The sequence below is a fragment of the Erpetoichthys calabaricus genome, chromosome 14 (assembly GCF_900747795.2).
Source record: "Erpetoichthys calabaricus chromosome 14, fErpCal1.3, whole genome shotgun sequence".
In the NCBI taxonomy this organism is placed as follows: domain Eukaryota; kingdom Metazoa; phylum Chordata; class Cladistia; order Polypteriformes; family Polypteridae; genus Erpetoichthys; species Erpetoichthys calabaricus.
The window spans coordinates 77857294-77979189 of NC_041407.2; the positions used below are offsets into that span (position 1 = coordinate 77857294).

Below are 121896 nucleotides of genomic sequence, written 5' to 3' on the forward strand. Positions count from 1 at the left end.
AATGGTTTGGCTATTCTGCGGAGACCATATGTAGGTGGTCTGCCTTGTATAAGATTACAACAGGACAATAGATGATCACACATAGCTGCCATTTCCCAGGAATGCCTGTTGGTCATTAACACTCTTCCTTCCTTGTTATGACTCAACAAATTACAAATGAGATGTTCCAAAGTGCTAAATGCTGTCTTGCCCCACTGTCTTCTCGGACTACTTGCACAATGTTTAGTTGGAAGTGCCAAAGGAGACCATTCAGCAACTGTTTGATGCATGCCCATTTGTATTGTGGAGGTTTCATATACAACTAATGACCTTCCTGTGTACCGCCGTTCTCGACCAATAGGTCACTGTGTTCCTCTGGCCTTGGAATTATTTATTACTGTTCAGATTTCATGCAAATTGACCGCTGCTTATGGGAGCAACTTTTTTGTCTCAGTGTACACAGCATATAGGAACAGTTAATTTTCCTCCTGAATCCAATATAAATTGATGGATTTAAAACATTACTGAAAATGTCAGGTTATTTGGAAAATGAATGAAACCTGATATAGTGTAACCAGGCACTGGTTATTTGAGCAGGCTGTGAAATGTGCTGTCGTCCTGACATCTCTGCCGTGATCAGAACCTAATTTTGTTTTCCATTACAAGCAGATCATTTTAGAAGCTGGTATCTCATTATTTTATTATGCCTAGTCATAACTTGACTGTATGTTTGCTGTCTGTTGGACGGATGTTGAGTCTGTCAATAAACAGGCTTTATATTGTCCCTTTCACTGTGAGAGCAATAAGAGAGCAGAGGTCTTTGGGGGAGAATACCATAGAAGTGCAGCAAGTAACTGTTTTTGAATAAAGCGTATTACCATCTGATTCGATATTATCACATCGTCAAAGGTATTTTAACATGCCGGTTACCCTGGTGGCATATTAAGTGACTTCTCATTGGAGAGGATATCAAACTTGATGACTGCAATTGCTGATCTTGTCCCCTGAGTATTTTTTTTTTTGTTCTTTATTTCGCCTTACACAATTTCTTGTATTAGGAATTTGTTAGTTTTTGCATACCCCTTGGGGTCAGAGCGCAAGGTAGACCATTGTACAGCGCCCCTGGAGCAATTGAAGGTTAAGGGCCTTGCTTAAGGGCCCAGCAGAGTAGGATCTCTTTTGGCAATGACAGGGATTCGAACCGGCAACCTTCTGGACACCAGCACAGATCCTTAGCCTCAGAGCCACCACTCCGCCATACACTCCGAGTATGTCAGATTATAAAACTAGAAACTCAGGGATTTCAAAATTATGCAACTCTGTAATGACTTTCCATTACAGTTTCATATTTTCAAAATATTGTGAACTGATCCTCTATTCTGAAAGCCTATGAAATTCTGCATCTGTATGAATGCTTTACAGGTATGGCAAGTTAACACACAATCTTTGCCTTTTTTCCCATTATGTTATGGTATGTAAACATGAGACATCAGACAGACAAGCCTCTCTTCCGGTTATGAGGTCAAACACAGGTGTTCCTTACACCTCGTAGTTGGATTATATTGTATGCATTGCATTTCTGGGTGAGCACTCATTGGTGCTCACCTCTTACACACACAGAGCCCACTTCTATGGCTTCGGTCAGGGTAAGTCACAGATTTGTCAGACTGAGATGCTGGACATGTTGGGCTACAAGGCTGACGGTCCCAAGAGCGCACCACGACTGCCCCGACCTGCTAAGATTATGTAAAAGAAGTCTGCCATTGAAAATCACTTGAAACATCATGTAATATGACAGGGCATTTAGAGAAGCACAGAGGAGCTGTGGCACAGTGCCCACAGATGATGCCCAAAAGTGAAGAAAATGTGTACAAAAGGGGCAGCTGGGTGCACAGTGGGTGATCTTTAGTAGGAGATATTTGTAGTACTAGGGTGTTGTACCGTGTTAGCCATTATGAATGTAGAGAAAAGCCAAGCAAAATGACACCTTTTATTGGCTAACTAGAAAGATTACAATATGCAAGCTTTCGAGGCAACTCAGGCCCCTTCTTCAGGCAAGATGTAATCAAGATTACATCTTGCCTGAAGAAGGGGCCTGAGTTGCCTCGAAAGCCTGCATATTGTAATCTTTCTAGTAGGAGATATTGAAAGACAGCAGAAAGATGCAGACATACAAAAGACAGGGCAAGAACAGATTTCAGAGAACCGGCAGGTTTATTATTAGGTGGTGTCTACTACAAACTTAACAACAATGGTGGGGCTTCAGGAGAAACCAGAGTGCCCTCAGGCTGCTTACCGTGGAAAGAATCCAGGGTGCAATGTCTTTAAAACTGTGCTTGTGACAATAATATTAATTTTGTGGGAAGCTGCTTGTCTCTGTTTCTATGAATCAGACTATATAACCCATACATTATTTAGAAAAATATATTTATTTGGATATCCACTAAAAAATAAGAAGTAAAATTAACAAAGGCTCAATCAAGATAAACACTGAGTTATGGCAGAAGTATGCAAGTGGCGATCACAAAGGTCAGTGCCATTTATTTAGAGAGGGCGTTGGCTCTGTCACAAACCTGAAGTATGTCGAAACTCTTGGGCATGTCATTCACCAGCAGAAAAAAAACACATGTGTCACAAAGTTATACTAAGATAGTCATGGCAGAGGCAACACTGATACTGATGCAGTAGCTGCACAGCAATAAACACAACAGGTTTGGCGGGGTACAATGCACAAGGGGCACAACATAAATAGAGCACTAGCTTGGTATGTCTGCTTTGTTTTTATGTGCAGTGGCCTTGAGTTTTAAGAGACATGAATTTCAATAGGATTTATTATTATTTTAATTATTATTATCCATCCATCCATTATCCAACCTGCTATATCCTAACTACAGGGTCACGGGGGTCTGCTGGAGCCAATCCCAGCCAACATAGGGCACAAGGCAGGAAACAAATTCCGGGCAGGGCGTCAGCCCACTGCAGGGCACAAACACACACATCCACACACCAAGCACACACTAGGGACAATTTAGAAACACCAGTGCACCTAACCTGCACCTAACCTGCATGTCATTGGACTGTGGGAGGAAACCAGAGGAAACCCACGCAGACACGGGGAGTTCAATTTCACTCTGCTTTTCCTGGTGAGGATCATGGTGGGCTAAGCAGACTACACTTACCTCAGCAATGTCTTCCAAATGCTTCTAATGAGTTCCCTGATGGCCAGCTGACACAGGATCAGTCTAATGTTTTCCTAGCCAGTTTCTTGGTCTTCCCCACTGAGAAGTGCATATCCAGTGTGAGGCTCTCTCAAGCATCCTAACTACAAACTTAATCCACCTGGAAAGGATTCTCTTTGACCTGGAAAAGCAGCAGTTCTCCTCCAAGGTCCTCCCATATTGCTGAGCTCCTCACCTCATTATGGGGAGTGAACTGAGCAACCCTATGCAAAAACGTCATTTTGGCTGCCTATACTGACAGCACCTGTCTTTCAGTCACCATCCTGATCTCTTAAACATATGTGAGGATGGGTATGTAGACTGACTGGTAAATTGGCAACTTTTTACTCCTTCTTAATCCCTATGCTCTGGTGTACTGTTTTCAGAACTTCCATCACTGCACAGGTTCCTTGGTCAATCTCACAATCCCCTCTTATTTTCCCAATTAATTAGACCCTGAGGTACTGGAATTCTTCTACTGGGGCAGCAGCTTATAATGATGATAATGATGATTGCTGTCGGTGATGTTATTCCACTAAGCAAGTTTTAAAACAGTCCAGAATTAAGTAGAGGTTTTGCAACTATTAAACTGATAAGTTAAAACAGACATGTTTTTGACACAAGTACAGCTTAATGTAATTAATGCTTTGTGAGATTTGAGGTTTGGCGCTTAAAAAAAAATTGATACTGTGTGGTAGAATACTATAAAATAAAAATAAATAAATAACCTTTTTTTGACTGTTGGGCAGCATGGTGTTGCAGAATTTAGTGTCACTGCCTCACATCTCAGGCTTGGTCACTGTCCATATGGAGTTTACGCCTCTCTCCGTGCATGCACTGTTTTCCTTCCATCCATTCTAGCTTTTCTTAAACATTATAAACATATGGAGGTTTTGTGAATTGAAGACAAAGTAATTAGCCCCATATGAGTGTGGATGTGCCCTGGTCCAGAGTTCAGTTCTGCCTTATCCATCTTACTAACCGAAGGTTGTAAACCGGATATGGACACAGGGCGCTGGGTGCTGGGCACATCGAGGTGCACACGCACTGCTGCACTGCACAGAAAACACAGAAACGAGAAGGTTGTAATCTGGATGTCACGCGCACTGCAACGAGCCCGCCATCTGTACAACGCGCTTGCGAAAGGAGTCACGGCTCAAACCAAAGAAAACACAGAAACGAGACTACGACCTGTGAACTACACCTGAAGTAAAGCGTGCACGCCAGGTTGTACAGCCGCCCGGACGCGACTGCCCACACCACCGCATATACCCTCCATAATATGTCTTCACGCAGCGGCTTCCCACAGAGGCGCATATTGAGCTGTGGCGCTCGCCCCACTGTCAGATGCAGCGGCTTCCCAGAGTCAGTAGGTGGCCCCCAAACAACAACCTGTTCAAGCAGTCGGTGTCAGCGAAGGCAACAGACTCACGTCTCCACAAAACGAAACCACTTTAGTACAGATATGCTTATTGGATTAAATGACATTTCCCCAGACGCACCCGCCCTCCATGATATGTCATCCATCCACATATCGGACGGAACAGAAACTGATTGCCATTCTAGGATTTCCGAATTGCTAGCGAAATGTGGGCTTACTTGTTACCACCATAATGTACACTCACTTTTACAGGTCATGTTAAGAGTTTTTCAGGAAACTCATAAAGACCCACGAGGACTGTTTTGTCGTGGAAGGGTTCTACGGTGACCCCAGCCTCATTTTCAGACTCTTTACTGCGTGGATCTGAACAGAGTCTCCCAAATCCCCATTATAACCCTCATATGTTTACATTGACCAGCCTGTCACAAAGATGAGCTGCAATGTTCAGCTCTGCTTACTGTACGCTCACCGTCAGGGTTGACTGATACTGTGGCTAAATACTTCCCTCTTTCTCTTATACTGTATCTATCACTTGTACTGGTCCATTTTAGAGTTTTGGTGTACCCTCAGGAAACTCATAAAGGATTGAGGATTGTTTTATCTAAGTGACAAGGCAGAGAGAAGGTTTAGGCTTTTATTTACACATTACAGATTAGCATTCTCAGACTAGCATTCTCAGGTTCCTAATGTTCCTGAAAGAGAAGCAAACAAAACGAGTGTGACAAATTGCCACTACAATTTGGGTCGACAGAAGCACTTCCTGCAAGGAGTCTAGGCACCCAATATTCCTAGATGGCCAGGGGGTTATTCATAGTAAGCCAATCAAGCGTGAACTCTAGAAGAAACAACTGAATAAGAGAGCTTGAGCTTCTATACAGCTCTGAATTTATGCCAGTTTTATGCTTCAATGACGTATCCCTTTGAACAATGGGACCACTCCCCTCTCATGTTTCATGTTCAGAACTTGCTCTCTTTGACCAATCCTGGCTATTCACGACTTACAGTATGTTCTTAAAACTTCTTACATTTGACTTGAGCAGCCCTGTGCTAGGTCAGACTAGTTTTTTGTCCTTGCAGACTAACAACTCGTGGTTATCTCTTTTAGGACTAATTATTTTTTTCCCTTTTGTCTCAGGGCTGAATATTTTACAAAAAACTCAGTTTTCTGAAAAGCACATGAAGCAATGGTTGCACACATAAATCAACATAAAATACTTATTTCATGACAAATGTCAGTCGTTTTGATGTTCCATGTGCCCCTACAGCATGTAAATTCACATACTTATTACATATCTGTTTAACTCATCACTCATAATCTCATAAGGCACTTTCAGGAAAAAAAACAGCTTGAAGTTGTCAAGAGGTTGGTAATCCATATTGTCTACCAGCACGCCATGTTGTTTGATGAAGTTCAGTTACCAACATGCCTCCCACGGATCTTTGTCTGCGTAGTCCTCCCAGGGCGAACTTTGTGACACGTTAGCAACACGAGCATATTCTGCACTACAATCACCTGGGGACCGATCAGCTGATCCAGGAACCTGTCTTTCATTTTTGATCTCCAGATCACTGGCATCAAAATCGGAGTTTGATTAGTCAGAGTCTGATTCAGTAGTAATACGCAAAAAACAAGCAAACAAATAAATAAATAAATAATACACACAGAGTATTTTGCTTTGTGTAATTGCTTCGCCTTCGTCCGATGTCGATGCCATTCTGGACATTGTTTACTCTACACTACTCACGTACACACAGGAATTCAATGTCAAGTCAACAAGTCTAACAGTCCTCCTAGTAAGAGGGTCTACATATAACATAACAGTGAGTTTTATTAACGTTTATTGCTTTATTTTGCACTCGACATCCGCCCTTAACCCCCTGTGTCAACAAAAGTTGACATCCGCCCTAAATGAGTTAAAATGCACGTAGAGGACCTTAGTGCTTAGTTTTATGCGGATTCTGTCCTAGTTCTCTCTGAGTAGAATGGACTTACAAGCAATGTCTTTCTTCTGACTAGTGAAAGTTTTCCTAAATACAGGCTTTATCACTACAAAAATGTCTTAATACGGTATCTATATATATAAAATTCTTTTCACGTTTGAAACGGAAATTACGTATGACCACGCGATATGGAAATTATGTATGAAACGGAAATTACGTATGACCACGCAATATGGAAATTATGTATGACCTCAGAACATATTATAATACAGGAACTAATCACTTCGTTTGTGGATGCCATTTTTATATCGTCTTTCCGAATTGTTATTATTTGTGTGAGAGCTATTTTAATCGAAAAGAAGTAAACACAAACACGCCGATCTATCCCACCCCCTCCCAGCCCTCATCTCTGGACTACAGCGCTGAGCCGTCCATTGCCAGGCACGTTCTGACAGAGAAGTTTTATTTATTCCTCCACGTGACTGTCGCGGAAACTGCCACATTGTAACTTTTTTTTTAGTTGGCAGTACTTGATAGTAGAAGAGATGAGGAAAACAGCTTTGTGTCATTCTACTTTTTAACTGCGCCAAGCTGTAAACAATGTGAAGATAAGACTGCCTTCAGCGGCGAGGGGTTGTGAGAACAAAGTGGACACTGGGAGGCGCGGAATGTCTGGCTGCTCCGCCTGGTCGAGAGCTTTGCGGTTTTGGGCAGCGTCCTCTCTTCTCGCACTGTTTGTTACACTTCAAGTGCCCTGTCGGTTCCTGGGAGAGTGGAAATCTTTGCTAATGAGTGTAATCGGTGCCATTGAACTAGGACTCTGTTTGTAAATTGCCCTTGACAACTACTTACTGTCCCTTAAGGTGAGTTTGGGTCACTAAAACCCCGCAACATTCAAGGTTGCTTTTGTGATGAATTATTTTAATAAGTAAATCACAGGCACGCAGTGCAAAGTTGTCAGGCAGAAATTTGGACAATCACATAGAAAATGTAATTTCTATACCACAGCAGTCGTGTAGCGCCTTTCACAAGGGATCTACTACTGACAGATGATCCAAATACATTTTAGTTGCTGTTAGTACTACTTATCTGTTGTGTTATAGCGCCTTTAAAATGTAGTTTACCCGAAACCACTCCAGTGGTGCTCAATGTATCTTTACTTCTTAAATGTTAATGTTTTACTGTTTAATAACTTATAGGCTACATTTTATTTTTTTCCCTTGCACTCAGTGAGCGAAGCCACTGGGTAATCTGCTAGTAAAGGTATAAAATAAGGCAGTGAATCACAAAGTTCCATCCTCATGAGGAGGACGTAAAAACTTCACATAGACAGAGAACAGGCTAGGATGTAATCCAGTCTCCTAGAGTTATGAGGCAGCAGCATTAACCATACCACTCTTCTGCCCCTTCTTTAATGCTTCCGTCTACACATCTTTTAAGAGTTACTTTCTTATATGGTAAACCAGTGGTGCCCATTGACCTTGAGACCAGACACAGAAGACAACCCGCACATTATTACACCCTGCCACCCTTTAGGTGCCATTTGATTATGCTTGACTGGTCACTCGGACACATCTCTCCACACTACTAAACAGCGCTGCTGGCTTTGGTTATTTCGAGATTGAGGAGTTTCTCAATGCCTTAGGAAGAAAATCATTATGGATAATTAAATTTAGCTGCATTTAGACTGTGCTAATACCCTGAAACTCTGCGACCGATTAGCTGTCCTTCATCTCTCTACAGCAAAACAATGGCTTCCTGTCGTCAAACCACTAATCGGACAACATTGAACATGCTCTTATTCAGAGAACTTTTCTTACTATTGAATGGGACTGACTTGAAGTTCATACTAAACAGCTTCCAGGAAACTGGAATGCCCCTCCAACCCACCACATTTTCCTATCAGGCCGCTTAACTTCAATGTCAAGAATGTTAAACTGGAAAGATGACTAAAGGCAAGCCTTCCACCATAACAATGCAGTTGGCATTAGCCTTTCTCTATAGGAGTCAAATGCAAAGCGTGTGGCCTGAGGCAAACCTGCAAAACATCTTACTTCATTTTGTGGTTCACAAGTACGTTGTAAAGTAATGAGTGTGTGCTCTAGGTGACAGAAAATAAACAGAACAATTCCTGCATTAGACAAGGACCTGCACGCTCAGGGCATTCTCGTCTCACCTATTTTTAATTGTCATTTACTATTAATCCACCGTTGACCTACATATCATTCTGAAAATCTGAGCCTAAGCCTTTTGTAATGTATGACAGCCATTACCAGATATAGCTGCCATTTGGCATTCTAGGCAGGAGACCAAGTTAGCACCTGTGTTGAGTCTCCGCTTCTTCAGACATGCAGTTGTTCCACTTGGCCCGCTAATCCTCGTGTCCCCTCATTTCACATTATCCCCTTAACCAGCTTTTCCTCAAGTTGACAAATAATCCATTAATTCTTCTCACGGGGTGGCTTGATTGCTGTCGTCTATTTTTTTTTCCCCTCATATTTTGTCAGTCTAGGAGAAATCAAACATTATTAATCATGGCTGTGCTTCTGCCAGACTCCCCAATCCTCTTTGTTCTACATTACTGTGAAAAACAAGATTTGTTTCTTGAGACACAAACTTGATGGGCTTTTATAAGTTTCTGATGCTATTTTTATATGACTATAAATAATAAGTGTTAACTTATTACATGCAGTATCTTAATAGAAAGTAATATTTATTTTAACACTTCAGAGTAGAAACTTTTAGAGTTTGCTATAGTGTAGCTGATAGTCACTTATTGCTAAATAAAAGAAACAAAGCCTTTTGTTGTTACATAGCAGTAAGTGATGAACACTGGCACTGTAGGTAGCTCGTATTCGAATGTGAGCTAAGATTGAACAGGATGTCAATCCCACACTGGGCACCATCATGAACAATCCCACAGTCATTCAAACGGTACTTACAGTGTACCCACAAAGACGTGGCAGAACATGCAGACGTCACAGAGACATTGAACAGTGTCATGCACATGCACCGTGGAGACAGCTTAAGGGCTCTAGTAAACGTAATTATCCGCCACGCCAGAGGTTGGCACTGTTTTCTGATCCATTCTCTCTTTCTCCCTCTGCAGACCGGTGATTGATGGACCTTCCATTACTGACGCTATCTCCAGTGTCCGTCCTCCTGGACCTGCCCCTTCTTACCATCCTCCTTCATAAATTGGCAAACCAGTTACCTACTTCGCTTCTGTTCGGAATTGTGTTTGTAAAGACATCTCTGCAACTAACTGTGTGTTTACTTACACGCAAAACTGTCAAATTACACGGGTGGTACCCAAACTCCTTATCTGTGTTCTTTGTGTGATTTTACACCAGGTTGGGATTTAAACGGGCTGTGAGGCATCTGCGTAATTCAATTTGTTATTCAGTCAGTAACTGGTCACATTCATGGCTGCCAGATTTGAATTTCTTCCCACATATACATTTGCAAAATTGTCCCTAAAATTCATTTTACACACAATTTCGCAATTGCAAAACATGAAACTCAATTAAATTAGGTGGTTAGGGGAATTTAAAGTTGTTTGTTGCGGAAAGCAAGGAATGTTCCTGTCATGGTTCAGCCAGCTGGGGTTCACAGTTGTGTTTTTTGTTTGTCATCTATGTCGTCTATTTATATTTTTGTTTCTTCTGGTTATTATGTACATTTTTCTTTGTGTTTGTTTTTAAATGAATGTTAAATGAACCCTTGGTTATGCCCTTTGTGCGTTATGGGTGGCTCTCCAAGGGGCTTAACCACCTGGCAGGCACTGCCAGGGATGGCCTTCCGTCCTATTTAATAGAGGGCCTCCCATAGTTCCTGGCGGTTCATTTCAATTGCGCTAGGGAGTGGAGTTTTACTTGAGATTACTGTGCTTTGAGTTTTTGCGTCTTCATTTTCTGGTACTTCGACCCTGTGCTCAGTGTTTTGACTTTAGCTTTAGATTTTGTTTTTGAACTGTGCTTACTGATATTTTGAACTCCTCCGCTGTTTTGACCGACGCCTTTGGATTCTGTTTTGGGACTTTGTTCACTGTGGATTGCCTTGCTTTTTTCAGGTAATTCTTTAGGTTCTTCTGAGCTTTGTGTATTTTAAGATTTTGCAGGGCCCTTTTTTGGTTTCTAGTCTTTGATGGTGTTTTTCCCATTCTAATGGGCAGCTTCAGAAAGTGCTTTGGTACCTGTGCTTTGGAACTCCCCAGGTTCACGACAGTTCCTTCCTACTATTTATTCTGCGATTGAAACTGGATTTCTCCCTCAGCCACCCTCCAATGCTGATGCCCAAATTTGCCAACGCACTGCCTGCCTTCCCCTTTGAACCACTCATTTTGCGTGAGAGGTAGCACCGTATGTGCTCACAAATCCTAACTTCGTCAGCCGGTCCAAATCAATCTCCTTCTGGGGTCTTTCTGGCAGTGACATCCCAAAGCTAATGGATTTCAGTAGCACTGAAATACTTCCAGGTAAATCCTCTGTTCCTGCACCCTCTTCTCCATGCTCTGCACCTGAATAAAATTTCCCATACTTCTGTGACTAGAGATTGCAGGTGAGATGAAAAATACAGGGGTGAAGGCACAAATTTCGCAGGTTGTGAAACACAATTTGTTTTGCGAATTGTTTATAATGCTAAACTTGAAGTTTTACTGCAAATTCAATTTCATGTGAATTGTTTTGCCGATCACTAGCTATGGCGGATTTTGGAGTGCTACTTCAAAATGCGCTTTCAAGCGTGACAAGACTACCTTATTTATGATACTCCTCTGATGAGCAAAAAAGGACTGCTTCTGAAAGAAATGCAGTGTGTTCAATCTCATGCCTTCTTCGCAAATAGAGTAATGGCACACCAGAATGAAACAGTTTTTATAAATGTGCAATTCTGGAAATAGATCACAATTACATTTTAAACTAACATACAGCAGGACAGATCGGTGACATTCTTCTGACAACTGATCAAGAGGTAAGGAATCCGCTCAAATGTGCCTTCTACTAGGATACCCTCCACAACCTCGTCTGTCTCAATAAAATTGGTGTTTACTGTGATGTGCACTCCTTATACAAGTGGGCATCATGGAAGAAATGACCGATTCACTGATGCTCCTTTAGTACATATTGTACAGCACATTTCTGTATGTATATTACCCACTGCTAAGTCTTCAAAACAACTCTACCAGCACATGTAGATACCCACATGTAGGCGCAGGCCCCATTTTTGCATTTCTTTTTGCTTTCATTGAGAGCGTTTATAGCTTTATATAAATGAACTGTTTGTTCATTTGTTGAAAGTTTATCTAGGCAAATTTTCTCAGATGAAGAGCATGTTTTTCATGTAAATATAACAAAGTGAACAAATCAAAAATAAGAAATATTTTCATAATAAAAAGACATATTTTACTTGTATATATATTTTTTGATTTGATAAACTTTGTTAAACCCAGAGGGGAAATTATCTTTTCACATGACTTTTGGGGGGTCAGGGCACAGAGTTAGCCATTGACTGCTGAAGGTCTGTGCGCTGGAGCTGGGGAGTCCTCTACAGCGCATCTTCAACCTGAGCCTGGAACAGGGGAGAGTCCCGAGGCTTTAGAAAACATCTTGTATCACCCCAGTCCCAAAAGTATCACATCCTAGTGAGCTGAACGACTTCCGGCCTGTCGCTCTGACGTCACATGTGATGAAGACCATGGAGCGGCTGCTGCTTCACCACCTGAGGTCACAGGTATGCCATGCCCTCGACCCTCTGCAGTTCGCATACCAGGAGAAGGTGGGAGCGGAGGATGCCATCATCTACATACTACACCGATCCCTCTCCCACTTGGACAGAGGCAATGGTACTGTAAGAATTATGTTTCTAGACTTCTCTAGCGCCTTCAACACCATCCAACCTCTGCTCCTTAGGGACAAGCTGACAGAGATGGGAGTAGATACTATCTTACAAACAGACCTCAGTATGTGCATCTCGGGAACTGCAGGTCTGACATTGTGGTCAGCAACACAGGAGCGCCGCAGCGGACTTTACTTTCTCCGGTCCTGTTCAGCATATATACATCGGACTTCCAATACAACTCGGAGTCCTGCCACGTGCAAAAGTTCACTGATGACACTGCTATCGTGGGCTGCATCAGGAGTGGGCAGGAGGAGGATTATAGTAACCTCATCAAGGACTTTGTTAAATGGTGCGACTAGTTCACCTACACCTGAACACCAGCAAAACCAAGGAGCTGGTGGTGGATTTTAGGAGGCCCAGGCCCCTCCTGGAACCCGTGATCATCATGGGTGTCTGTGTGCAGAGGGTACAGACCTATAAATACCTGGGATTGCAGCTGGATGATAAATTGGACTGGACTGCCAACACTGATTCTCTGTGCAGGAGAGGACAGAGCCGGCTATACTTCCTTAGAAGGCTGGCTTCCTTCAACATCTGCAATAAGATGCTGCAGATGTTCTATCAGATGGTTTTGGCGAGTGCCCTCTTCTACGCAGTGGTATGCTGGGGAGGCAGCATAAGGAAGAAGGACGCCTCACGCCTGGACAAACTGGTGAGGAAGGCAGGCTCTATTGTAGGCATGGAGCTGGACAGTTTGACATCTGTGGCGGAGCGACGGGCGCTCAGTAGGCTCCTGTCAATCATGGAGAATCCACTGCATCCACTGAACAGTATCATCTCCAGACAGAGGAACAGCTTCAGTGACAGACTGCTGTCAATGCCCTGCTCCACTGACAGACTGAGGAGATCGTTCCACCCCCAAACTATGCAACTCTTCAATTCCACCTGGGGGGGTAAACGTTAACATTATTTAACAGTTATTGTCTGTTTTTACCTACATTTTTATTACTCTTTAATTTAATATTGTTTTTTTTGTATCAGTATGCTGCTGCTGGAGTATGTGAATTTGCCCTTGGGATTAATAAAGTATCTATCTATCTATCTATCTATCTATCTATCTATCTATCTATCTATCTATCTATCTATCTATCTATCTATCTATCTATCTATCTATCTATCTATCTATCTATCTATCTATCTATCTATCTATCTATCTATCTATCTATCTATCTATCTATCTATCTATCTATCTATCTCTGTTATATAGTGCCTCTATCTATCTATCTAATCCACAGGAAAGAAAAGACTAAAACACACAGCCATATTTGTTCTCAGATGTTCAAAGTCGAAGCACCCATACATAAATATCTCAGAAAAAAAAATGGTGAGAGTGTCCCCTCGACTTTCTCGTATACTGAGACAGAGGAAAAGGTCATCAGAACCACTTCCAGTTGTGCAATATTTCTCAAATATCATATTTCTTTGTTTCTCATCATAACTAATTGATAATATCGATATACAATAATTTATCTCTATTTATAATCAAACTTTATTATATAATATTTTGCTATAAGTAAAACTGCATTCAGCTACATTTAATTATGACAATGAAGGTGGAAACAAAAAAAAAACAAATATATAAAATTAAATGCTTTACCAGGAACACAACGGGGACATGCAGCTTATTGTTCCCGTTACATCTTTATATTTACATGGCATGCTCAATGTTCATACATTATTGTTAAACTGGTGATGTATAAATTAAAATAAAATTAATAATAGTTATTGAAAGAATATGCATTATATTGAATACAGTTTTTAATGTTGTGTATGCATTTATATTTCCATGATACAAAAAATTCAGATGGTTACTTAAATAAAATACTACTTCCGGTTGAGCAATGTTCTGAAATTTCATATCTGTTTGCTTTTTATCATTATAAATATCTATACAAAATCTGAGTCATCTATCTGTAATTATAATCATAGTTTAGTTGAAAATTTGTGAAAGTATTCAGTTAAAGTACCACTTCTGGTTGCCGGAAGAGACCCAAAAGTTGATAGGATTCCTTATTTTTTAAATCTTATTTATTTATTTTTTAAATGATTTTTTGATATAAAGCAGGGGTGCAAGATCTCACTGTCAGAGGTCAAAGAGTTTTTGAGTTATCGTGTTTACACACAGACAGACACACAGACATAATTTCAAAAATGTTTTTTCCGGACTCAGGAAGGTCTAAAACGTCAAGATTCATCAAAATCTCAAGGTCAAATTTTTTCACGATTCCTTTACTTTCTCTAAACAATCTCTGGACAGGAAACCAGTTTTTTTTTGAGTTTGATTTGATATACTTTGTTAATCCTTGATACAAAATTGATTTTTCAGATGACTTTTTTTGTGGGTCAGAGCACAGAGTCAGCCGTTGTACAGCGGCCGCTGGAGCTATTTTCAGGTTATGAGCCTTGCTAAAAGGGCCCAACACAGTAGGATCCCATCTGGCAGTAACCATATATGAACCGGCAACCTTCCAGAGAGTGAAACATCTGAGTTTCTGTTGCGCACAGTTTTGTGAAATTGACCCTAAACTTTTTTTTGCAAATGATTTCACAACCGTAAAACTCACTTTAAGTGCTGTTTTGAAGTTTCAAAAGTTTTGGAGCAGCTGAAAGATTTGAACATTTCTCCTTAACAGTTTGGCGACACCATACACACCTTTTGAATCTTTATATTTCTCAAAAAAAGGTTATCAATGAAAATAAATGGGGAAAAACTATCTTTTGGAAAGTCAACATGGCTAAACTCAGCCGATGATGGGACAAAATGACGTATTCTTAAGACAAAAACTGCAATCCAACAAGGTGATGAAATTATTAGCCATATTAGTTGAGAAGAAAAAGCTGTACCTGCAGTCTTAGATGAGATCCCAATTTGACCGGTGCTAAACTTTGTGAGTGCTGATAATAGTAATTCCCATGTCAACACTGGGTTTTGGGTTGAGACCCTCTTCCCAATATGCCATATAGTCTTTATTTTAAGTTGGGGCAACATACATGCAAAATTTCAAGAAAATCACTTCAGCCATTTTTAAGTGATTGGATAACAAACAGACAAACAGATTACGATTTCATTTACATTTACATTCTCAAGTATGCAGACCCCAGATGGTGGACCAGGATCCTCTCAACAACACACCTTATGAACAGAGAGGTGTCTTACTGGGTGACTGAGAGCGAGTCACACCACCTACCAGAGATATTATATAGAAAAAAAATGTCGCTTTCAGATAAAACCATCAGCCAGGCAAATAAATAGAAATGTAGAAAGGCAGCATTAACACTGAAAAATACAAACAAAAAGATGAGGGAAAGCCTTCCCTCTTAATGCTCCGTTAGCATGGCAATTCATCAACTGCCCTCTTTGCAAAACAGGCTATTAGAAATGCTGATAAATTGTCACCCACCTGTCCCTCGGTCGACTTTCATGATCCATTTTTGATAAATGCTGCACTAAATTGTTTTCCCCATTACTTGCAAAACACGGAAAACTAATAGCACAAGAAGTCAAGAAATGAGTCATTTGTCATTAAAGTGCTACAGAAAAAAAAGGCAATAGAGGACCTGTAGCTGTGACGGGCTTTAGTTGGGGCCAGAAAGTTGCATAACTACATTTTTCAAAATAAAATGTTAGTGAAGGTAGAAACCGGCAAGGGAAAAAACATGAAGGATATACTTGAGCACCACGGGGTCATTAGTGAGGCTTCTGCCTAGGACTTTGGAACTGTGCCCTACTTAATTACTCACTTTTGGTATAAGATAAGATGGCCTGAATTACTCCTGAAGTGTTGTATGAGGGTTATGTTTGTTGTATGACTTTCCTGTTGCTAAGCATTAAATGAAGGAGGAGAGAGTGTGTATTACACGATGTATCACAGCTGATGGGGAAACACTTGAGAATCAGCAGAGTGTGCAATATGTGCACCTCACACTGTAGCTTGGACACAAGTACTGTGGCCTGCCACCAAATACTTTTACTTACAGCACCATCTGGAGTGAACATATTCACAAAGACATCCATTCATCCAACTTCTAACCTGATTGTCCAGTTCAGGGTAGCTGGGAGCTGACGACAACACTGGCTATGTCGGGTGTAAAGTGGGAAAGTGTCATCCATCCATCCATCCATCCATCCATCCATCCTTTCATCCATCCATCCATCCATCCATCCATCCATCCATCCATCCATCCATCCATCCATCCATCCATCCATCCATCCAGCCAACAAGTTCCAGTTCAGGGTATCTAGTAGTGGATTTCCATCATGGCTACTTTAGGCACAAAGTGAGCATCAAACCAAACTTGGGAAGTGCCTTCTGGATTAAAGCAATGTAGCTAAGGTGGTCTTAGGTGGCTTTTTTGACCGGATCCCATTGGTGGTTTTGTTGTCTGGAATGGTGTAACTGTGCTCTACTGATGTTGCAAAGATTAGATTTGTCATTGAGCTGCTGGCCACAGATAACAACTGCCCACTTTGCCAGAGCATCCTGGCAGTCTCATGACAAAGTCTGACTGCTGGACTTTTTCTGCTCATGTTGAACTGTCTCTTCTATTATAGGCCCAAGCCTCGTCTCAGTCAGGATGGTTATGTCCTAATTTTTTCCTCTAACATTTTTTCTTCATCTCCTCTTAGTCCATCTTCTTTTTCTTGTCCATTCCTTTTGGCTTAGCTAAGCGTGCTTTGCATTTTCATTCTGTATGTAAGCGTCTACCTGAAGGACACTCCACTTTTCACTTCGTTGCTTCCAGAATATAAATTCCATGGCAATACGGTAGGTCTTCACAGAAATGGAGGTTTGCTTTGAGTTGTCCCAGAGCTGCTCAGCCACATTTAGCAGTGTTATGTCTGTCCTGTGGCCAGTGATTATTGCAGATATTGGCACAAACTGGCTGTAAGGGACGACCTGCAACCTTACCAGGATGCCCATAGGGTGGAAAGATGGGGGAAGACAGCTTCTTTAGGACTCTTCCTCCCCTGGAACGCCAGATAGCAGCTCCCCCTGAGTTGCAGCGGTGCCATGGTTTCCCACAGGGCATCATGGGAATTGGGATTCTTTGACTCAGCCCTGTTGGGTGCCGCCAACCAGCCTTACCCAGAAGTGCTCCCGGGCCAAGCCTTCAAGACACTGGAAGTACTTCAAGGGATTACTTAAAAGGAGCTTCCTACCACAACTCCCAGAGCCAGAGTTGGGAGGAAGCATGATGAAGCTTGCTGGAGGAGGAGGAATTGAGGTGGACGAGAAGAGACAGAGAGAGATAAAGAAGATTAAGTGTTGGAGGTGTGATGCTTTGTACTCTATAACTGTTTTTATTGTATCTGTGTACTGAGCTTTGCTGGTGGAAAACAATTGGAAAGAGTTTCCCACAGCTGAAAAAAAACTGTGTGTGTTGCTGAACTTGTGTCTGCATTTGTCTGTGTTGGGTTTGGGGAGATGGAGTGCCCTCTGGTGTCCACAGGCCCTTTGGTGATTTCATTGTCACATGTTTAACTTTTGGTGTTCTGTGCACTACAGCGTACAGTCATGGAACCCCACTTCAGATGTTGTGCAGTTTGTTTCATGCAGCTCCTCTATCCAACATCTGAATTTAATTGGAACAACCTCAGTTCAGGTAGTGAGGCTCTCCACATGCACTTTGACTGTTGGTGTTGGAAAGGCATAGATTGCACAGTGAGAGGGAGGATTTGGTGTCACACTTCAGATTCGGGGATGAGCCTTCTTGTTTCCATACAGGCCAGGCCAGGATATCACTCATGCTCTAGGAGCAACCTCTGTCAGATAGCTGAGGCTAGCATTGAGTGGGGCTCAAGGCTGGACTTGATAGCTTAGTCCTCTGTCTTTAGTACCCGTGCCAGATTGGCAGATTTACAGTGAAAAGAATTCGAGAAATTAGATTAGTTAAGGTTATGTTTATGGATGTGTTGAGTTTTGGGACCAAACCACCGGTGCAAGCTTTTTGCTGATGACATTGTGTTGAGTGGCACCAGAAAAGAGGAAGGAGAGAGGAAGTTTGAAGAATGGAGAAGGGCTTTTGAAGATAGAGGACTGAAGATAAATAGTAAGAAGACAAAATACACAAAGTTTATTGATGATCAAGCCTGCAATTGATGCAATTTGAGTTACTGAAAAGAAGTTTAAATATCTAGGAACAGTGATAGCACAAGATGGAAAATTGCATGCAGAGATAACCCATAGAGTGCAGTGTGGATAGAACAATTGGAAGAAGGTATCAGGATTATTGTGTGATCGAAGAATTAAGGCCAAGGTTACAAGCAAGGTTTTTAAGACAGTGGTAAGACAAGCAATGATTTATGGCAGGCATGTCAAACATGCGGAACCCCGGGCCGCATGCGGCCCGCAACAGAAATCTATGCGGCCCGCATGACAGATCCTAGTTAGCACTAAACTTGTACAAAATGATCACTATCATTTGTGATTGAATCATTCTGCATCTTCAGTGTTGCTTATTGACTTTTCTTACTTCTGCCTTCTGACAAAAGCGCGTTTTCCCATGGCATTACGGTGCCGGAAACGTCATCTGCTGGTATAGCAACGAGCCTTGTCCAAAGTTAATGAGCCGCGACATTGCAACTGAAGTACTAGGCTGCAGCAGCCTGGCAGCAGGGGCGGCCTTAGGCATGTGCAAACTGTGCACCTGCACAGGGCCGCCACACCAATATATATTGAATATAAAACAGAAAGAGAAAATAACGACACAGCTGACGGCAATGTGGCCGAAAAACATTGTGTTTCTTGTTAATTAGTACACTGTATTTACTAATATCGCTTGAGTCAGAGCAGTAAGCTATATGTAGTATTATAACGTTCTGCCGTAATGAGAATATCATGGGCCGCCACTTGGTTTTCAAGTTACAGACACGCGCATATAGAAGTGTGTCATGAGCACGAGGCGGCTATGCAGTGTCCGCAACGGACAGGCGAAGGTACACTGATTCTTTCTATGCCCAGGGCCGCCATGAGCCTAGAGCCGCTACTGGCTGGGCTGCTGAGACTGGCCACTGGGCAGAACTGACCATCATGAGTAGTAATAGCTCACATATTTTCACGTTTTTTTGCTCTAGTTTTATGTAATTTTGTGCTAGTATGGTAACGAACAGTTAGTGCAGACTACAGCTGAAGATCTGAAGTGGATGCGAGAAGTTGGTGAGTTGTTTATTAACAAATTTTTGTGATTTTGAGTTTGTAAAATTAGTGTAGGTCAGGGGGCTTTTTGCATATCGGCTTATTTTACAATATAAACTTTGAAGTAAACTTAGTAAAGTAAAATTAGATTTTTGGAGGATTTGTTTTCCAACTTGAATTACTGAGCAATGAATTCAGTGAGCGTTTTCGTGATTTCATTTCACACGAACAGGTCTTTCTGCTGTTTATGTCCCCATACTCTTACAACGTTGAGAATGCGCCTGAGAATATCCAAATGAAATTGACTGAACTGCAGTCAGATTCTATTCTGAAGGCAAAATATAACGAAGTTGGTGTGCCAGGCTTGTATGCTTACCTGCCATCCTCGTATGTGTAGATCCTTAAGTTGGCATCGAGAGTATTGCCTATGTGCGGAAGCACTTACCTTTATGAGTAATTGTTTTTGTTAATGAAAGCTACCAAAAGCCCACATCGCTCAAGACTTACTGTCGAGCACCTTTCATCCTTCATAAAAGTTGCAGCTGCACAAGATTTCAAACCTGATGTTGACGAACTGGTTACTAACAAGAAATTCCAAGTGTCGGGAAAAAAGAAATAGATCTCACACTGTAAGACATCTATATAAGCAATGAATATAATATACCGGTAGTAATATAAGGACCTAGCTAAGAGACTAAGACGATTAATTGTACGCTGTTGTATGGAGATTGTATGGAAATAAATTGCTTTTCTTTAAACTTTTCAGTATTGGAAAGAAAGCTACAGTAACTTTGTATAATAGTATTTGTTGCAGTGTGGCCCGCTGACAGTCGAAGCAGCCCACCAATGGTAGTGCGTTTGACATGTCTGATCTATGGAGCTAAGACAAGGCAGCACTGGAGAAGAAGTTTGAAATAAGAATGTGGAGATGGATGTGTGGAGTTAAAAAGAAGGACAGAATAAGAAATGAGACAATCAGAGGTATAACAAAAATGGGAGAGGTACCTAAGAAAGTACAGGAAAGTAAGCAGAAGTGGTATGGACATGTGATGAGGAGAGACAATGAATATGTGGGCAAAAGAGTGATGGAAATGGAAGTACAGGGGAACAGAAGGTGAGGAAGGGCAAAGCAGAGGTGGATGGATAAAGTAAAACAAGATCTAAAGGAAAAGAGCTTGACTGGCGTGGAGATACAGGACTGAGAGCGTTGATCAAGCACATCAACTAAATATAGAAGTGGGAAAAGAAGAAGAACAGAGAAATTAAATCTGGCTTTTAGCCACTGTGCTCCACTGGCACTTTCATGTCGGCATCCCCACTTCCACCACACACTGTCTGTCACAGGGCACAGTGTAACTTGATTGTCGATGTAAATCTTACCCATCTAACCAGACGCTTCCATTGATGCTCAAGGCCAAACGGCCTCTATGTTCTTTATGCAGTATCATGTCTCGCCTCTGTCTCTCTTTTTTTACAGATATCCCTAACCTAGTAGATGACCTTCAGGTCCAGAAACCCACCTTCTCCACACCCACAGATAAGCAGAGGTGAGCTGATCACAGGAACGTTTAGGCACTCTGTATATTTTATTTGCAGAATAGTCTGGACTAGAGCAGAGCAGACAGGCCAGTCTGTATTTTTATGGGTACTAATTCTGCATTTAGTAATCTATACTTGTATTTAACTGAGAATTGTTCACGGTACTCTGTGCCTGCAATCAGTGAAGAGCGCTATACAAAAATAACTTGTATTTGCAGTATTGTGTTTTATTGTATTCTACCAGACCAAAAAGGAACACACTGGGGGCTCAAGATGAAAGACGAGAGTATAAGAGAGGAAAGCGGAGGACAGCCACGTTGCTTTCGACTGGAGTCCTTCGGCTATTAGTTGCCCCACTGGCTTTTTTGCGCTAAGGCTTATTTATGACACAACCTTTTTTTTAAGAAGTAATACTGTCATACATATGTACTCCAATCGCAATTGAAATAGTTTCTCGGAACGACATTTCAATATTTCCTGCTATTATAGGAATGCACCCGGACAGGTTAATATAAAGTGCCATCACCACCCTGAAAGAAAAGTGATTCGTTTTCGGCACCTGCTATTAGAAAACTGGCACCGTGACTCAGGTGGGCTGTCAGCAGGTGCAGCCACACTTGTAAACGACGCGCTTTCGCTTTTACAAGTCGCTGTAATGTCTACTGTGTTGTGGTGTCTTGAACTTCGTGCCTAAGACTTGAAACGCCCGACCAAACCTGTACAGCGGGAACGCGGAGGGAACGGCGCCCTTCAAGGGCAGGCTCAGGTGTCGAAAATCCACCTCGTGTGAATAAAACAGGAACTTGGCGAGGAGGAGATACTGTAGTAGGTGTTACAAAGTTCACTCCGCAAAGCTGCTCACCTTTCATACGTAGTGAAACTGGCAGGACTTTAACTCGAAAGAAAACTGGAAAAAACTAAAGAAGACCAGCGGAGCAAGCGAGGGGCTTTGGAAGATCGACCACCTCTTTTTGTGGAACTGGGAATTTTATTCTTCATTGCTAGCAAACTCATTTCTGAATAATGTTTTCCCATCTCATAATTGTGGCAGGTAAGACACGGCCGTTCTGTGCATAACATAAATGTAAGGCAGATGGCTGACTGATTACGGAGAAGCACAAATCTGAAATGTGTTTGCCGAAACTGGATCCTTAATCATTAGCTGTGTGAGAAGTTCTGCTTCATTTTTTGTATTGTCTTCAACATAATATTTACTGTCAAGTATGGGATTAACGGCACTGCCTCACGCATTCCATCTCCTTCAGGGTTCGATTCACTCCTCCCGTCTGTGTGGAGTTTGCAAGTTCTACCTACATGTACGTGTGTTTTCCTTCCACGGTTATAAAGGCTTTTGATTTTAAATTGACACCGGCGTCTGTGCTTTGGTCCTACCATGAGCTGGTGCAGGGTCCTGCCTGGTGCCCGTGCTATTGGGACAGGCTGCAAAGAGTATGACCTGGGCGAAGTGGCCTTAAGAATGCTATGTCATACTTTTCAAATATGAGTCCATCACTTCAATCATTGATTTGGGATCTCCAAACATGTTAACGCAGTATAGGCACGATTAAGACTTTTCAAGTTACTTTGTTAGAAGCTTGAATTTTAATTAAATAGTCACACAGGAAATAAAATGCAACCTGAGTCTCGCATCTTTGAGGCTGTTAGATAAAATGGATCTGCATCGGATGAATAATAGAAATGCACTGTATTAGCCTTTGAGCGCCTATATTCAATTTCTTTTTTTGTGAAAGGAAATACATCAAATGTGACGCTTCGGATATTGAGTATAAAATTACTCTGTTGAATTAGCGGAGCATGAAATGTGCCTTTCAGTGTGAAAAAGTTGAGTGAAAAAAAAATGTTTAATGAATTTGAAGCACAAGATCAATGGTAAGATCAAGGTGTTTTTCCCTGTACCCGTACAATCAATTCTTTGATCAAAATGTGTATTTTCATAAGTGTAAAGTAACATTCACCAACCGGCATAAGCCAAGTTAGGGTAGCAGCGGCACCGAGCGCAAGGCAGCGATCTGTTCGTCATAGGGGCCACTCGGCCACACTTACGTCAGTTCAGATTCACCTATTTAACTAAAATATTATAGATAGATAGATAGATAGATAGATAGATAGATAGATAGATAGATAGATAGATAGATAGATAGATAGATAGATAGATAGATAGATGTGAAAGGAGCGATAGATAGATAGATAGATAGATAGATAGATAGATAGATAGATAGATAGATAGATAGATAGATAGATGTGAAAGGAGCTATAGATAGATAGATAGATAGATAGATAGATAGATAGATAGATAGATAGATAGATAGATAGATAGATAGATAGATAGATAGATAGATAGATAGCGCAAATTCCTCAAAGGCAACGTATAAAAATATAGAGTCGGGCTTGAATCCCAACACACACATTTACATTGTAAAGTAGGATTAAAGAACCAGGCAGTCTTGGTGCCAGTGAGTCGGGTTCGGTAAAGCCCTTAATGTCCTTACAGAAATCGAAACTCCTCAGCGAGGGAGACTCCGTCGGGACGCGCCGATGGCTTTCACATTCGATTGTCACGGGACAACCTGAACACAAGCCATGACCTCAACACAAAAAGCTTGCTGTCTGTTGCATGGGAGTGCAATTAGGGTAACGGTAAAAAACACTGAGTCGTTATCGACACCAAGACAGAAGCCCGTTTTCTAACAACTGAACATGGCGGCAGATAATGGCAATTTTGTGTTTTACTGTTAAATGTTAAACTGGTTATTTTAAGAGGCCCTGCTTGTACAGTAAGACTGCAGTGTCATGGAGAAGGGCGATTGTGATATTCATATCTGAACAGATATCAGTATACTTGGATGGTGACTTTCACATAATTGACAGATTTAATTTTATGCAAAGATGCATTTAAATGTTTTTGTAAGTGATGTGTTTATTTTAGTTTAAAGATCAATGCCTTTGTATTCCCCAATATTTTACTCCAGAAATATTCCTTGTTCTCTCTGCACTGTTACAACTGTAAACATGCTGGGTATTCTGTTGTTCTCCTCGCATTTTTTTCAGTTAAGCACTGTACAGTACGACTGTGCACTTCATACGCTGTATATAGGACTCATGGTGGCACAGTGGTGCACTACCTATAACTGGTCACTGTTTGTATGGAGTTTGCATGTTTCCTGTTGTCCATGAACACTCCATAAAAAATAAAGGTGCCAGAGCGGTTCTTCAGAACAATGCCAAAGTGAACAGTTTTTGGCTTCCAAAAGTCCCATCCAAATGAAAGTTCCAGCCATGAGTACGTAGTAACAGATTTGTGAAATGCCAGTGGCTCTCACTTCATACATCCAGTAAAATGGGCTAAGTCCAGGTTTTCTTAATCTGTTAGTGTCCTGCAGCCCATGAAACATTAAAGATTTTGTTTTTCTTCTACATATTGAGAAGTTTTTCAAAGCACAAAGAACCAACTACATATGCAAAGAACCCGTCCCAGAATGAAATGGTGCTTGGGCAAGCAATAAAGCTACGAGGAACAACACAACATAGTAAAGACCCATATAATGAGTGTAGGTGAACTCTTTTGCACTCCACTTTCCTATAGCAGTCCCATGGACATGAAGGTAAAATCCTGCCTTATGGGCAAAGCTTCCACAGGGCTGTATTGCAATAGGCAAATTCACCTAATGGGTGGATGGACAAATGGCTAGTATGATACATACCAATATATTGCATAGAATGCCAAAGCAACAAATTGCCATCCATCCATCTTCCTAAATGCACTTACCCTGAGCAGAGTCGTAGGGCAACTAATGCCTATCTTAGCAGTCATTCGAACAAACAACTGGACAGGGCACTATAGTTCATCACAAAGCAAACGCACACACACAATTCACTACGGCCAGTTTAGACCTAACTTGCATGTCTTTGGACTAATGGAGGAAAGCCAACATGAACACAGGAAGAACATGCAAACTCTACACAGCGAGGACCCAGGATGTGGTCCCCAGTCTCCTTACTGCATCACTGTGCTGCCACATACATTCATATACAGTATAATGTATATAGTAACAGGCCAGGGTGCAAGAGACAAAGGAATGGATTTTGCACTCTAACAGGTTTAGTGGTAGTTGATCCTTAAAAGAACCACTGGTCCCTTCGCAGCTGAACCAACAGAGTCCTTTCATGGCCTCTCTGCTGCACCACTGCAATGTTGTACAGCTTCAGACAGTGAACACTTATAAGTAGTATGTTGTAAAGCTCTGTGTGCTCTCAGCATCCTCACCCAGGCCTGCTTTTACATAATTACAGCTTTGTCTCCTATGGCTTGCCACCATGTGCCCAGTCCAATGGACGTGAGTAGACAAGCCATGGTCTTATATAAGTGCTTCTCTTAAGTGGTCCGTCTTCACCCCCACTTCCACGCTCTCAGGTGTTGCTTTTATGGCCAGCTTCTCGAGGGTAGCCAAACCTCTTTTGTAGTCCTAGGTTACCTAAAAAATGTGTCTTCTTATGATACACTATATATATATATATATATGTGATGCTTGCTGGGATAGGCTTCAAGCTAAAGCCACTGGATAAGCGGCTTTCAAAGATGGATAAATGGTTATATAAAACCAAACCATACTAAGAGGGCTATCCCACTATACAGTTTTATCCATCCATCCATCCATTTTCCAACCCACTGAATCCGAACACAGTGTCACGGGGGTCTGCTGGAGCCAATCCCAGCCAACACAGGGCACAAGGCAGGGAACCAATCCCGGGCAGGGTGCCAACCCACCACAGGACACACACAAACACACCCACACACCAAGTACACACTAGGGCCAATTTAGAATCACCAATCCACCTAACCTGCATGTCTTTGGACTGTGGGAGGAAACCGGAGCCCCCGGAGGAAACCCACGCAGACATGGGGAGAACATGCAAACTCCACGCAGGGTGGAATATATATATATATATATATATATACAGTGGTGTGAAAAACTATTTGCCCCCTTCCTGATTTCTTATTCTTTTGCATGTTTGTCACACAAAATGTTTCTGATCATCAAACACATTTAACCATTAGTCAAATATAACACAAGTAAACACAAAATGCAGTTTGTAAATGGTGGTTTTTATTATTTAGGGAGAAAAAAAAATCCAAACCTACATGGCCCTGTGTGAAAAAGTAATTGCCCCCCTGAACCCAATAACTGGTTGGGCCACCCTTAGCAGCAATAACTGCAATCAAGCGTTTGCGATAACTTGCAATGAGTCTTTTACAGCGCTCTGGAGGAATTTTGGCCCACTCATCTTTGCAAAATTGTTGTAATTCAGCTTTATTTGAGGGTTTTCTAGCATGAACCGCCTTTTTAAGGTCATGCCATAGCATCTCAATTGGATTCAGGTCAGGACTTTGACTAGGCCACTCCAAAGTCTTCATTTTGTTTTTCTTCAGCCATTCAGAGGTGGATTTGCTGGTGTGTTTTGGGTCATTGTCCTGTTGCAGCACCCAAGATCACTTCAGCTTGAGTTGACGAACAGATGGCCGGACATTCTCCTTCAGGATTTTTTGGTAGACAGTAGAATTCATGGTTCCATCTATCACAGCAAGCCTTCCAGGTCCTGAAGCAGCAAAACAACCCCAGACCATCACACTACCACCACCATATTTTACTGTTGGTATGATGTTCTTTTTCTGAAATGCTGTGTTCCTTTTACGCCAGATGTAACGGGACATTTGTCTTCCAAAAAGTTCAGCTTTTGTCTCATCAGTCCACAAGGTATTTTCCCAAAAGTCTTGGCAATCATTGAGATGTTTCTTAGCAAAATTGAGACGAGCCCTAATGTTCTTTTTGCTTAACAGTGGTTTGCGTCTTGGAAATCTGCCATGCAGGCCGTTTTTGCCCAGTCTCTTTCTTATGGTGGAGTCGTGAACACTGACCTTAATTGAGGCAAGTGAGGCCTGCAGTTCTTTAGACGTTGTCCTGGGGTCTTTTGTGACTCTCGGATGAGTCGTCTCTGCGCTCTTGGGGTAATTTTGGTCGGCCGGCCACTCCTGGGAAGGTTCACCACTGTTCCATGTTTTTGCCATTTGTGGATAATGGCTCTCACTGTGGTTCGCTGGAGTCCCAAAGCTTTAGAAATGGCTTTATAACCTTTACCAGACTGATAGATCTCAATTACTTCTGTTCTCTTTTGTTCCTGAATTTCTTTGGATCTTGGCATGATGTCTAGCTTTTGAGGTGCTTTTTGTCTACTTCTCTGTGTCAGGCAGCTCCTATTTAAGTGATTTCTTGATTGAAACAGGTGTGGCAGTAATCAGGCCTGGGGGTGGCTACGGAAATTGAACTCAGGTGTGATACACCACAGGTAGGTTATTTTTTAACAAGGGGGCAATTACTTTTCACACAAGGCCATGTAGGTTTGGATTTTTTTTTCTCCCTAAATAATAAAAACCATCATTTAAAAACTGCATTTTGTGTTTACTTGTATTATATTTGACTAATGGTTAAATGTGTTTGATGATCAGAAACATTTTGTGTGACAAACATGCAAAAGAATAAGAAATCAGGAAGGGGGCAAATAGTTTTTCACACCACTGTATATATATATATATATATATATATACACATATATAAAATCTAATGTCTGTCTGTCTGTCTGTCCGCTTTTCATGCAAGAACTACTTAACAGATTTAGATCAGGCTTTTTTCTAGAATTTGCTTGAACATTCCAGTTCATTTTGTGACTTCTCTTATTACGCTAAGCCTCATAGTTCCCCTGCAGGAGCGATATATTCACGATAATCTGAGACAGAGGCTACGGGCCGAGGGGAGGGGGAAGCGTGTTGTCAGGAGTAGGGAGCTGGACAGGGCCCTCCCCACTGTTGTGGGTGGGCCATAAGTTTCCATACATATGGTTTTTAACATTTTATTTTTTATATTTCAGATACCCTAAAAAATGCGTTTGAATAAAGTGCAACGAATTAAAATCATACTGATGGCCACTTAATTTTTATTTTTGGGGGCATTTGAAGGCCACGGTGTATCAGGAAAAGATACAAAACATAAATCATCTTAGGGAACGCATAACCAACATCATTACAAGCATAGCTGTGCTAATACGTGCTCATCAGCAGTGACGGACACATATTGAAATGTGTTTTCAAAACAATGGCAGTCATGTAGAGCATATTATATAAATAAAAATGTTTTTTCATAAAAAAATGTTTATTTTCCTATGTATGGAAACTTATGATCCACCCTATATATATATATACAGTATATATATACATATATATGTATAAAGTGTGTGTATATATATATCTATATATATATATCCATCCATCCATCCATTTTCCAACCCGCTGAATCCGAACACAGGGTCACGGGGGTCTGCTGGAGCCAATCCTAGCCAACACAGGGCACAAGGCAGGAAACAATCCTGGGCAGGGTGCCAACCCACCGCAGGACACACACACACACACACCCTCACCCACACACCAAGCACACACTAGGGCCAATTTAGAATCGCCAATCCACCTAACCTGCATGTCTTTGGACTGTGGGAGGAAACCGGAGCGCCCGGAGGAAACCCACGCAGACACGGGGAGAACATGCAAACTCCACGCAGGGAGGACCCGGGAATCGAACCCAGGTCCCCAGGTCTCCCAACTGCGAGGCAGCAGCGCTACCCACTGCGCCACCGTGCCGCCCTATATATATATATATATTGTATATTTATATATATATATACTGTATATATATATAGAGCTACATGTCCCTGATTGACTCATTAACTGACTGAAAAAGACTTTCTTGGTTATCTGTAGACAACCAAAAGAAAAATGCTTTTCACTACTGGATCTATCTAGTTTCCCCTGATGTCCACAAAAATCCAGCCTTGACAAAATGCCAATTTAATGATAAAATAATCAGTGAAAATCACAATAATGTATCACATATAATAAATAGTTAGTGCCAGTCTGGAGTGGGTGCAGAAGGGCACAGGTGGTAGCGCATCCAGCTGCAAGTAGGCAACATTGTGGTTCAAGAGCTGCCTGTAACTTTTTTAAAATTTAGATTTTATTTGTGATTCAAATACAAAACAATTTACAAAAGACTAAATATCAACACTACATAAGTGATATCAAAAATAAAAATGTAACTTACATTGATGTCAGTCAGTCAGTCATTATCCAACCCGCTATATCCTAACACAGGGTCTGCTGGAGCCAATCCCAGCCAGCACAGTGCGCAAGGCAGGAACAAATCCTGGGCAGGGCACCAGCCCACCACAGGACACACACACCAAGCACACATTAGGGCCAGTTTAGAATCGCCAATCCACCTAACCTGCATGTCTTTGGACTGTGGGAGGAAACCGGAGCACCCGGAGGAAACCCACACAGACACGGGGAGAACATGCAAACTCCACGCAGGGAGGACCCAGGAAGAGAACTCAGGTCTCCTAACTGCAAGGCAGCAGCGCTACCACTGCGCCACCGTGCTACCTATCATTGATGTGTGTTTACTTTATTTTATTTTATCATCTGGAAATATTACAGAGTCTTTTGATTTCCTTTCAATTTTCCATTGCCGACTTCATTTTTTCTGTAATATAAACCAATGCCCCCTAAGAAATCAGAATGATCTTCAGCTCTGTCTACATTGCATTGCTTTTTCTTAGTTCAAATGTCTTGACTTGCTTCTGCATATTTATTTAGGAGACAGTTTAAAATTATAATTCCAGTTCATATGCACGTCATTAGTACTTTATTCATTTCTTTGTGCTATCTATCTATCTATCTATCTATCTATCTATCTATCTATCTATCTATCTATCTATCTATCTATCTATCTATCTATCTATCTATCTATCTATCTATCTATCTATCTATCTATCTATCTATCTATCTATCTATCTGTCTGTCTATAACCAATGCTTCTGTTATACAGAAGGAAACAAAAAAACGGGGACTTTGCATACATAATACACTGTAAAGATGACAACAGGCGTGATGACAGGATGCTGGTGGAAATGTCTACAATTACTGACAAGACAACATTTATTGTACCTGTCATGGACACAATGTACAGCACCATTTAGAAGAAGAAATCAATGAGTCCCGTCAGATGACAGGGAGGATATGGAAATTACACATCAAAGCAGCAGATTAGGGTTAAGGTTTGAGTTAACCTCTGGAAAACCTTTACCGCCACTTTTAGCATGTTATAAGAAGCACACAGCAATGAAAATATTTTGTGGAAACAAGTGTATGTGTGGTCCAAGAACCTTTTAGGGAGGTAAAGAAGAGGGCGCTTCTTTCTAACTCTGATACCAACTGCCAGATCCTCCCTTTATATTTCAGAGGAACTACAACAGTCTCATACTCCTTAACATCTCCATGAACACAATGAATGTCCACTATGCAGAGATCACAACCAGAATCCAACAGAGCCCAGATCTTGCGCCCAGCCAAGCCAACAGAGACCCTGAAGTTATCTTTAGATGGGACATGAGAGCAACACACTTTGGCCAAGCCGATCTCCATAGATTGAATTGGTGAGAGGCAAAACTCCCTAGCCAGATGTCTAGGCTGGCTACAATGAAAGCACTTGGATATAGTCCCAACTACAGTGTCTTCTGCCCTGGGTGCCGGCCGGAGTGCCCCCTCCAGCGCCAAGGAACCTTTGCTTAAATTTGAGAGACTGGAGAAGGGGTTGTAACCTCAAGTTGCTCTCATGCAAGGAAAGGATGAGCCGAAGGCTTGGCCTCAGGAAATTAGCTTCCTGCAATTGGCCATCAGACAGGATCAGGAGCCAGGCTAAGTTTAGCCAATCTGCCTCCAAGTGGCTTGGGCTCCTTCCAATCTGCAGGTTAAATCCAACAGTAGGTCAACATCACTCTGGAGCATTTCATCACAGAGAACATCGCTTATCCCAGACAACACTGTCAATAGCATACTTTTCTATAATGTGCTCGAAAGAGTCTCCACAGAACCAGCTTTGTATAAGGTTCAGCAAGTCCTGCCCTTGGATAGGGCGACTAGGATCGATCTGCCGCAGCCGAAACTTACAAGTTCACTTAATAAAAAGATATACATGGTATATTGTGATGAACTGAAACAAAACAAATAGAAAAGGCAACAGTGCTATTTCAAATGAAATCAAAGAAAACAAGAAAGAAGTCAGGATTGTCCATTACTTTTTCTTAAGGCTTTGATATTCCTTTGGGTTGATGAATGCCGAATTCTGGGTGTTTCAATTGTAAATATCGTGTCACAACCGGAGGGGGCGGGACTTCTGAGCAGGGCCGGAGGTGATGTCACCCCACCTCTGAAGTTTCCTCCTCCATTCTAAGGCTTTTATTCGCTCTTGCACAGAACCTCTAACAGATTCCCACAGCACATGTGCGAGGCAAAATATATAAATATATAGGTGTGTTTGTGTGTGTGTGTGTGTTTGTAAGTGAGTTAATGAACAAATGGACTTGAAACCACAGAAAAATATTGTTTGTTAAGCTTTATCTAGGAGCATCTATTGGTCAAATACTACTTTGTGATAAGAGCTTCACTTAATAACACAAAGCACCAAAGACATTTTAGCTGTTGCTGCTGTGTAAGAAGTTTTTAATGAATTTTAAATCTTATTAAGACTTACAACCACCAGTGACATTTAGAATAGGGGGTCACTACAGTTGCTCATGGCTACGTAACAAGATCTTAACAAAGAGTTCTTTGTGTTTTATGGCAGTAAGTGACTAAGAGCTCCACTAGCAAGCCCTAAAAGCCCAACTTAAATCTAGTGTGTTTTGACAGTATTGCTCTTTGAATGTGTCATGGCTTTATTTTTATTTTAGATGTCACTATACAATACTGCTCTTTTTATGAGTCAAGCAGCCAGGCAGGAGGAAGCTTATCAATGCATCTTTATTTTCTCTTCGAAGAGGGAGTGCCTCCTTTCAGAAAGCTGATCAGAGTGTCTTCCCGAACAAAGTGATTCACACATTTTTATATCTTTTAGAGTGGCTACATGAGATAAGCCGATTTATGATTGTACATATTTAATATATACAATGATTCGTTAATATATTACTTACACCTTTTATGACCTTACTTTTCCAGTAGACATGAGTTAAAGTTATCATATTCTAGGTTTCGTCCCATACCTTTTCCAGCATATGTGACTAAAAGTTATCAGAATCTAAACACTGCCCCATACCAAGTAAAGCACGTCCTTGCCACATTTTATCTTAGCAGATTACCTACACCCATCTTGTTCAAACTTACTGCTGCTCATTCCCTTTACACAATAGCTTGTGTGTACTTATCTTACACACCTAGGCTGTTTAGTTATCCTAATTGACCTTTTAATACCATTGATTAATACTGTGGAACTTAAAGCATATAAAAATAACCCCACAGAGTATGCTCATAATATTTACCAAAGGAGAAACCGTATATTCTAAATCAAAAGCGATTTTGTTTACTGGAGTTGATATGTAAACCCATGCTGAATTGCATTTCTTCCTTCATATCTGATTTGTAATTTTTTTTTTTAATTTTAGGGATCATTGTTGTACATGGAGATAATCTTCCTAAAAAGAGTGTGGCATTTACATCTGTAAATTTGGAGAATATTCTGAACTGGAAGCTAAGTGAGGACCCAGGATACAATTACACAGTACAGTACAAAAAGTAAGTGTCAGTGTCCATTTGATGTTTCGATTTTTAAGAATATCCATTGTTGCGCCTCACAATTAATTGATATCTAAGAATGCCCTCATTGTGTTCAGCAGTAACAATATGAGTTATAACGTTCTACAAGTGAAAGTAGACATACCTGAGGTTCCTTCATCCTTTAAATATACTTGATAGGGATGAGATTTTATGTGAGAAATTACTGTCCATCAAGGAAGACAATTGACAAAGCACCTGAAGAATTAAATTACAAAGGCATCAAGTGACATTATGCAACAGGACACTATTTTTTATTACATAAACCTAAATTACTGCGGTGGGCTGGCGCCCTGCCCAGGGTTTGTTTCCTGTCTTGCGCCCTGTGTTGGCTAGGATTGGCTCCAGCAGACCCCCGTGACCCTGCAGTTAGGATATAGCGGGTTGGATAATGGATAAACCTAAATTAGAGGGCGGCACGGTGGCGCAGTGGTAGCGCTGCTGCCTTGCAGATAGGAGACCCGGGTTCGCTTCCTGGGTCCTCCCATGCGTGGTGTTTGCATGTCCATCCCGTGTCTGCGTGGGTTTCCTCCCACAGTCCAAAGACATGCAGGTTAGGTGCATTGGAGATCCTAAATTGTTCCTGGTGTGTGCTTGGTGTGTGTGTGTGTGCGTGCCCTGCAGTAGGCTGGCCCCCTGCCCAGGGTTTGTTTCCTGCCTTGCGCCCTGAGTTGGCTGGGATTGGCTCCCTGTAGTTAGGATATAGCAGGTTGGATAATGGATGGATGGATAATCCTAAATTACTGTGAGTTTATCAAAACAGCAGATAGATAGTTATAGAAGTTAATATACATATACAAGCATATTTCCAAAGTAGGGGGCCCACTGTGCAAAATATAAATAAAAACAGAATGTGATGACTTGCAAATTATGTAAATTCAATACTTAATTGAAAATTTTACAAAGACAACATATCATTTTTTGATTTATGAAAAATATATGCTGATTTGGAATTTGATGTTAGCAACACAGACTGGGGCCTGTTTCTCACTATGTTGCCTCGTCTCTCCTTTTAACAAACCTCTAAAAGTGTTTGTGAACTGATCAGGTGATCAGTTGCTGTAGTTTTGAAAGCGAAACGCTGCCCCATTCTTGCCTGATATAGGATTTCAGCTGCTCAATATTTTATTGCCTCCTGTGTCTTTATTTTAAATCACAAGGTGCCAAATGTTTTCAACTGTCGACAGACAGGCTAGTTTAACACCCAGACTCTTTCACTATGGGGCCATGCTGTTATAAAATGCGCAGAATGAGATCTGGCATTGCCTTCCCTGAAAAAGATGTTGTCTGGATGTCAGAATATGTCACTCCAAAAACTGTATATACTGTTCAGCATTAAATGTCCAATATATGGAAGCTATCCATGCTACGTGCAATAATTGTTTGTTGATAAAAAGGCGGATGGTCTTTCTCCTTTTTAGCACTGAGGACACAAAGTCCATGATTTCCAAAAGAATTTGAAATTTTGATTTGTCAGACTACAGGACAGTTTTCCACCTCACTTCAGTCCATCTTACACGAACTCAGGCCCGAGAAGGCGGCAGTGTATCTGGGTTATGTTTATATGTACAGTACTTACTTCTTTGCATGGTTGAGATTTACTTTGCATTTGTGGATGCAGAGATGAACTGTCTTCACAGATGATGATTTTCGGAGGTGTACCTGAGACCATGCGGTGGTTATCAATACAGAATCGTGTCTGGTTTTAATGCAGTACCAGCTGAGGGCCCAAAGATCTTGGCCATGCAATGTTGATTTTCAGCCTTGTCCCTTGCATACAGAGATTTCATAGGATTCTGTGAATCATTAAATAATATGCACTGCAGATGGTGAAATCCTGAAATTCTTTGCAATTTTATAGTGAGGAAGATAATTCTTAAATTGTTGCACCATTTGCCGGTGCAGTCTTTCACAGAGTGCTAACTCGTCTCCATCTTTACCGCTGAGAGACTCCGCCTCTCTGGGTGGTCCTTTTTATACCCAATCATGTGACTGACTTGTTGCCAATTAACCTCATTAGCTGTGAGGTGATCCACCAGGTGTGTTTTATATTTTTACATTACACAACTTTTCCATTCTTTTGTTGCCCCGTGGCAGCTTTTTTGAAACGTGTTGCTGGCATCAAATTCAAAATGAGCATGTATTTGTCATACAACAATAACATTTTTCGGCTTCAACACTTAATGTCTTGTTTTTGTTTTATTTTTAATAAAATATTGATTCAAATGATTTGCAATTCATCACATTCTAATTTTATTTACATTTTACATAGTGTTACCGCTTTTTTGGAAATAGGGTAGTAGTATATATCGTAAGATAAATATGCTTTAATGATCTACAATGGGAAAATTGTACTTTAACATATCCAGCTTAAGTTAAGAGGAGGACAGCAGTAGGACTGCTACTCCTTTGCAGCTCCAGGCATGTCAGCTTAATTCACAGCCAGGCCAATGGCTGCGCAAAACTTTCTCTCCTCAGTGCTTCCCTTTAGGGTCTCTGGTTTCCTTCCACAATCCCAAGCATGTGTCTCACCCGTAGGTCAATTGGTGACACTAACTGGCCCAGAAATTCTTAGTGTGACATCCTAACAACTGACTAGTGTCCAATCCAGACTGTAAAAAAACTCACACTGTTCCAGTATGACGCTGAGGTGTTGCACGGCTGCACGCGGGTCCCAGTCCGGGTGGTCTGTCGTGCGGTGGGTGCGGCAATGTGTGGTAATCAGCGCATGCTCCCAACCCCTCTCCTTCTCTCTCAATCCACACTTTGTTTCTACTTTGTGATGCATTCTGTAAGGGACTGCAAGTGTGCTGAAAAGATGCATGGATTGTTATACAACATCAATCAGAAGCAAAGTTAATTAAAAGAATCTGAAGGCAAACATATTAAACCTGGTCGACCTTGATATTCAGTCTCACATTTGTGATTTCCTTTGTGTGTTGTAAATAAACTAATGGTTAATGTGTCTGACGTTTACACTTTTTACAGTAAATCACAATAGAGTAAAAAATGAAAGAGAAGCAGTTACTTCTTTATCTGTTTTCTTTTTTGAAGTTGCATATTGTTTTTGTTTTCACTTTTATTCAGGTTCAGGGATTAGACGCTCTAGCTGCCAGTTTCGCTGATTTGGTTTATCTTCTGAAGTCACAATTTTCTGCATTAGCTTGCATTTATCTAATTTTGCTTTCATGAATTCCAGTTGTTTCATATGTCTGTAGTAGAGGTGGCTGATCATGGCCACACTGCATATGTTAGCAGGGACTATGTATTTGGCAATCTGGAGTCTAAAGTGGGTACATTTGCTGGCACACAGGTGGGCACTGTTTATGAATTTGGAGAGACCAGGTGGATATGAGGGGGGCATGGACAGCTTTGGGGAGCTCTCAGGTGAATTCATTCTGCCTTGGGCAGAGTTGGTTAAGCAGTTTATTACAAATATGTGTTTGTATACTCATTTTTAAGACTTTATTTGAAGTTTCTTTATCTTTTATATTGGTTGGGTGCTGGCCATGTATTACAGGACCTTGGTTAAACCTTAGTAAGAGATCCTATTGTGTCTGTCATGGAGTTTTTATTTCATTTTATTTACTTTTCTGCAATGACCTTAAAATTCACCAGTTAATTACAGTCTCTTGATCAAAAATACACGATTTGAAGAGATTAGTCCTGCTGCCTCATAGATCCTGTGTGTGAACCCCGTGTCTGTTCATTGCATGTGTGGAGTCTGCATCCCCTCACTGTGTCCTTGTTGATGTACCCTCGCTGTTTTCCAGTTTTCCTCCCCATAGACACCTGTTCTAAATTGGGTGGGTCACAGGTGCATGGGGTCTCCAGTGGACAGACATCCCATCCAGAGCTGGAGCTGGTGTTGTGGCCGGTCCTGCCAGGATAGGTTTGGGGCCACTGTGGACCTCAATCGAACGGAGTGGATTTAAGAATGTTATGTTTTGCTAATTTTATGTATGAATTTTTCTGAACAAGTTGGATCAGTTATGCTTTCGTAAACTGCAAGGCTTTCAGTTAATGTTTCTACCTTCTCTGCCTTACTGGACAAATGCAAAATCGGCTGTACTGTTACCAAATGGCTAGGAAAAGTTAAACCTGAAATGTGATATTTTAAACCCAATAATTCCATTGTATTTAATCCTTTTTTGTCTTGAGTATCCATTGGGGACTTTGATGATGGCATACTTTGATTAAATATATTCAGCTGTAAAAGTATGTAGCACGCCTCATGAACTCTGCCTGTTTACCAAGCTCAGTAGCCAAGGTGCCGCTGAAGCTCTGGATCATCCCATTTATGTGCAAAAGCAAAACTGCATGACAGTGCTGACAATAATAAAGTTTTAAATAGCAGATCCCTCTCTAGGTTCAGCATTTATTAAAGAGAAAACAATTCCTGAGAGCAGCTCACAACTGGTGTCTACTTTCTATAAAGTGAAGCTGAAACAACGTCTTGGGGAGCATCCCTGTGTTTTGCAAGGACAGCAGATTTGCGTCATTTGCTGTAATCAGCCTGGACATCAAGTTTTTGATAATTAAATTTGGTTGCACTTTGAAGCGTAACAAAAGTATGTGAATCACAGAAACTCAACAGTGCTGTCATGCTACAGACAGTAGAACTACATGACACTTTTCTCGATTCTGTTATGAACAGTGTGCTCAAAATAGTGAGAAGTGTTATGCTCAGCAGGCACGAGATTTCAGTGGGTGACTGGAAGAAAAGGACATAGACCCAAAACTGAAGTGAGGGTCAGAACCGAGAAAACAACTATCAGGAAACAAAGCTAACAATCGCGGAATAAAATCAAAGTCAGAAGGGTTGCAGAGTTCAAAAACCAGAGAAACAAAAAACATATTTCTAAATGTTTGATTTTGGAATCCATGTAGTGGGATGAGGAAGTATAACTTTTAAGTGAGATGCAAAAAATATTCAAAACACGAGGCCTTGAAAAAAGGGAGTGAGGCCTCCACAAAACCCACAAACCAGGCCTTACCCCAGGCAGCCTGACTCGAAACTCAATAGCCAGATTTAGGCCTGCAGATGCCCAAAATGGAGAACTGGTCTTATGAGTTCAAAAATATTTAAATGTTCCCAAAATACAGCAAAATGCCTCACTAGGGAAAGGAAACCATCAAACCTCTGGCTAGAGAGACAAGTCCAACAAGAAAGCTTTATAAATAAAGGAGTTTATTTGAATAAAAAAAAACTGATGCACAAAAATGACAGAAAGATAAAAATGAGGCCCAAGGTTTGCCTAAAAAGCAATCCGCAGCAAACAAATCCCAGAAAATCAGAAAAAGCAATACTCTCAGTAATGTACTGTTTGAGTGTCAATGAACCACTGAAGGACCTTCTACCCAGCCTGAAATATAAAGGTAGGGATGGGGGGTTTGGGTTTGGGGGTCCTTCAGTAGTGATGTCAGGGTGACTTTGCCTATTGAGGTTCCACCCACAAAATACAAAGAATAATCATTAAACACAATGAAAGCAAAACAATGACATTTTATACATTGGCAAAACCATGAACATAATCAACAGCATAAAAAGACAAATAATATTTATAAAACAACAAAACTATGAAATAAAGAATAAATGTGAACCCGGGCTTCAACCCTGGCTAAGCCATAACAGATCCACAATGAGCACAATGTCATTTTATTATTTTCTCAGCATAAGCATCAGCTTCATCCAAAAGTGAAGCTTCAGACCACAGTTTGAACTAACAATAATGGAGAGCAGCATCCGTCAGTAAAGCCTGACAGTCATCTTGGTGAGCATCTTCTCTTTGACTTTTAATTCTGACCAACCACGGCAAATGAATAATGTGGTATTTCTTAAGTGATGAGAAATGGATCCAGTAAAGCATGTCAGGCAACACAAACAAGCAGCAAACTAAAAGCAGCACACCCATTCAGAGAATGAAGCAATTATGCCAAGCATGCTGTCGGAGAAGTCACTGGCATTTTTGCAGACATGCTCTCCTGGTAAACATGTTGACAAGCTAAATGCATAAAAGACCTGCAAGGGATGAGTTGTGTGCTGATCACTGGTCAGGTGATAAAGTGATACGACTGAGTAAGTGACAGGCTTGTAAGCATTTATGCTGAATAAACTGTGTGGTGCTGCGGCAGAATGGTAGCACACTGGTTAAGACCACTGCCTCATGAATGCTATGCCCTGTGTTTAAATCACACATCCAATTGCTTTCCGTGTGGAGTTTGCATGTTCTCCCTATGTGTGCAAATATCACAGGATAAATGAGTATTTATACTGAATAAACTGTTATATTTGCATATTTATAGTTGGAAATCCAGAAAGGGAGCAAATGAATCACGTATCTTGATTGATGTGGTGGGGTTTGGAGGGTGTTGGGCATAAAGTCTTACTTATTTTTTACACGTTCTTCTTTTCAAGCCTGCATATGCTGGGTTCAAATCCAAATGTCTGTTAATGGCGTTTTCATTGAGTAAACTGTGTAATATCAGGGAGGAATGGCGTGTGTTGGCTAATACAACTGCCTTTAAATCTGTTGTCCTGTTGTTGTCTCTTTGGAGTTTGCATGTTCTCGCCTTTTTTGCATGGGTTTTCCTTCCACAGTTCTGGGTGAATATGTTCATGAGTGGTCCATACCATAAAGTGATCTGACTGTTTAAATTCAGATGGGAATTGTAACAGAATTCAGTATCACATGCGATAGCAAGTTTCATTTAATCAATTTAAAATGGGATGTGTTTCTTGGTGTTTACACCAAATCTGATCTTGGTCAAACATGTAAATAACAGAATCTGGTCACATCAGCATAACAGTGTAAATGTGGCTTATGTCAGCATCAGATTACTTCTGTAAATAGAAACTGACGAGGACTGAACAAAATCAAGGAAAATTAACACAATGGGCACTTTTAAAACAACCTCATGTCGAGAGAACAAAAGTCGAACACAAAAGAGTGAAGAACAACTTCAATAGTGTTGTGGATAATGATTAAAAGTAGCTGTGCTACCCATCTAAGACAGGTTGAAATCTAAGTAATCAATGTAGACCTCAGAGTTAATATTTGCAGTACACATATTTTGCAATGCACGTAATAATAAAATGCTTTACATTTGAAAAATGAAAAATATATTTTAGTAATGCATTTTATTGCTACAAATATTTTTGATGCACCATCTGTTGGAATGATAATTGCAATACATATGTCCCTGTTATATGTCATTTGGTATGGGATTTGTAAACGTGTTAATGCTTGTGATGCACCATATGTTGGAATAAAGTTACCAAGAGTTACAGATATTTAAGCAACACATTTAAAGTTGCAGTGGTTGGATTTAGCCAATAGCTATTTTTGGAGTGTTTTCTCTGGATTCAGACTTTGTTGTTAAACTTGACTTGCTTGTATGGAATGTTATTTGATTTTAATAAAAAAAAAGGATTCTCAGTTCTGATACTGGATTTTATTTAGTCCTTTAGTTTTGGTAATACAAAAAATCTGGCCATGACTATTTAAGAAAGGCAGCTTATTGTCTACCTCCACTCGATATGAAGTCTCCCTCTTCTCTGTGTGACACTCCCTGTCTCCGCTGATAGCTATTCATTCTTTGCTACCACCGCTTATACGTAACAGTGATCATTTAACAGACAGCTATTTTTCTAAAAATTGAATCTTTGCTGCAGTCCTATTTTGAAACTGTTAGAAAGTTACATTCTGTCTGCTTTGAGTGGTTTTTGTGGTACATCAAAAGATTCCTTCACAAAAGCACTAAATACAGCACTCATTCAGTGAATGTTATCATCAGTTTTGGGTTGGCATAATGGAACAACGGAGCAGTAGTATATCAAGAAGGCAGAACAGAGGATGAAAGCCTGAGTGGCACAGTGATGGGCAGAATAGCACTAATCAGAAAATGACCCCTCGGAAAATTATTTGGGGCAGCCTTTCATCGTGCAACCCTTTAAAAGACATTTTTAAAAAGGCTGCAAAATAAATCACTTAGGTGACTGTTAGGGGATGAGCCAGGACAATGGACTACTGATATTAGAAAGGTTAGCAAGAGACTAAGAGAGTGCAAAATGAATGCCGATGATGAACGGGAAACAATTTCGTGTGCTTTAAGAGGCAAGTAGCAACACTCCAAATTGCAGATAGAATGAACACCACTGCCTATTAAGAAACAACCCTGTGATGTCTTGTCCACTGGTCCAATGACCTGAGCATAATATAACCTGTCAAAATTTCAATGTAATCAATTGGCTAATGGGAACAGAGTCTGTTACATTTTGCCTACAGCTAAAGTTGTAGGTAATGAAGTCTGTGATGCTTTGCTCACAAGTTCAACTACCTGATGAGAACTGAGCATGTGCTATTTTGCCCACAAGTCCACATGTCTACCTGCATGTTTATCCACCATTTTCATGGCTTCATTCATACCTAAGAATATATATATTTTCTCACTAACTGACCACGTAATACTCATCTCTGCTTTTATTTTCCAGTACAATTGTTTACAATTAGGTAATATAAAGGTGAGATTTGAACCTTCTCATCTGACCAGGGTCTTAACCTCTACACTGCCCTGCTCACCTGTACATTACAGAAACACCTACGCTGGAATACAGTCAAACACTGTTAGACAGACAGACAGACAGACAGACAGACAGACAGACAGACAGACAGACAGACAGACAGACAGACAGACAGACAGACAGATAGATAGATAGATAGATAGATAGATAGATAGATAGATAGATAGATAGATAGATAGATAGATAGATAGATAGATAACACATTACAGAAGTTAAAGAAACATAGATATTATAACAAACCAACAAACACATAGAAGAACGTCTGGCCTGGATAATGGTGAAGTTGTTGCTGTCTAGTAACAGGCTTATGGATGGGAGTAAGATGGATCAGACAGTGGTTACATCTTCTCAGTTGTACCACAGGTTTTCATTTAAAGGCATTTAACATTTAAATAATCCAGATCCAACTTGTTTTGTCCACAATTGGAACATGACCCATACATGGAAGTTTTTTTTTGTTCTTTCCAAAGTTCCCAGGGTCAGAATGGTTCATCATTAAAGTGTTGGTAACACAGTGAATGATCTCTGTGGCTGAGTCCCTGTTTGTTGAAGGAGGAATATAACCATTAATAAGGATGGTGTAACTTGTCTGATGTATGATGCAACTAGGCAGTAATGTGGATGAATTTTGACAACCTATATTTCAATGTCTGGATTACTGTGAAGGAACCTGGCGTCAATTAAAAGATAGTGTGGATTTAATCATGTGAAAAGTTGTTTACTGATGATTTACTACTTTTTAGATGTCTTCCTTGTCTATATCTACAGTATGTAAGCTTGGGAATTTCAATTCCTAGTCAGAGTGTCTCTAGTAGAATGAACAGTTCACTTGCTGCTCTCTAATAGATCTACTGAATACATAAATATTGTAAGAAAAGTGAGAGACAAGGTAAAGAAGTCCAAACCTGAATAATCTGGACACTACACGTCCTAAGAAGGCTTTCTTAATCTTAAATTGCACCCGCTGAAGGGGCTCTGTCCTCTTCACGGGTGGGTTCAGTACTGACCTCCAACTTTTAGGATGAAATTCTCTTAAATATCTACCAGAGTAGAAGAGGTGGGACTTCTGGGTTGCACAAAAGGAACAGGTCCTATCATGTTTTTGCAGATGATAGGGGAGAAGGAGAATGTTGACCGTGTTACCTGACACTGGGATTGTGCTGTTCTGACTTTACCGAGACCTTAAAATGGCTCCCTATGTGTGCGTGTGCAACAATATATATACACCTTTGCAGAGTGGACATTTATTTTAAAGAAATACTAGGGGGCTCTGCCCCCTGCTCGCTTTGCTCGCCCACCCCCCGGGTTTGGCTTACCGGATATACAATTAAAAGAGATTGTTATTTTCATGGGAATTGACATATGCATTATTTTCACTTTTACTTTAAAATTTTTGTAAAAACAATACTTGTCCTGTATTTCCCGCCCCTTGGCATGGTTACATCTCTTTCTTGCAGGACATACCCTGTATAACGCTGCTCACGTTGTGAAGGGGGTGCAGCTGAACGCACACTAAGGAGATGCCGTCAGATCTTTCTGCTGCTGGCGAGCTGCCTGTTCTGCTTGTCTCACTGCCCGATCATTTTAAAGCCTGTACAGCAGCTGTCCTTTTGCCACTTCGTGTCTCTGCTGCTCGCCTTGTGAAGGGGGGGTGCTGCTGGCTGAATGCACGCTAAGGAGAAGAGGTCGGATCATCTACTGGCTTGCTACTGCTAGCGAACTGTGTGTTTTGCTTGTCGCTTGTCGTTGTTTTAAGAGCTGGGAGCACATGAAGCGTGTCTGCCAAAAGCAATCCAACAACTGCTAGGTTAGATGTCCATGGACTTGTTTTAAATGATGTCTCAATGCCTTGTCTCGCGTGACGTTGTAAAAACAATACTTGTCCTTAATTTCCGGCCCCAGGCATGGTTAAATCTCTTTCTCGCAGGACACACGTGGCTGAACGCATGCAAGGAGAAACGGTCGGATCATCTGCTGGCTTTCTACTGCTGGTGAGCTGTGTGTTTTGGTTGTCGCTTGTTGTTGTTTAAAGAGCTGGGAGCAAATTAAAGTGACTGTTGCAGGACTTCAAATTGTCTTCCGAGTAGTTCACGTCTCTTCTCCTTCGCCAAAAATCCTTAGTTAGATTTTTTTTATAATAGAGAGACATGATGAGAAAACCTTTTAGTTTTAATTGTAATGTGGTTACTTTTACACCATTGCCCATTCACATAGATGTCCAATCCCCCTTCTGTCTTTTTTCTACTCCTTCTGATCAAATAAGATTAAATCCAACCAGCATTAAAAAGGCATCTGGAATAAGAAGTTAAACCAGTTTTCTGCAATACACAAAATGCCACAGTACCTGAACGCATGGTGACTTGCCATGAGGTGTGACAGGTACTTCATGCATCTTATTCGAAAGTATTTGAACATTCCTCGTTATGTGGAGGCAAGCCAGCCCTTTCTGTCTTTGGATAAGCTGCATCTCTGATCAGGTGTAAAAGAGCTTGTGGCCTGCAGGGGGTGCTCCAGCTCTCCAAACCTGACACAATGAGATGCAAACACAAGTCCAGCACAATACGTGCTTTTATTCAGCTATGGGAAACTCTTCTCAATACATTCCCACCTGCACAGCAGAGTTACAAAAGCACAAATACTACACAAATGACACAGCTCTTTGTCCTTCTCTCTGTGTCCTCCTTCTCTCTGTATCTGTCCCTCCTTCCTCCTGTACTCTTCCTCCAGCAAGCTATGCTCTCCACCTGCCAACTCTAGCTCCTCAATGTCAGGCAGGCAGCTCCTTTTATCTGTAACCCGGGAATACTTCTGGTTTTCCATACATGTAGACTGAAAGCACTTCCAGGTGAGGTGGAAGCCCCATGAAGTAGAGCTCCCCAATCCCTGGAGCACCCTGTGACAGCACCCATGGAACCCAAAAGGGACTCCATGTCCCTTGATTCCATGTGGAAAACCGGAGCATCGCTGCAACCCAGGAAGGGGCTGCCATTTAGCAGTCCAGGGAGATAATGCACGGTGCACACTCTCTCCCCCAGTCTTTCCAATATAAAGGAGTCCCAGCTGGACAAGGGCCACGGCTGTCCACCACAAGCTTCTTAGGAGCTAGTGAGTTGAATTGCTACTAGAACACTACAGGAACATCTGATATACTCCACTTTGTATTCCTAAGAGTCTCTTAAATTTTCAGGCATTGAAGACCTAACGTAGCCTTCAGATCCTCTTCACTCTCCCTGTTACTTCTCTCAAGTTCACAGCTTGTCACATTTGAGACAAGCTGATGCTCAGGTTTGTGATAATGGCTACATATCATCAATTTAAAATCCACTTATTTAATTTATAGCAACAAGCCAGTTGCCAAATCACATTGAATCTTAACATTGTTGTTTTTAAAAAAAGTTAAAACTGCTAACCACAAAGAAAAACAGATAGAGAACCCAAAGCTTCAGTAAAAGCCTGCCACCATCTTGGCACCTGGAAGAATAAGTTAGTAACAACTCTGAAGTATCTCATATTTGTTAGACCCCTATTCCTGTATGTTTTATTTCAATCTCGTTAAACTGTGTCGTACTGTACATTTGATAAGAGTGCCACAGAAAACGGTTTAGTTTTCAGACTTAGCAAATAAATCAGACTGAATGGTTAATTTGTGTCATGAATGACATCATGACCTTTAAAGCTGCATATCAGCTTGAGCAATGTTTTGCTCAATATTCAATCTCATAATTAGAAGAAAGGTAAGTAAAACCATCGTGTGGAATGCTCCACGTAGGTCCTTTGCAGTAAACACATTTTTTGGCTTTCTTGATTCAAGCCCAAATATAAAGACATATGGGTCATTCTAATAGATTTAAAGATTCTTCTAAAGCACTTCCATAAATAGAGTCTTGTCCTCAATATGCCATCTGTATTTATGTCTTAAATATTGCAGTAATATACATGCTTTACACAATTACAGAGTGGGATGACAGATTTACATGTCCCATTACTGTTTGATACGGCTCGTAGCTATACATTTTGCTTCTTTTCACAAATATCATGCTCATGGTTTTTATATGACCCATATCTCCATAAAGAATGATTAAAGTCTTCAGCTTAGCGACCTTTTACTTTTTACAGCAGAATGAACACATGAGATCTTCTCTAACAATCTTTACTGGTGAAGTGGTTAGCGCTGCTCCCTCACAAGTCCAGTGTCCAGAACTTGAATTTCTTGTCCAATCGCTGTCACTATGTCAGTTTTCTTTGGCTACTCCATTCTTCTCCTCCAGCCCAACATGTTTACGTATGTACTATCTGACCTTGAAAGTGGAAGGCTATAAGCAGTGGTGCCATAAGGGGGGAGTTAGGGTGACAAAGGGCCTTTGACTGACAGGGGCTCTCAGAAATATTGGAGAATCATGTTTGATTGTTGTTGAAAATACATTTAAAAGAATAAATTAATTTAGAAACTTTTTTTTATAACAAAAGCAGCAATTCACACTCACATTGCATTTCATTTCTCCCCTCTGTTTTAGCTAGAATGGCTTAGGGCTGCTCCTCATGAACTTGAATCAGAGTAGCAGTCTTCCAGTTGCCAGCCAACGTTAGATGTGTCTTTGTTTGTCCCATTTCATTCCCCTCATGGGCTTCTCTTGGCATTTCAGTTCTTGTCAAATTTTTTAATGAGGCTGGGCTCCAGCCATTTCAGTCCCTGAGGTCTTAGTTTGGAATCACACCATCTACTTTTTATTTTATTTTATGTACAACTAAGGTCTGTTCTCAAAACTTGCAATGTATACCTAATCATCTTCCTACCCCTCCCCTTCACAATTTCTGTAACTCTTGATCCTCTACCTCGAGACCTGTGGGAATCTCTATATGCTCGTCTGTGTAGAGCCTCATATCGACCTTTACTAATTGTCTCTTTATGGCAGCTTGACCTCCCCTCTACATGCCCACATTCTTGAAAATCTATTTTTAGTAGTATTTTATTTTTGTCTAAGAATCCCAGCCTTCAAGAAATTCAATTTAGGATTGCTCATCACACTTAGTTTACTTCCGGAAAGCATTTTGTCATGGGTCTGGCCACTGATCCCTATTGTCCCTATGGTTTATGTTTTGAGAGTACCTCTCCAGTATCCACTTTGTGGTTGTCTATCATCAGATTTCTCTCATTAGTTTTTCACGCTAATATTGCTTCCCTTCCTCAGGTTTTTCTCTTAGTGGACCTCTCATCTCTCTTTCTCTCACACCTCTCTCCAGTAGAGGCTGTTTTTGTCTTTGCACAGCAGCTGTGAAGACATTTTCAGCTTCTTGCTGGAAATCTGATGCGTCTATCTTCTTCACTTCTTGGCAATCCTCATTTTTCAATTTTACTCTCCAAGAACTCTCAGAGGCAGTAATCAAAGGGTTGTCCACTTCATATATTACAAAATGGTGTGCTCTTATGGAAATTCTACTGTTGCTCTTCTCTTTCTGCTTCTTAAACCCTGATTTGGTGAGGCCTGGCATTTGAGTGGCAGTTCCCTCTGAGGTTTTGCTCAATCTGTTTTTCTTGTAGTCTTTTCAACAGGTAAAATTATGTGGGTGTGGGCTATATGTTTAGTCTTATTACTGCTTTTGCAATTGTGTTCTCTTGACTGTTCATTTTATGTGAAACCTGTTAATGTAATTATTTATATTGTGCATTAATGTTATTGAAACTCCAAAAACATTTGATAACAATAAAGAAAAAAATGCATCTTCCTTTTACTTAATTGAAATGTCAAAGCCAAATTCTACGTTCCAGAAAATGAAGCAAACTTGAATCAGAGTAGCAGGAAGGAATGGCAACAGTGGTGTATCAAGAGTTCGTGCCGCTCGGGGCGGGGCGGTACTTCAATTTACCGCCCACCAACATATCTGAATATATTAACCTATTTAAATAGAAAATTAAAATGATGTATAGAAAAAAATGAAGATAAATTTTGCATAGATTTATTCATATATAGAAGAACAGCAATAATTTTTCACACATAATTATTTATAAGCATCAGCTAGACAAGAATATAGTATAGACGCATTGATAAGCCGTGTTCTAATTGTTAGTTTAACTAAGGGGTTTGCCCCCTGCTTGCTTCGCTCGCCAACCCCCCGGCCTGCACTATGAACCAGGCACTTTGTGTCTCTGCTGCTCGCATTGTGAAGAGGGGGCTGAACACACCCCAAGGAGACGCGGTCGCTCCTCCGAAACCCCTCTTAAATTGTGATACAATGGGAAACAAATACAGTTTGTTTTAACCTCCTCTTTACTCGATCAGCTGCTGACCTGCTGCTGTACCATGTGATCTGCATTTAACATTTAAAAGCCTGTACAGCAGCTGTCCTACTCTTTGTCTTTTATTTCCGGCCCCAGGCATGGTTAAATCTCTTGGCACAAAGTCTTGTCTCGCGGGGACGCGAGTTCTTGATATTTTTTAGTTTATAATTTAAAAACTGAATAAGAATCTGAAAATCTAACAACACTGCGGTGGGTTGGCACCCTGCCCGGGATTGGTTCCTGCCTTGTGCCCTGTGTTGGCTGGGATTGGCTCCAGCAGACCCCTGTGACCCTGTGTTCGGATTCAGCGGTTTGGAAAATGGATGGATGGAAATCTAACAACATCACATTAAAGTTTGATAAATTCTGAAAAGAATTATACTAAACATATATATGTAGGTTTTAAAATAAGCCTGATTTAAAAGCGGTACAAACAACATCACATAAAATCGTTGCACTTTTAGGCTTAGGATTTTATATATAGAGAGTACACTGTGAAAACCAGAACCAGTGTAGTGTACAAGTGATAGGTGGGGTTTATTGTGCAGAGCAAGAATACATTCGGATTGATAATGAAACGAAATTATAAATTGTAAATTAGTTGTTTATCTTTCTAGAAATTATTATCGGTGTAATGTTTTTGTTTATTTTTGTTATTGCCTCATAAATTTCAACTGCTGTGTCTGATGCCGTCACAGAAGGATAATCTGAAAATTATTTTTGAAGCATTTGTGGATAAAAATCTGAGAATTCTACTTTTTTCATTCATGAGTGATATTTTTCTGAACCCTGTTACTTACACGAATTGTACTGAGCCTTTTGGCCAATAATGCCGCCCCCAAAAATGTGTCTCCTGGGGTGGACCGCCTCCTCCACCCACCCCTAGCCACACCACTGAATGGCAAGGAAAGCTTGAAAGAGAGAAGAGTGGGCAACAGAAAGATCAGTTTATCAATGTTAGTCCATTCTTCATACTTGGTGCAAATGAACCAGTTTGCAGGATTGTTCAATCGAACCCAGAAACCAAGGGATCAAAAAAAAAACCAAACAAATCAAATTAGAAGCCAATTTGAATAAGCCATACTGTATGCTTATTATTATTTAATTGACAAGGAATGGGCTGTATCACAATAAATAGAAAACGATGTTTCTGTTACTAATGATTTTAATGTTAGGCAGCATTTTAAGAAGAGTATCTCTGAGCTAATGTTGCTCATGCATCTAGTTGAATCAGTTCTGCCCTGCTTGGTCTGCTCTCGTATTTGATGGTAAGTATTGAGGCGGTCAGATTGAATGCAACTTTTCAAGTACAATTTGAGTTAATTTGAAAAAGGATGCAAGGCAAAGACTGGCATTTGATCGTAAAAGAATAATTGTTTATTTTACCTGCACTCATTTTTGGCATGGTGTCCTTCCAGACATACTGCACAATGGTATAGTATTTTACAGATACTGTTTTTGCACTTCACTTCCTTTTTAGAATTTTGTATGGTTAGTTTATTAGCTTCATTACTAAAACAGCCACAGCTACTTCACAGCAGTGTTTTGGAACAGTTTTTTTTTTTTTATCCCATCATCCTTTTTTTTGTACTTGAAACATTTTTCTGAACAGTTTTACGGTACCTGTATTTGATCCTGTTCTGATTCACTTCTAGGCTTTTGAATCCTGATTGTTGTTTTATGCTATGATGTTCTCATAAATGCAAATGGAAAGTAATCAGTATAATTTTCTTTTATTATTGTAATGCTTTACAATCCCCACTTTGAAGAGCTTCTTCAGAGTCAGTAATGGATATTTAGCTACTTCAACCAACTTACAATGTCACAAAATTACTCAGTGTCCTACATGGCTGCTTGCATGATACATAATGCCTAAGACAATGAAGCATAATTAAAAATGTTTAGGCTACATTTATTACATTTTTTCTGCATCTGTAAATGAGAAAAAAAGACCCCATTTAGTTCTTCATTGACTTTTGGCTCTACTTGCTGCACTTAAACTTATCAAGTCGAGGTCCACATAATTTGTGTACTTTGCAGCAGCTACATTTTTTAAGCTAACCACGTCCTACACTTCTTGAGATTTTCCTAAAGATTTTCAATTGTATTGTTTGTTAAGTTATTCTTTCGTGGTAAACATTCAAACTCAGCTGTGTCAGCTGTGGGTCAAAAACCAGACACTCAAAAAATACTGGATACCCAGAGCCAAAAACAAATGTCAAAAATGAAGGTCAAAATAATACACAAGAGTTCTAATACCCTGAGAACAATGCACCAAAAAGTGAAAGCAGATAAAAATAAATGTGTGTGTCAAAATCAAAAATACAACCTGGTTATATCTGCAGCTGTCATAGATGATGCTAGCTGACACTCCCAATGTGTGTGACTTTGAGTCTCTTAAGGTTACATTTCTGCATCTTACTTTATGGGTCTTCTTGGTTCTCCCTTCTTCTCCTCCTTCCAGATTCTTTTTGCTTCCTGCTTGAAGCTGACTTTTCAAAGCTTATCAGGGCTAAAGTGAATACCCCTAGACCCCCTCTGTCCATGTAATTTCGACAGAAAATATCAGTACATCTTCATGATGCATGCATGCAAGAAGATAACCAATGGTTCCAGTTTACCATTTAAAGTCTGGACCTTTTATCTTCATGGTGGCAAGACTCATTTTTCCTAGTTTGGATTTTAATTTGCTGCCTTTACTAACACTTCCTCTTTCTGTGGTTGACAAGCTACTTTTACTAAGGTCAAAAGCTCAAGTGCAAAAACAAAATAAAAGAATGCACAGAATAAACTTTCATTTATAACAACATAAAAATTGTCTATAAATAATAAACAATAATAATATATTATACATTATCTCTCTACTATCATAAAAAAATCCTCTGACGAGACGAGTCTTTTTAGCCTGGGACGAGACATGACTTTTTCAGAGAAATACTTTCATATCCCGCGAGACGAGACTTTGTGCCAAGAGATTTAATCACGCCCGGGGCCAGAAATAAAAGACAAAGAGTAGATGACAAAGTAGAATGTTGTAAAGAATTCAAAAACATTGGTGCGATACACATGCAGAGCAGGTTAGAGATAATGAAAGTACTAAAATTCGAAAATCTCAAAAAAATGATAGTAAAAATCGCATTAGCGCAAACAAATGGAAATTATTACTCAGTGTAATAATGGAACAGTGAAAAGAGATTGAATATATTGTTTGGATTTAAACTTTAAGTTGGAGACTTGTAGATCATCTAAATCGTGTTGCCATCAGGGAAAAATAGTGTTTCTTCCCAATGAAGAGGCGTATCTGTGAGAATTAAAAGATTTGTTGTTTGGTGAAAGTGAAATCCACATATGCGAGTGGCAGAGATGTGAACTGACTGGTGCATAGCACAGGCCAGAGGGTTTGGGAAGCGAAGCAAGCAGGGGGCGAAGCCCCCTAGTAATAATAATAAATAATACTTCAAAGTACAAGAATAAAATCACATTACCCTACAGTCACTGATCAAAGTTTGGATGCTACTGATAGCACACCACCATCTTATGTAGGTGGAAGATGATGACACAGCTTGTCATGCAGCCACTGTGTTACTTGATTAGCAATAGCATAGTGATCATACACAACATGGCCACAACAATAAAAAACTACCACAAAATGGTGGCGACATGGAGGGCACAAAATGGCTTTGCCAGAGTAACAATCAAAATAAGCAGCAAAAAACCCCCAAAATATTAATGGACAAAATGTGCATAACATGCAATCTGTATGTTCTAAAACCTTAGAATTAGAACGGGGTAGGGTTGATTGGAGAATTCAAATTGTGTGAATGTGTGTGTCTAAGTAGGATTTATAATTGATGGCTCACTTCCAAGGTTGGATGCTACTTTCATTTTGGTATATTTTGTTTTTACTATGTTTAATATAATTTTATTAAATAAAGAAAAAGTGCAAATAATAATATTCACAATTTCTACAGTCTGAATAAATGGTTAAGATCTGGTAGATGCCTCTTCTGCCTCAAATCAAGAACAGAAAGAACTTCAGTCCCAGGAGATAAAAATAACAAATGGTCGTCTTGTCAGGCATTCCTCAAAACTGCAAAAGCAGTCATCTATTACTGATATAGTGTTTTTAACTGTTATTTATTATTTTAAAATAATCAAACAATTATTATACCTCCTTCTGCACCTTTTAATATTTTATATCTATTTTTAATGTGTATTTCTTATTGTAAGTGCACAGGCTGCTCACTGAGCTGCATTTCACTTTATCCCCTTGAGTGTGTACATTTGATAAATAAGTAAAGTCTTGAATCTTCAAATCTTGAATCTTGTTCTGCTAGGAATAAAACACTGGCAGCGAGAAATGCTAGAAGAGATGCAGTAAAGAGTTAGGCAACAATTACAACCGGGAAATCACCACGAGCATCAAAACATTGAAACGAGAGTCAAGAGTCAAAGTCAGAAGGATGAGCAAAAATCTTAAACCGGGAGATCAAAATAAAACAAAGATTCTTTCAAGAAGTACATATATACTGACTGCACAGAGCAGCAGTCATTTTGAATAGTGGAGTAATAAGAAGGCTGATCGTAAAAAATAAGTAGACAAGGTCAAAAATGGTAAGACAAGATTTAGTAGCATAGCTCAGAATGGGAGACAAAAATCTTTAGTAGAGAATCATAGCAGGAATGTTTAAACCTCAAAATATTGAGTAGAGTCAAAGACAAAATCTTAGTCAAGGGTCAGAAAAGAATTTAACACCAGGTAGTAGGAAACGCTAGGTATTAGGTTGTACCCATAACCTATTAGGGTTTTGGTTTCTGTTTCTATTGTTATATTGTATTTCTTCCCTTGCATTTCTGTTATCATATTTTTTAGACCGTTTTGTCCACCATTTTGTATTTTTCACAATCGCTATTTTTGGTTGCCATCATTAAGACCACTAGGACCACTAATTAGTTGTGTGTCCTTGGAGGCTATAACCTTCAGTTAACAACACGACATAATAAAGGGTCATTCAGGAATTTACTTCTTTATCCGAGTTGCAGATTCAAAACCTTTTTTTAGAGCAGCTTTTTCTAAAAAATTCTCAGTTGTAACATTTCATGGTTCTGACATTTTGCTTTGAATATTTGATCACGATTTTTGTGCCTTCTTTTGCCTTTTAATGCTTGTGTTTTTAATCTCCAGTTTTTACCTTTTTGTATTTACTCTTCTATGTCCAGGTCCACTCTTAAATTCAGTCTTTGCGTAGATTGGCAAGCAGCTGGGGGTGGCACCCAGCCGGGATGCCCGGAAGGACCGGAGGAGGGATTACGCCTCCTCCAGACCATGAAGGGGCGACCACCCTGGTGGCTTTGGGGACCACGGGAACAGAGCTTAGAAGCTCTACCCTATAGGGGCCCATGGTCACCACCAGGGGGCACCCAGATGCTTAAGGAGCCCTGGCCCTCAGCACTTCCGGCACACCCGGAAGTGCTGCAGGGAAGAAGACCAGAAACACCCGGAGTGCTTCCAGGTACACAGCCGGTACTTCCACCACACTTGGGAGTGCCGGCAGAAGCTAATCGGGAGGCACCTGGAGCACGTCCGGGTGATTATAAAAGGGGTCGCCTCCCTCCATTCGATGGCTGGAGTCGGGAGTGTAGAAGACGAAGTCTTGGTGGAGAGGAGTGGAGGCAAACCTGAAGAGGCAAAGGCATTGTGAGGCCTGGACTTTGGGAGAGTTTTGGGGTTGTGTGTGTTTCACTTGTGTAAATATGTATAATAAACGTGTGTTGGGTGAACCATCGGTGTCCACCTGTCTGTGTCCGGGCCAGCATCCACAGTAGATATAACACAATCTTTGACAATGAATGCTTCATGTTTCCGCCTTATGAGTCATCCTGTGAACATGTCCCTAACTATGGGTGCTCAACTGACGCCTCTACTGAAAATAAGATTCCTTCATGGGAAAAAGTATTTACTTCTAAACACCATTAATAATGCATCATATACAAAAGTCAATGTTACAACCAACTTCCTTGATCTCTAAAACCTCCATAAAAGACGATTTCATTATTTTTACAGGCCAAAGAGAAACCGTAAACAATTTTTAAAAACTGCAGGTCATAACAACAAAGAAGATTAGAATATTTGCAATTGCAGACACAGAAATGTCATTGGGGATAACCTGTTGCCCTAACTGTCATGTCTGCATGTCTCAGCCAGGTTTCCTCCCCGGCTGAGATTCAGATTTATGTTTGATGTCTCTTATGTTTAAGTTTGGTTCTTTGAGTTATGCTGTTTATGTGAATTAATCTTTGTTTTTGATTTTGTTTATGTTTATTTTATGGGTGGTCCCCAAGAGGCAGGGCCATCTGCCAGGAACTGCTCTCTGCCCTTTGAATCCAGAAGGTCTCCCACAGTTCCTGGTGGTTCATATTGAACGTGCCAGGAAGTGTTGAGTTTACTTGTGTCTTTTTCTGTGCTTTTTGTTAATGACACTGCACAACAAAGTTTTTGTTTCTTGAACACTGTTGGGTTTTTCTTATAGAGTTTTGGGTGCTGATCATGAATATCACATCAAAATTTACCCATCATGTATCGTTTCAGTTTTGTCATGATTTTTTCTTATATTTGTATCCAAACATTTTCGCTCCCGTAAGTGACTTATCAACAACGGTTTGTGCAGCCTGGGTATGTCCAGGCATGGAATCAGGCCAAGTTGGAAGCTGTTCTGTGGAAGTTGACATCCTGGGCAGGTCTGAACAATCTTGATGCTGTCTCATCATGCTATAAAGGTGGCCTGCATACACCGATCCTGCTCATTTGGTTAATATAGATAATCAGTGTGTATGTATAGTATCAGTATAGTAAAGTATAGTATCTGTAGCAATATAACAGTATTAAGCTTGATGCTATAGTCGTTTTGGTGTCGGGCGATATGTCTTGTCAATGTCATAACATCCGCGATACATTCTGCTATATCTGTGGCGAATATACACTTGTGCCTCAGAGACGTTGGATGACTGCTCTTGTGAAGAAAGCTTATCATCTGTATTTCAGCTACAAAATTGGTGATCCAGACAAGGAACGGGCGCCTCACATTTGCTGTGCGACATGTGCTGTCAGTCTGAGAGCCTGGGTCAGAGGCACTCGAAAGACGATGCCGTTTGCTGTTCCGATGATATGGCGAGAACAGAAAGACCATGTGACGGACTGTTACTTCTGTTTGACTAATGTTTCTGGTTTCTCTGCCAAAAACAAGAAGTCAATTGAATATCCTAATCTGCCTTCAGCAATGAGACCCATGCCACATGACGACAGTCTTCCAATTCCGAAACCACCAGAGGATTGGACCTTAGACGAACCAGATGAAGAAATTGCAATGCAGGGTACTGACAGTGACATTGACCAGGATTTTGAACCATGCTCATCAGGCGATCCACATCTGATAACACAGTCTGAATTGAACGATTTGGTCAGAGATTTGGGTCTGTCAAAAGCAAAAGCCAAGCTGCTGGGTTCGAGACTGCAGGAATGGTGTTTGCTGTCACCAGGTACGAAAATTTCTGTGTTTCGATGCCGACATAATGATATAGCCAAATTTTTTGCACAAGTCGACAGTCTCTGTTTCTGTTGTGACATTGAAGGATTGTTGTCAGCCTTGGGTTGTGATCACAACCCAGAAGAGTGGCGTCTCTTCATTGATTTGTCAATGTTAAGCCTGAAAGCTGTTCTGCTACACAATGGCAATGTTTATCCTTCAGTACCTGTTGGCTATGCAGCACACATGAAAGAAACGTATGAGAATATGAAACTGTTGCTGAAGCACGTCCAGTATAGCAGGTACAACTGGAATATCTGTGGAGATCTTAAAGTTGTTGCTCTGTTACTAGGACTGCAACTCGGCTATACAAAGTACTGTTGTTTCATCTGTGAATGGGACAGCCATGCCAAAGAGTCGCACTATTCTCGACAGAACTGGCCACTCCGTAAAAAGTTAGTTCCATCCATCCATCCACCCATTTTCCAACCTGCTGAATCCAAACACAGGGTCACGGGGGTCTGCTGGAACCAATCTCAACCAACACTGGGCACAAGGCAGGAACCAATCCTGGGCAGGGTGCCAACCCATCGCAGGACACACACAAACACACCCACACACCAAGCACACACTAGTTCCAAGACAAAAAAATGTGGTACATGAATCGCTTGTCGACCTGGCAAAGATATTTTTACCTCCTCTTCACATAAAACTGGGACTCATGAAGAATTTCGTGAAAGCACTAAACAAGGAAGGCGAAGATTTTCGTTATTTAAGACAGATGTTCCCAAGAATAACTGATGCCAAGATCAAAGAGGGCATTTTTGTTGGCCCCCAGATCAGACGTGTTATGAGTAACAAGCGGTTTGAAGATCTGTTAGTTGGGCCTGAAAAAATTGCCTGGAAAGCCTTCAAAGATGTTGTTGACAATTTTCTGGGCACTTACAGAGCCCCAAACTACATTCAGCTGGTAGACAAACTTCTCAAAGCATACAAGACAATGAAGTGCAACACTCAAGATTCATTTCCTCCACTCACACTTGGTCTTCTTTCCCGCAAATCTCGGTGCTATCAGTGAATGTGAATTTCCCATTGGGATTAATAAAGTATCTATCTATCTATCTATCTATCTATCTATCTATCTATCTATCTATCTATCTATCTATCTATCTATCTATCTATCTATCTATCTATCTATCTATCTATCTATCTATCTATCTATCTATCTATCTATCTATCTATCTATCTATCTATCTATCTGATAAACACGGTGAAAGGTTTCACCAGACATTGCTACAATGGAGAGACGATACCAGGGCAACTGGATTCCGTCAATGCTTGCTGACTACTGTTGGACACTGCAACGTGATACACCAGACATTGAATACAAAAGAAAATCGGGAGCAAAACACTTTGAATTCTGTTGTATTTAATAGCTTATGTGAAACATAAATGTGACTAATACGTTATTGTCAGTAAACATATAAATGTCTATTTCTCAGTTTTCCTATGTGATGCAGTTGGTACCTGTCACAATCAGAAAAAACCTTGTATTCTGTTCTGGGACTTGTTTGCCTTAGGTTGCCCTTGCTAGTAACTCCTTTTTTGCTTACTGTGCTCTAAGGAGCTTCATGTATTTTTTTGTGTGAAATAAACCATTTCTCTCTATTATAATAAAGAAATCCTGGGACGAGACAAGACTTTTTCAGAGAGATATTTTCACGTCCCGCAAGACGAGGCTTTGTGCCAAGAGATTTAACCACGCCCGGGGCCGGAATTAAAAGACAAAGAGTAGATGACAAAGTAGAACATTGTAAAGAATTAAAAAATGTTGGCGTGATATACATGCAGAGTAGGTTAGAGATAATGAAAGTAATAAATTATTTTTATTATTATAAAAATTATAGTACAGATCGCATTAGCGCAAACAAATGGAAATTATTACTTAATGTAATAATGGAACAGTGAAAAGAGATTGAATATATTGTTCGGATTTAAACTTTAAGTTGGAGACTTGTAGATCATCTAATTCATGTTGCCATCAGGGAAAAGTAGTGTTTTTTCCCAATTAAATATCTTCAATAAAACAAAAAAAAATACAACATAGAAAAAATTATCTCCATGGTCAAAAACCCCAAATGGGTGAGGGAAATGAAACAAATATTCAGAAAAATTAAGTAAGAAACAACATTATAACAATCGTGTACATTACATATAGGACAGAAGGCCAAAAAGTCTCCTTTAAATTAAGGTTGCTTTCAATAGTGTGTGGCAGCTGACTGCCAGTTTGGCACCTGTGATCAATGAACATTTTACTTACACATTTCCATGTGTTAAATACAATTATTCTTTGAGAAGCAAGTGTATCTGTTGGATCATTCTCTTTATTTTGGCAAGTCTGTGCTTCATTACCTGGTAAATAGATAGCAAAAAAAAACACACAAGCATAAATCCATCTTCTGCCAGGTTGCCACCTCCATCAGGTTGCCAGCATGCCTAATTAAGATGAACAATATTTCAGCACGCTTATTAATGTGAAAGTGTCTCAACCTTTTCTGATTTGTTCTGTCCTGTTCTAAATTAGAATGGAAAGCTAGAGCCAGCATAGCACAAGAGAAAGGGAATTTAAGGTAAAAAGCAGGAAGCATTAATAAACAGATGTGTAACGGAGTCTAGACTAAACTGTCAAGTCGTGACAATGAAGTGGATACTCGGCTATCTCTTACAAAATGACTGGATGAGATAATTAGATCGGTTTGGCTACATAATTTATACATTTACTCGTTCCACTCTTGTGTAATTTAAACATTTCAGGTCAAATGAAAAATACACGTCTCTTCTGTCAGCTCCTGTTCCATCGGGTCTTTACTGCTTCCTACTTACTAGTTGGACATATTTAACAAATCTGGGATTTTGTACATTTCTAGTTTTTTTTTTTAATACAACAGAGAGAGTTCCGGACTGGGCTGCCACAGAGACCTCCTCATGGGTTCAAATCCTGTGGCTGATGTTTATAAGTCTGGTGTTTGCACATTTTCCCTGTGTCTTCATGAACTTTCCTCTCATATCTACAAAGACATGCAAGTCAGGTTAATTCGTGATCTCTGAATATATGGAAGGCATCAGTCATTCTTTATTTCTTGCAGAACACTATGACCAACTGCTATATTACAATACAGTGTACAATGAAGAACAGGCTTGGTTGACTGGGGACAGTAAATCCCAGTATAACTGAAAGTGGGTGTATGTGTACAAGTGTGTCCAGTGGTGGTTTCTTAGCTTTCACCTGCTTCAATAGCCTTGAGCTCTCTGTAAATTTATACTTTAATAATTAGCTATTGCAGGCTGAGCCAAATCTCGCCAAGTTCATGATTGGATCCATCTACCTAGTCCTTGTTAGTCCATTCAATTCCTTCTGTTGTTGTCTAATGTGTGTGAAGCGAGGAGGATTAGAGCACATCCTCAGCAGCCACTCTACAGCACTGGGGCAAGGCCTTTGGCACCGTGATCAGGTGCTGAACGCAATAGCTGGGGACATCTCTATGGTCATCTCCTGTTACAGGCTGCACCACCCAGTGCTTCTTCAGGACAGGAAATAACTAGGATTTCTGAGAAAGCCATCAGAGTTTGACCAGGGCAAGCAGCTTAAATTTTCTGGGCTTATTACCATGATCACACTCAAGCTAGGCATTGTGATGCTGTCAGAAACAACAAGGCCTGTGGTAATGTTAGAACTGACAATGGAAGAAGTCTATGAAGGAAAGACAGCCAAGTATCAGGATTTGGTTGAAGACTGTCAGAGACAGGGGTTGTGTGAACAGTGCCTGAACATGGAACTTTGTTGGTTATCCTCTCTATAATGCATTCAGTCTAATGGGAGTTGTGTTTTTTGACAAGGTTCCTCCCTACTGTGGTTAAAATGTCTAGCGTCTGTCTGTTTTGTTCATTTTTCTATGTTATCAGTATGGATTATTTAGTTTTCATGTGCCAAAGTGTGTTCTGCTATGTTCCATGCATTTTGAGGTTGGTTCCCCAAGAGATAGGACCACCTGCCCATCACTGCAGTAGACTGCTCTCAGCCCTTTAAAGGATAAGGAAAACCAAGAGTCGCGTGAATTTACCGTATTGCCGTTTTTTTGAGACTATCAGGAGTTGACGGGTTTCTTCCAGATAACATCGGCAGATATATTTTTAATGTAGTAATCAACCCCATGACCCAGAGTTGGATTAAAACAATGATAAAAAACAATGATATATTTTATGATTCTCATTATTTCTAATTCAAATTTGATCTTATTAATAACATAATTAATACAATGTTCAATGGTTGTTAACAGCTGTTTTGTAATAGATACTGAAACTAAACAATGTGATGTTATGAATTTAAGCAGAAGTTTAACGTGTATAGTTCAGCAGCCCAGAGTCAAACAGCAGTAGAATATGCACCTACAGTATTAAATCTAAGCCACAATATGCCATGTGCCTGCATGTCATGGTAATGACAAGTATGAGTACCATTGCTGTCTCAAAGTGTTCTCAGTGAGGAACATTTCAGTTGTTTCTTGCCTCACAAATGCTAGCTCTCTTATAAATGTTGACAAGCATTTCATTTAATTAGCTAACAGTATAATAAAACTATAAGCAAGCCTTCCTAAAGGTTACCTATTAATTATGAAAATGCATTTATGCCAAGCAGAAACTCTAATTAGGACAGGATAATGGGGACGTCAACAAGACTCTTGAATAGCTGTTGCTATGCAAATGGCATCTAGTGCAGGAAATACAATAGCATGCTAGTTTAGGTTATTGACCATGAAGTTCAATTGAAACGCCAGACCTGTAATTACTCACTGTCCCTGTGTGTTCCACCTTGTGGGAAAACATCAATATCTGAGTCATGAGGCCGGTCGGAAATAAAGTGAGTTGATTTTTGCTTAAAGCAAAGTAAACAAAAAGAAAACACATTGCTTTGAACTCTTTCAACAAAGTCAATGGAAAACCAGGACAGTGAGAAATCAGCCAGAACTGAATGAACTATTTAGAGGAAAATTTACTTGGAATGTGGATTTTAAGATAAACCAAATTGTGTATGATGTGAATTTTATGATCTATACTGTAGTTTACAGGGGTCATAATGTGAAATTCTTACCTGAATGTGCTTATCAACATTTTCATAGTGCACTATGGACATGTGCATGGGTGGGCTCTACTAAGAAATGGCACTACATCGAGAAATGGTATGTGCTCAAAATCCTGGACTAGATTAAGTGGTTTTGTGCTTGTTAACAGTCCTTATAAAAAGTATTCACCACCCCCCCCCCCCCCCCCTTAGGGTAACAGACAAGACCTCAGTTAGAGTAGATCTGCACCAGGGATCTTGTTTAAGTCCATACCTCTTTGGTCTGGTTATTGATGTGTTGACTCCTGGCATAAAAGGCCAATCCTCCTGCTTTTTGCTGATGACATTGTATTGTGTAACACCAGAAAGGAGGAAGTTCAGAGGAAGTTGGAAGAATGGAGAAGGGATTTAGAAGATAGTAGACTGAAGATGAATAGGATGAAGACAGAAGATCTGAGGTTTAATGATGATTAGGATTCAGACACCAGCCTACAGGGAGAGCTACTAAAAAGAGTGGATAAGTTTAAATATCTAGGATTAGTGGTACCCCATGATGGAGAATTAGATACAGATATAACCCATAAAGTGAAGTGTGGATAGAATAACTGGAGGAAGATATCAGGAGTATTGTGTGATCGAAGCATTAAGGCTAAAAGTAAGTTTTTAAAGAGAGTGGTAAGACCAGCAATTATATAAAGAGTTGTGACATGATCAATAAAGGGGGCAAAGAAGAATAAGTTGGTTGGATGTGGCAGAAACAAGAATGTTGGGATGAATGTGCAGTTACAAAAAAAGTTGGAATAAGAAATGAGACAATCAGAAGTACAACAGAAGTGGGAGTGATATCCAAGAAAGTAGGCTGAAGTGGTATGGACATGTGATGAGGAGAGACACTGAATACATGGGCAAAATGGAAATGGAAGACCAGCAGAAGAGGAAGTGAGGGACATCAAAGTGGAGGTGGGAGGAAGAGCAGGCTGATCAGGCACATCAATCCCACATAGAAGTGAGGAAAGATGAAGAGAGGAAGAAGTTTTCATATTTTATTGTTATGCAACATTGGATTCAATTTGGCTTTTTTCACAATCACCAACAGAAACAGACTCTTTAACGTCAAAGTGAAAACATATTCCTGCAAAGTAGTTTAATTGACTAAGAAACTGACAAATTTAAAATGCAACAGAATTGATTGTATAAGCTTTCACCCCTAAATCAACGGGTGCAGCAAACTGATTTTGGAAGTCACATCATTAGCTCAATGGAGGTCATCTGTCAATGGTTTCAATTAGTCGTACTCTAAATGCTTCTGCATCTGGAAGGTATTGTTTGTTGTCTAGATGAGTTTGTGGTGAATCAGTATGGTGGCCTAATTTACACAATGAAGACAAGAGGACACTCCAAGCAAAAGATTGAAAAGATTGCAAGATTGATGTCAGGGGTTTGAGACAAGAAAATGCCTAAGTCACTGAATATCCCTTGGAGTTCAGTTAAATCAATCATCAAGCTTTTTGGCCTTCAGATAAACATCAAAAGCACAACATTCCCACAATGAAGCATGGTGATGGTGGCATCATGCTACTGTATGAGAAGGCTTCTCAGTAACAGGCCCTGGAAGGCTTGTGAGGGTATGAGTGAATGCAGCAAAACACGGGGAACTCCTGGAGGAAAACCTGCAAGAAATCTGCACCTTGAGATAAGACAACCCTGAGCCACAAGTCACTTGAATGATATCCTTGGAGAAAAAAAATCTGTAATCTAAGGCTACATCCACACTGCTACAGTTTTGTTTAAAATCGCAGAACCAGTCTCTGCTTTCGACTTTCATTCACACTACTTTGATGTTTTTAGCCCTGAAAAATGAGACTTTTGAAAATGCTCTCCAGATAAATGTACCTCTGAAAATACTAGCCCTTTGTTTCAGTGTGGATGGGCCGAAATGTACAGTTTTGAAATCATAGACTCTAACTGCTCTCTGATTTGTTCATGCTTATTACACAGCCCTTCCCTCATTGGATTCTGCTCATTACAATGTGTCATTTCCTGATTGGTCACATTTCATGGAAGAAAACCATAGCAGACACAGCAGATTTGCTTTTTCTGGTGTTTGTTGTTTTGCTTATCTATACGCATGTAAATTGCATTTTGTACATTTTGAATACTCTATACATGTGCAAAAGGCAAACAGTTTACCAGTTGCTTTTGCAATAAATCCCATGGCTGACACTGTTAGCACCCCTTCAATAGTGACAGGGCAAGAAATTAGAGCAAAATCAGCTCCAGCCTCCCAACATTCCCCATTTTGGATTAAGAGAACTTAGAAAACAAATAGGGGGAAATGAACAATGCATGGCCTTAAAGATCTATCATACTCAAAAAAAGAGGGTTTAAACAGTAAAGCCTGTGTGATAAATTAGCACAAGTAAAGTGCACATAACCTGATAAGGTTTGAAAAGAAAGTACGCCTACAGATTGCTACCAAGCAAAGTATATGTGTCACTCCTTTTTTATTTAATAATTGTAAAACATTAATCTAACATCTGTTCTCCCATTCTTTTCCTGAACTCTCAATGTACATATAATATTAAAAACCTGAGCGTCCTCATAAGTGAATATTCATTTGATGAGAATAGAGCATGCTGCGGCATTATCATGCATCTGCAAAAGGAAAAATAAATGAGCGGAGAGTTTGAATGTTTACAAATGCATATTTTGACACACACACATCACTTCAAATGGGTCAAATTGTGTCCAAGGCTGCTTAAAACATGCAAACTCATTGAAAACGTGATGTCAGGATTTGGACCCAATTCCTTATAGATGGATTTGATATGAGGATTTGGAGTTCAGTTTACTTTGTCATCTGGAAATGAATCTTTACGTTCATTTTTATGTCAATCATATGCTTGATATTTTAATACATTCGGAGAAAGCAGAACCCTGATGTCTTAAAAATTCTTGTTTAGTAATCTTCTGGAATTCTCCTTTGCCAAAATGGTCCAATGTCATTAAACTGTACAAAAAAAGAGTTAAAAGTCATCATTGGCCATCATGATTCTGATAAAAAAGCATGATGGCCTTTGATATTTTTGTTGTGCTAAATAAATATATTTAGTCGAATTGACGGTTTATGTATAGATTTCTACTTCCGGACTGCACACAGCACGCTCTTCTCTGCTTGGCTGTTAGACTGAGCCCTACAAAGGACCTCCAGTATGTGTGCTTCTTGCCTTATAACCTGCACTGCTGGAATAATAGCAAGGCAGGTATTTTTACATCACTAAGGTAAGTACTGTTTTTGGTTACTCATTACATTTTAAAAGTAATCAAACTATCCATCCATCCATTATCCAACCTGCTGAATCCGAACACAGGGGTCTGCTGGAGCCAATCCCAGCCAACAGAGGGCACAAGGCAGGAACCAATCCCGGGCAGGGTGCCAACCCACAGCAGGACACACACAAACACACCAAGCACACACTAGGGCCAATTTAGAATCGCCAATCCACCTGACCTGCATGTCTTTGGACTGTGGGAGGAAACCCACGCAGACACGGGGAGAACATGCAAACTCCACGCAGGGAGGACCCGGGAAGCGAACCGAGGTCCCCAGATCTCCCAACTGCGAGGCAGCAGCGCTACCCACTGCGCCACCGTGCCACCCTAATCAAACTATAAAACGCTCATTATTCTAACATTGCTCCCGACATTGTGTTGCTGCTCTTAGCACTGCATGTTCAGCTCATCAACATAAATTCAGCTTTTTCTGAAATACTGAGACATATTAGGTCAGGCAGGAGAATGAGTAACGCAATCGTCTGAACATTTGCCTCTGGAAATATATTTTGTGAATGCTTCTATCAGTGGCTACTAAAAGCATGTGTGAAGGTAACACGTGCAGGCTGACAAAGTACAACAGACATACACAGACTACAAAATCCTTAACAAAAACCCACTTTTTGGCCACATAGTCAAGTTATATTCTGAGAATCCTGCTTTCTGTTAATCATGTTTCTTATAAGCCAATAATGCGGAATAAGAGTTTACATGGCATTTTAGAAATCAGGTTTCTGTGAATAACTGGATTACTGAGGTGCATGTCAATGCGCTGATAGTAAAGGAAAGGGTCTTGAGACTGATTTACCTTTACTTTATTTTTATCTCTGTACATATTTGCATTTATTTCGAGACTGAAGAATTTTTTTGTAATTAACACATTTCAGCTTGTAAATATACATTTTACATTTACAAAACATTTATTTTGACTTGTTTACGACTTTTTTTGTCATCAACTAGAAAGGTTGTGTAGAGGTGAGGTAAGGCAGTTAAGAGTAAGTAGGGTCTGATGTGGCCGAGTCTGGCTTCAGTTTGTAATTTGCCTTTATCTGATTGTGTGCATGGTTGTCAGCGACCAATGTTAGCATCTCAACATTTCCTGAGAGCATAAAAGATGTCAACCCATAGTATTCATTGTCCAGGTTTTTGGATTAAGTAAAAAAACAAACAGCGATGCCTGCTTCAAATTGTGTTAATGGAAAGGATTTTTAGTATCGGTTAGGACTCTTTGCTTTGCTCTTTTTGTTCTTTGATGTTTATACTCAAGCTTTGGTTTTGTGGTTTTGAACCTTTAATCTTCTGGTATTGAACCACTGACTGTGTTTTGACCATATTTTTTGTCTGCACCTTTAAACTCATTCAGCATTTCCTGGTCAGTCTTTCTTTTGTTCTTTTTAGGACAAACGTTTTTTAATTTAAGGCACAATAATGAGGATGTGTGTAACATTTGTTAAAGGCACAGTGGGGTGCTGTAAGGCCTTGATATTGAGAAATAACATCCATCTCTGAAAATTCATCCATTCTTTTTTTTTTTCTTTTTTTATCTATTTGAGCATTCTGGGAGCATCAAGTGAACAATCTGGAATGAGGCTCCAGTCCATTGTTGGATATTCAGTGAAACCCAAACTCACTCTTAACATTAACATCTTTTCATAATCTTGGGGCTTTACTTAAGAGGAAGCCGTGAATCACCTGGGTACGTGACTGAATGAGTGTGTCCTGCAAGAAAATGGCGACTCATTTAGGGATTTCCCTTACATTCAGCTCTGGGCTGCTCCAGCTGTTCAACAGAAAAGAAAAAAAGGACATGATAAACATGTGGACAGCAGTTATTTTTCAGCCATAATGATCGGCTGTATTAAAACATCTTAATGGAGAGACACCATGCTGCACATTTGCTCTTTAGAATCAAAAGGAATGTCAGGGGGAAATTCTTACAAGGAAGTGCCTGTTCTATGCAAAGCAGAATACAAGAAATGAGGAAAATTAAGTCATGACAAGGACTTTCCTTTAAGAAACTGAATTACGCCTGGCCTGACAGGCAAACAGTTCACCCTGTGCTCGTGACTTACTCAGCTTGTCACAGTTTTTTTAAGCATTTTCTCAGTCCTCATTTTTAAGGCAGATTAACTACCTTTTTGAAGAAAATATTACAAATTCTAACATCACCTCTTATGATCTAATTAATTTTGTCCAGAGAGTGTGATTTTATCCTTCTCACCACAGCATTTGTGTTTGCAGTTCTGTGTGAACATTTATTTTTACATTCTCTTCTGCTTTCCAGTTCAAAATTCTACGCCCAAGGATTTGAACTAACAGGGTCTATTGACATATAGAACATTTGTGACTGTTCTTTATTGCTAAGACATTTTCAATAACTTTCTTAGGCTTCTTTGCATTATTATTTGGAACTTAAACAATTAAATAGTCTATGATGGGAAAGAAAAAGAATAAAACTGATTTTATAACAATGTATATCTTTGCTTGAGTCTTTTTAATCTATGTATATATGGATATATATTGTGGACCACCGGGGCGCATATTGCCGCCCTAACCCCACGCAGACAGGCAGAGACACAAGTGCAGCACACAACACACTTTTTATTTTATTAACACACTTGGCACGTTTTAAAACCCGAGAGTCAGATGTGCTTCAGTCCCTCAATGTTCTTACACTTCTGTACCTGATGGGATTTACTCAGTTGTATTAAAGGAAATGAATATCGATTTTTATAAACTTTTATGTGAGTTTCTGGATATTTTGTGGTTTTGATGCATACAAATTTTAATTCTGATCTTAATGAACAAAGTTGTTTTTTTGTTATCATGGTATTTTTCTTTGTTTAAACATCAACATTTTGATGCAGTTGCATGCCATTTCATTTTGAAACAAGACACTATTACCATCAGAGGAATTTTACAAAACTGGATTTAAGCTGATTAAATGGCTGGAGACAAAAATGCAGATAAGAAGAAATGCTCCACATAAAATGTGGTGAGGTTGTCAGTAGAGTTCCACAGAGGTCTGTCTGGATCAATAAATTTTCTAATTTAAATTAAAATACATTGATTTATAGTCTGCAGTGGGCCGGCACCCTGCCCAGGGTTTGTTCCTGCCTTGTTCCCTGTGTTGGCTGGGATTGGCTCCAGCAGACCCCCATGACCCTGTGTTAGGATATAGCGGGTTGGAACATGACTGACTGACTGACTGATTTATAGTTAATAAACTTGTTAAATATGCAGATGACAAAAATTGGGGAAATATCAAGGATATCAAGGAGGCTGCAATAACAATTAACCTACTGTATAATAAAATGCTACTGTCTGTGTGTATGCGTGTGAGTGTGTGTGTGTGTGGTTCCTCTGTGGTCAGTGTGTCTTTGGTGATGAGATGGACAGAGGCAAGAGAGGCCAGGCTAGAGTGACTGAGACATATGAAAAGGAGTAAAGGCATAGGAGGCACTCTGAAAGTTGCCTTCAAAGGCAGGAAGAATGCAAATGATGTTTTTGCAGCAGGTAATGGGGGCCTGTCCGCAATTGGTGGTAGTCAAAAAAAATGACATGAAGTGAGCAAGTCACCTCGAAATGACAGAGTCTGACAAGAAAGCTTTACAAGAATGCACTCGAGAGAGGCAGCGTTGGGCAAGTGAGGCTCAGACACACAAAGATAGTGAGAAAAGGAACTCTGCAGGTACACAAAGGGCAAGAGATATCAAACATCAGATATTTTTTAACTTATTCTATTACCTTCCTTTTACAGGTAACATACTATCTATCTGTCTATCTATCTATCTATCTATCTATCTATCTATCTATCTATCTATCTATCTATCTATCTATCTATCTATCTATCTATCTATCTATCTATCTATCTATCTATCTATCTATCTATCTATCTATCTATCTATCTATCTATCTATCTATCCTATACTATACTATACTATAGTTTACATTGTTAAAATTGATAAATGTAAATCTAGAGCTGTTACACTCAAACTGTAAAATGCTCCAGTGAAACCACATCCAGAGTGCTGTGTGCAGTTCTGGTCACCATACTTTAAAAAGACATAGCAGTATTAGAGACTGAGCAACTACAATTCTGTAAATTATAGTTTCATTAGCAATGCACTTGGAGGTGGTTATTATTTTTTGTTTCTTTTGTGAGGTCATTTCAGCGTAATTTACAGTTTTGTTTTCATGAATGCAATAATGTTGTGTATAGCTACCATTAAGCATGTGTTACATTTCACATCATCTCTTTGTGTTATTTCTGTTTAAGATGGCAAGGTACATGGCTGAGCATCTAAGCTTGTGGATTTTAAATAGAGTTTTGACAGTTCTAGTTAGGTAAAGATATTATTGACAATGATTTACTGTTTATGACCATGACTTTGGCCTTTCATTTTGCTTTCATTTGCTTGCTGTTTTGACTTTTGGATGCAACCATCATCTTTACGGTTTATTTATCTTTTATTTAAGCCCTCATTAGTGCCTTCACCTGCTGTTCAAATGCCTCACTTTCAGTTCCAGGTCTAACCAAAAATCAGGTTGGTCAGATTAATGTCCTTCACCAGGTCTTCAGCTTACTTTAAAGCATTGATATTAAGTTAAGGAGAAAAGCATTTTAATTTGAAGCCAAGAAGGGCATCTTCACACAAAGCATGGTAGGAATCTGGAATCACCTACTGAATCAAGTAATTAAAGTGGAAGCCCTGATAACTTTGGAAAAGAAACTGAATTCAATATTTAGACAGTTTAGCTATTAGTGAACCAAATGAACTTGATGGTCTAAATTATTTTCTCTTTTTATACGAACATTTATATATATTTAGTCATTTAATACATGCAACACAATTAACAAAGATTACATGAAAAGATTTTTCATTATAAACCTATTTATAAAACCAACTTTTTACATGCCAGTGTGTCTAGTGGTGTGAAGACATATACAGCACAAAAGTGCATTTTTAATAATTTATGTTAAATGATTTAAGTGAAAATTAAAAATGTATTACTCTGATGGGCTTTTTTCCCATTAGGCTCTACATTGATGTAATTACAGATCAGATAATTCTTCAGAAGCTAAGATTCTCAAATGAAATTGTATGTCAGCTATGTTTTCATCATCTACAGTGTTATTCATGTAATAATCTTCAAAAAACTTCCAGTCTAATTTCTTGCGAGGGTGGCGCAGTAGTGTCGGAGTTAGTGTTACTGCCTTATAGCACCAGAGTGAAAAGTCATGTCAAATTCAAAGCGAACTTTATTGTCATCTCAACCATATACAAGTATACAGATAGACAAAATTGCAAAGCTCAGGGTCCACAGTGTAACAACATGAAGTGCAAATAATAAATTAAAAATAGAATTAAAATTAAAATTTAAAATTAAAACACAAACAAGACATTGTGCAAAGACAAGACAAAGAAGTAGCAGCAATATTGACGTGTAGCAAGCAATATGAACATTGATATCCAAATCAGGATTTGGGAAAATACTGTGTGGTGTTAGCAGGTTCTTCCTGTGTATGTGTGCCCTTTCTCTAGATACTCTCAAAATCTCAAAGGTGTTAACTGGTAACTCTAAATTGATCCAGAATTTGTATTTGCATGTAGGTAAGGTGGTCTGTGACAGACTGGCAGCACCATTCCTAGGTTGATGCCACCATTGATCTTAACTATGCTGTGATCTAGTTGGGTTCTCTATTCCCTTCCTCGGTGCATTAGCAGATTCAGAATCTGATTACATTTTTGCATTTTGTCTGACCTAATGTACTAGCTTGTGGCCTGGATAAGCTCCACTTACACTGCTGTATTTAGTGTAGTACATAGCTCTGGCTCTACCTTCAGTCTCTGGACTGTCCTTAACTCCCTTGAAGAAGTCTCCATTCTGCTTCTGCCAGTCTGCTCACTGTTTGGTCTCTCATTAAATCTATTAAAACTAAATGACACTTTGCAATTCTCACTCCCATGCTTTGAATTAACCATATTGCTTCAAATCTACTGATGTTTAAGTGCCTTGAGCAAGGGAAAGGCGCTATATAAATAAAATGTATTATTATTATTATTATTATTATTATGTTCAGGCACCTCTTGAAGACACACTTATTTTCACAGTTTCATGGGATTACTTTGACTTTCTATCTGTCTCTGCACTCCTTGTGGTTCTCTTCAGTTGTACTGACCTGATCAATCATCAAGCAGCTTTGGTTTTGAGTTCTACCTTAACATATATTCTTGTGATAATACACTTTTTGTCTTTAAATTTTAATTTTGTTCTCTGCTTATGACTTTTGTATTTTCCAGTTACTGATATTGTATACCCTAACTTGCTTTGTACTGTACATCACCCTGGATAAAGGAATCTTCAAAATAAAGAATAATAAAAATTTATGAATACCTTAGGTGTTTTAAAAATTGGACAATTAATAATTAATATTGATGGAAATAACATAAAAATAGAAAACAATGAAACATAAAATACAAATACCTTTGAACATATGCATAACACACTCTACATAGGCTCTTTTCCCCTTCCTTCATTCTGAATCACATTTGCAGCATGTGATTTGTGGACAAATTTTATCCCCTGGTCATTAGGATACTCATTAGCTACTCACACCGGCCACTGTGTGTGTATTTCTTTTATACATTATCTGATGTTACTTTTAATGTACCCTATGATGTTGATTTCAATGTCTGTTGCTAACACTGCCTCACTGTCACTTGTCTGTTGAAGACTGTATAAAGTAAAAATGTAACTGTACCATGTACATCTGACAATAAATTTGATCTGGACCATAATAGATGGGTGAATATGTCTTAACATTTCAGAAAACGTTGTTGGCATAAATTCAATAGTGTAAGCATGGTTCAATGGAGCCTGTAAGAGGAGAAGAGAGGGAAATCATTTAAGTTAAAAAGAACTTAAACATACATTTCACAGCTTACCAAATGTTTGATTTTTTTGTGTCACAGTTCATCTGGTCTAACAGAGTTAGGGTTTTCAAAAATATAAAAAAGCAAAAAAGCAATTCAAGTTGAACATCCTTCCCAAGCTCCTTTCTTTCACTTCAAAGCATCCCTATATATGTTAACAGACCTTTTTTTAGGAAATTAGATTCAATCATAACCTCATTTATTGGGAATTCGAAACTTCCACACATCCAAAGGGTGACTCTACAACGACCTTAGACAGAAGGGGGCATGGCACTACCCAACTTTCAATTTTATTACTGGGCAGCAAATATACAGATAACAAAGACCTGGCCATGGACACAAATCGATGAATATAAACAAGTCTGGTAAGCAATAGAATTAACATCCTGCAGTACTTCTTTAATTTGCCTGCTTTGTGCCTCAGTAAATACAAATCATCGTCAATACACCAATAATCTGATTGTTCTTTATTCTCTCAGAATATGGAACCTTTAAGACAGAGAAGCTTTTATCTGTTGCTCCTCTACACAACAACCACCTTTTTCAACCCTTTCAAACATACACAGTGTATAATGTTTGGGAAACATCTGGGATTAAAACACTTAAGAGATTTGTACATAAATAATGTGTTTGCATTTCACAAACAATTAAACTTCAAATTTAACTTCTCATCAACACAATTTTTTCACTGCTTTCAAATTATAAACTTTGCTAAATGGAACTTGCCCAATTTTCCTCACCTTCCACTTATTTCTATTCCAGAGGAAATACTGATGAGTCTTGAAGACTCAAATAGCATATCTACAATATATTTTTTCAAAGATCCCAGGGTACGGTGGGGAAAAGACCTTTCACTTAACATTTCAGCAAAGAAGAGGAAGGCAGCCATGCACAGAATACACTCTATTTTCATATGCGCAAAGCTCTCAATCATTTAACTTAAAATCTTTAATTGAGCACACTGATTTCATGTAACATTTTCCAAAATGCAACCAGGGCAAGAATCAACCTGTGAATGTTGCAATAAAGCTCCAGCCTCATGTATTGGGCATGCACCAAATTAACATAATTTTGTACAAAAACCTTTGAATGCCTAACAGACAACCTTTGTGTCACAATCCCTCCTAACCCACTAACAGCTGTGTTTGGTGGACTCCCAGATGGGCTTAAAGTGGTGAAGTACAAACAAGTCGTAATTGCCTTTACCTCACTACTGGCACATAGACTTATCTTAGGAAAATTGAGAAGAATTAGAAGAATCCACTTCTTTTAAGTCAGTGAGTATACTATCTGAAATTCTAAAAAATCTAATTCTCACTTAGAGGATCTGTTCAAAATGGTTTTAAAATATGGAAGTATCTAATCGATAACATTTTAGAATAAGTGTCTATATCGGGGAAAAGGTTACTCTTCATTCCTTGCTGCTTTTAAAGATTTGCTCTGGTTGTTGGCTCTCTGCTCTTTCCCTTGGGTGGGGGTTGAATTTTGGTTTGTAAAGTTTTGCTTGATTGTATGGAATGCTCTTTCCTTCAATTAAAATCAATGAAAATATATAAAAATAAATGAATAAATAAAAAAGCAAAAAAAAAATAGTACTACAAAAAGAAAAGACACCGACACTTCATCTTCTGTGAGGTGTCTGTGTCATTATTTTAAAATGATACATCTTACACAACATTCTAAAACCTGCTTAGTGTTATGAACAACAATCACAAGACTTCAGAGTACAACTGGAAGACAGGCACATAGTCACAAAAATGTAGTGAGTGTCAGAACCAGGAGAACAACCTAAGCCAAGAATCGTGAGAGAAAATCGAAGTCAGAAGGAGTGCAGGGAGTTCACAAACCAAACCAATAAAACAAAGAACATTTTTCAAAAGGTTTGAAAGAAATCTATGTAGTTGGATGGGGAGCATAACCCTGGATGCCATTTTATCCCATTGCGTTGTCATTGACAGGCCACAACCTCTAAGGACACGCCCACTCTGGGAGGGCCCTAGCAACATGAATCAACAATAGCGCTGTCAGAATGGCAGCAATATAACAGCCCAAATCAGAAATGAAAATTAAAATTATAAATGGATAGTCCAACAGAAGGAAACAACATTCCAGCAGAATTGGAAACAAAGTAGGAACCAGGCATTTCATGACAGGGCCCACTCGTCTCCTGCAGGACCAATTCAGAAGAGTCATTCATCCTGAGAAGTGGCAGGATGGCAACAGTACTTCAAGAATTAACATGTGAAAGCTGCCCAGAATGGCTGCTCACACCATTTAACCCAGGACACTGGTTCTGTGATGCAGCAGTGCCATCAACCCACCGTCATACCACCTAAAAAATGTAAGATGATAAGAAAACTCAGCTTTCCCATAAGCACGACCTTTGTGAAACTGAGTCCTGCAGCATCTTCTGGGTCCTGTGTATTTTTCCCTGCAGTTATTAATTTTTTTTAGTAAATGTTGTAACTTTGAATGTTTGCCATTTTATAGCTATGTCCTACTTGAGAGGTTAGACTTGGATAATAATAAATTGTTAAACCGTCTCAAGGAATGAAGTCGGGAGGAAGAGGAATGAAGCTTTCTGGAGGAAGGAGGAGGCAGAGTAAAAAAGAGAGGGAGAGATAGAAAGAAAGAGAGAGAGAAAGATGAAGAAGACAAGAAAACAAAGTGTTATAGTAGGCTGCTTTATGCTTCTTGTACTGTGTTTAGGTGGGAAACGTTTGGGAAGAGTTTTCCACAGCTAAATTAAACCCTGTGTGCTGTGCTGGACCTGTGCCTTGTGTCTGTCTGTTGGGGTTGGGGAGCTGGAGTGCCCCCTGTAGGCCATATTGTGTAGAAGGGTCCTTTCATTAGAATGGCTGGCCCAGCATTGACTCAGCTGTCTAATGTCCAGTATGGAGGAAGCTGCTTGTTGGCCAAGGTCTCTAGAACTCTGACTGTATCTGGCTTGTCTGACTCCTTTTCTACAAACTGATGCTGGTTCTACAATTAGCAGATGGACAGATATTGTTGTTTTTCATTTATGTTAATTAGTTCCTTTTTTATGTATTTGAACAAATCTGTATCCTCATATGTGATAGCTCCATATTTAGTGAGTGCTGTAATCTATTTTTGCCACTACTGTATTGTATTTCTGAGATGGCAATGATAGACTGATCATCTAGCTCTGTGAAGAGGATAACTTGTATTCTGTTTTGTGTGTTGTATTTACCTCATTTTTTGACACTCCTTGCACGCCCAGCCTACCTGGAAGGGGGTCTCTCTCCCTCTGAATTGCCCTTCCCAAGATTTCTTCCATTTTTTTCCAACATGGGTTATTTTTGGTAGTTTTTTCTTGTCTTCTTAAGGAGTCAAGTCTGGGGAGATGTCAAAAAACAGGGCCTGTTAAAACCCATTGCAGTGTTCCTTGTGTGATTTTAGGTTATTACAATAAATAAATAGTTGTTCTTATTGTTGTTACTGTTTTCTGATAGCTCAATAAGACAGGTGATTTTGCTTTCTCATTTTAATGGGCCACAAGAAATGCCTCCAAAACTAATACAAACAGGGAACAAGAAGAAGTTAGCTTAATGTTTTTACCAAGCTGAGTACTGTCAGTATCACGGTATCAGCAACTGCCGTTACACTGTTCATCATCACTGACATGATGCCCCATACTGACAAGCTCTAACGCCTCCATGAGGTTGCCATTTATTGTTTTTACATAAAAGTATCTATCTCCTCCTAATTGAAATCTCCTAATTTAAAGAATGCACTCTTCTTCCTAGCTTGTTGGCTGCTGCCAGTAAAATATTTAGCATCACATTCATCTCAGTCCATCCACCCAAAGAAGATCTCACAGACCACCCCCTTCCAGTCTGGCTGGCAAAGATGTCTCTGCACTCTGCTACAAAATTTCTTTGCAAAATCAGTAATGGGCACATAATGATTTTTATTACTACTGTATAACATACTTTTCAAATTTATTTTCATGGGCCTCCCCAGGCTTTTAGGAGGTCCATAAGATTTAGACCCCTTGGAACCCTCCCATATTTTGCAGTTTGGTTGAGACTGAGAGGTGAATTCCACTTAAACACTAAGGTGGAACAGGAGCTTTCACTGAGGCACGGGAACAATGCTTGAGTGTAGAGCTCCAGCCAGGCTCCCACTTTTATCTTCCTTACCCACATCACATGATTGTGACTCAATTAATGTTTCCTAGCGACTGATAGAAAGGGGAGGGACCAGGGGCAAATTGTACCCACAAGCAAAGACCAGGGACAGAGTGCAGGCTGCAGCCAGAAAGATTTATTTAGTATTCAAATTATAGATAATCATTAAAGTGGGACGAACACTATAAAGAAAAGGGTAAAGAGAGAAATGAGAGAAAAAAAAATCTTGTTTATAGGTAGCTTTTTTTTTTTGATATCTGGTTGTGGTAGCAGATGTTAATTATGAATAAAATGAAGGCCAGTAAATTGATTAATAAATACATTAATAAAAATATGCATAAATAAATATTTGTTTGACTCATTCCTTGCCACTTGTTAAAGTCTGATTTTGTGAATGTAATAAAGAAATTTGAATGTCTTTTCTAGGTATGGTAACAAGAAGTGGGAAGAAAAACCTGAATGTTACCAAATTAAAGAACATTCGTGCAACCTGACCATGGAAACTCAAGACTATAATGAAGAGTATTGTGCTCAAGTTATCATGGTTTCGGACACAGACACACAGATCATGCAAACAGGAAGATTTAATTCAAAACGTGAAAGTAAGTCTGCTTCTGTTCAGAATCCAAGTGTCTTTAATCTGGTGCTTTCTTAAGGACAACGTGCAAATGTTTTGGATTTACTGACCATCTTGTATATTTCTCTGAGTTACACAATAAACCTGCTTTGGATTTCTCACGTTATTTCTTAATAAATTTATGTGTATAATTACTTTGCTTTTAAGAGTAAGTACTTTAATTTATTTTCAGCAAACTTTGGCCCTCCTGACGTGACCCTGATACCAACTGAGAGATCGATAAAGTTTTCAGTACAGCTTCCTTGGATTCCTTACACGGCACAAACACTGGACAGCATTTACAAAGACATTAAATATTATGTGACGTTCAACGTTTCCAAGCACATGGTAAGGAATTCTAAAAAGCACAAAGCTCTGAATTATTTTGCAAGAAAATATCGTTTTTCATGTTCATATCTTCATAATTTAGTGTGCATCCTGGTGTTTCAATGATCTATGATGTCAAAAGAAACATTTATAAATGAATTTGAGTACATTCATTGTTTTAAATCAAGCAGTTTTGTAGATTTAAAGGATAAGTTCAGCATTTTTGATGTTTTCAGGTATTTTTTTCAGCATCACGGTATATATTAATTTGCTACATGAAGCTAAAGTGCAGCATAATTAATAAATTAAAAAAAATAACCAGTCTGTCCTTATATTTTATAATGGAGCTAAGTACTAGGCTCCAATGTGAAAAAAAGCCTTAGAAATGACCGGATACGCACACTTAGACATAGCAAAGAGTACGTGTTTCTGAGGCAAGCTTGGGACAACAAAAGTGAACCGGAAGTAACAGATTTTATCACAGATTCTTGGCACTATTTTCTCAGTTTAAGGACACGTTTCCTGCCCTGTCTGATCACGGTGGGTGCTGTGGGTGGAGTTATGACAGCCACCCCCCCAATTCAATAGCAATAACGGCACTTGGTGTTGACTTTCCATGGGGAATCCACATTCCTGACCCCAAAAGCATTCTGTGGAGGAAGATTTGTGGCAAATCTTCCTTTTAAAATGGCTGAATCTCACAACAACAGTTTGCCTTTTTTTCATTTTCCTTTTTCAAAATGACATGAATACACTGTATTGAAATATGTGGATCAATACTCAATAATATTTTTGGCTTGAAAAAACAGATATTTTTGGTAAATTGTATACCTTTTATTTACAATGGGACCCCAGTACCCATAAGCTCCATTGTAAAATGAAACAGTGGGCTAATTATGTTTTTTTTTCAGTTTATGAAATATGCTTTACCTCAGAATATTTTAACTTCACGTGGCATATTAATGTACAGTATGATTGTGAAAAAATAAGTTTGACTTGAAAAACGTATGCTTTAAGTTTTTCAGTGAAACGTATTTTAATTATTGGTAAGTTTAGAATTTACATTTTACATTGCATTTGCACTTCATACTGCTGCGCATCTTTCTTCATGTTGCCCTGACATTTAATGTCTTGTAAAGGCATCATGAACTACAACTCCAAACTTTATCCTTAAGCACTTTAAAAAGAAACACGATTATGTGGAAAGACTGACACAATACATCACATCTATACAAACATGAATTTTACAGCAGGGGTTGGGACATCATTTAATTCTCTCAAAGCCTGCTACAATTATAATTTATCATATAAGCCAAGGGAGCCATGCTGGGGCTTTATTCCACTGGATTTTGTAGACAGTGCTCAACGATGATGAATGAAAAGTGTCCGACATTTTACAGATGCTGGAGAAAATCGTTTCTCTCCTGGATATTAAAAGACAAATTTTCAAAGAGAGGCTTAAAGAAGTGTAAACTGTGGTAACTAACATCATGATGTGCATGTAGGCTGATATTTCGACGTGAATGTTTATGTGATGGTCAGCACACGGTTATAAAACAGGCTACTGCTGCTACATAACAAGGGAATTCGTTTATTGAACTCTTAGAAAGTTTGGCTTTACATGATGAGTTTCATTTAAGAACTTTTCTTCCAATTGAGCAGCTCTTTAATGTACGTCTTATCATTAATGTTTCTGGTAGTGAGACCCATTATTCGCAACACACTGATAACTAGGACCTGTTTTTATAGCATTAGTTTTATTGTAACAAGATGATAAAGTGATCTTAAAACAGCTGGCAGCCTGCAGCTATTAATCTGTAAACTTTGAATGTATTCATGGACTTCAGTTGATTGTTAATGACTGAAATCTGCATGACTTCACATTAGGCGTTTGGGCTAATAACATTTTCTAAAAATGTTTTTGATTATCACCAGCAAAATGTGATGATAAACAGGACATCTCAGATTGAAAATCTTTCTCCGGAAACAAAATACTGTGGAGTGGTGACCTATGAGAGCAGATCCTACATCAAGACAAGCCTGCCCAAATACTTCTGCATCACAACCCTGCACGGTAAGAATTTGTTTGAATATTCTGTAAGGCAAAAGCACTAATAGGCAAAGTGAATCAAAGTGCACATCATATGGAGGGCTACGTGTACACTAGGACACTCTGTGTGTTTCTTTCCACATTGCCATTTTATATATCATAGTTGTGCCATGCCACTTTGATAAAGGTAATTGAATGAATTTGGTAGGCTGACACCAGAATCCCATCCAGAGTTGGTCCCTGCTTTACAACCAATGTGCCTCAATATGACTTGGCTCCCAGCAGTGGACTCACCAGGTTCAGAAAATGTATTGAAGGACAACACCTAATGAATAAGCTATTCTAGGCTTAATGACCTGTACTCCTCCATTTGTATGTTATTTGGAGACAATGTAGTGCATATGTGTAAATGTTTTCGTGTTTTACTAGTTGTGTAAGGGCTTATCCTCTGAGAAATCTGGTTAATAGAGATAGATATCTCTGTGAATAACCCAATTATTAGGCCATGTAAACCCTTAACCGGGTTACTGTTAAGGATTTTGTAGTCTTCACATGTCTATTGCACTCTTTCAGCCTGCACATGTGTTACCTCTACACACGCTTTCAGTAGCTACAAGTAGAAGCATCTATAAAATACATTTCTATAGGCAAATGTTCAGGCGATTGCATTATTTCTTCTTCTGTCAGACATTTGTCTCAGTATTTCAGAAAGAGCTGAATTTATGCTGATGAGTTGAATGTATAGATCTAAACTCAGCTACCCAACCTTGAGAGCAGTAGGATATCTCAGTAAAAGCAACACATGTTACATAGTCCAATTGCCTTTTAAAGTAACCTAACACAATACTTATCTCACTGAAGTAAAATAGCTGCATTATTAGTATTCTAGCAGCCCTGGGTGTAAGGCTAGAAGCACACATACCGGCTCCTTCTCAAAAAAAAAACTGCGTTGTATGTCTTCTGGTAACAGAAACCTATAAATAAAGAGTTCATTTGATTAAACATATTGATAAAACATAAGAAAGTTATCACAAGCATCATGCATATTTTTAGATTCACGATAGCCAGTGATGACATTTAACTCTTTTCTGCGCAGTTTAATGGCATTGGACCATTTTGAATAAGGTGAACTCCAAAAAATTACTTTCCCATGTAAATGAGGATTTGTAAAAAAAAAAAAAAGTTTCTGTATTAACCGGGTAATTCACCATAATCTGGTTATTTGTGTGCATCAAAACGCACTCATTATTAAGGCAACAATGTACCAGTACAAAGGACAAAAATATCTTTATTGTGATCATTTAAATGTATTATCTAAAATGGGTAAGATTAGATAGATAGATAGATAGATAGATAGATAGATAGATAGATAGATAGATAGATAGATAGATAGATAGATAGATAGATAGATAGATAGACTTATAAGTAAACTCTGCTCTCAGTACACGAGAAATGACGTTACATTTATCGGTAAAGAAAAATTAATACATAAGGGTTATAAAGTTTTCAGTGTAAAATGCAGCCAAACTAAGTGATAATTAAAACAAAGTAATGAATGACCCCCTGGTTTGGACTACTAGTGTGAAAACACCTTAAATATATGTAAATTTTGTATGAATATATAAATTTCGCATTAAGGTGCTTTTTTGAATATAGAACAATGAGATTTATTCATCCATCCATCTTCCAAACATGCTTATCTAGAGCAGGGTCATGGGGAGATTAGGGTCAGTACCAGCAAGCATCGGGCAGGAACAATCACTAGACAGGGTGCCAGACCATCACAGGGTGAACACACAACAAACAAATCAGGGGCCAGTGTAGCATAGCCAATTCACCTAACGTGTGTATCTTTGGACTGTGGGAAACCCATGTGGATGTGAGGATAACAAGCAAACTCCACACAGGGAGCAACCAGGACTTGAACCTTGGCAGCAAGGCAGCAGCACTGCCATCGAACCACTAGGATGCTCCTAATGAGACCAATCTGAGGTAAAATGACTCTCAAATTGTGAATGTGGCTGAGTGTGGAAGCGCTGATGTAATGGTTAGAGCTTCAGGTGAATGGGTTTCTTGTATTTGGTCTGCTGTGTGTGAGTGTACCCTAGGATGGACAGGTAGCTTGGCATGGATCTTTCCTGTCTTGTATAACCTCTCCTGCTGAGGTATCTTCCAGCACCCTGCCCTAATTGGATTAAACAAGATCAGAAATGGATGTGTGGATTTATTCACAGGTTTAATATTTGCTCATTGCAAACATCACACCCCAAAAGTGTTCAGCACACATCAAAACTCAAAACATTTTTTTGCCCTCATTATTGACTAACCCTTTACTAGAAGACAGGGAAAATAGACAGGTCGTTATATTATTTAGCCTAAATGAATTATAAGTCTAATGTTACTACAAATTATTTCTGAATAAAGGGTCAGAGAGGGAGAGCTTTGCCCAGTGAATAAAATACATTAATTAAATTGAAACAATAATTCAATCACTCAGTCAGTTTGGTGCACAGCCCTAACTTAATGGCAAGCGATTTGCTTTATGGAAATGGTGCCACAAGGAGCAGCTTTCATTAGCCACTCCTGCAAACAGCACATTAGAGAAGATGTTAAAATGCACTCAGCCCATTGCATGGAAGGAAACTTTAAACCGGCTTTAGTTTGAGTAAACCTGCCTTTCAATTTTTAGGAACGGATTCACTTCATCGGCTCAAATACTGTTTATATATTTAGGCCTCATTTCCCTTCTGATTAGCAAGGCTGATGTGAATAATAACACTCGACAGAAGCAGACTTATGCAGCCCACACTTAGAAAAAGCTGGACTGTCAAGGGAATGCATGTCAGAGGAAATCAAGACATCTGTAAGAGAATTTTAAAGGCACCTACAAAGGGACATTAAAAGACAGCATTTAGGCAGAATCAGCTATTGAGTCGAGTCATTTCAACAGGAGACAAAGATTTGTTAAGAAGCTGTAGCGATAGTCAGGGAATTTTGAAAACAATTCAAAGATGGGAATGGTAAAGGGCTACATCAGGATGTATCTGCAAAGTAAAAGGTAAAGATTATTCCAACCCTAAAAAAAAAATAGAAAAGAGGGTTAGAAACACAGTGTTTTGGCTGTGTAGCCATCATAAGCAGGTGAAGAGAAAGGAAAAAGCAGGTTACATATCTAGGAGGGGAAGGAGGGAACAAGTCAGGGAGATGAAAGACAAGAGAAGGTGCAAACATCTATCTATCTATCTATCTATCTATCTATCTATCTATCTATCTATCTATCTATCTATCTATCTATCTATCTATCTATCTATCTATCTATCTATCTATCTATCTATCTATCTATCTATCTATCTATCTATCTATCTATCTATCTATCTATCTATCTATTATATAGTGCCTTTCATATCTATCTATCTATCTATCTATCTATCTATCTATCTATCTATCTATCTATCTATCTATCTATCTATCTATCTATCTATCTATCTATCTATCTATCTATCTATCTATCTATCTATCTATCTATCTATCTACCTAACTACAAAGAGGACTATTTCATTTATGTTAGGTAGAATGCCCAGAGGGGACTGGGTGGTCTCGTGGCCTGGAACCCCTGCAGATTTTATTTTATTTTTTTCTCCAGCTCTCTGGAGTTTTTTTTTTGTTTTGTTTTTTCTGTCCACCCTGGCCATCGGACCTTACTCCTTTTCTATGTTAACTAATGTTGTCTTATTTTAATTTCTTATTTTGTCTTTTATTTTTCATTTCTTCATCATGTAAAGCACTTTGAGCTACTTTTTGTATGAAAATGTGCTATATAAATAAATGTTGTTGTTGTTGTTTTTATCTATCTATCTATCTATCTATCTATCTATCTATCTATCTATCTATCTATCTATCTATCTATCTATCTATCTATCTATCTATCTATCTATCTATCTATCTATCTATCTATCTATCTATCTATCTATCTATCTATCTATCTATCTATCTATCTAGAGGTGTAGTGAGAAGTCAAGCAAAATGACACCTTTTATTGGCTAACTAAAAAGATTACAATATGCAAGCTTTCGAGGCAACTCAGGTCTCTTCTTCAGGCAATAAGAACATTTGAGTCTTTCCTGGAATGACCCTCAAGTCATCTCCTTGTTTCACTTATGTGGACGGTCTGACACTTTCTACAAGAAATACTGCAATGGATTGGCAGGATGCCTACTGTTTAATATTGCGGTATCTAAAAGACCAGAAAAAATGTATTGATTTTGGCACATTTATATAAGAAAAATAAGAAGAGCCCACTTCTCCATCCCACAAGCTCACACTCTTCCACATTTCACCATACATCCCCTGAAGCAACAATTTGTGCTAACAGATGGTACCATTAAGGGAGCTGCAGACCTTCTGAATTGCATTGTCATTAATCTCATCAGGTCTGCACAATCCCAGACTTTAGTACTTCATCTACAACAATATGGAGAACAAACCCAACAAGCCGGAGGAAGAAGCTTCTCCTGTTCTACCTGTTACAACACTATGAGTTCTGACTCTTCTCTTTTGCCGTATGAAGGATCACTGTTCAAATCTGACAGGACAACAGAAGAAGCTAAGCTCATTCTTAGGCTTAATCACATAATGAAGGCTATACAGCTGACTCTAACCTTCTTTTTTAGTGTGGGAATAAGCTTTACCATTATTTCCTTGAGAGTTTAAAAATCCTCTCCTAACATTATATAATGTACTTCATAATGGTGCAAAGTAAAAGCTGAGTTGAGCTGGCACACCTCAAGGCAAAAGTTGTTTTTTAAAGGAAAGGCACTTAACCCTGATTGACACTCAACAGGCTCTGAACTTTGGACTTGGCTAAACATTTGTAAAGAATCATAAAAAGAGCTCCTGTGGGCTGTTGTTTGACTTGGCTGAGTTAAGTAAAGAAGCAAACCATAGGACACAAAAGCCTGAGCAGGATAAAGATTAGGAAAGGACACTGGGATGCAGGCAGCCTGCCACCAGCCCTTGTTTCTTTTTCCCCTTTTTTATAGTTTCTTCACTTAAAGAAATAAAATTAAATAAGGTAATTCAAGGGGTCACAAGTGCATTGTGACAACTTTAAAGTAAACCTAAGAAGGGCAGAGTAGGAGATCTCATAGGGTGATAAGTTCTGAGTAAATGCACAAAGCGTACTTGCATCCTGTAAAGTTCATATTGGCCATTCAGACTCTAGCAGTGTTTAGGTGACAATTCACTTGTCAGATGTTTTCATTTACTGCCACTGAGTATAGAGAAAGGTTCTTAAAAGAAGCTGAACTTTATTCCCAAGATGCTGTTTATCCATTCATGAGATCTTAATTATGGGCCTCGTGAATTTCATTTTCTTACTTCTTTCTCAGGATGCCAGAGTAATTGTGATTCTGTCTTCCAGCTGCCAGAAATGATTCATAAACACTAAATTTGTAACAAAACAAATTTGTGAAACACAACCAAAAATCGTATTATTAGAATATGTATATATTTAATCTCATCCAAGTGCAAAAGAATGGAAAAAAAATTGCTCTGGTGTAGAGCAGAGAAAGTGGCGGACGACAAGCAGAGCACTTACCTGCAAGCACTTCAGATGCACTTCTCCACTGCTAAAGTCTATTGGTTTGGGCACATGGATCCTGGAAAGACCCTGGAAAGATCCTGTCTTGGTATGGCTTATGAAGTTGTGGAAGTGAGTGAAGATGGTGTTACCTCTCACCCAAATAGCAGGTGGGAGGTGGAACTGATGGCATGCACAAGGTAGATGAGTGCATGTAAAGCCATGTGGAAGGAGACCCTTTAGGAGCAATAATCCTGGATTTCCTTACCAAAGATTTTCACACACCCCAAATCCTCATTTTAGTGCATTTCTTGTTTCACAATTACACAATCTCATGGAAACAAGTTTTAGTGGCAATTATGGAAGACAAAAACTTGGCTGTATCACATATTAGTCATGTCTGGCAGAAGAAAGACAATCTTTATATTATAGAGAAAGAGTTGATATAGGAAACCATTCCAGATCAGCAAAGTTTAGAACTGAATTTGAGGGTTTCTTTATGGCTGATGGGAAGCCATCTTCAAAAACAGAAGCCAGAGCTAAAAAAGTATAGAGTACAAGCAATGTAACCAAGAGACAAGCTAAACGTCAATACAGGTTTAATATCCTTAATCCAAAACTTTGGAATCCAAACCTTTTTAAGCACCGACATGACACCACAAGTAGAAAATTCCCCACCTGACCTCACTTGCCTTAGGACTCAGACCAATGTTTCCTCAAATATTTTCCTGACGAGTGGAATTGAACAACACATCAGCTGGTACTTACTGTTTATGACCGATTTCTCCAATGCCCCCTTTGAATATTGAGCAATGCGAAGCACCACAACACATAAGACAGGTGGTCCTTCATGAAGTATCAAACAGCAAGTAGCACCATCGCACGAACGACGGCCAGGGGGTGTCCGATGGAGATTTGGGAGCATAAACAAAGGGCAAAAACAGCTGCATGACACTTGCAAACTGGAGTGCAAGAGGGGGAGTTAGTGGCAATGTAACAGCTGCATAGTAGTTCAAAAGTGCTGCATGGCACATGAGCAGTTTAGAGGGAACTTAGTTAGTTTGTTATCAGCCACAGTCACCGCCTGACCATCATGCATCACTCACTGTGTTTTTTGCTCATTCTCTGTGTACATTAACCTTTAAATCAAAACACAGCATCATAGATGGAGACTGAAATCCTATGACTGTTTATTGTTGCTGTTGTTTAACAGCTGATTACAAGTATTTTGCTGATGGTCCTGTGCAGAAATTTTGATTCATGAACAAATTTATTAAAAAATATTGTATAAAATGACCATCAGGCTATTTGTATAGAGTGCATATGAAACTTAAATTTTGTGTTTAAATTTGGGTCCCATCCCCAAGATATCTCATTATGTTTATGCAAATGTTCCAAAATCTGAAAATATCTGAAATCCAAAATACTTCCGGTCCCAGGCATTTTGGATAAGTAGAAAGATCCCTATGATGGAGTTTTAGGCAAAAAAAAAATGATGGAGAAGTCAAAGCATAGGTGGTCAACACATAAGCGTCATCCTTACAAACCTGTGATATTTAGAGGAGTAAAGGAGACATGTGTAGTGACACTCGGAGAATGGAAAAGAGAAAGAAGAGTCCGTTTAAGCACAAAATCTCCTTACATCCTAATTATAATTGTCAGGCAAGCGAGAATAAAATGCAAGACCAAGGAAGGTGCACTGCAAGGTTAAAAAAGTCATGGTAAGAACATTACTAATTTCTTAAAATATACTATAGCTTCTACACACAACCATAGATCTCGTATGAAAACAGCCAACTGGAGGTGTACTATAAGGAGATAGATGAGGAAAAAGTCTCTATTATATACACCTGACCAGAACTGAAATATTACTTTTATTATTCAGAGTATCAGATGTGAGTGGCACAGAGTCATAGGGTTTTGTCCTTTTGCCCTGAGTTCTAGTTATTATCTGTGAGGAGTTTACCCATTCTCCACATTTTACCATGGCCTTTATTCTGGGTTCTCCAATTAAATTCCACAGCTCAAAGATAAGATGTGTTTCTTTGTATTGTGGAACTGGCCCCATGTTAATATTTGATGGTGTTCCCATCCAAATGTTAAAGATGTGGAAAATAATTTGGCTGATGATACTAAGTTGGCCTATTGTGAGTAAGCATGCCTGACAATGTCCAGGTTTGTTTCAGCTTGGCTAGGTTTGGAAAACTGATGGAAACAATGAATAACAATGTCAAGAACAATAATGTTCTGTATAATACAAGAAGTGCAATTGTATGATAAAGGTGGTAACCGAAGATGAAAGCAGAAGCCAAGTTATACATGTCTGAAATAACCCGTGACATAAATACCTGCATATCTCTGAACTAATCGCATCAGTGAGTGGCACAGCTGTAGGCTCCCATCCCAGAGCTGGCTGTTGTCTTTGAATAAAAAAGAAAATAAAAGAGGTCATCAAAGGGCAGAGTTAGGGTCAAAATCCGGCACAGACCATGAAATGTAATGTAATGTAATAAGGAATGTAAGATGATTAGCAAAAAAAAAGTAAAGGCATAGACATGGAAATCATCTGAGAAATGCATGAAAGAACAAGAGAGTCACAAACTGAGACCCTGAAGATACAAAGATGCAAAGTGACTTTAGTCAGGAAATTAACTCAGATCTGTACACCTCCATGCATCGTATGACTGCCTTGTAGTTAATGTGGCTAAATCACTTAGATTGAGAGGCGGGATCATGTACTAGTGGGCGGGATTGGTTTACCATTAAAGGACTCTGGGATCTTACTCTCATGTAACCATCATATTTTTGCATTAAAATGTATATACAGTATGTACATGCATACACGTAGTGCCAGTAAAAGCCTGGAAACACCCATATTTATGGTAGAAAATTATACATTTTTTTACCAAGATACCATTAAACTGATTTAAAAGTACAGCTAAATGATAACAATTGTGTTAATGGCTATTACTGTTGAAATGATCTCTTATATATATTTCTCTTCTGGTTCGTCCTGCTTCCACTTCAAAACCAGTCCCGCCCACACACAGCCAATACGGCATTTCTCTATTCCTATTCGTCGTCTTCCATGTCATGCACTATACTGGCCTGCTGAACGGAATACATCCAACAAGTACTCAAGGTGCTGCCACAACAGTAAGGTAGCTTTACCACCCTTGTGGGAGCCACCTGTGTCTTTACAACAGCTTCTTACACAGCAAACGTCAGAAGCTAAAAATTATCGTGAATACATTCGAGAATACAACCCTTCTCTAGCGTTTGCTTCCATGGGTGCACAGATAACTCAACCTCCTGGCCACGGACCATACTGTTTTAAAATACACAGGCAAATTTATCACCAAATCTCTCCACTATACACTAACACCTCTACCTCTCCAGGATATGGACACTTGTATGTTTTTGACACAGCGCAAGCTACTGAAGTATGCTTACAAAATAAAGCAAACTCTGCATGCAGCGAAAATGTACTTCTCCAGCTAGATTCCATGCTCAGAACCATCAACCCCTTCGCTAAATCATACAAACACATGCATGAAATCACTCAGTCCAATCCAACAGCATCTGTACAAATGGTTTTCAAGGAAAACCCTAGGCAGGATTTACGACGATACAATGCCCCAAAAATGTCACACCGATGTTGCATCGATTTTCGTCGGAGAAGATGGCGAAACACCTGCCGAAAGGGACATTTGCACATATCCCATAGGCAACTCCTGTAAACAGATTTCCACGCTCAATATGAATTGCAATCCTATGGTTTACCCACTTTTATTCCCTTACAGAGACATTGGCTAGCACAAAGATTTACAACATGTTCCCGATAAAAGAACTGCCAAGCGAATAAGGCTTACTCAATGTCAATTTTACGTGTACAGATTAGCAATGAGGAATACATTTAGTATATTGCAAACTATTCCAACAGTACGTCGTAGATGCGTATGTTAAAACAGAGGGCGCGCGTCTCAACTATCTCAGATTACATCAACAAGGTCTGCACATGGAACAATACAAAGGACTATCAGACGCACTGCAAGCAAATGCTGAAAATAACAACGCATGTGTAGGCAAAATGATCATATTACTGTCCACATTTCCAGGAAGTCCAAGATACATCTAACAAAACTATTAGGATGCCATGGCCATAGTACGTAAATTTGGAAAGCCTGATTTATTTATCACTTTCACATGTAATCCTGCTTGGCCAGAAATTCTACATGCATACTGCGTCTTTCAAGAAGTATTTATTTCTTCTTGATTTCTGAATTCCTTTCTCACCATTTTCTGTTGCTATTCTTACACTGCCGTATGCTACGGCGGGCGTCGGCTAGTTATTTTTTTATTTCATTTAATTTTGGCCATTTTTGAACTCAGAGATGAACCTTACAAATGTAACCCCAAGTAAACTGAATAACAGGTGTCAATGGTGCTAATGCAACTACGAACATTTCTCTAATAACCAAATCAATGCTAAACCAATTAGCATTTATATATGACTCATTAAGAATAAGCTAAGGGAGTTGACCATGAGGACATGGAAGGAATGGCTGCTAAGAATCAGGCTTTGCAGTCAGTCATATGTGAATAATAAATTAAAAATAAGTAATTTCAAACAGTAATACCATTACCAACACTAGTTGTGTCTTGGCTATATGTTTAAATCTATTTATCGGTATCTTGAGAAAAAGTATACATTTTTATCAAACACATTAACATTTCTAGGTGATTCCAAACTTTTAATGGGTAGAGTACATACACATATTCTTAAACAGGCTTACTTCAAATCAAGGTCATGGTGGCTGGAAGCTCTCGTGGCTGCTATGGGTCAACCTGGCCAGGGAACATGTGCAACAGCACACACATATACGCACACCCACACTGGAGACAGTTTAAAGTCACAAATTAACCTACCACATGTGCCTTTGTGGATGTGGGAGGACAACTATATTATCTTGAGAAACATCTGCACAGACACAGGAAGGAAACATCATATCGACAATGATCAAGTAGAGGATCTGAGCTCAGGTCACAAGATCCATTAGGCAGCAGCACTAACCACTTTATTTGTGAAAGCTCTCCACATTTTCCTGAATGACAAGAGAAAAGTTATGGCAAATCAAAAATCATCACAAGGTCATCTTTCTTGCAAGCAGTTCATGGAGGACCAGTCCCTATCCCTAGATATTCATCACAATTTTTTCCTCCAAGACATGTACATCTTGCTTCTAGAGCTACCATTTGCTGCTCACATCCAAATCTGCCTGAGTATAATACTAATGTCTATGATTCTCAAAAAATAAGGAATCTCTTCCTTATTTAAGAATGAGCAACATTTTGAAATACCATTGATCTTATTGCATGACCTTATGTATGTCAAGGAATAACTAACAGCTTGAAGTATGGGGAAGACTAGTTATTAAGCAACTGTAGATATCTTTACCTTCTGTTGCTACCATAGTTGGACCAAAACAGCCCATCCCACCATTTATAATGTCTGTGTCAAATAAGGAAAAAGATGACACACAGGACAACAGGCACCACAAGCAGAGAGGATGTGAAAAACAGCAGGTCTGAGGAACTACAATTAGGAGACATAAAACCTATGGGTCTATAGCATGGAATGCTGTAGGACTGGCGTCACTTGCAGCTGCCCTAGGTGACAAGCACAATAATATAAGCAAGGACTTGAACAGTTTTTTTTTATTATTATTATTCTTCCTAAACATAGTCCAATTGTTTTCTTTTTAATGTGGATTTGCAAGCTATTATTAACAGTAAAAAAGGCCTGAAATGGTTTATCTTGACTTGAGTCCTAACTATCATAAAAGCTGGCATTTCAATGTGGTCATGTGCTGTAACTCTGCATAAAGAGAGGCTCTGCTGTCTCCAGCAATGTCCTGGCCCACATGTGGCTACTCTCTTATCCCTTTCCTCACTAGGCTTCAAAAGACCCCTTTTTGCTGTTTTCTGTATGATACAGCTGCTAGACAAATACTCATCCCTTGACCTCTTTAATTCTGGAAGGCTTTGTGCCTGTGATGTTATTCATTTGGAGTGGCCAACTGTAAGGTGACTCTCCCTTCTGCTCCACAGCTGCCTCAGTACATATTAATGATCCATTTTTAGGGCCAGCTCCATAGCGGAAAGGGGGTCACAGGAGATGCACAACCTGTCATGAAGCCAGACTGAATTAGCCAAAATGTCATCCTGCTGTGGTCACCAATTTGTTTCTTGGTAGATGAGAGCAGAAGCCCATGTTAAATCTTTGCCACTTTTGGTGGCTCCATCACTCTGTCCCCAGATTGCTTTGAGCTGTTTATGATGTGTTTTATTTTATTTATGATGTTTTGTGGTGTTAGCAAACTGATAAGTGGCATTTGAATATGGATTTTTACTACTGAGCCTTATTCTTTTATAATCTGCAATACAATGAAGCAAAAACAGCATCCGTAATGCAGTTGCTTCTTCTTTATTTTGTTTAAAACACAGTGATTAACATGAAGCAGTAATCCAAGCAGAGATAAGTCCAGGTGTTATTGAAGTATGGGATTTGCATCATCCAAATGACATTTTTTCACATTACATCCTCAATCATCCATGCATTAATCCATGTACTAAACCCGGCTAATCTGATTTCAGGAGTGCACACCTTCATTTATTCATTCCTGTGTTCTCTGAACGCACTTCATCTCACTTCCAGGGCACTTTCCAGCTTGTCCCAGATTTCCTCTCCATGAGCCATGCTTGCTACATTTCCTGAGAGAGGAGCCAAATGACATGTGCAGACCATCTTAATGAACACCTCTCAATCCTGACTTCCTCTTGTTTTCCCAAGCTTCTCACTTCATCTTAGGATGTGAGTCTAGCAGCTCTTCTCAGGAACTTCATGATTTCATTTCTTCAGCCACTACCCATGACTTTGAACTTAAGTGAAGAAGGTGGTGTAGGCCTGCTGGAAAACTGAAAGCCTCATCCAAGTACTTTCCTCCTGCTTTACCATCACTGTACTGATACTGATATGCAACATTTTCTTTGAATCTGCTTATTCCAAAGCAGAATTGTGGAGGTTAGAAGCCTATCACATGAAAAGTTGAAACCAGAGCAGGAAGGGACCCCAGTCCATCACAAGGCCCGCACTCACTCATACCTGGTCACATTCTAGTTAACCTATACACCTTTGGCATGAAGGAAGACATTGGAGAAAACAAGCACTGGGAGAACGTACAAACTTCCCACAGACTGCAACCAGCACAGCGTTCAAACCCAGTCTCCTAAAACTGTGAACCAGCAGTGTAGACCATGTTAAGTTTAGGTAAATGGATAGTAAAGGATTTGAATTTTTTTGTCATTGTAGATAATGAAATTCTTTAATAAAGTGGTTCACTAAATATTATGGTGGCTCCTGTAGGACCTGATGGACAACTAGCGATGAGTGATTTGTGCAAAATTGAATTCACAGCAAAACTCAGTGGTTTGCATTTCAGTTTGAGCAAATTTTGTTTTATTCACACAAGAAGAAAGGTGGCTAGTTCCAGTTTGGATTCATCTTCAGACAATAATTTCACATGCATGTGGCTATAATTTAGTACCAGTAATGGCGGACTGCACGATAATGTGCAGTGAATACACTTGACTTATAGTTTTCATACTCTTTCTCTGTCCGTTTAGCAATTGTTTGCTCAGAGGTTGATACACTTGCTTGTTCGTGAGCAGCTCAGTTTCTCCACTCTAGCGGCCCGCTTCTTCTCTTCTTCCGTCGGCATCTTTTCACATTAAAACTGAAAAGTCAGTTTTTGTCTTGCAATTACTTAGTACATTTTTCTTAATTTTTCACTTAAGTGTTCAATCTACCTCAAGAATGATTTGAGATATGAAGCGGTAGAAGAAGTGACGGCGAAGGTGGTAGAGATGAGAATGGCGCCCATACCCATGCACCGCACGGCCACCCTGCTGCCGAGAGTTGATTCTACAATAAAATAAAGTAAAAATAAAAAGAGGAATAAAAATCATCACCCCAAAAGCGGACAGTAGAGGTCACGTAGTATATGTGTACCAAATTTCATGTCAATAGGTGAAATGGTTTGCGAGCTGCAGGTGATTTAAAATCCTGGACAGACAAATGGACAGGCACAGTAGCGTATTATATAAGAATATTTAAATAAAAAATAAAAATAATCACTGAAAGTGTACAGATCCTGAGCTAGGATAAGGCTGTTGATGAGTTAAATGTGGATTGACCGTGAAGACTTTCTGTGGAGAAAATGATGATGCAGGTAGATTCAGGTAAACAAAGGAGTGTGAATGGGGCCTTCATTTCAGTAGCAGTATTCCTTGTTTCCCACCAAAAAAACATTAACCCTCAAAAATCATTATTAGTTAGTTTCTTGTTTTACATTTGAAAAAATTACATAAGAAACAAATATTAGTGTCACCTTCCTGAATCGACACTTGCCTGTTTCATCAGTATGGACTACCAATGCTGAAGGGCCATTCTTCAGGCTGGGGTAAGAAGCTGCAATTTTTTTTCCATAAATGAAAGGGGAGCTGACTGTGAAGATGGCCAACAAATGAATGTAGTGAAAGTTTTTTAAACATTAGGCAGGCTGGGGTGGTGAAGTCTGCACTAGGGTCCTAGACAAACCTTTCAATATTCTCATCAACTTACATCCCTATGGTCACAAGCTTTAGTTAAATCTGCTGAAAAAACAAGACCCATGTGCACAAATTAGATTCCTGCTCTGGGCTTGCTACCTATGATTGAGTAAGAATTCATTGATATGGAAGAACATAAGAGTAGAATTGCTTTTTCTGTGGATTGTGAGGTGTTAATGAAGTTGGTTTGTAGAACATAACACCCACCGGATGTTTTGCCATGGGTGTATCTACTGGAGGGATTATACCTCTGGGAAATCCCCAGGAGAAGTTGGAGACTGCTACATTTGATGAAGAGTTTAATCTGTTTTGCTCTGTAAGTGTCTACTCAGGCCATCACCTGAACCAAACTAATTGAAGAACAATACAATTTGTAATAATATCTATATTTTTTATAGATACCTCATGGATTATCATATCAGCAATTGCTGTTTCATGCTCCCTGGTGATCCTGATCAGTATTTCTCTCCTGATGCTGGGCAGATACTTGAAGGTCAAAATAAAGATGCCAGATTCTTTGGTAAGAATTTCTTACATTTTAAATGCTTATGTTACTGATTTACAGCAGATGTTGTTAATGCTACCCAATTCCTGCCCCAGAACATAAGATATTTGACAAACAAGAGGAAACCATTCAGTCCATCAAGCTCATTTGTTTATTTAATAGCTAAGTTGTCCCAATAGCTCATCCGGATTCTTCTTAAAGGTGGTAATGGATTCTGCTTCCACTCCATGTCTCGGTAGTTTGGTTTGGCTTTCCTCAAGTCTTTCATAAAGAAGTGCTTCCTGACTTCAGTCCTAAATGCACTTCTCTTTGATTTCCACTGATGTCCTCGAGTACGAGATTCTTTGGTGTAAAGAATTCAGTTGGATCAACTTTATAAATGTCTTTGAGAATTCTGAAGACCTGGATTAGGTCCCCACAAAGTCTCTTCTGCTCAAGACTAAAGAATTTTAACTCCCTGGGTCTGTCAAAGTATGACATGCCCTTTAGTCCTGTGAAGCTCATGTTTGCTCTCCTCTGCACAGCTTCAAATGCTGCTATGTCTTTTTTAATGCTACCTTCTTGCAAATCTAATACAATCTGACCACTTACCTTCCCAATTCTAAGCCATACTTCATAAGAATTTGCTTTGAAATTGAAAAAAAAAACATTTGCAGACACTTCTTTGGTGTGTGTGTGGGGTTCTTTCTCAATGATCTTATTTTTGTGTTTTGTCATAAGCATAGACTTATATGTAGGGTCATATTTTGGTTATTATTTACTTGCTTTTGTCATTGTCATGCCTTGATATCAGTTTCTCCATGGGGGATGCCATGTTGTTTTACCACAAATCACAATGTCATCACTATAAAAGATGTCTCAGTGTCAGAGCTTTGGGTCTTTTTACTTTATTATTCATCCCTTAGTTAAAGGACAGTACTTACAACACAGACTATAATTTAGGAATTTTTGCTTTACTGTTTTGATCTCATTTTTTTATTTTGCATTTTGGATTTGCTGATTGTTTCCCTTAGTGAATTTCTAGTATTCAGACTAGTCTGTTTTATGAATAAGACTTTGTCTTTTCCCGTTTCCTAAACATATTCTCTTGTTTTTTACTTAGAGCTCTGTTTTTCTTCCGCAATTCCCTTAACATGTTTTTTTGCCTAATAGTCTTATAAAATGATTGCCTACCACTACTAGGAATACTGCATGCTTTGTGGCTGACTAACATTTGCCACGTTGGCTCATTGCTATCATCTGCCCTTTTGGATTTCTCCCCTTCCTTATTCAGTTACTCCATTAACCCTGTTGCTGTTAATTTCCAATCTGGGTTGTCTCTACAATTTCTTAGTTCTTCTACTAAGTTAACATTTCCATAGATGAACCTTGGGGTCTGCATGGGTTTTATTAACACTATATTTCTTCCACATTTGTAGTGTTTCAATTGAAGTAATTCAGTGGTAAATTTGTGCTGAGTGAATGAACTAAAGTACTTGACATATACAACAGAAAAAAATGGCTTTCATAAAGATGTGTAACACCTGAAACAAGACAAACTTTATCTGTTTGAATGGAAAATGTAACAATAGAGAGACTGAGCAGCTGCCAAGAATGACATAAAAACACATAAGGAGGCATACAGAATAAAAGAGAAAGCTCTTATTGTCATTGATTTGTATGGGCCTGAAGTCACCTTATATTCTTCCTTCTGGTGGCTCCCTTTAATAAATAGAAAATGCTTAATGGGACCTCGAAGCAAACTCTCTTTTACTTGCATGCCGGCTTTACAGTCAAAGATCATGTTAATCTCTGTTGTCCATTTTGGGGACTATTTACTCTATCTATCTATCTATCTATCTATCTATCTATCTATCTATCTATCTATCTATCTATCTATCTATCTATCTATCTATCTATCTATCTATCTATCTATCTATCTATCTATCTATCTATCTATCTATCTATCTATCTATCTAATTTGCATATTTTTTGTCTAACATTAGCCAAGTCAGTCTGTAAGTAGTGGGAAGCATTTGCATGGTCACATTAACTGTAAGTGGCTGCTTTTCCTTTCTTTTTATGTTTCATTGTTCTTCACTGTCCTCCTAGATCTGCAAGGCTTTGACCTGCCTGGTTTCTGATGGAACTCTTCGTCAATGCAATACTCATCTTCTGCATTTTCATCTTTTTGATGTGGCTTTCCACATTCCCCATTTGCAATGCCTATCTTCTGATTTTTCAATGTATTTTGAGGCTTCATCAGTGTTTGTTGCCGTGGTAGGGTCCTAGAGTGACTCACTTATTTCCTTTATATTCCCATATGTAGATCTTACCAGAATTTCCCTAGATCCCTGTGATAAACCTACTATGTTACATTTATAACCTCAGGCAATGAGACAGAGTACCGGAACAAGCAGGGGAAACATTATACACATTTGTTTATGTATAGATAATATGCCCAAAATATAAACAGAGTTCAAGTACATGATGCCAAATAATAATATTATGGGTAATAATCAGTTCATCTTGCTTAGACTACCAGGTGGCTTTCTGTCTTGGTATGACGATTGGCCTCTGGTTCAATGTAGTTAATCATTGCCCTTGGATGGAGTGGCTTAAACAGACATCATGGCCTGTCTGAATATGGCAGTTGAGAGAGAGAGAAAGACAGTGCGTTTCTTTGTTACCCCGTCTTTAGGTTCCTCTGGTTTCCTTGATATATCTCCTGGAACAATGGCAAATCAAATTGCTATGTGACTCCCTACTTCATTTCAATCCTGTTTCAACACAACTCAGTCCCAATTACATCCCCAGCCAGATTGTACTTTCATCTCAGCCCACCTATATCCCCCAGACTAGCTGACCAGTCAATTTCTACTTTAAATTCAAATGTTTTATATGGCTGGCTTAAATATATAAAAAAAATATGAACAATTTTACTAATAAAGACAATCTATATAAGACAACCTACAAAAACATTTATCATGCTAAATATTGCCAGTCTTTTTCTCTTCACTAAAGTCAGGGACAAGGTTCTTTGATCATTCTCATATGTTTGAATGTTTAAGTTATGGGCCTTAATTTTATTGATCAGGTTTAGGTAGAAAATTTCAGGTGCCAACATCTGTAAATCCATCATACCATAGAAGAGAAGAGAAAAGGCTGTAAGAGCAGCCTCAGCCATTACTATAATCAACCTCTGCATCTCCACTTTATTGAGAAAGACTTTAAAGGTATTTTAACAATTACATCACTCAGATTCTGCCTATTATACTGATCAGGCTTAAGCAGAGACTCTGAGAGCATCCAAAACCATTGTAAAAGCCAGCATTTAAGTATTAAATGAATGAGAGAGTCCTAGGCTTGGATGAGGCTCTAAGAGCACCCAAGTCCATTACCTACATTTTCCCTCTATTGGTAAATCTTGGGTGTAGATGGAGTCTGAATGCACCCTTATAGATCACAATGCCCAGTCTTGATGAGGCTTACTTAGAGATGGGGCTCAAAAAACACCTGCAACATTTACAACAATAGTCTTCTGTGTTTTCCTTACATTGGTGAGGCTTAGGAGTATAGTGTGGTGGCACAGTGGGTAATAACACTGCCACTACATGAATTCAGAGTCCTAGTTTTCAGTTCAACACCTTTTCATTATTGAGACAACTGTGTCTGTGTGGAGTTTACTCCACATAATTTTCTGCACATTCTGAAGATGTGCTGGTTAGACTGATTGGTAATTGCAAATTGTCCTTTTGTGAGCATTAGCAGGATATGCAATCGTGCCACAAATCTGATTTGAAATACTCTCAGAATAGGCTGCAGTGTCCTGTGGCTCTGAATTAGTTGAAGCAGGTGTGATAGTGTTACAGTGGATTCAGGAAGTTTTCAATTCGGACACTTTCACTTTTTGCACATGTTATTGTGTTCTAGATTTAACTTTAAATGAACACATTTGCCTTTTTTGCCCATCAATCTACACTCAATAACCCGTAACGAGGAAGTGAAAACATGTTACACTGACTTGTTAAAGTTTTTAGATGCATAAGCTGGACACTGTCATGTTCTATAGCATCAGAAACTGAGACCACAATGATCTGTTGCTCCTGATGATGCGATGAACAACCAGCCATAAACAGTCATGGCTATGAGAAAGAAATGCAAAATAATTCCCATAATCAAAATACTAATACATAATACACCATAAACAATACTTATAATATTATTTTATTTTTGTGGGTGTGTGTACTTGTTTGTATTGTATTTTGGTCAACTGTTCTGAGGGAGCCATGAAAGTAAGAGTTTCATTGTACTATGTACACATGACAATGAACTGGAATGTAAATAAAAATACAGAATTCTCACAGAAATGATTTCTACACATTTCAGAACCTTAGAATCCTTACAATGCCAACTTCTAGGTTTTCATCACATTGGTAGCAAAAAGACTCTAAAGTGACCCCAAAAAGATCTTTATTCCTATTACTTCGTTCAATAATTGATGCATAAAAATAAATGGTTTTGTTCATCACTGTGTCCTGAGACAGAGATAAAGGGCACATTCAGAAAATAACTGATGGGTACATGAAACGCTGGAGAAATCGGGGTTTTGATTGTAAAATGTGGCAGTCATCTTCTTTGCAGAACTGTACATGGAATGCAGACATGTTAGTGTGGTGGACCCCTCTGAGTTTTTCTGAGATGAGTTGACTCCACCAGTGTCACTTGGCCATAGTTCAACAATTAATTAATGGACAAATAGTGCTGGGCTCCATTTATGTTAGTCAGTTTCAAACTGCTGTTCTGTCTAAGAGAGACAGAGCTCAAAATAAGAAAATGGCCAGAAGATGTGAAAACCATAATATGAGCCAAGAACTGAACCAGGAATCAGAAAGAACCTTTCATCTGAGCCCAATATACAATCAAAAAAGTCTGAATTACCTCAAACCACCCTAAATTGGAGTGTTCATGAGAAATGTAACGATTTAATTCATGAGATAGATAGATAGATAGACAGACAGACAGACAGACAGACAGACAGACAGACAGACAGACAGACAGACAGACAGACAGACAGATAGATAGATAGATAGATAGATAGATAGATAGATAGATAGATAGATAGATAGATAGATAGATAGATAGATACTTTATTAATCCCAATGGGAAATTCACATTCTCCAGCAGCAGCATAATGATACAATAAATAATATTAAATTAAAGGATGATAATAATGCAGGTGAAAAACAGACAATAACTTTGTATAATGTTAAATGTTAACGTTTACCCCCCCGGGTGGAATTGAAGAGTCGCATAGTTTGGGGGAGGAGTACATAATAAATAAGAATAGTTGTGTCATATGTCTGAAATATTAAAATGTGTGCTTCAATTTAAATGTTTAATGTCCAAATATTATTGATTATTATAGAAAAAAAATAAAAATAGCATCCTGGATATAATCACTGACCTTTAAATAGTCTAAAATGAAACCCTACATGCTAATGTTTGAAATTTGACATACTGTATGTATCCTATTGGGAGTGGCTCTTAGGAATGCTAAGATCACCAGCAAACAATCAAAAATATCATATTTGCGATCAGCAATTCTGAAATAACATAAAATGACACTTCAAATGTCTTCTTCACTGATCCCCATTTTTTAAAATCTTTGTGAAAAGGAGTACCTTTGGCCCACCATATTCCATTAGGGAGTAAACCCTTAGGTTTTGTTGATGTGGCATGTACAACTTCAAATTCTTCCTATCATTTCTGTTAAAGACACCTATTAGTTTATTCTTGATCATAAGGGTGTAATTACTTGCACAAAATATGGTCCAAAGAATGGTTTTTCAGGTCTAGAGGGCCACAAATGGGAGCCAAAAGCTCCAGAGACCTCGACATCTTGCATAACTTAACATCAAGACACGTTGAACAGTATATCACATTTGGGGGTTTTCTCATATTGGTCGGACAGGAGGCACTGGACAAAAAAACACCAAAAAAACTGAAGTAACTTCAAGTGTTCATTAATAGTTCTTTTGAACACAATACAGTGTTAAAAAAAATGAGTGGAGATTCGAGACCAGGCATTCAAAAGAAGAGGTTTCTAGTTAGTCACTAAGTAAAGTGGCTATCCAGCTCGGATACCCTGTAATTAATGGAATTAAAGTTTATACCAACGCTTGTTTGACATCACCAATGAGTGCACCCTGGGAATTCCAAGATGGGCTTCCATGGCAACAGCCAGCACATTGTTCAGCGCCTGTGGCGAAAAACAAAAGGGCAACTGTGTAAAACATAAACAAAATTTCAACTTTGTTAGGAAGCAAAAAGCACAAAAATTGACCTCAGATTCAGATTCTCCGTACTTCAAAACCCGGTACTTGATACTGTACGATATATAACAGTTCTAAACAATCGCTCCAGTAAGCACAGAAATTTGTAATAGAGATTTGTATCATAATATATTGAGATATTGAGATCATAATAAGTACTTTATGTCTTTATGTACTCATTGTGTAATTAGTAAAGTCTGATTGCATTTTACCTGATAACTTGTCGCAGCGCTCTGCTCCTGCACTCAGTGAGGAGTGCTATACAAAAGTGAACTGAACGGAATTGAATAGAAAAACTGACTGTGTTGTTGGCACTAATTATTTATGTTCCACTTTTGAAGAAATCAGCAATGCTTTATATGAGTGGAATTTTCAAAAACAACCTCCCCACAATTCTGACGGGAACAAAATGAGTATGAGGAATGAGTGGCTGAAAAAAGTAAAACAGGGCATGGTGCCATATTATGTAAACGAGAAGTGGAGAAAGCCTTTAAAATGCCTTTGAACAAACGGCCATGTGTCTGTTGGGGAGTTTGATTGCACATTGTCACTTTCTTGAATGTTGGAAATTAAACAGAGATTTCTATGGCTGGGCTTTTGATGAGTTTCATTATTGCAGCGATTTGGGCTTGTAGCTAAGCGTGTTAGAAGCTTTGTTCTCCTAGGAAATTGTCTGTCTGCATTCATTACTACGGCTCGCCATGTAAGCTCTTAAATACTGTCATTTAGCAATACCTGAGCACAGTGTGTAAATCATCAATCAGCAATTGACTTTCATTATCCTGAGTGGTTCATTGGAGGAGTGCTTCGGTTTTGTAAACAGTTGGTCCAAGCCATATTGCAGCCTTCTGAAATTATTCATATTCAGTTTCCAGCTTTTGTTTTGGCAAATCATGGAGGCAAAAAACTCTAAGGAAAAACTAAGGATTTCAACTGTTTGATTTTAAAAATATGTGTGCGAAATGACAGAGTTCCTAAGGATACTGTAATACATTTCCACGTGAACGCTGCTGCTAGGTGCAGGTTAGTTGCAGACACTTGGCTGGACTTGGTGGCACATCACCTTCATAACCCCACCATATTACAGTTCTGTGCTGCTTTATAAAGGCAGTATCTACTTTAGTATTTTACAATAAGCCAAAGTAATGTAATGTAAGTTCTGCACTTAGCTGTAAAAACTCTTACTTAGGGGATTTTTTTAAATTGGGAAGAACATATTGCTATAAATTATGCATTTGTAATTTAGGCATAAGGTGCCCTTCCAGGACTGTTTCCTGCCTGCTGCTCCCCAAATCCCTGACTAACAAAAAGAGAGAGAGAAAAAAATGGACAGATGGCTATTGTTGCCTGATACGTATCTCTGGACTATGGGAATGGCACAAACTTTCAATGTTAAACTTATTGTTACCCTAGACATGCTACCTGTTGAAGACAGGTAATAGAGTAATTAAAAAATATTTGCCATCTCTTGCCCGACATGTACCTTCAGAACCTTTCCTTGGTATCCTTATGTGTCTGAACCACTCTTGACCAGTGCTCCTTCTCTTGAGTGTGTTCACATGAAGCCTGTTTCTCAGACTCTGTCGTTATTTTTAAGGCACCTTTCTCCCCTTCTGTCTTTGAAGGTGACTCTCAGTATGCCTCCTATGCCATTTCTTCTCCTTGTGTGTCAAAGACTCGCTCTTCCTCTTTTGATTGTGCCACCAAAACCTAACTGACTAATCAGGACTAGACACTCACACACAGACCTTAGTGTTTTATTATGTGTAGTTTTCTAGTTGACACACGTACTCTTAGTGGCATGAGATCAAGATACATTACAGTTATTTCAGTGTATATTTTTCCAATTAGTTAACAGGAAGGTTGAGTGACTTACCAAGTGTCATAAAGAGAGTCAAAGAAGAGAGTCGAAGCAGCAACTCAATCTTCTAGCCTCTATGGTCCAAAATAAGAGAGAAAAATGTTAATAATAATAATTCTTTGCATTTATATACTGTAGCGCTTTTCACACTACTCAAAGCAATTACAGATTAAGGGCCTTGCTCAAGGGCCCAACAGAACAGAGTCCCTTTTTGGCATTTACAGGAATCGAACCGGAAAACTTCCGAGTGCCAGTGCAGATCCCTAGCCTCAGAGCCACCACTCTGACAGTTCATCTAGGCTGGCACTCTCGGCAGGAATATGTCTACTTGTGCTGTACTTAAGATATACCCGGTCCTCCAACTGTCTTTTTGTCGATAAGACACAATACCATTTAGGGCCATGAGCCAAGTTGGTTCTTTTTCAGCCTGTTCTTGTTTTGGTTTTCTCTTCTTAAATTCCTCATTCTTCCCTATAGAAGGTAATACAAAAGGGCATCTCCAACCTCATTACCCTCATGTACAGCACATGAAAAGCACACAGCTAATTAATGAATCCGTTCCATAAAAAGACAGACAGCGTTTATTCATTCTTGGCAAAAATTTAATGCATTTGTGAGAAGGGCATTTTCAAACCTACTGTAGATTTGTGGGTTTGTATGAAATATTTTATTGTGAATGGCAATCGTAGACTGTTGTGAATGAAAAAGGAGAAGCACAGATCAGGGGATGTGGACTAGAAAGGCTGCGTCTAGACTCATCAGCTCTGTCGTGTGAAATTCTTTACTCTTTTGGCTTAAAAACATTAGTTACATAAAATTTGCTTTGGCCATGCTCCTACAATAAATTGCCAGTGGAACTGTACAGCAAATGAATGCCCGTAATCATGATTCGCCAACAACTAACACTCACAAACAACCAATTTAACAAAAAAATTGAAAACATATTCAAAAGATGAGTACTGATGAGTCTAAAATCAAGATGCTAAAGTAATTGATCCCACAGCTTATAGGGAATGTGCTGCTTTGAAGCCTGCAAGTCCTAATCGCAGTAGTGTCTGGATCTCATTGAAGAACATTTTGTTTAACTCTATTTAATATTTAGATTAATTGTTTTTTTGTCTGTTGTTATTTTTAGGATATCATTAGAGAATATTTATTTTGTGGAAATTTTTGGAATTATTACTGCTGTCTTCAATGTTATAAGTAGGGATGAGTGAAATAGGCAAGAGCTGATTTGCATAATGTTTTGCAAAACTGACACTCATATTTGTTTCACGCATGATTTCCCAACTGCAAAATGCAAAACTCTGAAATGGGTTTTTTGATGTTTTTAAAAAAATGTTTTTAAGTGAAAACAAGGAATATTGCTTCCTAAAGCCTCGTTCAGATTTCTGTGGCTACCTGTGTTCTTTTACTGCAGCTTTTTTAATGCATTTATTCTCTAGCACACTGGTAAAATCAATTCTAGTTATGCCTCTTGATCACATCACAAACTCACTACAAAGAAAGTCGCCATTGCCAACTCCTAATTGTTACCTTGTAAATGACTTAATCCTACTTGTGGATATGTACTCTTCTGGTGATTTTTAATATTTTTTCATCAGTAGAGATTTTCATTTAAATACTAAATGGCATGCAGAATTAATGCATCAAATGGCTTAGGACAGGAACTAAATGTCATTGTTGTGTGAATGACACAAATTTCACTGAAAGTGAAATTCAAATGTATCTTTTTTTCTGAATCAAAACTCTGAGATTCACTGCAAATTACATTTTGCACAAATCATTTGGCTTATCACCAGTTTGAAGTTTTATTATTATTTTTATGGGTGCCACCATGTTGCAGATGGCAACCATGTTTGTTGCTAGCCATGAGAACTGATGGCTTATGAGAAGTGTAATGTCAGTGTGCTGCTGCTGCTGCTTTGAAAGGTGGTGGCATATGCTGACATAATCAACACAATGACACTAGAGAAATATAAAAAGAAAAACAAAACAAAAAAACACTAAGTTCAATTTGATTACAAATTTGATTTTTGACTAAGAGTCCACTTTTGATTAAAGGCTCTTGACCTCATGCATTTTGTAAGATCCCAAAAGCAACATGTTATCTGTCTGCCTTTGGAACTATGTTAATGGAAACAATTTTAATAAATTAGAGATAGCCATTTACCAGAAAGAAGGGTGAACACAGAAAGAATGGGGTGTGACAGGTCTTAAAAGGTCTTAATAAATTACATGTTTCTCTCTGGAAGAATAAAGTGAACCCTTATTGAGGAGAAGGCACTCAATAATTTTAGAACCAGTGCACACCACTTCCCTTACCTTTGTCTTGCTCTCAGCAGAGATACAGAAGATGCAAACACTTTTAATAATGGATTCATAAAAAAGAGTACTTTCTTTGAGTAATGCCTTAACTTTCCAAACTATATCAAACAGAATAGCCCCTCATGCGCTGTTATGATTTAGCACCAAGGGCAAAGTCTAAACCAATAAAGGTCTTCCCCAAAAAACCAAACACCATTACTTGTTTGAATTGTAGGTGTTTTTTGGGTGATAATTAAATTAACAAATAACCATAATTAAAAAAGCAATAAGAACAATAATTATCTTAAAAAATAGAAACTAACAATTAGCTAAAGAATATAATGGAATACTCCACCCAAAAATGATTTCTTTTCTTATATGTCACTTACCCAGTGTAGTTTGTAGTGATTGTCGTAATCTCATGTTTTCATACAGAATGAGCGAAAACAATTTGCTATAAATGAACATAATGGGGACTCATTTTGTCCAATGGCAAACGATGTGAAAAAGGTCCATGGAAAAAATAAACGAAATGCTCATGTTTCTCGTGTTGTGTAATCCACATATGAGTTATCCAATAGTATGCTCAAGACTTGCAAAACACATGCATTTTTAGTAAAACATTGTTATAAACATATTTATAGGAAAATGAATGCACATCATAAACAAGAAACAAATTCCCATAATATCGTGTTTCTTAGTTAAAGACAGGTCTCCTGACCAATGAATAAGGGGGAAAAGCAGATCTTCACTTCAGAAGTGCAACATTATAGGAATGCCTTTCTTGTTTATGATGTGTGCTGACTTTTCCAGAAGTATGCGTTTAACAATATTTTAGTAAAAATGAATATACTTTGGATGTTGTGCACATATAACTGAATAAGTGACATGTGGATTAGGCGACACGAGTAACATGAGATTTTGTTTTTTTCCATGGACATTTTTCCATTATTTACCATTGTACAGCATTGGTCACCATTGGGTTCTAATATATCATAAATTTTCATATTTCTATTCTGCATGAAAATATGAGATTAAAAAGTTTTCTTGCTCAGCTTTGTAAACATGGGGCAAGTAACATATTAAAGTTTCGGTTTTCAACAAGCAAAAAATATTAATAAACAAAGAAAACTCTTAATGAACAACGGCTGAACAAAATTCTGAAGCAAAATCTTCAAGACAGAAGGAATGGCCAAAGACAGAAATCTGGAACGTGATAGTTTAGTTATTTAAAAAAACTTCCAGTTACAATTACATGAAGTACAAAGACAAAGAAGCAACTATATCATTTACCAGGAAAACAAGGCAAAAACTGAAAACCAGGAAACCCAAACAGAACATAATGTACAAATCGAGAAGAAACTAGTAGGGGGGAGAGAGAAGTGGTGGTGAAGGCAAATGTGAAAAGGTGTGGCAAAGACCCCTCAGGTGACTGCATTAATGACAGCCACCGCACCTGAGAAAAGAGTAAACTAGGGGCAATGACCCATTAATAATTATGGAAAAATTAAATTAAATGAAGCCAAAAAAAGGAAGAAAGGAGGGTCAGGGTAGACTTGATATCAAACCACTACATGCCCTTTTTTGAGGATAATTGTTATGCCTGCAGCACAGACAGGATTTTGAGTGACCAGGAAAAGTATGTTAAATTAAAACAGTTCAAAAGCAGGAAATCAAGGAAAATCATGCATTAAGGCCAAAACAAAGAGCAAGAGATAAAGTAAAGGAAGGACGCAAGTAAAAGGTTGATGCACAAACAAATGAAGCATGGAGATTTTTAGAAAGTGATAGGGAAAGATTGCCCCGAAAGACCTTTTATATCTATCGTGTTGCAGAACTCAGGTTGTGACCTCTGATGACACACCCATAACAACGACTATGTGGCCTAACAATGAGTGCAAAACAGCATGGCAAAATACACAACTGTCTGTAACAAAATAATTCCTATCAATAATGTGTGTATGTTGATCTCCCATTTTTGAGTGGTGAAACATAAAATTCTTCGATACCTGTACAATGTGGCCATTTATGTAAAAAAGTGACTGCTGTAATCATCATTATTGTCTTTCTATACAAAAAGAAACAATTGACACAATAAAGTGTGTCATGACTGTCAGAAGCTTCTTGTAGGGCAAATGGCAGAAACACAGTCAGATGGAAACATAATTTGTTCTATCTGGAGAGACAACAACAAGCATTGTAACTAAAAGGTTAAAATAAAAGCACAATAAAATCAATAAAATAAAGGTAGATGATTGGTCAAAACTTGAAATTCTCTTAAATTAATCTGGCAAAGATTGTTTTTTTTACAAGATTATCTTTCCCTTGCTTCCAAGATGCAGCTCAATCTTAAATAAGATGTCCATCGTGTCATCACATGCTGACTAAGCAGTAGGCTTCAATGAATGGCATCCAACAAGGAAATGAAGAACAAAACAACAGTAAAAATTAATTCCATCAAATCACATTTATAGGATCAAACATAACAATCTCAAACCTGCTTAACCCAATTCATGGTTCACTACTCACCACAGCCTGGGTACACAGCAGAAACTTGTTATGATGTGGCTTTTATTACATTTTGTTCTGTTTTCTTATTGTTTTTGGTGGATTTTTGACTCTTATATATTAGGCTTTGGAACAAGAGGATTTCATTTTTCCCTAAAAATTAATTTAATTTAGTGAGACTTTTTTTGCTGCTTTCCTGACTTTTCAAATTGGTTAATGGCAGCTTTTGCTGTTCTGTGGAGTGATTGTTGTAGTGTTGCTAGGATATTGACCTGGAAATGTGCAGATGGTGGCATCACCAGTCTATATACAGTATATAAAGGTCCTAATGAAAACGCCTGAGTTTGCGGATGAAAACAAACTGATTAGCACGTTTATTTTTTGAAAGTATTCTTGGTTAATGTTTCTAATGCAATGCCTTTGACTAAAATTTAGGAATCTGTCTTTTGTTTTGACAGTCGTGTTGCTGGTTTCCTGTTTATGAGATTTGCCTGCTCCTCATTTCAATTCAATTAATTGCTGGGTCCACCTAGGCACACACCAGCACTCACACAAGGACAAATTGGATTTACCAATAACCTAACAGGCACGTCTTTGGACTTGTGGGATGAAAAAAACAGACAACCTAGAAGAAATTCCCTGTAGACACATTAGAATCATGAGACAGCAGTGCTGAAAAACGTATCAGCCATGTAAGATTAAATAAAAATAATTAAACCTTACCTTACGGTGCCGCAGCGCTAGCTAGTTCACGGATAGCTCCTGCCTTGCACTGTATTATTGCTGGTGCTGACGCGACACTGGAAGGATAGACGGATAGAATAATTAAACATGTACTACGAAGATATTTCAATGTTCCTTAAAAGTTTTGAAGAATCGACGTTCTAAGCTTACAGATGGCTTCACGTCTATATAGCTGATTGTGTGGCGATTGGGTATTTGGAGAAAGAAAAGTAAGGACAGGAATTGGAAGTTAGTACGTTTGAAACAGACAGTACTTCTGTAATAAATTATTTCATCGAAGGTCGCGCATGGCGCAGCAAGCCTCTTGCGTGAGATATGAACAATCACTGAGCCACCGTGTTCCCATGTTTAATAACATACTTTCATTCCTATCATCATGAAAAAGATATCATGTATACATCTCAGTATTTTAATTACTCAGAGAGCTGTTATATCACGAATGTAATAGATTCTGTGTCCTGTCGGAGAAAAAGAAAGAATGGAAGCACGTAGTGATTCACACACATAGAGCACATAGAAGATCAAACACAGAACAAAGCATTTAACATCCTACTTTAGTTACGATGGGATTTGAGAAACTAATAAAATAAACGATTTTAAGATGAAGTTTATGATGTTCTGCTTTAATGACAAAATAAACTATGTGATTAAAGTGGAAACTTCGAGATTAAAGTTGACATTTCGTGCTTTTTTCCCACTGTGTGCCTATTTTTTTTCTCTGTACCCTAATAAGCTTTCATATGACACTCAGACGGTCCGCTGCGAGTCGCCTTTTCACGCCGACTTTGATATGTGACAACATCTTTTTTATTTCGGGCACTGTGCGACTTTGTGAACTTGAGCTTTTGAGTTTCTCCGACACTCTGTCACTCGATCAACTTTCTTTTGTTGATTATACCACTGTTTAAACCAACAAATAGTACGTTTTTCCTTTGCCTCCACTTGGTATTCGCTGAAATTCTTATATTTTCTCCCATGCTTTTCCCATTGTCTTTTCACAGAAGGCTATTTATATCGATTTGCATATTCAAAGAGGCATAATTCTGGGAGGAGTTGGGGCGGGACAGAAGGCGTGTGCACGTGCGTTACTTTTCACGCAAATTGGGATTTATGTAGTAGAAGAACGTGAAAGTATGCGTGCGCACAGATTCCTGCATCTGGATTTTTCTGTGCGTACGCACATTCCCGCTTTTGTGCTTACGCCATGTTATAGTGTGAGTTCTACGCACTGCGTTATACATGAGGCCCCTGGACTGTTAAATATGGTAACTTTCTAGGAGTGCCATTTAGTTTCCAAAGTGACAAGTAAGAATTCCTGAAGATTAGAAGGGAAATGCAAGGTTTTTCATGATATTAAACGAATTACATCTCATTATGTTAGGGTCTCCACTTCAGGCTCCCCTCTGTATAGTTTGCTTACTCATAGCCATGCCCATTCTGTGGTGTTACTAAGCAACAACTAATAAGACTCTTTGCCTCATTTGCTTCTTTTTTGACCATCTAAAAGTTTCTGAACATTCTTTAGGATTGCTGGACAACAAAAGCTTGCTTTCCAGATTTACATTATGATCCACCCCAGGTACTCATCTGAATCTATCTGCACAACATGACTCAAATGGCCGTTCAGATATGATGGGGTATTGCTTGTCTTTATTCTCAGGTTCAAGTTCTGTTCCATGTAAGTCAACTTTATGACCCTATGTTGAGAAGATAGCATAACTTCATATTCATGTTGTCTTTCTTTTCTTCACAGACTCTAAAAGATAAATATGTATGGCTGCCCCCTGAGTCAGATGGACCAAAGCAAATTAATCAGGTTTCAATTGTCAATCTGGATCTCTCAATGCCACCCTTCAAGTTGTTACTCTCTGGACTACCACCCCAACAGTCACCAAAAGCATTTCCCAAACAACCTGAGCCAGAGAGTCCAAACTCCTACCTTTCTCAAACAGTGGAGACACAACCCTTGTTGATGAACTCTGGAAGCACAGGGTCTTCAGGTAGTAACAGTTATGGTGAAGTTGTGCTGGAGGCAGCAAACAAAGAAAATCAGTGGCAAACAGTTGGTGGTACCACTGAAATCTCTCTGCCATGCTATGCATCCCAGAACAACGGATGCAACTGGCGGTCTATCATGGTTAGTCCAAGGCAGTTAGTTCTTCAAACAGAAGTTAAAAATGGCTGCCTTATGCTTACCAGTTTTCCTTTTGAAAAAGAACCATCTACCTCATCAGTGATACCATTTACTTCAAATGAGCAAACACAACAAGGAACAACTTATTTCCAAAGGACACAAAATCAATCGATTGGTTCACAGAAACTTCAGTCATATTTGCCTAATTCAGAAAGAAAGTCTGTGGACATGGAAAGACCTCAGTTGGATATAATATCTATACCAAATCCAGAGAATCAAGAAATGGACAGTCTTTCATGTCCTAGTTTAACTGAGGTTATAGATGGAGATTCATTGTTCCAAAAGTGGGATTTGAAAATTTCTATATGAGAAGCTTCAAGTCATTTTCTATATTAAGTGAGCCAAGTACTGCTTGGCAGAAATAACCAAGGTAGGTGGAATTCTGTAATTCCAGTTGATGTCACCATTGCTTGTTACACATGGTTTTGAAGGTGGTGATCACAAGATGTCAAGGCCTTCCAAAAAAACTGCTGAAACCATGTAAAGTGGAACTTGCCCTTTGGAGGGGGCTTTTTTTACTCACTGTATTTATAAGGCGTTTCAAAATCGCAGAGGAACACTCTGAGCACTCTTATGTTTCTACCTGTCCCAAAGCCGCATACACAGCATGGATAAGAGATTATCTGGTCTTTCAAGCTGTTCATGCAATTTTCATTTAGAAGGAAGATGTGCTCATTGATTGATGCCACGTACATCACTGTAGATTAAAATTCAATTACAGATATGTTTGCCTTTTTTAATTAAAATTAGGGCTTTAGATGTGCAGGGTGAGTAACCGCATACTTAGATAAACCAAAAAACCAATATAGCTTGGGGGAAAGGCCAAAGTTTACTTTTTTTGTTTGTAATAAGGAACTTTTATTCATAATGAGGATGGCTCCTTCTTAAGCAGACCATTCACAACCCTTTGGCATAATTTATATTTTAAAGAAATGAAGTACTATTGCAATTGCTGCTCATTATTCAGTGGAATTCATTCACTTTAATAAACTGTATTGGATTATCTACTGGAAACTTTAAATAATACAAGAAGAGACTTTGATATTTATACTGTGGTAGAGCTTTTCAAAGATACAGAAATTCAGGGGTGTTCTAATAAGGACATTTTAATATAGTGACAGAAAGCATATTTCATCTCAGGATAACATTTTTTCAGGTATATTTAAAAATGAAGATGCAGATCTTGGCTGAAGTGAATTCAGTGTGGAGTTTGTAGGTGTTTTGTATATGAAGTTCCACGTCTCTTTCAAGATGGAGGAGCACACTGGTTACCTTGTACAGTCAAATTTCTCTGATGTGAGTGCTTGTGTGCACCCTCTGTTTATTTCACCCTCACACCACATAGCTCCTAACTGGGAGAACAGCACAAGCCAATTCTGAAAATGAATGAATGGACACACAAAACACTTTAGCCTTTACAGAGGTATGAATGAGCCTTCATTCGATTTGTGTTTCTGATTTGGGTCACAATGATTCCCTGTGAGCTGCTTGGAACATCAGTTTTTAGATCTTACACCACCATCCAAGAATGGACACTGAGAACACGAGAACAATTCTGATGAGAACAGAACATTCAGCCCAACATATTGTAGCTCATCAATCCTTATTCACCTAACTTCACACTTCATTCCATTTGTGGTCCCCAAAGTTCTACCATCTACCACCTTACTTGGTAATATATTTCACAAATCTATGGCTCCCTGTGTGAAGAAAATCTTTCTAACATTTATCCAAAATGTACATTTAACCTTAGCTTCATCTATGGCACTGTGTTTTCTTTGATGAATTTGTTTTAAATTTACTTGCAGAATCTACTGAACTAATTTCTTCAAAAAGTTTAAAATCTTCAGTTATGTTTCCATTTAACTCCCATTTGCTAGACCTGAAAAACAATCTTTGCTTATAGCTCATACCTTGTAGTCCTGGAAATGACCTTCTCTATGTTCTGCCCGCAGAGAGAGACAGAGGGTCTTTTAAACTGTAGACAGAAAATGTGCCAAGTGCATGACAGGGAAATCAAAACATTCTTTTGTCAAACTCTAAACATTGAGCAGAAAACCAAGAAGCTTTAACAAAACCTACATGTTTTTATACCATAAATACACTAAAACGTTAAGGTACAGAATACCTTCACTGTCAAGATCTCAGATAAAGGATGCATGTCGACCTTTGTATGGTGACTCTTGGGATGTCACACACTCTGGTGACATCAGGTATTGTACACTGAGGGTAAAGGTCACATTGGAAGCCACAATGCTAAATTGTAGAAAATGGTCATGCTGGTAATTAAACAAATCTGCATCTGGAAATACCAATATAAAAAATAATAACTTGTGAGACTAGCATGAAAAAGCTAAATGTCAGAAATGGATTATTAAAGAGGTACTCTATGCAAACAATATGCAGAACATTAGTGAAAAATGTCCATCATAGCACTCTAGACTTTCTGTTGTGCTGCTCCCTCTTTTTTGTAACACAGAAGCCAAAACTACAGCTAATATTCCAGATTACAGGTTTGCTCACAACATATAAAGCTATAGAATTCATTCTCATAAAGTGTAGTTTGAAGCTTCAAATCATCATTTCATATTCAGATCTAACACTTTTACCTCCTAATTGTAATAATTAACATTTATTTACATCAAATTTCACCTGCCACTTACCTGTCCGAATTCTGTCCAGATGCATCTGTAATGATTCTAATGGCTCTAGGGTATCTCCTAGTTTAGTGTCGTGTTTGTTATATTTTCATTAAGATCATCTACTATATAATAAACAGCTAAGGTCTGTGTGTGTGTGTGTGTGTGCGTGGGTGTGTGTCCTGTCCCTCAGAGCATTCTGATTGGTCAGTTTGGCTTAGGTGTGATTGGTCAGTTTGACTTTATTGGTTTGATCAAAAAGGAAAGTATGAGTGTGAGACACACAAGGAGGAGTACGGTGGTAGGAAGTGTGCTGAGAGTCGTCTTCAAAGAGTCTGAGAAAGAGGTTTTATGGGAATGTACTCGAGAGACAGAGTACTGGTCAAGGGAGATTCAGACACATGAGGATACTAAAGAAAGGTGCGGAAGGTACACATGGGGAAAGAGATTTCACATATTTTTACATTTATTCCATTACCTGTCTTGGACGGTTACCATGGCTAGTTTATATTTAAATTAGAAAGGGAAGAGCCCCCAGCACCGATCCTTCATGGATGCCACTTTCAAAATGGGAGCAAAATGTTCCTCCCTTTATTTCCTGCACCCATTTACTTCGTGCCACTTGAATTTACATTTGATCACTTCTCTGTTATTTGGTACAGTATCAAAGGATTTTTGAAACTGAAGATAATAATATTGTAAGCTCCTGTCTGAGCAGGTGCCTTTGTTGCTTCCTTTTGTTGCTTGTAGCAGGTTAGTTGAAGTATGATTTACCCATCGAAAAAACGGTGTTGACAACTTGCTAATACACCTGCTCCTGACATGTCCTGCTCAAGCATTTCTGTAGTAACTTACTTAAGAGAGACAACCAGCTGAATGGCTTATAGTTAGTAGAATTTGCCTGCTCACCTTTTTATGTACTGGGACAACACTAGCCTTTACTCTATATACTGTAGTATGTTGAATGGTGCCCTCAGCCCCCTGGTGAACACAGATCACAAAACCTATTTTTAATTAAGATTAATAGAAATGAAATAAAAGTACAGCCACTGCTGTGACCATTTTAGATGACCCAGCTTCATTATGCTTCACTATGCAGATCTGTTTGAACACGGAATAATATCCTTCTTGATTTGTAACTGCCTAATGCTAAAATTAATTTTAATTCTCTTGGTGTTCTAAAAAAACACAACACATCAAATCTGCATACCCTCGAAACATGTGTGCCATCACATCAATGCATCACTTGAGGGGAAAGAAGAAATCAGAACAAAGTGCAAGCAGATTTGCAAACTGCCAAAGCTGTTTAGCCCCCATGTGCGATTGTGATGATATGAAGCTGCAAACACCCATTCTAATTTGACAACATAACGTGCCTTCCCTCTGTGACTGCTTGTAAGAAATAAAGTGTTATCAGAATTAAAATACAGGGCAAACAGCATGTGCAAAACGGAGCAGCCACAACATGTGGGGCTTTCAAGCTGTGGGGAAAATTGAAGTTTAGCTGAAAATAGCTTCAATAATGGGTGATGAAGGCTTGAAAATCTGGATTGAGGGCAAAAATTTCTGTGGTTTTAATTCAAAGTTTGCAACTGTTGATTTTAAATGTTCTTAATTGCTAACATAGTATATATGTATAGTTATACTGTACAGGTATCCCATTATTTCTTATATAATACACATCTCAATTCTGATCCTGCATTCACTGTACAGGGTCACATTCACAATGCTGTTGTCTACTCGCCTGTCAAGGAACAAAGGGCAGGAACCAACGTCATGATGCTGGATGGTGGAAGAAGATGTGGGCAAAAAGGTGTATCTGGACAGAGAGACCAAAGTTACACACACAGTATATACAGCACATACAGTATATGCAGAATGTTACAATCCAATAAAAAGTAAATAAGTTTACTGCAGATATCCATATAAACGAAGAAGGAAATTTTTTTAGGTTCTTCCATACAGTGCTGATGCGAAGTATTCACCCCTTGGAAATTTTGCCATTTTATTGTTGTACAACAGTGGATTTAATTTGTGTTTTTTGACTCTGATCAACAGAAAAAGACTTTAATGTGAAAGTGAAAAACCGATCTCTGTAAAGTGGTCCTCACAGGTGGTGCAGTGGTAGTGCTGCTGCTTTGCAGTAAGGAGACTGTGGAAGATTGTGGGTTCGCTTCCCGGTTCCTCCCTGTGTGGATAGCGCTTTGAGTACTGAGAAAAGTGCTATATAAATGTAATGAATTATTATTATTATTATTATATGTGTATATACCCCCTTTAGTAGATGCAACTTTGGCGGCCATGACAGCATCAAGTGTGTGTGGAAAGGTTTTCTGTGTGGACGCTGCAGATTTCTCCCATTCATCTTTGCAAAACAAGCAAAAAATCCAGATTTAATCTACTGTGATTCAATGTTGTAAAAAAATAAAATGATGAAACTTTCAAGGGGTTCAATACATTTTATTCCTCATAACTACATGACTGGAAGTCAACCACTTATCTGTGTTATCATGGCAGTCATTCTATATAAAATACACAAAGTACACACTTTGTTTAAAGTAAATTGAGGACTAAAGATTTACTGTCGTTTGTAGGGGAAAAATACAAAAATCGGCGTAGTACGGTCCATACAGCACTTCCATAGAAGATTTATACAATATGATCCAATCGATTATACTGTACAATTATATAGAATCAAGTACACTAACTTACATAAAATGTATTATATACACAAATAAATGTAGAGTAAAATGAACCAGAAATAGAATGAAATGGACAACTTAAATACTATTTACTTTGAAACTAAATGCATTAGGTCAAATGAAGTAAACAAGCTGCATAGACAAACAGATCAGTATGGGCTGGCTAATCACCTCTGAGCACGTCGACATTTACAGATCTGCTGTAGAGTGCGAGTGTGTGTGTGTGTGTGTTTGTGAGTTTGTTTCTTTGTCGTCATCGTCATCATCTAACATGTGATCTGGTAGAGCAAAAAAACAGCCGTCAGTTATCTTCGCTTATAAATTTCTTCTTTGTGTGTGTGTATACTTGTGTCTTCCTCTGTGTGTGTATATTTAAATAAATCATTTATCTCCAAAACTACCTGTGCAAAAATTTTTACAACTCAGTAGATGCTACGGCTAAACAGAGTAGACTGTAGAAATCCCAGTTAAATCAGGCCATTTCAATGGTAGTTACCATTGGGCATACATAAAGTAAGCAGACCTGGAGCCCATGACAAGACAAACACAGATAGGTGATTTTATTCATAAATAGATAGGCCATTTTTTTGCAAGTTTTAAATGTATATCAACCTCAGCATTCAAGGCTGATATGTTAGAAACTACTCTTTTGAAAAGTTTGCACCTTTGCTAGGATGAAGTCTTCCAGGATTTCTACACAGTACAAAAAATGTCATCATTTTCTGATGAAAATTGTGACTTAATGATGTGAACATTTCCGCAGTCACACATACAGACGTCGTGGTAATCTTGACAGTTTGAATTTGGTAGAATCAGAATGTGAACTTAACTCAATAGCAAATTTTTGACCCCATCACTAAATTTCCACTTACATGGAAGTATAATTAGTGTTTGAATTCCGGATTTGAATATCACTTGTACTCGAGTTTTGAATTGCCCCAAGAGCTTTGCTTTTTGATCTCTGTTATCATTGTTCACCAATACAGTATTTGATTCATCTGGTGATCCTTCTTAAAAAACTTTTTTAGCAAACACTAATACCCGATTTCTGTCACTCTTCTAAGCAATTGTTGCTAAAATATACAAAGCATTTGAGTTTTTAGCAAGAATGTGCAATGGTATCCACAATACAGAACCGAGTTTAGTGGGGCACAAGAAGCGTATTGATGTAAGTTGTCCAAAAGCTACAGGAAAACATAACCAGGAGACAGATGCAGCCAGAACACTTGTTAATATCCAGGAGTGACAAAGGAGGAGCAGAAAGGCTAAGCAGCCCCAAAATGCTTTGCGCCATTCTCTAAAGTAGAAAACGCCTAATTTTTTCAGGCAAAGATTTTAGTGTTTCATCTAGTATTGATTTTGCTGTAATATTATAAAATCGTTCCATCCTTTTAAGAAAGATGACCAGTAAATAGAGACAGCCATAGTGCACACTACACTTTCTCAGACCCTCATCCATTGCAGACAAGATGCTAAAGTTTCATTTGTTCATCTGTTTGTTTTTGTTTTACATACTTATCCAGTTATGGATTGCATGGGCCTTTTAAAATGTGTCCTGGTAGGAAGGTGGAGGGGGCACCAATCCATTATAAGGCCCACTCACACTCATTCAGTTTAAAGTTGCCAATATACACAAACTTCTTTGCTATGTAGGAGGAAAATCAGAGAAGCCAGTGGGAGAACATGCAGACTCCACACAGATAGTAACTAAGCCAGGGTTCAAGCTCTGACTCTGGAGCCGTGCAGCAGACGTCTGTGCTGTCCCTTCATTTTTTACCTTCTTAAACTTTTGCATCCAAAATCCAAGACTAACATGCAAACACTTGAGAGTTTGTGCAGATGGACCCAGGCTTTGGTGCCCTTGTTGTTTATGTTCATTCTGCTTTGAAGTCACTGAAGGAAGAAACAAAAAGGAGAAGTTGAAGTAATTCATTTGTTGAAATGTCATATCTGTACTACTGCTATTTATTATATACTTCTTTGTACATATTAAAATATATGTATGTATTGTAGTTTGTTTTTTTCACATGTCACAACTCTTTGTATGCAAAGTATATTAAATCATAAAGTAGAAGTGGTCACGTTTTATCAACAAACTTCATTTTGCAATAAAGAGTTTTTGTTAAATGAGTCTGATTACGTTTAGTTATTTTTGAACTCTTACCAATGAGCACATCACTATAACTGCAGTGCCTATAAAAAAATACTCACCCCCTTGGAAGTTTTCACGTTTTATTGTTATACAATCTTGAATTACAATGGATTTAATTTAGGTTTTTTGACATTGTTCAAGAGAAAAAGACTCTTTAATGTCCAAGTGAAAACAGATCTATGCAAAGTGGTCTAAATGATTTATACTTATAAAATACAAAATAATAAATCAAATAAGTATTCAAATATGACATGCTTAAATGGTCAGTGGTGCTGCCAATTTGATTTAAAAGTCCCACGATTATTTTAATGGAGATGACCTGTCGGCGGTTTCAGTTGCCTGTAGTCTAAATGAACCTGAATGTGAAAGGTCCACCTTGCAATGAGTCAGTATGGTGGCCTAATCAACACAATGAAGACCAAAAGACACTCCAAGCAACTCAGTGAAATGGTGGTTGACAAACACAGGTCAGGGGATGGAGACAAAAAAAATATTTAAAATCACTGAATATCCCTTGGAATCTAGTTAAATTGATTATTAAGAAATGGAAACTGTATGGCTAAGCTGTAAGAAGACTAGTGAGAGAGATCACCAAGAGACCTATGAGAACTCTATAGGAGTTACAAGCTACATCAGTTAGGATTGGGGAGACTGTGCAGAGAACGACTGTCGCTCAGATGCTTCACCAGCCACAGCATTACAAGAGACTGCCAAAGTGATAGTCACTGTTTAAAAAACACACTGGATATCTGGCTAGAGTTTGTCAGAAAGCACATAAGAGAGTCAGCTGGATGTCAGTATGGTCTGATGAGTCCAAAATTGATCAACCATAATTGAACACCACACATTTTCAAGAAAACACCATCCCCTCTGTGAAGCATGATGGTGGCAGCAACATGCTATGGTGGTGCTTCTCTGCAGCAGGCTCTGGAAGGCTTGTGAGGGTAGACGGTAAAACGAATGCAACTAAATACAGGGACATCCTAGAGGAAAACCTGACGCAGTCTGCAAGAAACTTGCACTTTGGGAGAAGATTTGTTTCCCAGCAAGACAACCCCAATTGTAAAGCCAATGCTACACAGGAATGTCTTTAAAACCAACAATGGGAATGTCCTGGCATGGCCGAGTTGGACTCCAGTTTCAGATTTGTGACTGGACTTAAATAAAGCTGTTCACATACGATGTCCATGCAGACTGACAGACCTTGAGCAATTTTGCAAAGAAGTGGTGGTGTGTAGATGTGTGATAGAGACCTGTGTACGCAGACTGAAGGCTGTCATGGCTGTAAATGGTTCACCTACTAAATACTGACTTGAACTGGTGAATACTTATTATTTTGTGTTTTATATTTGTAATTAATTTAGACCACCTTGCGGAGGTCTATTTTCACTTCTAAGGTGCTGAATAGTTTTCACAGACACTGTAAAATGAAATATGGGAAAATTAAAAAAAAGCGTTTTTCTAGGAGCCTTCAAAGAGTGAATATTTCCGGCATAATGCAGAGTGTCGAGTAGCCTGTCAGCACCAGCAAACCACAGAACACTCTCAAATGACACCCCACTGCTGCTTTTACTTTAACTGTTTTAAATGTTTGCTTGTCCTTGAGGTCAATCCTTGGAAAGCTAGGAGGACTAACCAATGCATTCCAAAGCCTGTGTCCTGTTGGAGTGCTCGGATGATTGAGATATCCAGTTTCAACTCACGTCGGACTGAAATGCCCACACAAGGAGAGGTTTGTAGCTGCTTTTCCCCAATTTCAGTCCTGTGGGAAGTCGGATGGCTGTGTGCTTTTGCTAGAACTAATCACACAAACAGACTTCAATTCCTGTTTTCAGTTTTGCATTTCTTCCTCATTTCTGATTTATTGTGTCAGTCAAGAAATAGTCATCTCTGTTATCTAGTTTCAAAAACAGGAATTAAGAAGGAGTTTGCCTATGTGCACACTGTACTGCCAAAACATTGTGGACATCTCTTTATATTATTGTGTTCAGGTAATTTCATCCTCCCCATTTGTTAAAAGGCACATTAAATCAGCTCATAGCCATGCAATCTCCATTGACAAACATCGACAGCAGAGTAAGTTGTACTGAAGAGCTTAGTGATACTAAACGTGGCATTATCATGGAATGTCACCTTTGCCACAAATCAGTACATGAAATTTCTGCTCCACTAGATCTGCCTCGGTCAACTGTAAGTGCTGTTAATGTAAAGTGGAAGTGTAAAGGAGAAACAACAGCTTAGCAGAGCAGAGCCGCCTTGTGCTGAGGCACACAGAACATAAAAATGGCCTATCCTATGCTGCATCACTCACAACAGAGTTTAAACCTGCCATTGGAAGTGACATCAGCACAAGATCTGCTTCATGAAATTGGTTTCTATGGGTGGGCAGCTGCACAGCAGCCTAAGATTGTAATGTGTAACATTATGCAGCGGCTGGAGTGGATTAAGGCACACCACCATTGCACTCTAGAGAAGTGGAAACATGTTCTCTGGAGTGATGAATCGCACTTTACAATTTGGCAGTCTGATGGATGAATCTGGGTTTGGTGGATGGTAGGAGAACCCTACCTTCTGGGCTGCATAGTGCATACCGTAAAGATTGTTGAAGGAGGACAATAGCGTGGGCTGTTTTTCAGGGTTTGGCCTGTATTCCTTGGCTTCAGCGAAGGGTTCTGTTAAAGCTACAGCCATTTTAGACAATTTGCAGCAAACCTTTTGGGAAAAGCCTTTTTATGTTGGAGGAACTTGAGTGGCTTGCACAGAGCACTGACTTCAATAACCTTTGGGATGAATTGGAATGAACCAGGTCTTCTCATTAAAACATCAGTGCCTGACCACTCAAATTTTTGGCTGAATGGTCACAAATTCCTGCAGCCAATCTACAAAATTTTGCAGAAAGCCATCCAAGAAGAGTGGAGCCTGTCAACTCCATATTAATATCCATGGTTTTGGAATGGAATATCTACAAACTTTTGACCATATAAAGTCATTATGCTTATTAACATATTATTCAATTATTTATTCAGACGTGCCAGATTGTTTACTAAAAACTGGTCCATCGTGGGTGTGTGCTTTAGTGTGCCAATGCGATAGACCAGCATCCCTGACGAGCTTGTGACCGTAGACTGTGGCTTCATGTAGTGATTGAAAAAGTTTAAAAAATGAATGGACTATCTATCTATCTATCTATCTATCTATCTATCTATCTATCTATCTATCTATCTATCTATCTATCTATCTATCTATCTATCTATCTATCTATCTATCTATCTATCTATCTATCTATCTATCTATCTATCTATCTATCTATCTATCTATCTATCTATCTATCTATCTATCTATCTATCTATCTATCTAACATTTGCATCTGATGGTAATTCTAACTTTATTAAAAACTAGTACGATATATTTAACAGAGGAAACTCTACATAAACAAATTTAATTAAATCAAAAAGTGAGCAAATGGAACACACCCCAACCTCCATGCATTAGGGAAAAAACAGAAATATTTCTAAGATAAACCTTCCACTTCAGTGTATTTCTTAGATGACAACTCAGAGTTGCAGGACTCATTGTCTTTCACAACAAAATTGGGTAGAAGACAGGTAACCATTCCTGGACAGGACATCAGCCCATCACAGGGTGCACTCAGCCTCACCCCCATCAGACCAATTTAGAATAGGCAATTAGCCTAACCCACCTGTCCTTGGAGAAAGGACCCTTAAAGACCCTGAAGAAAAACTCCAAAGGGACATGGAGAGAAACTCTACACTGATAACATTTGGATGAGGGATTTGAACCAAATACTGGCTACACTATGAAGTGGTGCTCACCACTATTTCACCCAAATAAAAGTAAATTTAATTCAGTTCAAGGCATATTTGAGTCTTTGGTTTTACAGAATTATTGAGAAGACCACTAGGGACCCTCAGGACAGGTGCATGGAATCATATGTGCAGCAGCTGCCATGAGCTGTAGTCCTGATAAGTAATTCAATATCTACTGATTTTGATATGGCTTCCTTTGTTTGGCCTCTGAAGTATAACATGTGGGCTCCCACACTTTTTTCTATCATCTCTGAAATATCAAAAATTGACAGCCATCTAGATATTTAAATCTATAATACTACAAACAAATTATTAGGGTTAGGGACATAATATTAAATAGCAGTACAGTGCCATTTAGCCACCCTCACAGCAGATTTCCATTTTCTAGGCCCTGGTAATCAGATTTTCTGTGTGGTTTTTTAATTACAGTGCCTATAAAAAGTAATCACTCCTATGGAATTTTTCATATTTCATCAAAACACAGGTTAATCTCATTTGGCTTTCTTGACACTGATCAACAGAAACAAGGCTCTTTAATGTCAAGTGAAAAAAAGATCTAGAGCGGTGTACATTAAGTAAAAACATACAACACAAAGTAATTAATTGTCTAAGTTTTCACTCCTTTTAATATGACCCCTCCAAATCATCAACGGTGCAGCCAACTAGTTTAAGAAGTCACTGAGTTAGGTTACCTGTATGGAGTTTTATTTCCCTGTAGTCTAAACACACCTGAATGTGAAAGGGTTCATCTTGTCAGTATGGTGGCCTAACCAACACAATGAAGACAAAAGAACACTTCAGGCAACTCCAAGTAAAGCTGACTGAAAAACACAAGTCAGGGAAGGGTGACAGGGAAATATCCACAGCACTGAACATCCTTTGAAGTCCAGTTAAATCAATCATTAGGAAGTGGAAAGAATATGAGACCGCTGTAAATCTGAGTAGAGAAGGTTGTTTACAAAAACTTGGTGATTGTGCAAAAAGACAACTAACGTGGAAGGCCATTCAAAGGACAATCAGAATTCTGAAGGAAGCTACACTTGATTCAAAAAGAGAGACAACAATTGCCCAGGTGCTTTACCAATAGCAGCTTTATGGGAAAGAGAAAGTCACTACTCAGAAAAGCACAGAAAGACTGGCAGAAGGCACATGGGAGATGCAGAGGTCAGCTGGAAGAAGATTCTATGATCCACTGAGAACAAAAATTAGATTTTTAGCCATCTGACTAAACATCATGTTTGACATAAGGCCAGACTTTGCACATTATCATAAATATGCTATCTCAACTGTGAAGAATGGTGGTGGCAGCTTCATGCTCCAAGGATGTGAGGGTGAAATGAGAGCAGCAAAATATGGGGAAATCCTGGAGGACAACCTGATGCAGTCTGCAAGAAACCTGCACCTTGGGAGAAGATTTGTTTTCCAGCAAGACAACAAGCACACACTGTGGCGGACGGCCAGGTCCCATGACCGGCTGGGACAACCCTTCGACATATGTTCCGGGGCAGCAACCAGGAGCTGCTCAATACCTCCCCCAGGATGCTTGGTGGCAGCCTCCCTGGAGTTCTCCACAGCCCTGTTGGGATCTGGGGTGGCCGCCAGAGGGTGATGCATGGGTCCCTGAGCCCGGCTGGATGAGTCCAGAAACAGGTGATCAACCACCTGGAGCACTTCCGGGTGGGCTATAAAAGGGGCCAGCAACCACCACTCAATGGCCAGAGTCGGGAGGAGGAGGACGAAGCTTGACGGGAGGAGTGGTGGTGCCAGAAAGGAGTGTGTTTTTGCTTGTGCTTATTGGGACTGTGTTGTGCCTGTGGGGTTCACGGGTGAAGAAACAATAAAAGTCTTTGTTTTATTTTTACAAGTGCCTCCGTGTCAGTCTGTGCCGGGTTGGTTGCAATATAGCGCCTTACGTTACAACACATAAAGTCAAAGCTACACAGAAATGGCTTTAAAACAACAATGTGAAAGTCTTGGAGTGGCTGCATCAGAATCCAGATCTCATTCCAACTGATGATTTGTGGCTGGACTTGACAAAGTCTGGTCACACAAGATTTCCATGAAACAGAGCTTGAGCAGTTTTATGAAGAAGAATGGGGAAGAACGTCAGTGTCCACAAACTCAAGACTATCATGGCCACTGAAGGTGCATCTG

General features: G+C 39.0%; 1 protein-coding gene across 1 annotated transcript; it reads left to right on the forward strand.

The window, feature by feature from the left end:
• Positions 1-21730: 21730 nt before the first annotated feature.
• LOC114665400 (interleukin-22 receptor subunit alpha-1-like) lies at positions 21731-115893 on the forward strand. The gene is made up of 7 exons (XM_028819944.2): positions 21731-22143; positions 32655-32784; positions 75175-75350; positions 75558-75712; positions 77627-77765; positions 92388-92509; positions 107982-115893. Exons 1-7 carry the CDS (start codon positions 22116-22118, stop codon positions 108729-108731), a joined length of 1500 nt encoding a protein of 499 aa, XP_028675777.1. The 5' UTR covers positions 21731-22115; the 3' UTR covers positions 108732-115893.
• Positions 115894-121896: the final 6003 nt, after the last annotated feature.

Excerpts from the sequence above, each read along its gene's own strand:
- LOC114665400 (XM_028819944.2), top strand. The coding sequence starts at position 22,116 with ATGTTTTCCCATCTCATAATTGTGGCAG. Across the intron at positions 75,713-77,626 it reads TCAACGTTTCCAAGCACATG|CAAAATGTGATGATAAACAG; the intron begins GTAAGGAATTCT and ends GATTATCACCAG. Across the intron at positions 77,766-92,387 it reads CTGCATCACAACCCTGCACG|ATACCTCATGGATTATCATA; the intron begins GTAAGAATTTGT and ends TATTTTTTATAG.